The sequence below is a fragment of the Rhinoderma darwinii genome, chromosome 11 (genome assembly GCF_050947455.1).
Source record: "Rhinoderma darwinii isolate aRhiDar2 chromosome 11, aRhiDar2.hap1, whole genome shotgun sequence".
NCBI classification, from domain to species: domain Eukaryota; kingdom Metazoa; phylum Chordata; class Amphibia; order Anura; family Rhinodermatidae; genus Rhinoderma; species Rhinoderma darwinii.
Window position 1 is genome coordinate 54,622,800 of NC_134697.1, and position 144,179 is coordinate 54,766,978.

Below are 144,179 nucleotides of genomic sequence, written 5' to 3' on the forward strand. Positions count from 1 at the left end.
ACTTGTATTAGCAATTTTGCGTCTAACTACGGCACGAACTGTGTAATGCCGGTGCTGCTAGCGGCTTATATTTCTGCAGTAAGAAAGGCGTCCTGCTCGGTCTCCTAGGCCACTGAATGGCCGCCAGCACTGTAGGATCACTTTACATTCTAAAGCGCTGGCGGCCATTCTCGAGATCACTCCTGCAATTACTTCTAACTAAACATAGTTGGTTTTTTTTAACTGTACTATTTTCTCAATATTAAACATATTTAACGCTCCTTTTTATGGTAGTTTGACCAATTAATATTTACCTCAAATATTAACCCTTTCCCAGCGCAGCCATTTTTCGGATTTTCACTTTAGTATTTTTTCCTCCCCCCACCTTCAAAAAGCCATACCTTTTTTATTTTCCGGCCAAATATAAGGGTGGGGGCTTGTTTTTTGCAGGAAGAGTTTTAGATTTTGATGGAACCATTTATTGTACCAAATAATGTAGGGGGAAACTGGAAAACAATTCTTCGTGGGGTGGAATAAAAAAAAAAAAAAAAAACAGCGATTCCTCAATATTTTGGGGGGTTTTGTTTTTACAGTATGTTAACTTTATTCTGCGGGTCAATACGATTACTGTGATACCAAATTTATATATTTTTCTTTTTATGTTTTACAAGGAAATAACGGATTGTTCAAAATAAAATTTTAGCTATGTCGCCATATTCTGAGTGTCATAACTATTTTTTCCCAATGATTGAGCGGTATTAGTACTTTTTTTTGCAGGCAGAGCTGTAGTTTCTATTGGTACCATTTTGGGGTACATGAGACTTTTTGATTGCTTAATTAAATTTTTTGTGGCAGATGAATTGACCAAAAAAAACAAAAAAAACGATTCTGGCATTTTAAATATATATATATATATATATATATGTATATATATACATATACACACACACACACACACACACACACACACCCCTAGGGGTCTTGAACCAGCGACCGTTGGATCGTTTGCATGATATACTGCAATACTAATGTATTGCAGAATATAGTTATACTGAAAGACTCTTACAAAGCCCTGCAGGAAGCAAGGCTTCATAGGAGCACAAAGATGGCAGGCACGGGGGGCCTTCATCAGGCCCCCAGGCCAACCATTGGCACCCCCTGAGACATGATCGCGTGTGGGGGCATTGCAACGTTACAGGAGGCCGCACCTGTTTCTAACCACTTAGATGTTGTGGTCACTATTGACTGTGGCATCTAAGTGGTTAAACAAGCAAGATAGCTCTTATTACACTGAAACGTCGGCTGTAAAATACAGCCAACACGCTCGTTCTATGGAGCGGGCTCAGCTACATGCTCCCCCACTGTACATGTGTCATATGTATACGGCGGATGTCGGGAAGTGGTTAATCCTGTATATCTCCCATGCATAGCGAATGCATACACATTGGAACGTCTCTACAGTACCAAGAACAAAAACACAATACCTTCTTAGGCTGGGTTCACACAACCTATTTTCAGACGTAAACGAGTCGTATTATGCCTCGTTTTACGCCTGAAAATAGGGCTGCAATACGTCGGCAAACATCTGCCCATTCATTTGAATGGGTTTGCCGACGTACTGTGCAGACAACCTGTAATTTACGCGTCGTCGTTTGACAGCTGTCAAACGACGACGCGTAAATGGACTGCCTCGGCAGGGCACTTCTTTGCCACGTAATTTGAGCTGTTCTTCATTGAACTCAATGAAGCACAGCTCAAGATTTACGAGCGTCTCAGACAGCTCGCAAAATGCGAGGAGCATTTACGTGTGAAACGAGGCAGCTGTTTTCTCTTGAAAACAGTCTGCCTTTTCACACGTAAATGACAGCTAGCGTGTGAACAGAAGATTTCACCTGCCAATACATGTGCAGCTGAGTGCACCATGTAATAGGCAGGGCTACAGAAATCTTGGGGCACAGTGATGGCGGAAGTATTGTCAGCTGTGTTGTCGGAGCTCTGCGCGCGAATGCTCTCTTCAGACAAGGACGACAAGACTGTGTGATCTCTCACGAGAGATCAGTCTTGTCGTCCTTGTCTGCCGAGATCTGAGGAGTGAGAGCGTGCATGCGCGCACAGCTCAGACGCTGCTGCTGGCTATACTTCCACGGAACAGAAGAATTCACATTTCTCTTCTTTTCTGTTCAGTGGTGACGGTGGAGTTGCACGTGTGCGCACTCTTTCCAGCTCTTGCTGTGAGACCGTCTGTAGCTGATTGGACATTGTCACAGCGATAGTAACATGCCCCCTTGCCAATTACACGCCCCAATGATAGTTCAGGGGGTTATTTAAATATCGGGCGCCAAATATAACGGCACCGATATCTTAATAACAAGGGATAGGAAAAAGAAAATGTAAATTGCCCCAGGGTTTGTGCAGCCCTGCCTATTACACGCTGCACATGTATGGACAGGTAAAAGGTTCTGTTTAAGGGTATGTTCACACGGCAGCCTCCGTTATGGCTGAAATTACGGAGCTGTTTTCAGAAGAAAACAGCTCCGGCATTTCAGACGTAATGGCATGTTGAAGGCGCTTTTCGCTGCGTCCATTACGGACGTAATTGGAGCTGTTTTTCCATGAAGTCAATGTAAAACGGCTCCAATTACATCTCAAGAAGTGAGAGGCACTTCGTTGACGCGGGTCTTTTTTACGCCCCGTCTTTTGACAGTGGCACGTAAAAAAAATGACCGTCGGCACAGAACATCGTAAAGCCCATTCAAATGAATGGGCAGACGTTTGCCGGCGCTTTGGCGCCGTATTTTCGGACGTAATTCGAGGCTAAAACGCCCGAATTAAGTCCGTAAATAGGGTGTGAGAACCCAGCCTAAGCGTTAGTACCATGTGCAGAGGCTGCATCTGACTTTTTTTTGTGAAGGCACAAACTCAGATGGGATTGGAGCAGAAAAAAAAACAAAATTGGTGGCTGGTGTAATGTTTGCATGCAGGGTGGTAACATACATTCTGAGTGACAAACTTATTAATGTCTGTGCACCTGATGTCAAATGATCTTCTGCATTTGGGAACACAGCTCAATAGGAATATTAAACCTAGAATTGAATGATAAAAGTAAACCGGAGATACACTTGCCCCACTGTTGGTCAGTCTGCAGGTTTTTCCACATGTCCCTGAAACAAACAGTCTTGTAGAAATTCTGCGGAGGATGCAGTTTACTGCTGATCTGCTTCAATTTGACTGGGGAACGGGTGAAGGGCAGGTTTTAGTCAAGGTGGAAGGGCTTAATGTCTTTGTCCTACTGCAGACAGGGCAGAGGGATAAAGCTCCTGCTGCAGCCAGTTGTCTCAAAGCCAGTCAAAGAACATTGAGGGGGGGGGGGGGGATTTGGTTGAGCTCCAGGGAAAGACATTAGATTGTTTTATATATTTATTTTAATTGTAATATGAGACATATTGGTTCAAGAGAAAGAAAGAGCGGAAGCACTGGGATGTATTTCTATTTTTTTTTGCTTTTTTATATGTTCCAAAGGGAATGAATTTCCGTTCCTTGTCAGGGTATGTTCACACGGCGGGGGTCCGTAACGGCTGAAATTACGGGGATGTTTCAGCCTGAAAACATCCCCGTAATTTCAGCCGTACCGGCATGTGCAGGCGCTTGAACGCCGCGTCAAATACGGCCGTAATTAGCGCTGCTATTCATTGGAGTCAATGAATAGCGGCTCCAATTACGGCCAAAGAAGTGACAGGTCACTTCTTCTACGCGGGCGTCTATTTACGCGCCGTCATTTGACAGCGGCGCGTAAATATACGCCTCGTGTGAACAGACAAACGTCTGCTCATTGCTTTCAATGGGCAGATGTTTGTCAGCGCTATTGAGGCGCTATTTTCAGACGTAATTCGGGGCAAAAACGCCCGACTTACGTCCGTAAATAGGCCGTGTGAACATACCCTCACAGTACAGGGTTGGGATGATGGCATTGTGTGCAGGAGCAGGCAGCGTCATCAAAAACAGCACGTAAATTAATGGGCTAATGTCAAGGAGTCATCTCCAATAGTCTGTTAGTTTACATGGGGCGGCCAGGGGTTAAATTTGAATTGCATATTAATTAAGTGTTTTCAGTATGGTCTGACGTGACAGTCTTTAGAACGGTGAAGTGAAGTTTTGAAATCAGATTACTGTACAATTCCCAGCACGGAAATCACTAGAACAATCTCTTTACAAATATTGAGCCAGCAAGGAATGCTGAGAGATTTCAGCTGTGAAGCCAACAGAATTAAGAATGCAGCACTAGACTATAAGGCCGGGTTCACACGTAGAGTAAACACTTCTGATTTTGCGCAACAAATTTTATTGCGGAAAATCCGAAGTGTATTACAGTAGCAGCAAAGTGAATGAGACTTGAAGAAATTTCATGCAGACGCTACAAGTTCATAAATTGACCTGCAGTGCGGTTTAATCCACAGCGTTTCAATCCATGTTGTGGGATCGCGGCTTTTCTGTTGCAGGTTTCTCCCATTGCAGATGTTGCGATTATTGCGGCAGATAAGCTTAGATTCTGCCACAATAATCTCAACTAAAAAACAAAACACACTTACCCAGAACTCTATCCTCCCGTGTCCAGCCCGGCCTGCAGGGATGACATTTCATTTCAAGTGACTGCTGCTCCATTCTTAGACTTGAGTCTATGGAAGGATCCGTAAAAACGGATGCAAATAGAACATGTTCTATTTTTCAACAGACCCCTCACACGGAACGGCTCCATTGAAATACCTGCATCCATGTGACGGCCATTGTTTTAACAACCATCACACAGACTTATTCTAAATTCATCTGAAAAAGGCCTCAGTGTGCAGTTACAAGCAGCAGATTTTGTTGCAGAAATTCTGTGCCTAAAAATCTGTTATATTTAAGAAGATTAATTATGAAAAACGGTGTTGAAAAGATGATCACTTTAAAACAACCAATATATTTTTCTCATTGCATTAGAAAAACAAAAAAAAACATTAAGAGCAAGAGGTCTTAAATAAATTGTGCTGAGGCATAGAATATGGGTATGTGCACACGATAACGACAATTACGGCTGAAATTACGGAGCTGTTTTCAGGAGAAAACAGCTCCTGCATTTCAGACGTAATCGCTCGTACTTACGTTTTGCGGGGCATCAATTACGGACGTAATTTGGAGCTGTTCTTCATTGAAGTCAATGAAAAACGGCTCAAATTACGTCCCAAGAAGTGTCCTGCACTTCTTTGACGACGCTGTTATTTTACGCGCCGTCTTTTGACAGCGACGCGTAAAATTACAGGTCGCCGGCACAGTACATCAGCAAACCCATTGAAAGTAATGGGCAGATGTTTGCCGACATATTTGAGCCGTGTTTTCAGGTGTAATTCGAGGCGTAAAACGCCTCGTTTACGCCTGAAAATAGGCCGTTTGAACGCAGCCTAAAAGTCTGACAAGTTCTATGCTGGCTCAACCTGCATACTACATATTCAAATGAGAAAACCTCTACGAAACACCCACAATACCAGTCTGATTTCACGTAAAATAAGGAGGACTATTTAAAATCAACATCGACCTTCTCCTAAATTGGGAAGCAATCTCCAGGGACTAGACCAAGAGAAGCGAGATGAAATATTTATTAAGAACGACCTCCCATGCAAACATGAAAGCTTCAGTCATATTTTATTTAAAGAAATAATCCACCGTACACTTTCACTTTTCTCAGCAGTTCAAACCTTCCTGTGCATTTGGAACAATGTCTGATATATACGTCTTACGCAACAATTTTTTTTTGATGTCCTATCATTTAGACGTTCAATATCATACATAAAGCAGTGCTTTGCTGTAGGAATAGGTAACCTAGGAGTGAATGCAGCTGTAAAGTCAAGATGATGATCGAAGTATTATCCATAGTGGAGAATAGATTTTGGAACATCTTTACCTATTTACAGTACATGTTTTTTTAATAACCCATCTACACGTCGTGGAAAAAAATTAGACTGGAATTCAGAGCATTCTGACTATTTTCAAATCGGCGGCATTCTCATTACGTTGCGGAAATTTTCACTGTATAAGGTAAAATCCATGGCAAAACTGCACGTATTGGTCAGTAAATAGCCACCATGTCTGGCCTTATGTGCGTATCTATGGGAGTTTTAAGGGGAATGTTTTATGTATTTTAGTTTAATTAGTTGTAAGTATGTAAAAGAGGTGATTATTTGTTTTTGAAAAATTTTAGCTTTTTTTTTTAATTTAAACTAAACCAAAACAGACGGCCATATTCGAGGCACACACACTACCTGTAATGTCTGTATTAGGGCTAGTACACACGGTCCCACTGCGGAACTTTTCCTGCCGATGGCAGGAAGATTCCTCCCATTATCATCAATGGGGAGCTCGGGGCGAAACTGTCCAAATAATGAGCAGTACGCTTCTTTTTCCCCACTAGCTGAAATAATTAGCTAGGGGGAAAAAGAAGCGTCTGACTTCCATTGAAATGGATGGGAAGTGGAATTTTGAGGTGGAATCTGCCGCAAAATTCCTTTGTGTGAACATACCCTTATGATTATCACAATACCAGAATATTGGATTTCAATACGATACTTGTAGTATTGAGATTCGATACCAAAACGATACTTTGCCAACAGTAAAAAAAAAAACTAAAAAAAACACAAAAAGGACCTTCCATTTTCTGATGTGAGGCACATGGTGTTCTAAATTTTAAACCTCCATGTGCCTCACATTAATAGTAATTAACCCCATCATGTACCTCAGTCATAATGGGCAACATTGGGTTCATATGTGATGTACATGATGGGGTTTATTATAAATGTGAGGCACATGGAGCCTCAAAATCCATAACACTATGTGTCTCACATTAGTGACCCCATCAGTTCCCTCACATAATGGCAACATTGGGGTTAACCCCTTAGGGACACTGGGCAATTATCATGAAGACAAGCGTTAATGGAACGCTCATTGACGATAATTGCCCTGTGTAAACAGGGCAGAGATCAGCAGATGAACGAGCAAAAAAAAAAACGGAAATATTATAGTTGTCGGCAGCACCGCTCCATGCAATAACATGACAACATATGGGGACGAGTGAACGGAGTAACGGCCGCTCGTGCCCATACATCGCTGCTTGTGAAAGGAGCAAATGAACGCCGATCTGTATGAGACTTTTTTCAGGACAAGCCACTTCATAAAGCGGTAGTTTTTCGTACATTTACATTATCGTTTAATCTGTATACATTTTTATTTTGCCAAAAATGCAGAAAAAAAAATAAATATAATTTTTCTTTTAAGGCATACACCGTTCACTATAAATTTGTTGCGCAGGTTATTATGGTCGCGACAATACCAACATGTGTATATTATTTTCTGCATTGGGACTCATTTTAATAATGTTTATTTATTGTAAACCATGTGCATTTGTGTAGTTTTTACAGATTTTACTTAACGCTAATGTACTACCGTAGCATATATCTATATGCCAGTACACTAGCCTGTGTACTCCTAGTACACAGCCAGTTGCTAGGACATACTTGGAGAACCGTTCACCTGCCCATACATGTGCAGCCTAGTACACCACGTAATAGGCAGGTCTGCACAAATCCTGGGGCACTTTAAAAAAAAATTCTGATCCTTCTCCGTTATTTAGATATCGGTGCCGTTCTATTTGGTGCCCAATATTTAAATAACCCACTGAACTGTCAATGGGGCATGTAATTGGCAAGGGGGCGTGTTACTATCACTGTGACTATGTCCATTCAGCTACGGACAGCGTCACAGCAAGAGCTGGAGAGAGGACAGCGTGTGCATGCGCGCAGCTCTGCTGCCACCACCACTCGCGAGAGATCACAGTCTTGTCGTTCTTGTTTGCCGAGAGCTGAAGAGTCAGAGCGTATGTGTGCAGTTTAGACGCCGCGGCTGACGATACTGCGCACGCTCTAGTCTCCAGCTCTTGCGGTGACACTCTCCGTAGCTGATTGGACAGTGTCACAGCGATGCTACACGCCCCCTTGCCAATTACACACCCCACTGACAGTTCAGGGGGTTATTTAAATATTGGGCACCAAATATAACGGCACCGATATCTAAATAACAGAGGAAAGGAAAAAAAATTTAAGTGCCCCAGGATTTGTGCAGCCCTGCCAATTACATGCTGCACATCTATGGACAGGTGAAAGGGCATACTTAAAGAGAACCCATTTAATCTGGCACGATAGCGCTGGGGTTCTTCAACGGAGTCTGCCCATATAAGGTACAGTGAAGGAAATAAGTATTTGATCCCTTGCTGATTTTGTAAGTTTGCCCACTGTCAAAGACATGAACAGTCTAGAATTTTTAGGCAACGTTAATTTTACCAGTGAGAGATAGATTATATTAAAAAAAAAAAAAGAAAATCACATAGTCAAAATTATATATATTTATTTGCATTGTGCACAGAGAAATAAGTATTTGATCCCCTACCAACCATTAAGAGTTCAGCCTCCTCCAGACCAGTTACACGCTCCAAATCAACTTGGTGCCTGCATTAAAGACAGCTGTCTTACATGGTCACCTGTATAAAAGACTCCTGTCCACAGACTCAATTAATCAGTCTGACTCTAACCTCTACAACATGGGCAAGACCAAAGAGCTTTCTAAAGATGTCAGGGACAAGATCATAGACCTGCACAAGGCTGGAATGGGCTACAAAACCATAAGTAAGACGCTGGGTGAGAAGGAGACAACTGTTGGTGCAATAGTAAGAAAATGGAAGACATACAAAATGACTGTCAATCGACATCGATCTGGGGCTCCATGCAAAATCTCACCTCGTGGGGTATCCTTGATCCTGAGGAAGGTGAGAGCTCAGCCGAAAACTACACGGGGGAACTTGTTAATGATCTCAAGGCAGCTGGGACCACAGTCACCAAGAAAACCATTGGTAACACATTACGCCGTAATGGATTAAAATCCTGCAGTGCCCGCAAGGTCCCCCTGCTCAAGAAGGCACATGTACAGGCCCGTCTGAAGTTTGCAAATTAACATCTGGATGATTCTGAGAGTGATTGGGAGAAGGTGCTGTGGTCAGAGGAAACTAAAATTGAGCTCTTTGGCATTAACTCAACTCGCCGTTTTTGGAAGAAGAGAAATGCTGCCTATGACCCAAAGAACACCGTCTCCACTGTCAAGCATGGAGGTGGAAACATTATGTTTTGGGGGTGTTTCTCTGCTAAGGGCACAGGACTACTTCACCGCATGAATGGGAGAATGGATGGAGCCATGTACCGTCAAATCCGGAGTGACAACCTCCTTCCCTCCACCAGGACATTAAAAATGGCTCGTGGCTGGGTCCTCCAGCACAACAATTACCCAAAACATACAGCCAAGGCAACAAAGGAGTGGCTCAAAAAGAAGCACATTAAGGTCATGGAGTGGCCTAGCCAGTCTCCAGACCTTAATCCCATCGAAAACTTATGGAGGGAGCTGAAGATCCGAGTTGCCAAGCGACAGCCTCGAAATCTTAATGATTTACAGATGATCTGCAAAGAGGAGTGGGCCAAAATTCCATCTAACATGTGTGCAAACCTCATCAACTACTAAAAACGTCTGACTGCTGTGCTTGCCAACAAGGGTTTTGCCACCAAGTATTAAGTCTGGTTTGCCAAAGGGATCAAATACTTATTTCTCTGTGCACAATGCAAATAAATATATATAATTTTGACAGTTATTTTTTTAATTTTTTTATATATAATCTATCTCTCACTGGTAAAATTAATCTAGCCTAAAAATTCTAGACTGTTCATGTCTTTGACAGTGGGCAAACTTTCAAAATCAGTAAGGGATCAAATACTTATTTCCTTCACTGTAGGTCCTTCAATCACATCACGCAATTAAAGGGAGTGCCCCTGCTTTGTCACCATTTAATGCTGTCAGCTTTGATTGTGACTTTCAAGGGGATAAAGCTTCTCTGATCTCCGCCGTTAGAGCAGGCCTGCGGCAGTGCATTACAGCCTTTGTCCCACTCAGAATTGCATGGGTACAATTAATATGCCTGCGCAATCAGTATGATGTGATACGGCTGACACCACACTAATGAGCATCAGTTACTGAAGACAGAACAGGAGGGTACGCAATGCAGCGCCAGCCACATCACATCTCGCTAATGACTAAATGCATGTATTATATTACCAAGCTGTGCGGCCGCACACCTTAGTATTGAAGTACATGAGTACACAGGTTCGAACCTTTTGCGGGTGCACAGCATCTAAATAGTATCGATATTTCGATAGATCATGCAACCCTAGTCTGTATAGACCTGAAGAAGGGTATGTGTGCTTTACGTCGATGTGGCTACATCTACACAGGGGGGGATGAGTGGAACCATCTACACGGGGGGGGGGGGGGGGAAGCTGCGTGGCACCATTTACACATGGGGGGGAGGGAGCTGCTTGGCACCATTTACACAGGGGTGGGGGGGGGGGAGTTGCGTGGCACCATCTACACAGAGGGGGGGGGGGGAAGAGTTGCGTGTCACCATCTACATGGGGGGGGGGTGTTGCGTGGCGCCATCTACACAGGTGGGACTGCGGTAGCACCATCTACACAGGGTGAGGGACTGGGTGACACCATCTAAGCAGGGGGAGGGGCTGGGTGGCACCATCTAAGCAGAGGGGGGGGCTGGGTGGCACCATCTAAGCAGGGGGGGGCTGGGTGGCACCATCTAAGCAGGGGGGGGCTGGGTGGCACCATCTAAGCAGGGGGGGGCTGGGTGGCACCATCTAAGCAGGGGGGCTGGGTGGCACCATCTAAGCAGGGGGGGGCTGGGTGGCACCATCTAAGCAGGGGGGGGGCTGGGTGGCACCATCTAAGCAGGGGGGGGCTGGGTGGCACCATCTAAGCAGGGGGGGGGCTGGGTGGCACCATCTAAGCAGGGGGGGGGCTGGGTGGCACCATCTAAGCAGGGGGGGGCTGGGTGGCACGTGTTGGGGCAGGAAAGCGGTAGAATCTCCTGGTGATCATTAAGGTAGGAATTGCTCTATCCTTCTTCCAAAGTGAAGTAAAAGGACTAAATCGGTCGGCGTCTGAACAAATTACAGCCATACACATCAAGGAAAATTGTAATCGTATTAAGTTTAAAACAAAAAGAAAAGATTAAACTCCAAACTTTACTTGAAAAACTGAATAAGTGTTTATTGTTGCAGAATTACATTTTTTTTTTTATACATATTTCATAAATGATACAGGATTTTACACATCTATATTTTGCTTATTTATAGGACATTCCTCCATGCTCCAAACCTCCCCGCACACTCACACGTACCAGACCCTTTAGATACAATTCCTGTGTTTTACTGTTCTTATAAACCATTTATACAAACAGGATCAGACTATTTACTGCTGAAGGGGCCGACGTAAGTATTTTCTCCAGCTCCTTCAGCATCAGAAGTGCAAATGGCAAAAGAAAAGCTTTCGGTTTTATTAGTGTTAAAAGAAAATCTCCTTTTCAAGATCACAGTTACCCAAGCAGAAACTCTAGGATTACGCTTTGGACATTGTATTAAGATTTCTTGTACTATTAAGTTGTGTTGCCTTTAAACAAAGAAACAAATTAGGATGACTTCAGATAACCATAGATCTGTATAAGGGCCTCTAGATGTAGATGATTGTCAGTCAGATTTATTCCATAGCAGACATTCATGCCCAGTAGATCATAATTGAAAGGGCACATACTAAAGATATGGACGTCATATGAAGGTATGATGTACCTCCAGAAAACCAAGATCACACACGCACACACACATGCCTGGAAGCGGTTTACTGCCAGTCTTCTGTACACAGTGTTCTGCATGGTTCTACAATCTTGGAAAAAATATCGGACACAATTAAAAAAAGATAGAAACAAACAAGATAATATGGAAAATGGATTCAATCCACCTGAGAGGAGAGCCTTAGGTTAGAGGCAGTTACTTAAGACTACAACAGTTGGCAGCATCTGCCAGCTAAGTTCCACATGGGCACTAGATTTAGGCTGGCAGGGAGTCCATGGTAACGTAACTGCCAGTCAAATAATGCATGGAGAACATATACATACTCTCCTCTCTGTCAATATATGCAAGGCACCAGTCAACTGGCTTCACTTCTTTATTTCTGTAATCCTTTCCCTGAAGTAGGAGCCTTTCACAGTGGGGAGTCCTTAAAAAAATTGTCTCTGCAAAATTGAAGCCCATTACCACCCATCATTACCCCATGCCAACCCCAACAAGAGAGACTGCACCATTTTGAAAGTCTGTGGAAGAGCAGCTTATTCCAAAGGAAAAAAAGGCAAGAAAACCCCTGAAAACTTTGGAGCAAAAGATAGAGGTGATATTGCAGTCATAGCCACTCTCCAAACCTTCAGTGGTATGTAGATACTGTACACAAAATATAGACCATGCTGGATATCCGATGTTTCATCCAGGAAGATGTCGCACTTCTGTCAACAGGGGGGTGAACCAGAAGATGTCAATCTTTAAGATATTTCATGTTCATTGCATTAGAATAAGGTGGTAACCCCTTCATATTCATGCAACCCTGATTTTCTACCCCACTAACCCTCCAATCACGAGTGAAGGAACAGGGGTATATCTCCCTCCCCCCCAAAAAAAGAGAAAAAAATAAAAAAACAGAATAAAAACAAAACACAGACATAAAAACCTATCATGCATTGAGCCCCTGAAGTGTATATATATTTATATAGCCAAGGCAGTGGGAGGGAGAGGAATGGGGGAAAAAAGGCAATTAATAAAGTGATTTCAAGGGGAAAAAAAAAATATATCACTTGCAGTTTCTTAAAATGCATAGCAGAAAGTTTCACCGTGTTTGGGACTTGGATTAAAACTGAACAGTGTTGCATCTAAACACAGAAAGGCATGTGCATGAACCTGGAGTTTATCACGACAGCTAGGCATCAGGACGCCTTCACATCATTACAACAAATGCTTGAAGTTTAGAGACGAGCATTATACTGCGGTTACTGCTGGTCCAACATTTCTCCCAATGGCATTAATTGTGCGCTGTTACTCATGTGTCTCCATTAATCCAATGTCGTATTATAGGCACTCGGCCACAATCTAACTTGCCATAAAACCAGGAAAAAATAAAAATAAAAAAGATCATCCATTTGCATTCATTGAAAAGTAAAATAATTGATATGAATTAAGTAAGACATTTTTGAAAAGACTTAGGAGGCGGTTAACAAAGTCAAGGCTTCAAGTTCTCCTTAAATTCACTTCTGCCTGTTCTTAAAACAGCAGATTAAAAAAGTTAAAAAATAAAAAAAAATATATGGAAGAAACACAAAATGAGAGGGAGAAAATGATCACCCATCCCAATACCACATCCCAGCTACCACCAATAATGCTTTCATTTCAAAGGCAAGAGTTATCCACAGGCTTTGCTGGGAATTTAGGAGTTATGCAATGATCTATCTTTGTCATCAATTTGTTGGATCGGGAGATGCATCTGCAGGGGATCACGCAGTCTTTTAAGGTCCAACTCAACCTAGAGGGGAGAAGTAAAAAGAAACTTATTTCAGATTGGCTTTATAAAAACTGGTCAAAAAGGTCGAGTATATTTTTTTTCTGCAGATGTATAAGAGAAAGTTTCTATACCTCAACTTTTTGAATGTTATTTTTGTTTACTGTATGCCGAATATCTTATCCGAGGTATGTTGCAGTTTGGTTGGTCATATTTTCTGCCCTTACTTCATTAAAGGGTAACTAAACATTCAACAAACTTCTGACATGTCAGAAGTTTGTTGATCGCTGGGGGTCTGAGCACCGAGACCTGCACCGATCGCTAAGACGTATCGGCAGAAGCGCTCACGCGTTGAAGTACGGACTCAATAGAAAGTCTATGGGCTCGTACGCCGCTACATCGGCTCTCCGAGAAAAGCCGAACAGAAACAAAGCGGCTCAGTGCTCAGACCCCCAGCAATCAAAACTTCTGAAAATCTGTGAGTTGTGTGATTTAGAGAGTTTTTCTGATACGTCACAACTGCTTGTAAAATCTTCGTTGCCTGTTTGAAATTACTTGGGGGAAGGGGGAAGTCAATAGAACTATAGGCAGGAAGACCTACCCTCACAGATTACTTTGGATAATATTGGTATTTTTAACAGTTTATTTTTTAGTCACTGTTTCTGAAAGTGCTTTCTCACCCCTACTACAACCACAACTATTAAAGAGGCATATGGACTAACACCTATTAAACCCCCCCCCCCCCCTCAAAATTACAAACCACAACCCAATACTGATGCACAGAAAACAGGCCTATGGGGCTTGTTTGGAAAAATGTTTGACAGATCAACTAAGTCTCAGATGATTGCAGCAACAGAGAACATATACATAAATGTCATGCCGAGAGGTGTTCACACATAAGCATACCTGAGCAATATCATCCTTGAGTTGATTGTATTCTACATAATTAAAAGCGCTTTTTTTGGACGTTTTATGGAAATAATTTAAGTACTGTCTGTCTGTGGCATCTGGATAAATATATTCCTGCAATAAAACAAAAAAAAAACAAAACATGTAATATCCAGCAGTGTCAGAATGTTCATCACCTCCCTAATTCTCAGGTCCTGCTCACTATGCGGTAATGCAGCCAAGATAACCAATCAAATAGAATTGCTACAACACAGGCGAAAAATACCTAGTAACCAATTCAGCAACTTCATTAAGACATTGTGGGAATCACCACCCAGATCTGTTGACTTTAGTACAAGGCTGAACCAACACAACGGGTTAGAATACGTTATGGCTGCAGGCATCGGGCATGTCACTTCAAGTAATGAGGACAGGTATGTTTTTAAAATGCACAAGAAAGGACATGAGACCAAAAGCCGCCAATACTAGAAAAAGGTCAACCTTTATTTGTTAAATACAGACAAAGCAGTTAGAAATAAGTCACAAAATTGAACGGGCGGGTTACCGGGATAAGAGATTATGGGGCATTACAATTATATAATAAACTCACCAATGCGGGAGTATAGATCATATATAAAGTGCATAGTGCATATAACAAACGGGTATAAGGTAGAATTTATTATTATATATATATATACATACATACATACATATACATACACACACATACATACATACATACAGATAACCGGTTTGCAGAAATGTACATTGTGGTTGGCGCCATCCCGGTTTGAAACAGTTATGGGCATGTACTGAGGAACTTGATTTTGTGATTGTTCTTCATAAATAACACTACTGATCATACAAGGTTAAACTTCGTTACACCATTATGGATTAACCCCTTAATGACCAGCCTATTTTAAACCTTAATGACCAGGCCATTTTTTACGTTTTTCCATCGACGCATTCCAAGAGCTATAACCTTTTTATTTGTGCGTCGACATAGCTGTATAAGGTCTTGTTTTTTGCGGGACAAGTTGTATTTTTTAATAGCACCATTTTGGGGGACATATTTATTGATTAACTTTTATTTGGGGGGCGGGGGAATAGGAAAAAAACCTGAAATTTCACCACTCTTTTTCACGTCTTAAATCTATGCCATTTACCGTGTGATATAAATAACACAATAACTTTATTCAGCGGGTTGTTACGATTGCAACGATACCACATTTGTATAGTTTTTGTATGTTTTACTACTTTTACACAGTAAAAACGCATTTTTTTCAAAATTATTTGTTTTTGTGTCTCCATATTTGAAAAGCCGTAACGGTTTTATTTTTTTGCCGATGCGGTTGTATGAGGGCTTTTTTTTCTGCGGGACGACTTGTAGTTTTTATTGGTACCATTTTGAAGTAGATGCGACTTTTTGATCACTTTTTATCACATTTTTTTTAAGTCAGTATTCACAGAAAACAGCAATTTTTCCATAGTTTTTTATTCCATTTTTTACGGCGTTCACCGTGCGGGTTAAATAATGTAATAGATTTATAGTCGGGGTCGTTACGGACGCGGCGATACCAAATGTGTAACTTTATTTTGTTTTTTTAATAGTAAAGCATTTTGTAAGGGGAAAAGCTGGGTTTTTCACATTTTTTTTTAAATGAACTTTAAACTTTTTTTTAAACTTTTTTACTAGTCCCACAAGGGGACTTTAATATGCGATTCTCCGATCGCTATTATAATACACTGCAATACTTTTGTATTGCAGTGTATTACTGCCTGTCCGTTTAAAACAGACAGGCATCTGCTAGGTCATTGCTCCGGCATGATCTAGCAGGCATTGATTACAGGCAGACCTGGGGGCCTTTATTAGGCCCCCGGCTGCCATAGAAGACAATGACACTCGGCGATCGTATCGCCAGGTGTCGGTAGGATGAGAGGGAGCTCCCTCCCTCTCTCCAAAACCACTCAGATGCGGTGCTCGCTATTGTGCACCGCATCTGAGAGGTTAAACGGGTGAGATCGATACGAATATCGATCTCATACGGCAGAGCAGGGACGCCCCCAGCCCTCAGCCGCCTCTGGCAGCTGAGAGCAGGGAGATCTGACAGCTCCCTGCTCTGTTTACTTTATCCTGATGCAGTGCCGTAAAAAGGCATATGCATCAGAATAAAGCCCGTTAGTGACAGACGTTAAAAGGCGTATTGGCGGTCACTAACGGGTTAAGTTGCTTGCTTGATTATCCATGTTTACCATTTATTTGAGGGATATTATAATATATGGGTCTAATTTGAAACTTTGCTTGACCTTTTTTTATATGGTAAATAAATTCTTGTATCCCTGTGTTTGTTATATGCCCTTTATATATAGCCTATACTCCAACATTGGTGGGTTTATTAAATAATTGTAATGCTCCATATTGTTCATCTCAGTGATGCATCTGCTTTGTATGTAATGAAAAAAATAAAAAAATAAAAGTTTGTGCCGATTATTGGCAGCTTTTGATCTCGTGCCGTTTCTTGTAGGTATATAGATTTAGTGATGGAGAGTTACATCATTCAGGGACTAAAGAAAAGCACTCAATATAAGGTAAATTTGTGAATTACGTGAGAAACATTCCTCATTGGGTCTAATGAATTTATGTAAGAAACTAAAGCTGGTCACAAATTAGATAATTGTTCTTGACAGAAAGGGGCCTTACCTTGCCTGTAAGTAGAAAATAACAATACATTCCAATGATACCACTATAAGTAATGAAGTAAGTGACCGGCTCCATGATATCCCAGGAATATTCCCACCACGTCAGACGGGCGAGGATTCCAAACTGTACAGACATATAAGCTAAGCCGCCCCACTGGACAATCCTGGTCATCTTTGCTGCTTTCTGAGCGATCTTAAGCCGAGCCTGCGCAAACATTGGTAAACACATTTTTCATATAGACAACATAGTTTGATCTTAAAAAGTAAACCCCTGCCCCAAAGAGCACTAGCGAGAGAAGAAATTATTAAACACCAAAACTTCAATGACGTTTTTCTATCTGGACAATGTTTGAGAAGTGCCGGTCTTCAATATGGGAGTGTGTGCGCGCGTGCGCGTGTGTGTAATGTTTGCTTTATTTGTCAATACTACATCGGTGCTTTACATAGGGCTCTTTCCACTGAACAACATGAAACACCTCAGAACGGAAAATGAAGCCAATGTTAGAAATCCCATGCCCAATGTTGATATATTGAAGGGAATAGGATTAATAATGAGGCCCGGACAATGACGTGTTACTACCATCATGTCTACAATGCTACTTACTCTTATGTGCATGATTATTGATCTGTTCATAAATCCTATTGTCCAATCCACAAGGATATGGAAACTTCTTTGCCTACTTTTAAAGGAAGATTCAACCTTAAATAGAACACCTTGGTGCAATGCCTAATGAAGAGCTTTGTTACGCCTTAATTGTCAATAAACTACGTAGGTTACAAAGGGTTTTGTTTTTTTCTCATACTAGTCATTTTATTTTTTTAATGGGTACGTTTTATTTAAACCGGTTTTCCCTTTACCAGGCCTGCAGTAACTGATGTACCTTTTCATGAGGTTCAAGCTGCCCCTGAAGCTGCTCTAGTCGACTGCAGAGCTCTTTCTCTCTGTTGACCTGGAAATCCTTGATATGCATAGAGCTGTGCAATTGCTGCACAAGATGCTTCACATCATTCATAGTCGTTGCATGTTCATGGCTTAATAGTTCTGGATATAGAGGAAAACCACAATGTTACATAATACACAGGGCCAAGTCCGCTACTATTTAAAACTTTCAGCTGTAACATTAAAACCGCCTGTCTTATATTGTGTAGATCCCCCTAGCTCTGAGACATGGACTCTACAAGACCACTGACTGTGTCCGGAGGTATCTGGCACCAAGATATTGACAGCAGATCCTTTAAGTAATGTGGCACCTCTGTGGATCAGGCTTGTTCGGAGAGGAGATCTGGGGAATTTGGAGGCCAAGTCAACACCTTGAACTCGGTCATGTTCCTCAAACCGTTCCTGAACAATTTTTGCAGCGTGGTAGGGCGCTTTATCCTGCTGAAAGAGGCCACTGTCATTCAGGAATACTGTTACCATGAAAAAAAAAAAAAAAAAAAAAAAAAAGTCCTTGGTCTGCAACAATGTTGGGGTAGAAAGTAACATTCATTCCACACGAATGCCAGCACCCAAAGTTGCCCAGCAGAACATTGCCCGGAGCGCCTCACACTACCTCCACCGGCTCACCTTTTTACAATAGTGCATCCTGGTGCCACCTGTTTGACAGGTAAGTGACGCACCCCCCTCCGGCGTTTATAGGAGGTAACAGAAAACGTCATTCAGACCAGGCCACCTTCTTATATTGCTCTATGGTCCAGATCAGTTGCTCATGGGACAATTGTAGGCACTTTCAGCGGTGAACAGAATAAGCATGAGCACTCAGACCGGTCTGCGGCTTAACAGCTCCAAAACCAACAAGCTGCAATCCACAGCGTGTCATGACACTTATCATAGAGAACATTCACTTTCAGCATTTCTGCTACAATACCTCTTCTGTAGGATCGGACAGGTCAGCCTTAGCTCCCCATGCACATGAATGAGCCTTGGGTGCCCATGACCCGGTCACCGGTTTACAAGTTGACCTTCCTTGGACTGCTTTTGGTAGATACTAACCACTGCATACTGGGAAGAACCCCACCAAGGCCAGCCATTTTGGAGATGCTCTGCCCCAGTCCTCTAGCCATCAGTTTGTCCCTTGTCAAAGTCGCTCAGATCCTTACGCTCGCCCATTTTTCCTGTTCCCAACAGTTCACTTGCTGCCTGATATATTCCACTGTTTGTCTCCTTACAATGGCATCTGTCAATCAATGTTAATTACTTCACCTGTTAGTGGTTTAGGTTGTCTGGGCATGAGGCGGTGTTTCATACTGATGACCTATCCACAGGATAGGTCATCAGTATATGACTGGTGGATGTCTGACACCCGGACCCTCGCCGATAAGCTGTTTCCACCAAGTTAAGCACTGGTCTGTGCCAGAAGCAGATGGCACTGTATGGCACGGCCGCAATACAGTGGTTGTAGCCATCTGTTTCCAGCACCGACCACTGCAAAACTTCCGGAGGCAGCTGGAACAGCTGATCGGTGCAGGGCTCCAACTTGGCTCATATCACCTATCAACAGTATAAACAAGAAATGTTTGATCGGTGGGGGTCCAACTGCTGAAACCCCCACCGAGCCAGAGAACAATGGTCCCGGAGTGCCCTATTTAAATGGAGCGGGACTGCGCATCCACGGCCACTGCTATATTCACTTTCTACGGGGCTGCGATATCCTCAGCAATCCCATAGAAACCAGATGGAGCTGTGACCTTTCATATAGGGTATTTAGGAACCATGTTCGAGATCAGTGTGGGTCCCAGCAGTTGAAACCCCACTGAGTCGACATTTATCGGCTATCCTGTGATAAAGGATCATTAAGAGAAAATCCCTTTAACGCATATGCCGGCTTAATTTTCACAGAACATACATTAAAAGTAGGACGATAACGCGGTGTGAACAGAGCCTCAGAGAGAAGTTGAGGACACATCTGTATACATTTTTCACAACTTTGAGTTCAAAAGAACACGGCTATATCACACATTAACAAATCTAACCAAAACATCTTATGGAGACTAATAAAAAGAAGCACCATAGCATAACAAAACTTAAAGGCAGACAATATAAAGTTCTCTGATCCTGAATCCTCAGGTAAAACCAAACATTTAAATGCACATTACCTCTTTTTGGTGTTCGCACATCGTAAATTTTATCATTAATGGACAGTTTGAAGTCATCTAGTAGAAGAACATCAATCCCTGTGGAAGAGGATACACGGGCTCCATCTGAAGGAAAAAAAAAAAACGGACAAGAAATTGTGTGACTTCACCAATCCAAGACTCCTCTATTAAGCAGAAAATTACGCTTCGGCAAGTCCATTACAGAGAAGCCCATTGACTTCACTGCAGGAGGACTGACCGAGCACCCTGGAGTGACAGCTGAGCGCATAGGGTCACAGCTAGTCATAATGGGATCAACGTGACTAATAGGAGTACCCCTTCAATAAACAAGATAGCAAAGCTGAACATTTTTCCTGAGCTACTTCCTATTGATTAAAACACAGTGCATTCTGGGGTCAGGTACAGAAACAAGCTGTCAAACCTGCGGAGTAGATTGCTACTCTGTCAATTCCCCGGTCTTCATCCTGGAGCTGCTGCAGAAATACTCCCACTGAATCTGAAATGGGCTTCAGAGTAAACCGGCATTTCTCCTGGCGGGATGGGAGGTTAACGGTTATCACAGGCAACCCGTTTTGGTAAACCACAGTCACAGCTAATAAATAAAAGAAAAATAAAAGGTCATTACTAATACTAGTGCATTACAAAAATTATATCTAAAACCCATAGCTTTACAGCTTAACTGAAATCAGATCAATAGACTAAACCGCATAAAGAACAATACACCTACTCACCATCAGAGGGCGATGCTGCACTGCAAAATGCTACTTTTTGGCTCAGCCATGCAGGAAGTCTCTGGTGCGCCTAGAAAACAGAAGCACATCTATTATTAATCACTGGGGATGTCATCCTGCAGATTCACCTCTAATAGCCCACTGCCATTTGGATTCATAGAGAATCTCAAGATCTAGTTTAATATACAGCTATATGGCAAGTAGTATTTGCACTCTCTAACCTTGCAAACACTTCATATTATTTATGCCGTCTTTACCTTTAAATATAAAAAAGGTATAATACAAAATACACCTGTGTAGGAAAATACAACACACATATTGCTGACACGGCATGAGGAAAATATTTCAAAGAGATAAACAGCCATGAATTACTACAATGTAGAAACCAGACCGTAACAGGGAGCGCAACACCTCTACGATTTATATGAAGAGATAACAAAGATAAACAAAAAATACATTTGGTTAACATTGGGTTACGTCTTCCACCAATTCAACCCATTAAAATTAGTGGATACAAGAAAGAAAAAAAAAAAAAAAAAAAGACCGTGGCGCTCCTCCGAGGCGATGTCCTTTAATGTACAGTCTGTACCTTGAGAACTTTCGTCTAGTACCACAAGACTCAGCAGATGACCTATTCTCTGGTAGTAGGCATAATACCCAGAGGAGCCAGTGGCCGTGAATCTATATGGTAGTAATGTATGCCGGCAGCCTCCTACTGCGATCCCTGGAAGGATAAATCCTTGTCGTGGGGATGAGATTGAATGCAGGTGAAAACGGAAAAAAAGATCATGCGGTCTTTAGGTGACGGCGCCAGGCTAGTGAGAACAGTTACAATATGTATAACATTTCTCTCTTTATTACGAAGTTTCAGGACCATGCCGGTCCCTTCGTCAGGTCAGATATAGTCAAGAACAATAGCAATTCTTCTTACTAGCCTGGCGCCGCCACAAAGACCGCATGATCTTTTTTTCAGTTTTCCCCTGCACCCTTTAAAAGGAGTCATGGCTATGGGAACCACTCCTTGACTAATGTCTCCTATCAGCCATGTCTGCAGCCCCAGGAGCCATGAACGGGTGCAGCACATCCCGAGCAAGTCAAACATTTTCTTATCTCCGGTTTGCTGCCCACTCCTTGCTGAAAACACTGCAGGCACAACAGACATTATTTCAGATCACCTTTGCTCTCGGGACAATCCCACAATGGCTAATAATTCCTAAGAGTCCTGATAAATATGGCAGACATGTGCTTATAATCGATATGTAGGCGCTGGGCTGCATCATACCATGCTGGGCACACAAGACAACGATGTGGGCGCATATCTTTCCACCCTTCTGCATTGTTTTGCAGGGTCTCATCCAGGATAAAAATCTCGTATCCAGCCGCTCAACTAGAAGTTGTCTCTTGTAATAATTTAAATGTCAGATGAGGGAGAATTGAAGGGGAAACAGGGGTTCACTAGGGATGTATAGATCGTTTATTATTAAACATCTCCGCTCCTAGGTCCCGCCAGTGTTCCCGACGTGGTAGGAGCTTAGATTATCATGAATGCAGAAACTTCTTACTGCTGGCCCACGGGACAGAAATGCTTTACAAACCTCATCCACACGCTGCGGAAAATGTCAGCAGAAAACAAGTGCTGAAATGTACCTGCGGCGTGGATTCTCAATCTGCAGAATGTCTATTTATCTGGTGCAAACGCTACGGAAATTCTGGACGGAAATTCCACAACATGTCTGTCCCGTGTGCAAGAGGCCTCAGTGGTTTCTCCGGCAGCGGTGTAACTGGCTCATCATTTCCACATTATTTCCCCACCACTGCATTACAGCATTTTGCAATTCATTGATGCTAGTAAAGGAGGTGGAGCTGTGACAACCTCCAGAACGACGAAAAATAAAAACTGGGCTAACATTTTACATTTCTATTTTATTTAAATGACTTTGTATCACAAGCTCCAATACAACAAGCCTTCCGGGAACAGTAAAAAGCTTGAAAGCCAAGAATTCGCATCTGTGCTCCTTCCCTGTTCATCTGTACACCTGCCCATAGTCATGAGTTGTCAGACCAAACGTTTAATTCCGTTTTTCCCTGACGGACATTAAAGCTCTGTCCACATCACTTTCGTGCTTTACGTCCAGCAAATATGTCGGGAAAGCCTCCCGGTGTATGCGCCAAATGTAAAGCCTAGATGTACGCCAAATAGCACCAGTATATCTGTTTCTGCGGTGGCCCACTATTCCCATACTGTTAAAGAAAAAACTGGAAAAATAATGATCTGCCATATTGGGTTTTATCGTTGGTAATCTATAAACTTTTATAACATGTAGGGCGGGCGATTTCAAGAAATATTGCAATATTCTTTATTAACCAACTCTGTCTACTTCCATTGTAAAACTGTTCCTGAACGGCTTCCCCTATGCTCCGCTACTGGCCATTGCTAGGGAAAATCCGTATTCAGCGCCTTACACACTAAATACTGCTGCTCTGCGTGGGGAACACTCCATCCTTCCTGCTCCTGAAACCCGATGCACACAATGTCTTAATGCATTGGATATTTCTACTACAGACGTAGTCTGTTCCTAATAACCAGCCACACTGATCTCATGTCCCTGTCAAACGCTCTAAAGGGTGGGGGACGTAGACCTCCGGCTGGATTCCCTCGCTCCTCCCTCACTCAAAGCCTCTGGCAGGAAGAGAAGATCAATGGAGCAAGTTATAAGGCTGGGTTCACATTGCGCATTTTTGGTGTGTTTTTTTATTTATTTTTTTAAACGCGGGAAAGAAAACAAAAAAAAAAAACATTAAAATGCATGCGCTTTTACTAAACGTTTTAGTAGTAATCTGTTTTTCAATTTACTAGGCTTACAGCTAAAACCGTTTACTAGTCATAGGCTTACAGCTAAAACAGTTTAAAAAAAAACACATGGGTAAATGAAAAAACTCTTTTCTGATATGGTTTTCTTTTTCATTTCAAAAAGTGCAACAAAAAGGCACAATGTGAACCCAGCCTAACAGGATAACAAATGCTCAGCAGGGAAAGTCCATGTTTCAGTACGGCTGCTGCTTTTTTCTCCATCATTAAAATAAGCCATTTATACAAAACCAACAAGCATTTCATGAGCCCAGGACGCACTAAATGACTCCAGCTGCGGGAGATGAACTAAAAGCCTCTCTGTATATTAACATTCAGAAGGTTCAGCAGGAATGTTCTCCAGGAATCCCCAGCATGTAAGGGCTCCTTGGTAAAATGGATGTTCATCAAGATTTTTTTTTCCCTCGGGTCTCCTGTCTATTTATATGCCAGGAAAATGATGCACTAAAATGTATAATATATTCATAATAACTCTGCCTGCAATGCCATGAACAAAATGAGCTTTTTTGGCTGGACTTGTACATAAAGAGAAAGAATGTTACAAATTAACGCCTTTATATGTCAAGGTTAAAGAAGATATGCAGTAAGGCCTCATTTACACCAGCGTGTGCGCTTTGCGCAGGCAAAAAAACGCAGCGTTTGGCGTGCGCAAAAGGCACTTGACAGCTCCGTGTGTCATCAGTGTATGATGCGCGGCTGCGTGATTTTCGCGCAGCCGCCATCATAGAGATGAGGCTAGTCGACGTCAGTCACTGTCCAGGGTGCTGAAAGAGTTAACTGATCGGCAGTAACTCTTTCAGCACCCTCGACAGTGAATTCCGATCACAATATACACCAACCTGTGAATAAAAAAAAAAACGTTCATACTTACCAAGAACTTCCTGCTTCCTCCAGTCCGGTCTCCCGGCCGTTGCCTTGGTGACGCGTCCCTCTCGTCATCCGGCCCCACCTCCCTGGATGACGCGGCAGTCCATGTGACCCCTGCAGCCTGTGCTTGGCTTATGATTGGCTGCAGCTGTCACTTGGACTGAATTGTCATCCTGGGAGGTCAGACTGGAGGAAGAAGCCGGGAGTTATCGGTAAGTCAGAACTTCTTTTTTTTACACGTTCATGTATATTGTGATCGGAAGTCACTGTCCAGGGTGCTGAACCAGTTTAACTCTTTCAGCACTGTGGACAGTGACTATCTCCTGACGTCGCGTACCGGAAAAAATTTTGCCGGGTTCGGTCAAAACGAGTTCGGCCGAACCCGGTGAAGTTCGGTTCGCTCATCTCTAATTTGACACTCCGTTTGGATGTTTGTAAACAGAAAAGCACGTGGTGCTTTTCTGTTTACATTCATCCTTTTGACAGCTCTTGCGCGAATCACGCAGTTCGCACGGAAGTGCTTCCGTGCGGCATGCGTGGTTTTCACGCACCCATTGACTTCAATGGGTGCGTGATGCGCGAAAAACGCACGATTATAGAACATGTCGTGAGTTTTACGCAACGCACTCGCGCTGCGCATTGTCTGCACTGCCCCATAGAGTAATATAGGTGCGTACGACACGCGTGAAAAGCACGCGCGTATATTACGCTCGTCTAAATGAGGCCTAAGGATGTAGAAAAAGGTTTTCCTTTTTTTTTTGTCGGCGGGGTGTTGATATCCACGTTATGTGGCAGTGCGGCACATCTGACACTTCATTTGAACCAGTAATTTATACAACAGGGAAGACAACGCCAAAAACCCATAAAACTCAGGATCACAGAAATGCAAGTGAGTCGCAAATGACCTTGTGACTGGCAAGGTCGGTAACTTTTTTTTCTCCCCAGAGGGAAAGATTAAAGTCATGGGAATACTGTGAGGATAGAGCCACATGGAGCACCAGCATGTTTAGCTACAAAACTGTGCGGACTGTAAAAAAAAAAAATTTAAAGGACCACACCAATATGCGGTGAAACAGTGTGGTCCTACCCTGACTCATGGGCTAATCCGTGGAGCCCTTGCCCAAGTGTACCAGAACTTTCTCTTGTAACGTGCTGCGTATCTGTGGAAGGTCGACATAATCAGGACAGGTTTTCAGCTCCTAAATGTAAACCATGAATGTTTCAATTCACTGATAGCAAGCAGGATTCTTGAAAATGGTGAAGTGAAAGTTGAAGTTTTAATTTTACAATGAGGAAGCTTTTGCGGAACACAATTTGTTTACACTTCTGTTTCATATGACTATTTTAAGTATAAAGATGACCAGTATTTTGTGGGATTGAATTTACATCTCTATAAAGAACAAACAAAAAGTCACATTTACTGGACATGGATTACAGATCCTCCTGATACAAATGACGATCTAAAGTGTCTGAAATAGTCGCCACAGCTGCCAGGGTTTACCGGGGAGCTCCCTCAGATCACGTCAGGTGACGGCACGCAAACCCAACAGCTATTGTTTAATGTGGATCAATATTTTTCACTCTCTATGTCAAGGTGAATGGATCTCCTCACTGCATTATAAAACATGCTCAGCCATACATTCACTGGGTAATACAAAGCATCGAAGATCTCACAATAGTAGGAACCACTGCAAGAATTACAGGTTCAGCAAAGATGGACCTAATGTATTAGGGAAAAATATTTATATAGCAATTCCCTAATATATTGCTCTTCTGGGAAGAGCACCCTTTAAGTGGGTATGATCCTATACCCAAGCAAGGCAGCAGCAGGTTCCTTCAGCAGAGCTCCCATCCGTTTGACTGGGTTTTCACGTTGCGTTCACAATGCATTTTTTTGCTGCAATTTACAACAAAACCATGCCGTTTTCGCGAAAATTGCAGCAAAACAGGGTTTTCTTGTGGTTGTGGGGGCAAAAACAAAAACCTAATTTTCACCGCGACATGTGAACCCAGCCTAACCGTAGTGCCCCTCCCCAGCAGTGCACGCAGAAGTTAGGCTGTGTTCACATCAGCATTGCCCTTCGGTTAAGGGGTTCCGTCTGAGGTTTCCTTTGGGTTAACCCCTCATTGAGATCAATGGTGAGGGAAACTGAAGCTAAGGTTTCAGTTTGCCTTTCCGCTGAGGGGTTAATCCAACATATACCTCCAACGGAACCCCTCAACGGAAGGGCAACGCTGACGTGAACAGGCCCTTAGCTCTCTACCACTATCAGTGCCAATCCCCTCATCTCTGGCTAACATGTGGGAGCGCACTATAAAAGAACCAAACACCGGTATGTGATGGAGAACATAGATAGATTATACCAAGTAACAAACTAAGAAATAATTCACTTTCTTTTTTTCCCCTGAATTTATTTATAACCAAATTATGAAATGTAAAACGCAGTCTGCTTTAAACACTTTCTGCTCATATGCCCCATTTCAGGGCCAAATGACTAAGGCACACGACTGTAAAATAGTCCATAATTACGGGCCCGTTAGTTTCTATGGCAGACGGACACTTTCCCGTATATTCCCGTAGAAGCTTGCCGAAAAAAAATAGGACATGACCCATTTTTTTTAATTTTACGGATCGTGCTCCTATACTTTATAATGGGAGCAAGGCCCGTAAATCGGTCCGGCTGTCCGCGGCCGTAATTACGGGCACGGTCGTGTGCATGGAGCCTAGGAGAGGGGATCCATTGCTAGTTACTCCTCTGTATTAGTCATAATGGAGAACTCCTGCAAAGGAAGGGTTCTCCTTGTCGAGGACCTGACTCACTTGGATTACACGGATTTCCCATTGATTGCTCAATATTTCATGAAGCATCACTGCATAAGAAATGTACAGTCACCTCACCGGCTGCTTCCCCTGCTACATACTAAATAGGGCACAAAACATATGACAAATTCTCCTAATAAGGTTATTTTGCGGAGCAACTTCATGGGTCAAATACATCTGACACCGACCAAGAATGTACATTACAAAATACATGATATTCATTATCAAGAGAAAGTGAAAATAATGATTTCTGCCCTCTATCAGCACAATTTCCATATAGATTACTGTAGAAAAGGAAGTTTAGGACATCATTTGAGAGTATGCAGTAGTATGTCATACAGCAGGGACAATACTGATCAAAAAACTGCCGTGTGAATTAGACCTTAAAACGCAAAGTCGGACCTGGCATTTTTTAAGCCTCGTCCACTTTTTTAGATGCAGGACAAAAAAGGCGAACAGAGGCTTCATTAAAAAAAACAAAAAACCGGCATAAGTAGGTTGATAAATCTGTACCAAAAAGGGGATCACAGACATACAGCAGGTGGAGAGAATATAATATTTAAAAAAAAACAAAAAAACATTCCTGTCTCTATATACTGCTATTATATACTTGTCAAGGCGTCCCATGCTGTTCTTTGGATTCCCTGTTCAGAAAGGCCACCTAATGCGTTCAGTGCCCGTAAGAATTAGTCGCTTCTAGTGTGACGATTTGTATTGGCTGGCCTGCACAAAAGACCCAGGAGGTGGAACTGCGCTAATGGGCCGGTTTGTCCACCGACACTGGACACATTAGGTGGACAGTCTCAGAAGGAATCAAAAAGACAGGGGGCGCCATAACAAGTATGTAGAGGCAATATCCAGACACAGCAACGCTTTTTTTTATTTTTTTTTTAATTACAACTGAAAAATTATGTGGTGTGTGATCTAAAAGAGAAAAGTATTATTTAATCATGCAACCCGTGAAAAGAAGTATAGAAGTGATATTAGAGTTACTTCTAACTTTAACCTGTGGAGAATAAGAGAATCAGATTTGCCATTGAGAAATTGCTTACTGGTCATCTCTACTTGTAATGTCTCATGATAAATTATTATATCTGAAAGCTGCAGACAGATATAGGCTAATGTCTTCCTAAAACACTCTTAGCTGTGGTGTTATAAGATATGAGATGTCACACCAGATCTGCGGTGACATACACGGACGGCCTGAATGCACAACCAGTTGACAGCGTAAGACAAGTTCCATGACCCAGTAAGAACTTCTCACCGTTGCCACTAAAGCCTCTTTCTGCCATAGGGTAAACAGTTGCCATGAAGGGATGAGCTTGGTCGGCCACAATGTTTAGGTAAGACCTACTGTTCAAACATCATCCACAGTTATCAGAGGACCCAGCGTGTGCCAAGAAAACATTCCCCACACCATCTCCACCAGCCTGAACTTGTGCCAAATTCTAACCCTCCCTAAAGGGGATCCAGGTCTTGCAGCCCCATTAAGAGATGTAAAAATGCGGCTGTATTAGGGCTCGTCCACACGTAACGGAATTGCTGCATATTTTACGCCTGGAATTGCGGCCGGAAAACACGCAGCAGAATACAGTAGCAGCAAAGTGGGTGAGATTTAACAAATGTCGCATGTCAATTCCTGCTGCAGAAAGTGGACTGAATTGCTGCGTTTTTCAAGAGATGTCACCAAATCCCAGCATTGAGAAAAACGCAGCAAAATACGCACCATTTTCTACAGTAGAACTCAGAAAATGGATTGTCTGCTAGTTTCGACGGAAATGCTGCAGCAACTCAGTTACGTGTGGACAAGCTCTTAATGGGGTTTCCCCATCAGCGACTTTTATGACATCTCCACAGGATATGTCACAAATGTCAGATAGATGCGGGTCCCACCTCTGAATGGCAGTTACGGAAACAGCGTAGCTCATATGCTACGCTGCTTCTGTAACTGCCATTCACTACTATGGGAGTTAAGGAAGCAGCGTAGTTCAGCAGTTTCTGTAATTCATGGTCGGAAATCACACAATTCAGTCACAACAGCAGTAGAACAGGGTTTAGGGGGCCCAGAGGTGGGACCCGCATCTGACATTTAGGACATAGCCTAAGGGGGTCTTCCCATCAGAGACATTTATGACACAGCCACAGGATATGTTCCCACAAATATCAAGTCAATGGGTGCGTGCAAATCGCGCATGGCACACGGAAGTACTTCCGGGTGCCGTGCGTTATTCGCGCAACAGTAGTAAAAAAGAATGAATGAAAACCGAAAAGCACCTCGTGCTTTTATGTTTGTAAACATACATAGAGTGTCATAATGATGCCGGCTGCGCAAAAATCACGCAGCCACGCACCATATGCTGATGCCACAAAACGCAGCGTTTTTTGCGTGCGCAAAACAGACACGTCCGTGTGAATAAGGCCAAATAGTGAGTTTCTCCTGCTCATATTGCTGCATTCTTTCCGCAACGATTTTACCTGCTTATTTAGTGTGAACATTGATTATAGCAAAGTATATGGTTTTAATTGGTAGCGGTCCTGTAGCGTTTTTTTGCAGTGGTTTGCTGCGTTAACATCAAAGATAAAAACCACGGTTTTGAAAATTGCAGTTTCCCGGACGCTGAGTAAATACATGCATTTTTTAGTAAAGTTTTATGCGGCATTATGTAACTAAGGGCCTGTTCACATCAGCGTTCGGTTCCGTTGATGGGTTCCGTCAGGGGAACCCATAGTTTTCAGTGTGCATTACCATTGATTACGGTCGACTGCCCTATTTATTCTGTCAAAAAAAAATAAAAACGGAAACCTTAAGGAACGGAGACAAACTGAAACCAAAGCATTACCGTTGATGGGTTCCTCCAATGGAAAAGTCTGATGGGACCCATCAACGGAACCCGAACACTTATGTGAACAAACCCTTAGTTAAAATCTCCAAAAGATTAGTAACTTAACTGGAATATTGCTCAAAAGGGGAGCAAATGTTCATTCAGGCAGAGGAAATCACGTTTTTTTGCACCATTATTAAATAAGCTTTATCCTAGCATCATTCAACAAGAAAAAAAAATGTAAATGCTGGTTGTTGCTTTGAATTTGACGAAAATACTCTTAGGCCCTGTTCACACGGAGCTTTTTGACACGTTTTTTTGACGCGGAAAACGAGTCGGAAAACGCACCAAAAAATGGCCGAAAATGCCTCCCATTGATTTCAATGGGAGGCGGATGAGTTTTTTTAGCGATCGCGGTAAAAAAACGCTTGCGGTAAAAAGAAGCGGCATGCCCTATCTTTGGGCGTTTATGCCTCTGACCTCCCATTGATTTTGCGGCGGCACTCAATAGGCGCAAGCAAAAAACGGTGGGCGTGCCAGCAGATCAAAATCTGCCTCAAAATTCCAAACGGAATTTTGAGGCAGAATATTCTGCCTGCAAAAAACTCTGTCTGAACATAGCCTTATGTCCAGCTTGTTATTACTACGTGTGACTTCTTGAAATTTATTTGCCATGTCTATTTCCTTGAAACCAGATCCAGCTCTACATCTTTTACGCAGCAGATGACCTTGCAGTCGTCCCAACCAAGGTTACAGCATTAAAACCACTCTTATTTTATCCTCATCATCTGTATGTGGTGATCGCTGGGGAAAGGGAAGAAAATACTGCAGAACACGACTCCTTCTGCATGCTGAGCACATCAGAAAAAAAAAATAACAGCCACGCTAGTGAGAGAATTATGAAATGTATCTCAGGAGTCCCGGTATATGACGAAACAAGGATTCCACCACCGTAGAAACTCTAATAAGCATTAATCATAGGTCGCCCAGGCAGATTACTACTAAACACTCCCTGTAATGATATAGTCAAATAAGACACAGATCATCATACATCACATTTATACTGCACACAATCCCGTCAGCTCAGGTAATCCATACTCCGAAGCAACAGAGAGCCTGGTGACTACAAGTCATTGCTGCCAAAATGCAAACAACCAATGCAGCCCCAGTCTCATAGGCACGACTGCACAACGCAAACAAAGTTACAGCTTGCCAATGCTTAGAGAAATATTTAATCATCCACTGCCAACAAAACTGGGATTGGATACTAAAGTAATAGACCAAACCTGTTCCATGGGATCACTGGCCATTTCATTCTACAGCACATACAACTTTATTTCCCCGGCTAATTCCAAATAAAAAGATATAGAGAGAAATAAAGCAAAAAGACTGGCTGTCTGAACGGATCGGTTTACCCAGTTATTACCCAGCGCACTCTACATTCATTACCGGGCCGCTGTCAGGACTGTGAAAGCGGCTGTCAGACTTCTGCAAGGTAAGAACATGGACCTCCAGGGGTCTAAACAAAAATACATAGAAATAATAAGATACAAACACTACATATAAAGGCCTTGGTGGGAAAAAAATCAAAAATAATAAATAAAAAGGCGGCCTACTCTTATTTGACATGATATAAACTTTAGAAGGTACACCGCAAAACAATTTTTTTCCCCCTTTCGTTCATTGTCCATGATCTTAACTGTAAAGTGTTATTCAATGGACTTCCTAGTTAAAATGTTACACTACAGATACTCTACGACTCTAAGGGACACTAATATTCAGAGCAATGTATATGAACTAACAATGACCAGTAATTATTGAAGAAACTCTAGAGAAATTGGGCTTGTTCAGCTTGGAAAACAAAGACACCTTAGAGGCGATCTTATTAACATATATAAAGTATATGTCTGGTCAATACGGAGAACTAGCACATAATCTGTTCTTTCCAAGGACCAGAGGACATTCATTGTGTGTGGAGGAAAGGCGATTCAGATAACAATATAGGAAATGGTTCTTAACAGTTAGGCCTTATTCACACGAACGTGTGCGTTTCGAGCGCGCAAAAGGTCCGTGTGGCATCAGCATATGATTTCAGTAATTGAATTCAGAAAGTGAAACTCCCATATTCTACGCCAGAATCGCTTTTTTTTGTCACTTTATCTCCCACAAAAAAATTAAGTAAAAAGTGATCAAAAAGCCTCATTTTCCCCAAAAATGTTACTAATAGAAACTACAGCTCACCACGCAAAAAATAAGCCCTCATACCGATCAAATCGATGAAAAAAATAAAGTGTATCAGTGGACTATGATGTGATTGATCTCAATATCAGACATCCAATGATCGCATAACCCTTTTTTTTGCTGCAGTGGAGCCTTTTTTTTTTATTTTTTTTTTTTTAAACAATTGCAGGAAAATACTCCTAGAACTGCACCTATTGTCACAATATAGCAGTTTAACACTGTTGTAGTTTCTATATGTGTTTTTTCTATGCTACAGTTTTACCCAAAAATAGAGCAAAAGAAATAAAAATATATATATTTATATTTCAGTAAAAGTATAAAAATAATAATATTCAATAAAAATATTATAGTCCCAGATAAAGCCCTTCCGCTTACTGGGGATTGTTACAATATTTCAGTCTAGGTAAACAGCTATACAAGTACTAGGATGGATTTCCAACCTATGAATATAAACAATCTTGAAAATGGCAATGAACTAAAAAAAATACAGACGTTCAAACAACTTATGATAATAGTATACCTGATCTATAACATTGTCATTTAGTTTACAGTTAAAAAATAGTTGTTTTATCCATGCATATTCTGTGTAAAGTTACTGCCACTAGGTGTCTCCCTACCTGTAATCTTTATCCACCCCCTGTTGTCAAGCATTGGCCTTCCCTGGTTAAAGAGCAGAATTATAGGACTGCAGAATGTGTCAATTTTCTGCCTGCCTATACAACTGTATGGAGAGGGGAGGAGGAGGGGAGAGTCAGACACGCTATATACAAATCTATGGAGAAGGGAAGAGGGACATGAGTATTCTTAGCTATACTGGTCTCTACTGCCGTATAATCACCTCCGTGCTAGCTATAGCTATCTTTAGCTAGAATGGAGGAGATTATATATGAGGAATAATACTATTGCTGACCATTATAGGACTATAGCAGTTTTCCCCTCTGCAGGCTCTCTCTCGAACTCAGTTTTCCCCGAGCTAGTGGTTGGAGCGTAAACTGCTATAATATATATACACATATATTTGCCTTGTATTTCTGCAGCGTAAAAAATAAGTGGCGAAAAACTGTACAATGTCCAATGGGAAAAATAATCCGCAAATCAGACATATCTCAATTCTTCCATTACGGAATATTTTTCCCACAGACAAATTGTAAAGTTTTCAACTAGAATGCCAAGAAATTGAATAGTGTTGGCTGCTTACAAGCTGTTAATTGTATTTCATTGAATTGCAGAACCAGTAGCTACTTTGCAAAACAAGAAAAAAAAAAAAAAAAAAAAAAAGGTAGATCAATAGACAAGACTTTCCAAAACAAAGATAATAAAGCAATCGCTCTTCGGAGAGGGACCGTGAAGCATCTGGGCTCTTGGCAAGGTCTTCTCTTCATCGTTCAACAGATTAAAACAACGGCGTACATAAATCAGACGATAAATGGAAAATACAAACAAATGAAATGCAAAAAGCATCCTTGATATCTACTCATAACCTAATTAACATGGATCCTTTAAAAAACAAAAACCACGCAACTAATGGGGGGGGAGGAGGGGGTGTTAGAATGTCGACCCTGCTGATCAGGATTAGGAATATAATGCCTGAACTAACTCCAGTGAAGACGTCTGAACAGACAGACCAGAAGACGACGGGAGGCAGTAAAAGGACGGAAATGACGGTACAGAACAGAATTATGGACTTTTCATGTTCTGTGGGACATTGTGTTGCAGCCATTGCAGTGCTTGTTGCCCAAACAGCTGAAAAGGACTACAAAAACGAGAAAAATTCTATTACTGGCGAGGGCCCAAAATATTTTTAAAGGGGAAACAATTATTTAAAAGTTTAGGGCCATCACTTGTCCCTAAGAAACTGAAGAACTGCAGTCCAATTTTATTATGTGTAGATGACCAATACGCTTTAAATGGAAAATAAATAATGTAATATAGTTAAATTACACAGTCTACACCAGCGCGACTCGCAAACTATTCGTGTATTTAGTCAGTACGCCTAGTGATAGACAAAGCAATTGTGATATACGTATTTACAATCAGCCGGAGAACCCCCCACCCCAGGCTTCATTTATTCATACTACATCCCCGCCATTTATCAAGCCTGACAGAGGCACCTTTCATCGGTCTGCCTAGACATCCTTCCATAGCGGAGTGGAAGAGTTAATGTCCTGAGGAGCCCACGCAAGACAATAAATACAAGTTTCATTAAAAACCGTAAGTTGAGAGGAAATCCCAAGCTGTGAATCGGATACGGTCTCCATTACTGCAAATGCAGATTAATGGTATCCGGAATTTATTAACAATGTTACTCATTTGTAACGCTTACTATTTAGTAGAGATTTTAATGGTTTAAGTTACTTCTAAGTTGTTACCAAGCCACAAAAAAGCAAATTTAAAGAGGTTGTTGACTTATTAACTTATAGAATAGGAAATCTTACCGTTTTCTAGTATACATATATTTAAAATTCTGCTCACATACCTTTATTATACAAAAAGCTGCTTCAGTCAAAAAAAAAAAAGAAAAAATTATATGGTTATAGTCCATAGTAAAGCATCCAAAGGATAACTGAATTGACTAAATACGGCGTCAGTCATGTGACCACAAACATGCAGGTCACACTGTCCAGGAATATAAAAGGTTAATAGTAGGTTGAGGAGCAGAAGTAATAAGGTAATTCTACCTCCAGCAACATCTCATCATCATGTCCGTCAGTGTGCGTGACGAGGAGCTCTTAGGCTGGGTTCACACCGAGTTTTTTGCAGGCAGAAAATCTGCCTCAAAATTCTGTTTGCCATTTAGTGCCGTGGTCGAAAAACTTCACAAATTACGCTTACTCTGCCTCCCATTGATGTCAATGGGAGGTCAGAGACGTAAATGCCCGAAGATAGGGCATGTCCCTTCTTTTTCCCACGAGCCGTTCTTTTTTTCGTTTGCGGGGGAAAAAAAAAACACCTCCGCCTCCCATTGAAATCAATGGGAGACATTTTCGGCCATTTTTTGGAGCATTTTCCGGCGCGGCTTCCGCGTAAAAAAAAAATCAGTGTGAACTTAGTGAAGAAGTTGTTCATTATTCCACCATTAGTCCAAATTACTTAGTAACCCAACTTTTAACTGAACGTTAGGGGTGGGTGGGTGTGTGCGTGCGCGCGCATGACTGACACTACGCAACTTTCAAGTATTGCAAAAAGGGACAACCTCTTTAAGACACGCCTATAACCCCACCGAATCCACGCCGATACATATCTAGCTCATTCCACACAGTATGATGCTCCCATAGTGCCTCCCCACAGTATAATGCCCCCATAGAACCACACACACACACACACACACACCTTATAATACCCCCACAGCTGCCCCCCACAGTAGAACAGCCCCACAGCTGCCCCCCACACAGTAGAACAGCCCCACAGCTGCCCCCACACAGTAGAACAGCCCCACAGCTGCCCCCCACACAGTAGAACAGCCCCACAGCTGCCCCCCACACAGTAGAACAACCCCACAGCTGCCCCCCACACAGTAGAACAACCCCACAGCTGCCCCCCACACAGTAGAACAACCCCACAGCTGCCCCCCACACAGTAGAACAGCCCCACAGATGCCCCCCACACAGTAGAACAGCCCCACAGCTGCCCCCCACAGTAGAACAGCCCCACAGCTGCCCCCCACACAGTACAACGGCCCCACAGCTGCCCCCATACAGTATACCAGCCCCAAAGCTGCATCACACCTGTATGTGCCGAGCAGCAAACAGCCACTTCACACAGTGAATACTGAAGCATAGAGCTTACTGTTCCTTGAATCAGCATTGGATTCAACTGTATCTGCATCCCGAGGACGCAGATACAGTTGACACCTGGACATACCACCGGCCGCCTGGGACTACACCCGATATCCGGGACTGTCCCACTGAATTCGGGCCAGTTGGGAGGTGACACGCCATTTTTAGTCCTACTCAGCCTATGGATGCATTACATGGGACTAATCTGTGTGTTATACCATCCTACTGTGAAGAGACAGAGGCCTACTGTACTGTTCTAAGAAAGGTATGTAAGCAGAATTTATAATACATGTCTATTAGAGACCTGTATGATTTCTTGTTCCACAAATAAAACAAAAAATAAAAAACTGGACAAGCCCTTTAAATACTGATAAGCGTTGCTTCAATTTGACCGCAGCCACAGGGACAAAGGGCAATAAACAAAAAAATACATTTGCCATTTCATTGTTGATTTTATTCAGGTTTTCCGGAGAATATGATTTCTATGAAGCTATTCTCCATCTGACCAACACTACAACTGTACAATAGTCTAACCACCGAGATCTACAGCATCTCCCACTTATAAGCAGTGAAGGGACAATTCAAAGATAATTCTACAACACCCACCCACAATAGGAAGGCCTAGTACTTGTAGGTTGGGAATAATGGCGGATGGCTAGTACGATCCATGAACGGATTCCAGTGCACCGTGAATTTTTATGAGCCTTTTTTTCCTTCTAGACTTTCCTTTCCAGTCTTGTACAACTGGTTAGCACAAATGTGCTTTAAAATACTATTTGTATCCGGCCTTTAAATCAGAGAGGTAACACTGTGGTTCAGATGATGACTTTAACACCGGTATTGTCACGGAGCTTAGAAGACACATACTGAATCACGACTCACAGGGCTATAAGCAGCATCAGACATATGTTACAGGAAAAGACAGCCTTCCGCTCTATCACATTGGATCTAGTGTCAGGCAGTGCGTAGGAAGAAGGGTGAGCTGCAGCAGTACACGGCGATCATCATCACCACATTTTACTGCAGCAACGTGGCTCTGCAGACATAACACTGGTGCACTCCCAACATGCTGAGGGCAGGACAGTAAAATGTCCTTGGGGATCCTGTTCACAAAAGCAAAAAAAAAGCCAATACCTTATCAGGTCTGTGAAGGGCTTGGGCGGGTGAAAGAAAGAGTTGGGAATTCAGTCCGCAATAATTTGGTCATTACCAAGGGTTAAAACAGGAAAATCTTTAGTAGTGATCAGAAATGTATACTTCCATAGATCTCAACAGGAGAGAAAAGAAAAAAAAGAAGCCTAAAGGCAGCAACATTTTTGGATGCATTGGCCTATGGATCCTTGTATTTGTCCACCTCTAATATATTGCAAAGTTATTGTCCGGAATTAGGAGAAAGGTCTTTTCTTCTAGCGCCACTTTTGTCTTTAGGCTGGGTCTGGTATTACAAATAATACACATTCAACTGAATGGTACTGAGCTAGAATACCAGACAGACTGCGGACCAGAAAATAAACACTAAGCTGACAAAAAATAAAGCCACACCTGTTAGAAAAAAAACTAACAAAGGATCGCAAAAGAAAAATGAGAAAACATACACATTTGAAATGACTAACCATAGTAAATCAGTATTATAAAAGGTTAAAGGAGTTTTCCACGACCGGACATTGGCTATTCCGTGGCCAAAGCCAACTGCTTCTGGAATGTACTTCAGGTGCCCGGAGACAGCCAGAGCGTGGATAGGTCATCAGTTGTCCAGTAGTGGACAACCCCTTTAATGTATTATTGATTTATGAGATGACCTCATATTTACTCACATACAAAATTGTAGATCGTTAGGACAAGAAACAAAGCAGTGCTCATGTGAATGCAATGTAGAGCCCATCAATGGTTAACCTTGAAGAATCCCTATTGTATCCGACACAACCACAACAATCCCAGGAATCCCTGAACAAGCTTTAGCCTGACAGTATAACCCATCGCTCTTCTCTAAATAGTATTTTCTATGGTAACGATAGAAACACAGATGCATGATAACCAGTTGCAGCTGTATACAGCCAGTGTAGACCTTGGACGATGTTGGCGTGTACAATCCTCATTACCATAAATGGAAACGATGTCATCACAAAAGAAATACAGAACAAGCCATTATTTACGTTCGCAGAGGATAAATGCAGTGTATTTAGTGATCAATATTGCCCCTTAGGGTGCTTAAATCCACTCTGACAGGTATAGGGCTGTACCAGGGCTGTCTGAGGGGGCCCAATGGCCTCTCTGGCACACAAGCATACCGCAATATTATAGACGGCATGTTATGTATGGGACCCAGGAGCTTCGAGTAATGCTCTGCGCTCTTACGTTTATGGTGCAGGTCTTAGGGCAAGTTCACACGCTAAACAAAAAACTGCTGTAAATATGGAGCTGTTTTTAAAGGCAAAACAGCCTCTGATTTTCAGCCGTTTTTCTATTGACCCAATGAAAAACGGCTACAAAAACAGCTCAAGAAGTGACACGCACTTCTTTGTGGGCCAATTTTTTACGTGCAGTTTATCAAAACCGCGCATAGAAAAAAACGCCCCGTGGGAACGAAATGCAGTTTTTCCCACTGAAATCAATGGGCAGATGTTTGGAGGTGTTCAGCCCCCGTATTTTCAGCCGCTCAATAACAACTGTGAATAGATTAGTGGCAGCCTCTATTGACTAATCACATAATCGCCTATATAGCAGTGAATTAAAAAGTAAACCACCGTCCCCACTAGTCATTGCCATAGTACTGGTAGGGTTGTCACGATACCAGAATTTGGGCTTCGACGCAGACACTTTGTCTAGTATTGAGATTCTCAATACGAATGTGATACTTTGCCAACACAAAAGAACACACAACAGTATAATGTCCTTCCATTTTATGATGTGAGGCGCGTGGTGTTATGAATTTAGTATCTATCTCCATGTGCCTCACATGAATAGTAATTTACCCCATCATGTACCTCATAGTCATAATGGGCAACATTGGCTGAGGTGCAGGATGGGGTTAATTACTATGAATGTGAGGCACATGGAGGTTCAAAATGCAAAAACACTTACGTGACCCCATCATTTCCCTCACATAATGGCAATATTGGGGTTAACCCCCTAAGGAAACTGCCTATTTTGGTCTTAAAGAGAACAATTTTTTTCTCTTCTCTTTGAAACCCGGTGCCAATGACTTCATTTTTTGCTCAACGTAGCTGTATGAGACTTTTGCAGGATGAGGTGTACCTTATGTAGAGGTCATCTTTTTGGTACAATTACATTATCGTTAAATGGATATAAAAAATTCTATTCTGGAAAAAAAAATAAAGTTTTATAGTTATATTTTTTTCCCCAGCATACAAAGATTATAAAAGGATACTATAAATTTATTGTGCAGGTTGTTACGGTCGTTACGACACCAAATATTGTTTTTTTTATTGATTTAACTTTTTTTTATCCCATAGTGGGATTTTTAATTCTGATCTTTATTTTTTAATGTACTGGTATATATTTGTATGTTCGTACATTAGCCTGTGTATTGAAGCTGTGCAGCCGCACAGCTTAGTATTGAAAGATATGAATTCACGGTATTTAACAGTTTGTGGGTGCAAAGTACTGAAATAGAATCAACATATTGACGCATTGTGCAACCCTGGGCACTCCCCCTGTATTAATAACCCTAAAATCCGACAGGTCATATCAAAATTAAAGGCAGATGATGGGGAGCACAAATATAAAAATACTATTTAACAGTTTAATTTTGTGATCAGGAGCTATAGCTAAATTTTCAGGTACACACAGGCTGATGCGGTTTTAGGGCTTATGCATGCAGCCGTATGTAGGGTTTCCATAAAGATACATAGGGCCTCTACTGGATCTCTGCAGATTCTTTTCTGTCAAATTCCAAACAAATGTGGCATTCTCCACAGGATTACTTATGTATAGAGGAGCAATGATTGTAGGGGAGAACATCTCTGTACAGTGTCCAACAAAGCTAGTACAGCAGTGCAAAAAGGCTAGATCCATAAGATACGCTGATCGTGATGGGTAAAACCTCAAGATCTTTATTCTATAGACCCGTCTATCTGGCCCTTTAAGATCTGCTATTTGCAGCGTACAATTTAAAACACGCAGGCTTTCAATAATTTACAGCCATCCACAACATTACCTCCAGCATTTTAGGGAATTTCCACTATAACATATGGTGTGTGTTTATAAGACAACTTAACGGTAACAAAACAGGAGACACTTAAATCTAAAAAAAAAGGAATTGCTTCCTTACGTTCAAGTATGGTGGTAGAGATGTGGAACGCTTTAGGCTCTGTTCTTAAAAGTTTTTTTGCACTTTTTGCAGCTAACGCAAGGACCGCGGGTAAAAAAAAATAAAAAATGCTCAGAAACTAGCATGGCAGGTTATTTCTGCCTCCCATTGATTTCAATGAGAGGTCAGAGGTGAGAACCGCAGCTAGAAAGGACATGCCACTTTATTTTCCCCGTGAGCCCGGGGGGGCACCTCTGCCTTCCACATCAAATTCAGCGTAAAAAAAAAACCTGTTAACAGGACCTTAGGTTAGGTACAGCTCCTACATATCAATAGGGCAAAAGTTTAATTCTTATTAGTAACAATACAATTGCTTTAATTTACATTCAGGATTCTTGACTAAGGTCCCAAGCACACAAACGTATTTTTGCGGCCGCAATTCATCTGTAAATCTGCTCTACCATTCACTATGCATCGTCAGATGCTCACGACTCGGCGCAGACAGGCGCAAAGCGGTGATGTCATCGCGCCTGCCTGCGCCAAGCCACACAGACCGGAGAAGTAGAAGTATCTCCTCCACTCATCGTTGGATGGGGTTAGGGGAGTATGTATTTTATTAGGCACTATTGGGGCATTATACTGTATGGGGGCTGCTCTGCGCCATTATACATCTAGGGGGCAGCTATGAGGGAGTTTATACTGTGTTTAGTGCAGTTATGGGAGCATTATACTGTGTTGGGGCAGTTATGAGAGCATTATACTGTGTTGGGGCAGTTTTGGGAGCATTATACTGTGTTGGGGCAGTTTTGGGAGCATTATACTGTGTTGGGGCAGTTTTGGGAGCATTATACTGTGTTGGGGCAGAATACTGTGTGGGGACAACTTTGGGGGCATTACACTGTTACGAAGGGCAGTTGTAGGAGCATTATACAGTGTAGAGGGCAGCTATAGGCTCATTATGTTGTGTGGAGGGCAGCTGCAAGGGCATAATACTGTGTGGAGGGCATAATACTGTGTGGGGAGAACTATGGGGGCAATATACCGGGTGGGGGCAGTGTCATGGGGTATATTATATACAGTAGTACACAGCAGGCTCAGAGGATAAATATTAAGTCAATGGTGTACCATGCAAATAGGGGAGGTGGCATTCAAAAAGGGGTGTGGCCTAAATAATCATTAAATCATCATAACGGAGATTACATGTTCAATCGTAATTTTGATTTAGGTCATAATCGTCCAGCTATAGCTATGTGTGAACACAGCCTTACTCTAGGGAAACAAATAATGATCCCATTAATTCAAATGGTATAAACAATTATAAATAAAAACAAATCTCATTTCTACCTTGCCAAAGCTCGTGTCAATAATGACGTTTCCATCAAACCATTAATAGAAGCATTACAAGACCTTTTCATTTCAGCTCTAGTCTACACATGCAACTACTTCATCTTTTCTCCACCTGACAGAAGTGACGGCTGTTTGTTCTCCTTCATATTTGGTTCAATAAAATCCCTTTTGAGATTTATACATTTATGTATGGGGAGAAGCTCCCATTCCCATCCCGGCTTCTCTATACATGCAGTATCTCAACATCAGTGTTCAAGGTCACTTCATTTGTTGCTGAGAAACAACTGGGAATGTATTTTTTTTTCTGCAATACATTCAAGACAGCTGAGCAAAAAAAAACAAAAACACCAAAAACGTGAAAAAGGTTCATTATAAAGCATAGAACAATGCACTAAAAAGAACTACAGACCAAGTACAGCAGCAAAACGACAGCACACACAGTTAAAGCAGCACTATTTTTTCTGCTGTAGGGACCGGAGGTCAGTCTCTTAATAAAAGTCTGCGTCTCATAGATCTGCATTGAAAGACTGATCTCTGGTACCTACAGCAGACACTATAGTATCCAGGGCATCAGAAAAAAAAGATCGTGACCCAAAGGCGGCACGGAGTGAATACCCATGAAATAAAACACAAGGTAAGCCAGTACATTAGACTACCCAGCACTTCATCACCTGAATTGGAGTATTGACTGTAGGTGGCACCAAAGAAACCACTTCTGTGCATCTTTGACGGATGTTGTCTAGATCAAGTCTAAATTGTGCCCATATACAGTAGATAAGCGTTGGCCGAACCCAACTGTTTCATCCGACCATCTAATGCGTATGGGGGTGTTCTGACTCCAGCGACGGTAGATGGCAGAGGATAGAAGGATCAGGCATATTGAATTTCAACATGCCTGATCTTTTGGTCCCACAGGCGATAAACCGCTACTAGCGGTGTCTGACAGCGACTTATTCCCCTTGGCTGCACCAAGTGTGAACATGTATGGGGAGAAGGTTGGGATGAATAGCTGCTGGCCCAACCAGGGTTTAGCCACCGTAAAATGGGTTGGCCCACGTAAATAATGTATCGCCTACCCACAGCATTGCATCTGGGGAGAATATCTACGTAACAGTGCCATATGGCGGTACCAGGAAGCCGCACACAGAGTGCCGGCCATAGTACAGAGCAGCAGGGATTCCACGTGCCTCCATACAGGCTTTGTACACACCACTCTACAGCCGGTTTTCTTAAACTGGTACCAGCTGGGGTAAAATTGGGGTTGCCAACCATAAAATTCGCAGAAAGTACATGAAAATTGAGGACTTTTGGCAAATGTCCTTCTTTTGTACTAAAAGCGGAGATACTTATGCAGGTTGTGATTACAACGATTTTACAATTCACAGTAAATGTTACGGATGTGTCCATATTCTGTTGTCATTCTGACATAGACATAACTTGTAATCTTGAAATTGTCCCGAATCCAAAAATAATCATAATGTGTATGGGGGGCTCCTGACTGTCCTGTAATGGCGGATCTCAGGGGGGGGGAATTAAGATTGTGAATGATGGATTTAAACACCAGTTAAAGAAGACCTGTCACTAGGTCATATCATTTACTGACCTGAACACTTTCTCCCTGATTCCAGCGATGTTTATCCCTTATTCCTGGACCCCCATTCCAGAGATAAGGCCACTGTTGTGTTGGCACCCTCTATACTAATTTGCTGTAGTTAGCCAACAGTCATCGACTAGTCTTCCCCTCACCTATGTCAAACATGGAAGCTTGGCCAAGCAGAGCGTGGAGGTCTATGGGTAGGTTGGGGGGAGATAATGGTCAGCTAAACGAAAGCTTGGCTGATAACCTTTTTATCTATGTAGCCAGCCTAAGTTACCCAAAAAGAAAAAAAAAAAAAAAAGGAGGGAAGTTGGCAAACCATGTTTAAATACAGAAGAAAGGACCAAGCTTGCTTGCCATTAGCTCAATATGACAATATCATTTATCATCAATCCCCATGAGAATTTATAAGTGTCTAATTGCTGGGGTACCACAAGCACTAGAGCATGGGTCCGGAGACCCCATTACTCTTCACTGCACGGGGGGGGGGTGCAGAGAAGAGACACTGGAATGGAGCAGAGAACGAGCATGCGCATTACCACTCAATTCAAAGTCCGAGTCTGACGGAAACCGTTGAGGGATGTACTCGACTCGGTTAGACCTTGAATGGAGTGGCACCACCATGCTTGTGCGCTGCTCTTTTCAAAGTTCTCCTTACGGTGGTCTTCCACTGTTGAAGTAATTGTGGGGGTCCCAGGATTGGGCTTCACGCGATCAATTATCGGTGATAAATCTTGATTCTGGGAAAACCCCTTTATGCGTATAGGAGTCAGCTGTAAATACTGCTCTGTTTTCCCAGCTTTTCATTTTATATCACATCAAGTCCATTTTAGGAAGAGAGGGAAAAAGAAACATAAAATGTGCAGAGGCATTAAATACGCCAATCTAAGCATCTAAACATTAATCTTTGGAAACAGTTTAAGTTGCCAATTGCCCTGCGTTCTCCTATCTGTTCCTTGTCACATACACTCAGGACTTGGAACAGAGGCAACTGCACCATAAAAGAAGAGGTAGGGGATTTATCAGAAGCCAGGTATGTGATGAAGGTCATGAAGAAACAGAACATTACTATATAGCAGGCGTGTGTGAAAAGATCTAGAATGGTCTATAATGTTAAGATGAGACTATAATTCCTGCAGAGAGAAGAAGAGGGGGATAGGACAAAGTCAACAGATCATAGACATGTATATTTTATGCCAAAAATAGGATTAGAAATCATCAGGGGAAAGGACGGAACCTTTCCCAGACCTTTCTTTTGAGACTAGTTTTCCTACTTTAACCCCTTAAGGACACGTCCTAGTTTGGCCTTCAGGAAGCAGCGATTTTTTTTGATCGGTGCATTCCAAGAGCTAGGACATACTGTATCAAAAGTTTGCTGAAAGTACAGTTACTCTTTAAGTTGACTATTATGTTCACTCCAGGAATCTTCCAGGTTCATCTCCCTTAACAAGTTTTCCCAGTACTTTTTTGGTTTCATATAAATTTTTATCAATACCTGCACTTGACTTATTCATATTAAAATTGCATGGTAAAGTTAAAATCTCCACATCAAACTAACCATTTATAATGAAGATTAAACAATACGCCATAGTTTTCATTGTTGGATAGAGTCGTTCAGGGTATGCATAAGGGTATGTTCACACAGTGTTTTCGGCAGTTTTTCGGTCCGTAAATGGCCGAAAAGTCAGAAGCAGGACGCCTCCAAACATCTGCCCATGGATTTCAACGGGATTCCAATGGGAAAAACTACGTTGTTCCGATGAGCGTTTTTCAAAACGGCCACGAAAAAGAAGTGCAGGACACTTTAGGACATTTTTGGAGCGCTTTTTCATTGACTCAATAGAAAACAGCCGTAAAGAACAGCTGTATCTCCAAAATTTATATTTTTAATAAAAACCATTTTCAAAATTACAATAAACACGCTGACTAGTCCATTTAAAAAAACAAAACGGTGTACAAACCCTTTAAGTATATCTAATTCACCTAGCAAGAAAAAAAACAAATGGGTCTTTTTTTTTTTTGTTAAATCATTTTTATTGAGAAAATATTCATATTTTGGAACAAATATAAAGATCACATATAATATGCTCATAGTAGAGAAGCACATAAGATACATCATACAATAAAGAAAAACACATGGCATATAACCTTTCCCATATCACAAGAGCGAAAACAATCCCTTCCCGTCCCCCAGAACACGACTCCGGCAATCACAAATAACAGCACAGATAGGGATTAAGAGTGAATGATTCCAAGGTAGGAGTTGCAGCCCCCCCCATAAGTGCCTTTCAGAAGTTCCCTACGATACATAGCGGTGTGCCGAAATGGTGTGACAATTGCTGCTATCTCAGTAGCTGTAAAATGTGACTCAAAAGATTCTCCATTTAGTAAATAGTTTCTCGGCACCTGATTCTTTCCGTCTTTCCATCTCTATACGTTCCAAACCTAGTAGCGCTCTCAACGGTGTCACAATCATATCAATACTCAGTGTGTCTTCGTCTAACCATTTAGAAAGAGGACAATAGAGGGCCACTAGTAAAACTGTGTATACCAGGGGAGGAGGGCCATTCTCTTGACCACCGTCGTCCTCTGGTGGCCGAGCCAGGTGAAACAGCATTGATTGAGGGCACATGGGAAGACTAGTCTTCCAATGAATGAGTATGTATGTTCAAACCATCATCCAATACTATTTAGTATAAGCACAACCCCATACCCCATAACATAGGTTAATTAATGGGGTATCATACTTGTGGCAGGCAGTTATGCGATCTGGGAATGATGAAGATAAGATATCAAAGCCATATATAGCAGAATGCATTAACTTAAAGTAGGTTTCCCACCATCTCTCATTCAATATGACTTTCTGTATAGTTTCCCAATCCTCCAGTATGGTCTCCCCTATGTCAGGATCCAGAGTCCATCTTCCCATGTTTTAAACAGAAGTCTGGTTCGAATTGGTAGGAAGTTGTCGTTAAGAGCTCTATATAGGACCGAAAGTCACCCTATGAGTTGTTTGACCCATGACCTCATCTAGCATATGTGTAGTGGCTTCCTTAGATAAGTCCCTCAGCCTAGACATGCAAATCGATCTCTTCTGGAGAACTCGAAGAAAATTACCCTCAGAGAATCTCAATTTAGCCAGGATTTCAGATGCGGTAAGCCATCGCCTGTCTTCTTCATGCATGAGACCACCTGCGCTTTAACCCCACCGGCCTCAAAGGAGGCAAAAGCACCATCCCTCTCCGCTCCCAGAGGAAATTCCGGATGTCCCCAAAAAGGCATGTGTTTGGACAGTAAATGAGGCAGGCCAAAGAGTTTACAGAGTACTTTCAAAGCTAAGACCGTGTGTCCCTTAAAAGAATTGATGATTTGAGGCGTTGTGGAAGTGTAGCAACTTTATGATGTAATAAGGCTTTTAAATTCCAGGGCGAGGAATATGCAGTTTCCAGGTCTAGATATGAATAACGACTAGACTCATGAAGTCAATCTACTATGTGATGGAAGAAACCAATCACGTTATATCCCCTGACATTAGGGAAGTTTATACCTCCATCAGACTTACAGAGCATTAGTTCAGTGAGTGCAAGACGTGGTCCTTTACCTGCCCATATAAACCGCGTGAACGCAGAGTTTAGTCTAGAAACAGCAACATGTTTGAGCAACAGTGGAAGCGTTTGGAAAGGGGTACAGAAGTCTAGGGAAATTAATCATTTTGACTAATTGGCATCTACCCAGAAAGGACAGCGGTAACTGTTGCCATCTCGTGAGCTCCGCCTGTATTTTATGAAGGAGCGGTAAATAATTAAGTTGGTATAGGTGCTCAGGGGATTTCCCTATCTTAACGGCCAAATAGGTGATACATTGTCAGGTAGGGTATATCCCACACCCCAAGGATTTGCAGAAGGTTCTCGGTAATGGTTATCCTAATTCCAAGAGTTCGCTTCTAGTTACATTAACTCTAGATCCCGAGCAGTGCCCAAATTGACGCAGAAAGTTCTAATTGCGTCTGGGGATTTTACATAAAAAGTAAAATGACATCAGCGAATAATGCCATCTTTACTTTAGTGGGTTCTACTTGTATGCCATTAAACAATGTAGATGTCTCTAAAAACCTGGCCACGGGTTCCAGCACTAGGTTAAATAGGAGTGGTGACAGGGGATAACCCCGAGGGGTCCCTTTATATAGCTGAAAGGGGGCTGATAAAAGTCTCGGCGTATGAATGCGAGCCTCTGGGCTGGCATAGACACCCTTCAAAAAAATTCTAAAGGCTCCCTGAATATACAGTCTGTCTAGTACCATCCCCACTGTATATTATTGAAAGCCTTTTCTACATCAAACGCCTGCAGCGCGGGTCTGGTTCCCGGCTAGGGATGATGCCTAACAGTCTTCAGCACGGTCAATACCTTTCGCAGATTCGCCACTGCTACTCATTATGACCCCTCAAATGGGTCTTTAATAACCTCTCTAATCTGAAAGTACATTTTTAATTAGTACTGCCACTCCACTATATCTTTCACATGAGAAAAATTAAAACATCTAAAAACGAAGGACAAGACGAGTTAGAAAAAGGAGTCAAGAAAAAAAATCTGGAGAGACCATTTGTTGTGTAAGAAGTGCCTTTTTTCCATTTAATATCAGAATTAAAGCCCATATAAACCAAGCATGTAACTTTCTTCACTGAGCGACCATATTTTATCAGTATTAACGGCCTAAAGAAAGTTTAAAAGTAGGAACCACAAAAGTTTGCCATCTGTGCCCTCTTCGTTTCAAAAGCTTCAGTATGGATATCTTCAACCAGAATGCCCTCCTTGCTTAAAGCCAGTTGTGCTATACCTACAGTTTCTGTAAAGTAATTTTGTTTATTGATCCTGAAAATTAACTGGAAAGGAAATCCCCATTTATATTTGACATTAGCTTTTAGTAATGCCAACGTAACCGGCTTAAACAGCCGTCTTTATGCGGACGGTCAGGGAGCAATATCAGCAAAGATCTTTACAGAGCTGTATAGATCAGAAAATGTTTTAAGGTCTCTAGCGGCGGCCAAGACCTGGTCTCTCATTTCAAAATAACGAAATTTGCCAAATATCAGAACTTCGGCTTATTAAAGGTCCTGTGTATTCATGCTCTTTTAAATTGGGACTTAACAATTTGTGGCAAACTTAAAGACCAAAATTATTTAAAAAAAATATAATTTGTTGACATTTATATTTTAGTACAAGGAGCAAATTTTAATCAATGTTCCATTCAGATCAGTTAGACTCATCCACGCCTTTTAGGCTCCATTTACAATCACATTAAGGCCTTGCATCACAGGTATAGGTTGGGAAGGCCCCCAACGTATACCTCCGACTTAGGGGCCCAAAACCTATCCCACTGTATGGCACACAGTGGAATGCGACGCCCTGGGAAAACTCCTTAAGTCACTGTCCATATATAGGCAGCGACATCAGATGAAATGCAGGAGTCCCGGGGCAGAACACTAGCTCTGCTTGGAGACTCCAGCGATAGGAAACTCCTGACATCACTGTCCATATATGGACAGCAACTTCAGGAACTTCCAGGCTGCTTGACACCCCTGCAGAGCAACAGCTAGCACTCTGCCCTGGAACTTCAGGATAGTGGAGTACTATGAACATGTTTATCTTGTATGTCAGGAGTATTCCCGACGTACAAGACATATGTAGGGCAATAACTTAATGTGAATAGGGCATTAGTCAAATGTTCCCGCTTCTATTTTTTTCAAGGTCCTCAACTTTATGTTCTAAAAATTATAATCTCTCACCAGCGCCGCAAGTATGAGTCCAAGTATATTCATATAGTCCAGCTCCCCACCACGCTCCTGTTGCAGATTTTTGAGTCAGAAGTGGATCCACGAGGAAGGAGAAGTTTAAGTTCTTCCTTTATAATTGTCATTCATTTTGTAACTACTACGGTCACTATTGCAGATTTTGATGCAGGTTTTTGAGCAAAATACACATGGTGTAAATCCAGCCTACTACGGTGCAGAGCCCATCGCACTGAACATGAAGGAGCTGCCTCTGTTGCATGGCACTAGTGACTGCGGCGCCCAGGACCTTGAAATGGAGCTTTCTAATGCAACTTGCAAGAGCGACAACATAGGTATCGTTGCGCTGCAATCCCCAATAATAATAATAAAATGCTATCAGCAATTTTGAGGACTCAAAACTGCTGCCGGTTCCCATAAACATTAGATGATCAGCCAAACCAGACGATTTCGGCAGGACCAGCCGACCATCTAATGTGTATTAGGTCCCCCGGAGGCAGACGTCAGGGAAAAGGAGGATTGTGCTTGTTGTATTTTAACATGCCAGATCCTTCCCCTCTTCCTATGGATTACACATGCAAAATTTAGGTTGCATTTCTAAAGTTGAGGTGTGGGGTCGGGGGGATAAAAGTCAACCGAACAAGTTTGGCCGACAGATGAGGTGTATGGCCACCTTTCCTTACGCTCCCTTTAAGCATGCCAGTGTCCAAGAGATAAAAAGTCCCAGCTGCTTCTCATGAAGACATCGCTCTCCATCAACTGTAATAAATCTGCTGGTTGATCCCCCTGTGCGGTTTGTGTCAGGGTTTCTCTCGGTCTCAAAGATATTCGGCATCTATTGACTCAGAATTCCCTAATAAGGTATTTTAAAATGGGTTTTGTAAATTCGACAACCCATCAAAAAAAAAAAAAAGCCAGCTTATTTATTTTGTGACAACCCCTATAAACTGTGAACCTGCAGAACTATACTAGGGAAACGTATAAATAACAATTCTCCAATATGGGGTTATAAAATCATTGCACAGTATGGCAGGGAAACAGAAGGGTGTAAATTAAATTCTAAGAAGATTATTCTGTCCTTTGTTTGCTTCCCATTCACAAACTACAGCAGGAACGTAAAAAATTTGTAGACAGAGAGCCAAGTAGTCTAATTCAAGAGTCTTGGCTGTGTAAGGTTCTAGCTAGACCACCATCATTAGAAATCAACCCAAATAGTGAGACATCAGCATCACACCTCTAGGCATATATTCATACCTGCCTTCTATCATTTGTCAGCAGTCCGTAGTCCAACAATGGATTTGAGGTTGAATTCTATTCTGATGCAGAACACTACTGCTGCTAAATGAATTCAGATAAAGTAAGAGTAGAAGTGTTGCGGTTGATTTTTCTCTTTTTATAAAAACATCCTTTTAGATTCACTGGACCGGTTCCAGATGCTTTACAGGCTTTCTAAACCTCAACTAATGCTTCCAAAGGAAACAACAAATGTTATCCAGTGTGCAGCCAGTGACGGACTTCCTACACCTGTTGTAGCGTGATCAGTCAATGAGGGGACAGGTCTACAACAGCGAGCGGTGACAGAAGTGCTTGATCATGGTCACTCGGTTGTGAAGGACTTGCACACCTCTTACCTGGGATTCTCTCTAGAAGAGTGAACACTATACAGACATTTGTTCAAAACAGGATTTAATGAGAAAAACAAGAAACTGATCCGTAGATCTCCCCTCTGCAGGTCTCCTGACCACATGTAACCCAATCTAGGAACATTCCCAGTCAGATATTTCAGGCTGACGTCGCATGTTTGCTGCTCATAAATCTAAGGTTTCATGTTACCTCAGCGAAACATGCCAAGCACAAACCAAACATATAATACAGTCAATGGGCTGGGATCCAGCCAAGGAGTTGGTATTACGAATCCCATTTATTAATACAAGGAAAAAAAAATGCTAAAGAGGAATACACACACCTAAATCTAAATTCACACTTGTGTTGTATAATCCATTAATCTGATCAGTTTATAGATCAGAATAAGGATAAAAGCAAATCAGTTAAGAATAGAGTTGAAATAAAAATAAACAGATTTCAATCTGTTTGTATCAGTTTTACATTAACACCAATGATAAATATAACCTATCCGTTAGACCTTAACTGAGTAAGGCCCCATGCACATGACCGTAAAAAAAAAAACTCAGTAATCGCAGACCACAATAGGATCCGCAATTGTGGGCCCGTCCAGTTCTATTGGCCGGGGAGACCTTACCGTACCGCTACGGATAGGTGTCCGTGCCGTAGAACCGTGCCGGGAATTATGGAGCATGTCCTACTTCTCTATTTTTACGGGCCGTGCTCCCATACTTTGTATAGGAGCAGGGCACGAAAATGCGGCCCGCAGCAGTCAGCCATGCTCGTAATCGCGGGCCATGATTATGGGCATGGCCGTGTGCATGAGGCCTTCAAGTCCTGTACTCTGCACTTTTATCTCCATCAAAAAAACTGACAACTAACATAACGGATGCAATTAAAAATCCCATTGATTTCAAGTAGATTTTTTAACGGATCCATTTTTATCCTTATTCTGATCTAATAACGAATCAGAGTAACGGATTATACAATGCAAGTGTGAACGTATCATTACCTGGGACCTGGGCGCCAAGTCTCACTAAACAGAACTAAAGAATTCCACTTTCTTTAGAATATACAACGTCCATATTTTATATTTTATTCATGTAAATATATAAAAAAGGATAAACAACATACTAAAAGGCATATATTTTTAAAGGGTTCGGACTATTAGATCATATGGATGACATAGATGGGGAACCCTGCTCAGGAGGACATTTGAATGGCGCCATATTTCTCAAACAAAATCTCTGAATCTTCCAGCACTTTGCAGTGCACCAACATCACAAGTCCGTCCTGTAACCTCTTGGTTTGTCCAGTGTGCCTGCTTTCTGGAGAAAATGATAGACACTTTTACAATACAGTGACATGTCAGAAGTTTTGATCGGTGTGGGTCTGAGCACTGAGACCCCCACAAGTAACTAAAACGAAGCGGCAGATGTGCTCGAGTAAGCGCTGAGCCTCTTGGTTTCTGACCGGCTTTTCTCGGAAAGCCGAAGTAAGGGTATTTTCACACTGCTTGTTTTCGGCCTCCAAATGTCTGCCCATTGATTTCAATGGGAAAAAAGGAGTTGTTCCGACGGATCGTTTCTTTACACGGCCGTTTTGAAAATTTATGGCTCTCAGAATATGGCAACGAAACTAATATTTTTTTAAAAACGAAATTTTTTTTCCTTGTAAAAGTAGTACAAAACAAAAAACAAAACATAAATTTGTTATCGCCGTAATCTTATTAACCCGCAGAATAAAGTTAACATGACTTTAACGCACGGTAAACTCCAAAAAAAAACCCAATGATTGAGGTACTACTGTTTTTTCGCTATTCCAACCGATGAATATTGGTTTTAGATTCCCACTACATTATATGGTACAATAAATGGTGCCGTGAAAAATCTACATTTCGCCCCGCAAAAAGCAAGCCCTCATACGGAAATATTGATAAAAAAAACAACATGGCTTTTGGAAATTGGAGAGAAAAAAAACTAAAGTGCAGTTCTGAAGAATGGCTGTGGCGGGAAAGGGTTAATATTTAGACATTGCTCATACATCAGAGCTTGGTAACTGTCTAGTCAGGAATTTTCAGTCTGACTTGATAATTTCACTGTCCCCTTCAAGATATGAAAAATTCATTGATCCTCCCTGAAGATAAATGGTAGATCACTTTCAAACCAATCATGCGGCTTTATCCAATCAGTGCGAATCAGGCTGCTATGCCCAACACATGCACACAGCTAAAATACTTCCATTTGACACTCTTGAAACATCGTTCAGAAAAAAAATAAGATATTGCAAAGATATTCCACTGCAAAAAGGGCAGAGATGAAAATCAAACTCCGCAAAAATCTCTAGGGCCACAAGCACACATTTGTTGCTATTTGTACGGCCGCATATCACGGATCCGTGAAACACAGACCGCACACTGATGGCTTCTGTGTGCGGTCCATTGTTTTAACGGACCAAATGAATAGAAAGGGAGAGACTGACCCGCGAAAAATGGGTAGGAGTAGGACCTGTTCTACTTTTCAAGGAACGAACGAACGAACTAACGAACGAACGAACGAACGCTCGGAAGCGTTGAAATAACAGAAGTGGGCATTGCCCAATAGAAATGAATGGGTCAGTGTGCTATCCGTTGAAAAAATGGATAGCACACAGAAGCATTTTACTAAAGTGTGCTTGAGGCCCAAGTAGAAGCTTGTATCACCTACATCATAATAAGTGTATATTTAGATTGGTAAAACGAAGTGCTGATCGTCGATAAAGAGAGTAATTAGGAAATGCATTTATATGTAATAATAATCTTTGTTTTTTTGTAATTTCGATCACTTTTTACATCATATGGTCGAATTTTAAGATTAACTTCTCGAAGTCTGAGGCTTTGAATGTATCCCTTCCATCCTCGACACGATCGCTCCTCCTAAAAGTAATTTCCCCTTCTCCTGGCATGCTAGGGGTAGAACATATTTGGGTACACGTATAAGTTCCGATTTCAACTGTTCACCAATAACTTTGCCCATTTACTATCCAAATTTCGCACAGATCTCCCCTCTTGGCATAAAAAGGAATCCTCCTGGTTTGGCCGTATTAATATTATTAAAATGTCACTTCTCCCCAGACTGCTCTACCTCATCCCATCCTCTTATTGGCTACGTATCCAACAATGTTTTGGATCCTTCATATGGCCAACGGATCGTCCCAGTCTGAGTAGGACGATTCTTACTCGTTCCAGGGATGCAGGTGGGGTTGGTCTGCCAGACAGTCGCCTTTACTATCTGGCGTCAACTCATGCTCATGTCCTAGACTTTTTTCACAATCATGATGCAAAACTCTGGGTTCGTTTAGCACAACAACTTTGTACTCGTATCCTTTCTACTCTGCCTTGGACCATACCTGGGTCTTCTGGGATGGCAGGCTCACTTGTTGACCCTCTGGGTCCTTTAACCCCTATCACTGACAGCCCTACCTTTCCTGCTGTAGAGGCGCGTCTCTCCTTCCTGGGTAGGTCTTCCACCAACCCCATGTACTTGACTCTCTGCTCCTGTTAGCCACGATCTGCCCAGCTGATATGCCTTCGCCAAATCTCATATTTGAATACTCCCAGTTAAAACTTTTTTATAGTGTCACTAAGTGTCAGGCTCATCTTCACCAGCCGCTTACTGACTTCGAGCGTTTGTGTTTCCAACCTGTCCCCAGCACACGCCATCTCTACACTCTATAAACTACTCCTATCATAGCGATCCCTTCATCTCCCATCCTTTTGAAAGGCCTGGGAGACAGAATTGGACGCGACATTCTCTAACGCACAATGGAGATGTTTCTTCCTTTCCCAGAAAGCCTCGATAGCCATCCGAGCTCAGGAAACTAGCTACAAAATTATCTCTAGGTGGTATTGGGTCCGGCGATGTGAGGCGTCGGGGGATCCATGTCTCATATTTGGTGGCGTTGCCCCTCCCTGTGGAGTTTTTGGGAGGCTGTTCTTAAAATTATATTAGAAGTTATTGAGGTCTCGGTCCCTAATTCTCCTGAGGCAGTCCTTTCATTCATGTTCCCCATGCCACTACCCATTTACAAACGTTCCCTAATTAGACACCTCCTCCAAATCGGTTGTCCCGCGTAGGTGGAAAACAGTAGTTCCTCCACTAATCGAATGAGTGGTTTCAGGAGGTCGCTTGATACAGCGATTCAGGCTCATTTCTCGGCCGCTTATATACGGTACAAGGATACTTGGTCTCACTGGCTTACGTTCCTCTCTTCATCCACCTACCGCACTGCAGTCACTTGAGACACAATATCCATCCTTCCCCATGAGACTTCATCAGCGTAGGGACTACATGCCGGTGTGTGGGGATTTGTTTGCTCCAACCACGCATGGCTGCTTCTTTTCATTTACCCATGATAATCCGGAACTGGAGTCCAGGTTCACCACGACCTCCCCTTCTTTCTCCTTTGCCCTTGTTCGTATCCCATTCTTTCTTTTCCTTCCCTTATTGTGTCTATTGCGAGTGGTCATTGCTTCCTGTGACTGCGCTTACATGCTATTATCACTGTATTTTAGGTTGTCTGGGTGGCTGAATTGGTGTATTTTATTTTCTTTTTTTATGCAATGCTCATTTCCTTTAAGCTTCCTCAGACTGATATCGTATTTTGCGCATCTTATAGCTTGTTTGGGCTGTGCCCTTATTGTCATTCTTTTTTATTATGGGGACACATTTTCTCCGACTGTTTGTATTAAAACCAATAAAAAAATTTAATATGAAAAAAAAGTCCAGATTAGACCCATATATACGGTACTTTATGGGGGGGGGGGGGGGGGGGAGACATGCTCTGCAAATATGCCTTCCAGTTTTATAAACAGTCAGTCAGCAAGGATCTATGTTAGGTCCAATGCTCTTTAATTTCTCTATTATCAATGACCTCCACAAGGTCATTATTAAAGTCTCTTGCTGATGATAGAAAAGTTTGTGGCATACTTAAAACTCCGCTTGATTGAAAGAGATAACGGAAAAATCTACTGAAGGTTGCAGCATAGGCAAAAACAGGGCAGATTAAGTTTAATGCAGGTAATGCACCTAGAACGCAAAAATAGTATAGATGAATATACATTAAACATAAAATTGGGGATAACCGAACGAAAGAAGGACTTGGGTATTCTAGTTACAAATGCACAAAGCAGAGGCTGCAAAAGCAAATAGGTTTTTGGTCATTCTTTTTATATACCCTAAAATCTTGTGTTTCAAACTTAATTTTAACTCTATAAATCCCTTGTAAGTCCACATCAATATGGGATCAGTTTTGAGCTCGACATTGTAAACAGATTGTGTTCAAAGGCGGACGACTAGATTATTAAATGGGATGGGAGGTCTCTAACGCCTCATACACACGACCGAGTGAGTCGTCCGAGTCCCGTCAATGATCCGAGGAAAGATAGGGCATGTTCTATCTTTCCTCGGATTGGAGACTCAGACCATTTTTCACGGACCCGATTCACTCGCTTAAAGAGGCTCTGTCACCAGATTTTACAACCCCTATCTGCTATTGCAGCAGATCGGCGCTGCAATGTAGATTACAGTAACGTTTTTATTTTAAAAAAACGAGCATTTTTGGCCAAGTTACGACCATTTTCGTATTTATGCAAATGAGGCTTGCAAAAGTCCAAGTGGGTGTGTTTAAAAGTAAAAGTCCAAGTGGGCGTGTATTATGTGCGTACATCGGGGCGTGTTTACTACTTTTACTAGCTGGGCGTTCTGATGAGAAGTATCATCCACTTCTCTTCAGAACGCCCAGCTTCTGGCAGTGAAGATCTGTGACGTCACTCACACATCAGCACCAGAGGCTACAGATGATTCTGCAGCAGCATCGGCGTTTGCAGGTAAGTCGATGTAGCTACTTACCTGCAAATGCTGATGCTGCAGAATCAACTGTAGCCTCTGGTGCCGACACGATGAGGGACCTGTGAGTGACGTCACAGATCTGCACTACCAGAAGCTGGGCGTTGTGAAGAGAAGTGGATGATACTTCTCTTCTCAACGCCCAGCTAGTAAAAGTAGTAAACACGCCCCGATGTACGCACATACACGCCCAGTTGTACTTTTACTTTTCAACACGCCCAGATGTACTTTTGCAAGCCTCATTTGCATAAATACGAAAATGGTCATAACTTGGCCAAAAATGCTCGTTTTTTAAAAATAAAAACGTTACTGTAATCTACATTGCAGCGCCGATCTGCTGCAATAGCAGATAGGGGTTGCAAAATCTGGTGACAGAGCCTCTTTAAGTGAATGGGTCCGTGATTATCGGGTGTCACTCGGATGCCGTCAAAAACGGCCCGACTGGCACAATGTTTGTGTGCATGAGGCATTATGAGAGGCTGGAAAAAAAAAAAAAGCATTAGATGTGAACTTATTTACAAGTATAAATGTGGTCAGCACGAAACTGCCGCGCAAACTATTTTATACAAAATACTTTAAAAAGGACCAGGGGAGACTAATTGTGTGGAGGAAAGGCGATTTAGACATCAATATTGGAAAGGGTTCTTTACAGTAAGGGCATGTTCTCACAGAGGATATGCTGCACACTTTATTCAACAGCAAATCTGCAGTAGAAAAACGCTGGTAAATCGGTAACAGAAATACACGCCAAATAGTGCCTTTTACCTGCACATATCGCTGCGTAAACACGGTTCTACCTGCAGATTTGGTGTTAAGCATGGATTATAACAAAGTATATGTGCACCTGCAGATTTCTAACGGTTTTTACTGCGTAAACGCTGCAAAAGCCGCTACAAATCGGTTGTGGAATTTCTGCTCCCCATTGAAGTCTATGGGCCAAAAACACAGCATCTCCGTACAGAACACGCAGCATAAACGGACATGCTGCAGAATTGAAAAACGCACCGCAGAACACTTTTTCGCACGGCTTTTGGACTTTTTTTTTTTTTTCACACAGCGTGGGCATGAGATTTCCTAAATCTCATTTTGCTGCTACTGTAAATGCTATAGAATTTCCGCACAGAAATCCGTTGTGGAAACTCTGCAGCGTTTACGCTACGTGGGAACCCGGCCTTAGAGCAGTCAAACTATGGAATGCCCTACCCAAAGAGGTAGTGATGGCAGATACGAGGTCAGAATTTGTACGAGGGCTAGCAATGAATGACATGATTGAGAAAGGTTAGACTTTATGGACCTGTGTCTTCTTTCAACCTGTGTAACTATGTTCAAGAAAAAGTCTTTAAAAGATAATTCAAGCAAAAGAAATTGGCTATATACTAGTACCCAAGCTTGGCAATTGTACGGAGTATTGAGATATACATGCTCCGTCAGGTGCAATGTATACACTTCTACCCCCCCCCCAGCAATGCTTTTAGGGGAGAATACCTCTGTACATAAAGAATCCAGTAGAGCATGCCATGATATTTTTTCTGTCACCTTTGAACAAACATGAAAAACTCGCAAATCAAATCTAAGGCTGGCGGAGATTTAGTAGATGCCCCATGTACCTTGATGGGAGCCCCATTATAGCTCCGTACCGGCTCAATCCAATCACAGACATCACATTTCAGCATGTTTTACAGTCAGTGACACTCCGAGCCGGCAGGAGCTGTTGATCTGTAAAGTTATGTTTGTAGCCAAGGGCCGGACACGCTTTTAAATCCATTTTAGAGTATTGGATCTTGCTTTTCTTTGCATGGGCATCGCTAAATTGTATCTACTTAAAGCCTAGAAGATTTCAAAGTCAAGCAAGATAGGTTAATAGCAACAAGCTGCACAGAACCAACCAAAGAATTCGCCACATAGTGAGCCCAAGGCTTCTCAACTAAAGTTCAATTCAAAGTCATTGAAGTGAACCAACTTGCCGCATGAATCACCTTGTATTAGAAAGCCATAACCAGTTACCTTCTAGGTAATCCACTCATGTCCTATCACCATTGATGGTCAAGAGCAGAAGAGGAGACCAGACGAAGACCGCTGACCTTGGGCAATTCATATACTCCACACTTACATCATCTTGGACAGACACGACGCAAAGCAGATTTGTGATGAGAATATGCTGCCCTATATATTATAATGAACGATTCCCTGAGCTATTTATACCAAACGGCAGAAAAAATATTGGGAGAGATTGGCAAAGAAAAATGTGGCAGAATTCTGGCACAAATTGCGCCAAAATTATGTGTTTGACACACACTTTGCACCTTCCTAGAACTAGTCTTGAAAATAGGGATAGAAAAGAGGTTGTAAAATGTGCTCGATTTGTAAATATCTCACGCAATTTCTTTTCCATGAACAATGGATGTAAGGTATGCAAGCCATGGGTTAGTATAAGGAAAAAAGTGTGTACTACTGTGATATATGTGGCATAGTTTCTACTGGTCTGGTTTAGTTTTATACGGTCTATCTCTAAGACCATATTAATAATTCCCTCCCAATATCCCGTGTGGTTAATAGCCGAAAAGTAAGAATACAACAGACTCAGCTAGGAGTCCGCTGCCTTCATGAGCCTGGCACTCTCCCTGCCAACTCACTAATGATTGATGGCCCAACTATCCAAAAGGCCTCATTGACCTGACGATTGCCAACGAGCGTCCTTTTGGCATGTCATGGTGGTATGTGTTGGCATATCCGAAATATTTCGGAGGTATAATCATCATTAAACGCATCTACTGGATTTGGCCATCCCATTTATAAAAGATATGTTGCCGATTTGTACCGTTAGGGTATTTATGTAGATTTCATTTTATATCCTTCTTTGAACTGGCATTTGGCTGCTAGTTTTTATTATAAGAGGAGGGGGTGTAAGAGAATTGTTAAGTACAGTCAATTGAACTAAAATGTGCACTGGCGACATCCAAAAAGCATTTGCATTTTCAAACCATTGTGGAAAGTCAACACCCTCATATAACCTGAATTTGGTTTTCATTCACATCAACTGCAAAAAGATTATAGTACAGTTCTAGGGAAAAAAGGTAAAAAGAAGCTGATTTTTCCTTTCCCCGCTCTCATCTACAAGGACTTCAGCTTCAAAGGTAAGGTAAGACAGGCTGGCAGAATCCCATTTCTGCTCAGTCTCACACCTTTCACAGCAGACTGCATTCACACTAATGAGAACAGCACACATGATGAAAGGCGGCCTGGCATACATTGGGGTCACCTACACATCATCCTCAGGGAATTCAAGACGTTAACAGGAAAAAGACCAGTATAATAGAGCACGTCAACCTATCAGCAGCGAGTTCAAAAAGATTTGGTTTAAACGTTTGCCCCTGTAAACACGACCTGCGCTATCATTACACGTATACACGCAGTACTAAGACCTTGAGCATGGCTATCAGCCCTGTCAGGTTACTTGCTCCAAATGCTCGGCTTTAAATTCCATGCTGTGAAGCCAGCTGCCCCTTACGGGGATAATCTCAGTTTCATTCATGGAGAAAGGACGGAAGTCATTTGGAACTTTGAGATGGATGGTTTCAGAGAATATGTATAGGTGGAAAAAAAAAATTATGACTGCGCACTTTTATTTTTGCTTATACAATATAATTTTACTCCTATCTGCTGACATTTGAATATGTAAAAAATACTAAAAAGTTAGGAATCTCCACCCTTAACCCGTGTGGCTGCACCGACAGGGGGCAAAAAAATGACCCTCCGCCTCACATGCACTTCGCACTGTGAGAAGGAGAGAGCGAGCGACGGAAGACACGGCCGTCACTCAGTCATCACTGGAATATTTCCCGTGTATTACAAGGCCCCATAGACTTCTATGGGAGCCGGGCGGCCGGCCGAAAATAGGGCAAGTTCGATTTTTTGACAGCTGGGTTTCCCGGGGCGTCAAAAAAAAAAAAAAAAAAAAAATCGGTCGTGTGTATAACCCCATTTGGGTTCCATTGTTCCTACTACAGCCGTGTGAATAAGGCCTTACGCCATAGTGCTGCCTTTTTTCAGGCTTCTTTCATAAGCCTGGCATGTCTAAAGACAGCCTGGCTCCTGCTCTTACGGGCAGGATTAATTAAAATTAATAAGAAATGAAAAATTCCAAAAGGGAAAAAAAATAAAAAATTTAAAACCCGCTTTTACCCTTACAAAATCGTAAATTAAAGGGAAAAATAAAAAACAATTTGCACATAATTAGCATGGTCGCATCTGCAGCAACCCAAACTATAAAAGTTATTTAACCGACACAATGAACCCCCTAAAAAAACACGAGTGATGAAAAAGTCTGTACCCCAAATTGGTGGCAATAATAACTACTAGTCGTCCCGCAAAAAATAAGCTGTCATACCAGCTAAGTCAGCGGAAAAATTTAAGAAGTTGTAGTAAAAACATAATGGCGACAAAAAAAACACTTTTTTATTTCTTTTTTTAAAACGTGTTTATTGTGCAAAGACACAAAATAAAACGATATAAAATTTGGTATCAGTGTAGATTTAACAACAAGCTGAATAAAGTTATTATGTTATTTATACCACATGGAAAACTGCGTAAATTGAAGGTGTAAAAAAGAATGGCAGAATTTCTGTCTTTTTTTCCATTATCGCCCCACCCCCAAATAAAAAGTTAAGTAATGTACGTACCCGAAAATGCTGCCAACTTACACCACAAAAATACCAAAATCCTCACACAGCTATGTCTAAGTAAAATGCTGAGTTGGAAAAAAATAAAATAAAATAAAAAATGTAATAAATTGCTTGGTCATTAAAGCCAAAAATAGGCTGGTCACTACAGGGTTAAACCACTAGCAAATCTAAAGTTCTTTTTTTGTGTGGCCTGGTATTATTGGTTACCTTTTACCATCAGATGCACAGCGTTCATAAACTAAAATAAGTGACTTTCGTCATATGACGAATCCGTACAGCGCCCGACGGACCCCACTGACTCCCAATGGTTTCCTTTGGAGGGTTCTGTCCATGTTTCCCTTATTTTTAAAGCAAGAATAGCGTTGCAGAGGGAGGAGAAATATTTGGAAGACATGTTCATTTCTTACCGGCCGCTCAGTTTCATAGACCAATAGTCTATATAATGATGCAAGGGGTGCAGAAGAGTTGGTGGTCACTACGGAGGAGAGTGCTGTGTGCAGTTGTAAGTAGAATTTAGTTCTCCGACAGTCCCTTACAGATTTAGCTCAGGATTGTTTAAACTGGCATTAATCGGGCATGAAATCGTTGGATAGGCAGACATCAGTTGTACAATGAATCAAGCTGAGGATGCATGCGCAGAAGTGAGCTTTATACAATAGCTACATATTTTTATAAAATAAGGAAGCCATGTCCGTCCTCACTTAGACGGCGCGCTGTGTGGTAGATTTAGGTTTAGCCGGTATTCCACTAACCGGATCCAAGCCCATTTTTGGATCCTAATATACAACTATGAGGCAGAGCCATAGTAAAGATGTCTGAAAAAGGCCTAAGAGTGTGAGCTCGGAACAGGAGTTTAGTCTTTTTTTTCTGTGAATGCTTGTTTGCAGTTTTTGTCATATTATACAGCACTGCAGAATACGTGGGCGCTATATAAAACAAATAGTCTTGGAGGAAAGGTTTAAATATGCATAGAAGTAGAACATGTTACATGCATGTACATAATTAACATGTGAAATTCAAAGGCGACCCCCCCCAGTTTAGAGTTCTGCAAGCAAAGCTAAAGTGACAGGTGCATTTTACGACCAGTTCAGACTTGGACAGAAATGCACTGCCCGCGATCAGGTTTTCTTGGTATAGTATTCTGTGCTCAGCTCCTCCTCAATGCTCGAGGTACATTGAATATGGATAAACACTTAAGGTCTCGATGATGGTTAGTTCGGATAATTAGACCCGAATTCGGGCTGGGATTTGCGGCCGTAATACGGGCCACGTTACCCTCGTGTGAAATTAAATCTCTGCGGGGAGAGGGTAATTAAAACCCTATGCTACATCAAACGACGGGGAGATCTTTTGTATTAAGACTGCCATGTCTGTACCTACAAACACTAGGGTCGGAAGTACAAAGCAGGCGACAGAACAGTCGGTCTGTACCTGTCATCACTCACTGCCCCTTTAAAGTAAAGGTAAGATTTCATAGATGAGCTACACTTCATACAACGTGCCCCATCCTACAGACAAGAAATGGTGGCATCAGTGAAGTGTCTTTAAATATGGCGCTCATTGAACAATTTCTAATTGCAGTAATGCCAGATAAGTGGCAGTGACATTAGTAAAACTTCCCAAACATCTTTAAGCTGCCCATTGAAATTAGATTATTTTTTGTCAGCAAATTTCAGTGGATTCACCAATAATTTACAGTAGATCTCCACAACATAAGATGGTCTATGCAGAGCAAGGGAGACTGAATGCACACACATCTGCAGAACCCCTGGATGTACTAATTCTTAGTGGGACATACAAAATTAAAACCCACACAGAACCTTGTAGTAAGGGCTTATTCAGACGAACGTATAGTCTGGTTTTTTTTTTCACGGCCGTCATAGGGCTATTCACACGGTCGCTGTTTTGTCGGACAGTGTGAAGGGCCCATGAAAAAATAGGGACGTCCTATTTATGTTTGTTTTCCCGGATCCCTGAATAGACTCAAGTCTATGAGGTATCCGTGAAAACGGGTCCCAAATGGGTGCAAATTGGACGTGAAAAAAAAAACAACAGTTTTTCTCTACCGATTTCGCAGACGTTTGTCTGAACATAGCCTAAGGCTTATTCTGCTATAATTCTAGTCCATGATGCTCTCCTATCCCATAGCACTACTTTATGCATCTACTTGATCTGTAAACCGGTGGTTTGACCACCTCTGTCCTGTCTCCTAACATGGTGCCCCATCTGAAGGAGGGTAAAGTGGCAATGAACCCCTGATTTAACACCAAAATTTACAAACTTGTTTGGTTTTAGGAGCGAACAAAAAGACTGGCAAACTAACAACTATATCCTCTCATTTATTCATGTATAGTGGTCCTTTAAAAACATAAATCCTGAATATATCCCAATATTACCACATTGCAAATATTAGCCCATATTTTCGTAAGAAAATCTATAAAGCTCCTAAACAATTAGCTGCACAAAGGACGTAGCTATTCTCCATCACAAAGACTAGCTCATAACAGATCACAGACAATTAGGGGAAGTCAGGCTGTAGAAATGACAACCTCTGATATCTGCAAGACATCCTGCTGTGCGCTGCCTGGTGGTCTGGAATAAGAGCTTTCAATCCCCTCTAATAAGCTAATAAGAGTGGGAAATACAATCCTCCCGAGGGAGCCCATCGTGAAAGCAAAGTGCCAAACCGTAAGCAGAAAATTAGCATTTTCCAAGCTGGAGGTTAATGATGAGAGTACAACAAAAAAAAAAATAAGACGTAATAGTGTTATTTTTTAGCCTGTAGATTATAGTTTATGTCAAAGGGGAAAAAAAAAAATACACATTTTTTAGTGTCTGTAGAGCGCTACAGAAGACCCTAAAATTTTAAAAACAAAATAACCTGATCCAGAGCTATTACATGGCTGGAGGACCATTGCGCTAGGCCAGCTGTCCCCAGCCTTTTTTGAACCAAGGACCAGTTTCATGCAAGAAAATTATCCCACGGACCAGCAGGAGGAGGAGAATTTTGTTAGGGTCAGCTTTACACGTTGCGTAAATACTGCAGACTTTCCACAACGGAATTTGTTGCAGAAAATCCGCAGCATAATACAGTAGCAGCAAAGTGGAGAAGATAGAACAAATCTCATCCACACGTGGGAGAACCGCTCAGAAATTCACATGCGATGCAGAGTTTCATTTTTCAGCATGTCAATTGTATTTGCGTAAACGCTGCTTATTTGTTACGGGTTTTCCCCATTGAATTCAATGGGGAGGTAAACCCCAAAACAAATAGCAGTGGTTGCATTTATTGCGGCGGAATCGCATCGATTCTTATACTTACCCAGAAGTCTGTGTACGTCCTCCATGACAGCCTCCAGGGAGAACGTTTCATCCCATGTGACCACCGCTGCAGTCAATCACAGACTACAGCGGTCTCCTGGGATGAAACGTCATGCTAACAGGCCAGCTAAATGCTCAGCAGTTTTCCGCAGCGGACATTCCGGGTGAAAAACTGCTCCAAAGTTTGGTGCGGTTTTTCACCTGAAATTAGCTGCGGCCACCAGATGATCCGTGGCCTGGTATTAGTCCGCAGCCCAGTGGTTGGGGATCACAGCGCTAGGCTAGAACCACAAAATTACTTTATCTTTGTAGAAATGTAGAAGGTACGGTAGATATACTGTAGAAAGTGAAATAGATATACTGTATCTGCTGCCATCATGCCCAATCTATAATGAAGGCACAGACTGATCTTATCCAATTTTTACACCACAGCATGGCTGCGTTAAGGAATAGGCAGTTAACAGGCAAGATGTATGGGAACTACATTCATGTTAAAGAGGCTCTGTCTCCAGATTATTAAACCCCTATCTCCTATTGCATGGGATTGGCGCTGCAATGTAGAGAACAGTAACATATTATTTTTTTTTTAAAACGATCATTTTTGGCCAAGTTATGACCATTTTATATTTATGCAAATGAGCCTTTCTAATGGACAACTGGGCGTGTTTTCTCTTATTTCCAACTGGGCGTGTATTGTGTTAGGAACATCTGGGCGTTTTTACTTGTTTTACTAGCTGGGCGTTGTGAATAGAAGTGTTTGATGCTGACATATGATGCTGACAAACACGTCTATTCACGCCCTTTAAAGAAAATAAAAAATGGCTGACTACTGATGGCATGACTGAAAAAGTGTATTTTAAAATCACCTAAGGGTGTGTTCACATCAGCATTCGGTTTTCGGTTGATGCGTTCCATCGGAGGAACCCATCACTGGAAAGGCAAACGGAAACCATAGCATTTGTTTGCATTACCATTGATTTCAATGGTAATGCTTCCCTCACTAACGGTTACCATTCAACTCCATTACGTAGTTCTTTTCTTTTTTTGCAGAATCAATAGCGATTTCTGCCTGCAATTTCTTGGTACGATTATCGTGGCGTTTTTCGCCCGCAGCCACTTAGCGCTGAGGGCAAAAAAATGCAGCGAAAAGCGTTTTCTCTGCCTCCCATTGATATCAATGGGAGGTCAGAGGCGTAACCGTGGCAAGAACGAGCATGCCACTTTCTTTTTTTTTTTACCACGAGTGGCTAAAAGCTGTGGAGAAAAACACCTCTGCCTCCCATTGAAATCAATGGGAGGCGGTTAAGCCGTGTTTTGACGCGGATTCAGATGCGATTTCCATGTCAAAAACTGTGTGTGAACTGGGCCTTTGAGTAAAATAAAGTGACTAAATATAAAAAGAGTACACAAGGTTAAGAGACTCAAACGAGAGATTTAAATAGATTTGCCTGACTGTAAAAGTGGCCTAGTGCCAGCATCTTACATGCTTTTGTGCAAGACATTTGTTATCCTGCCTCTGACATCTGCACTGCTCATATCACCAGACATCTGCCTGGTTTTCGCATATGTTCTTGACACTAAATTTAAAAAAAAAAAAAGTTTTCATGACGCACACCATCCTGTGCTCAGAATATGCTGTGCCCCCTGAATGTTGTAGTTCTGGCGACTTTCCAACATGTTCCACAAGATCAAAGCATCATGGGTAACTCATGGTATAGAAAACATGTGCCCAAGGGGGTAGCCCAGTTTTTTTTATTATTATTCATTAATTGAATAGGAAATACAATATTCCCAACTAAATATATTTAAAATACTGCTTATGTACCCTTTATTCCCTTCAGTTAACCCCTGTTTACGAGCGAACTGAATAGGACTAAACATGTCAGTTATGTGCCCCCCCCCCACGTCATTTCACCACATGTTTAATACACAGGACACATTATTGCGGCTATTGCAACATCCACTTCAATGTGAGTTAATTTACTTGTATAACATGGTCGCCCGTGTCTCTCGGGATGTATAACATAGCCACCCATTATGCACGATTCTCTGGCTGTAATAAATTATACTTAAAAGGGTGTTCCCATCTCGGACATCTATGGCATAGTCACAGCATATGCCATAAAGGTCCGATAGATGAATGTCCCACACTTCTCTCTAGAACGGGGCCCCCTGACCCCCCACATCCAACCTTCTGTCAATGGCATCTGAGCGCATTCAGTTACGCTGCTTCCAGAAGACAGAGGTACAGGGAGGTTATGGAAACACCAAGCACAGAGCTGCGCTGTTTTTGGAACTTGGCAGCTATGGAAACAGCGTAGCTTGCTGTGCTACATGGTTTCCGTTACTCCCATTCAGCAATATTCACCCCTCTATTACCTTAGACCACCAGTGAAGTTTTAATGAGAATGATTTTTTTTTTCTTTTTATCTTCTATTGTCTAAACCCGGGTCTTATAGTAATTACTCGTTCATACAGCTACTATGTACATGGCTTTTCATCTCCGGGGGTTGTCTAATATGTGCGTCCTGTCTGTGGGATCATCATTAAGGATTGAGAACACATAATGCAGACGCTGGCTGGGAGGAAAGTGATAAGCTTACAGACCTAGGTCAGAATAATTCTTGTCATGGTCAGTACTAAATGTGGCTCAGCACTAGATCCGCCCAGGCAACGTACACAGCACGTATTCATATTTATAGTATGAGCAGAGTATTTTTTTCTGTTTTTATCCCAGTAATGTGTGAAGACTGAACAAAGGGAGCATGGTAAGTATGACAGTGACCCACATTTCCATCCCCTCACTACTTTGCGTCTAATGCATATGCTCGGTAGTCTCGTCAGCCATGAGTGAGCAGCTGGCATCGGCCCAAGAAGGCGAAGTGCAGCAATAAAAGTGCGAAAGTATTTTAGCAAGTAAGGAGGGGTCAAAGCAATATTCTTCTGAAATTATGTGCAACACCCACTTGTCAAGACACATACCCAACAGCAACGTGTTCAGCCTGTTTTGATCAGACAAGGAGCACGTAACATTTAGGATGGGTTCATACTATAAGATATTTCAAGGAGAATAGGATTCATAGAAATGCCAACCACAATGAGTGAAGAATAACTAGTGGGGGATCTCTGTGGCAAGCAAAACTTTAAGAGAACATACAGCACCATGACTCAAAGGAAACCCATTAGACCACAGCTTTGAGGTAGGGGAAGCGAGTAACACTCATGTTTTACTATGCTCTAACCACGACATCGATAACCCTATGGTATAATGAGTCCATAATAAAGTCATGTCTATTAACGTTAACCATACATCTATATACAAGGGTATTGATTTTACTATCATGCCCAAGCATAGTGCCCCGACTTGTATGTAAAATTCTATCACGCGCAGTATTGTACCCATGAACTGCTCGTATGGTGGCATCATTGGTCTAACTAAGCCTTCCAGACCATCATCATAAATAGCCAGTCCGCAATTCTCTATTACAAGCAATACAGAGTCATTGCTCAGTCCTGTTTTCCTCTAATAAAGATGATGGTCTGGAGCCACAACAACTTGGTAGGAGTACTGCATACGGACATTTATCACAGCATGGGTACACACGATATTACAGAGATGGCCGTAAATTTTACCATCATAGATCAGGCTATTCTAGCATTGTGCTGGGCACTGTAATTGGTACAGTGGGTACTCACGCACACGTGAGGATGATGTCAGCAGGGAGCAAGTAAAGGGATGCAGTAATTCGCATATCTTCCCCATATTAAATAGATTGGGGTGTGCAGCCGGCATTTGTTAGTTTTTTGTTTTTTTGCCTCGGTAGTGGGGCTTAGAGATCTGACAGGGGTCTTCATGTATTCCTGGCAGATCCACAAGTTTTCTTTCAACAAGGGAGATAAAGCCTTTTCTTACAACATACGGTGGGCACAAGCTGAATGCCACTTCATGTAGTTTTGATAAACGAGAGCACATGAAGCACTGTATGCTTGTTTTAGGTGTTTATTTTGCCATTTCCATAGACAAGTAATGTACATTAGTGGATGAAGTGAAGTGCGCTACAGGTAAAATACCATGTTTTACACTCCGCGTGCAAGACTTTAATATTGCATCACAGCAAATAAAGTGCTGTAAAGTCAAATCATTTTCCAAACCAATGCATTCGATCATTTTTCCTGTATACTTATACAAAGAACACGTACCCTAGATGATAAACAGCCAAATAAACTAAAATTAGTCAAGGTAAGATAATGAAGCATCCAGTAATATGGGAGCAATGTATCGCTGCATAACTTGCTGGAGTTGCCATTAAAGTCTCTTGATTTTCAGGTCAAGTGTCCTTTCATTTTTGGTGATACCAGGATATTGAAAGGAACATAGAATGAAACCTACACAGAAAACTGACCTAACACAGAGCAATTGCCATGGTCATAAGAAAATGCCCATAAGGGACAGACCAGTCAGCAGCTCACTTGGGCTCTTGAGGACAGCGGATGAATGACAGCACTCTCTCCTCCTAGGCGAGTCTTCCAGCCACCCAACCAAACGAGCAAGACAAAAGTGGAGCACCACCTGTTAGTTTATGGAAACCTTATAGATGGTCTTGAAACGCTAATCTCATGATCGTGGTAGAATGAAAAGAAAAAACAAATATGGACATAATTCAAACAAAAGAATCCATATTTCAATATTTGAATATGCTTAAAATAGAAGAAAAAAAAGAATAACATTGAGTAATAAAATATTAGAACTTTAAGTAAGTCCGTTTTTGCAAACCCCATGGTAGTTTTCAGCGGAGTGCTTTGGACTACACTTTGGATACAACCCTGCCAACTTATTAAAACCAGATTTCTCTTAAAAATCCCCCGCTAATGAGCAATAGTGTGTTGTGTGAAAGTGGCAGAGCCCTAGAGATGACAGAAATCAGATATGCACTAAGCGGTGCTGATAGCAAATGTACATTTTCCAATATGCTCATTATGTCAACACTGTTTAAACTAGCATAGAATCCAAAACTCCAGTGTATAAACGCTCTGTTCTGATTTTCCATTCAAGTTCAATCCCGCAAGGATTATTATTACAGCATTTTATAATGCACCCACACATCAGAGCGCACATACAGAAAGGAATACAATTTGGCAGAGAACTGCTGAGGAGACAGGCACTCTGCATGGAATAAATGCTAGGCAAGGAACGTGTAAGGCAATGAATGGTTCTGTAGGAAGCAAATTGTGATCTATGGGCAGATAAAAGGTTTTAAAGATTGAAAGTTATTATTTTGTGCTGCAATAGCATTATTCTATAAAATGATTACTGCTCTTTAGTAACAAACTATTTTATATAAGAGTGGTCTGCCCTAGACAACCTCTTTCCATGTACCTATATAAGAGATGTTATAGTGACTTTAAAGCTAGAAATTAAAGGCTAGGACCTGACGGGAACAGGATTTGGCGAACGATATAGCTGCTCTGTATACAGAATAAAAAGCTGCTGTACCCCAAAAAGTACATTTAAAAAAAAAATAAAAACAAAATTATAAAGTTGCAACAATCACACTTGAATGACCTTTTTATTTTAAAAAAATCCCCTTTCAAAGGTTTGCATAGCCTTTAAGGGAAAAAAGCAGTCTGGAAAGGTATGGTAACACCAAAAGACAGGCTAGCCACAATTTAGCATAGTCCACCATGCTCCACCTCCCGGTTGCCTCCAAATCAGCTAAAATGTCAGGTAGAGGCAGAGATTTGCCTTGCTAGGTCTACATTACAGATAAAATAATGGGAGGAGGTTTCTGATGCAGAAAGCTACACCCCGACATTCTTCACTAGGATAAAATTATACTCCCGAACCGTTGTAAATGAGCCACAATTAAAACTCCTGGCATGTTTATAGGTCTAAATCTTGCTCCAAAAATGCAACACTAAAGCTGTGGAGGAGCCTTAGCCCAATATGATCATCAGTATATAAAAGGGCCCAGATCTGCAAATGGGTCAACAGGTAGAACAAACCAACAGGTCTCTGGTGAAAAAACTCTTTTTTTTTTATTTTTATAAAGCATATGAGACTAACCAGATAAGCACCAAACCCAAGGGAACAAGCAACCGCCCAAGCAACACATGATTTTCTTTACATCAGACGAGACTGCCACTGCTCAGCGACCATGCCATACGAGAGAGAGCATCTGCACGGTATATAGCCAAACTCGGTAGGTCTTCAACACTGATCCGGAAAACCACAAAGAATAAACAGATTATTTATATGGCCTGTTATATGAAAAGTTGGTATCGCTATGGTCCACTTACCTAATCGATGGGGAAAGTAAGCAAAACATACATGAGACCGGACTTACTCGTATTAAGAGTTTAAGGGTATGTTCACACGCACTAATTACGGACGTAAATCGGGCGTTTTTGCCCCGAATTACGTCCGAAAATAGCGCCTCAATAGCGTTGACAAACATCTGCCCATTAAAAGCAATGGGCAGACGTTTGTCTGTTCACACGAGGCGTAATTTACGCGCCGCTGTCAAAAGACGGCGCGTAAATAGACGCCCGCGTCAAAGAAGTGACCTGTCACTTCTTTGGCCGTAATTGGAGCCGTTATTCATTGACTCCAATGAATAGCAGCGCTAATTACGCCCGTAATGGACGCGGCGTTCAAGCACCTGCACATGCCGTTACGGCTGAAATTACAGGGATGTTTTCAGGCTGAAACATCCCCGTAATTTCAGCCGTAACGGACGCCCTCGTGTGAACATACCCTAAGGGTTTACAGGCAAAAATTCAACATAGGGGTTGGGGTAGATGAGGAGACGAGTTAACACTCCTACTCCAAATGTGTAGAAAGCGTCTGGAAAAAGTAAATATATCTGATCATTTTTAACAAAATGTTGCTACACCTAAAATACGGCTACAAAGCGCATTCTTCAGTATAAAACAGGTTTGGTTTTTTTCCCACAGCACATAGAATAGAAACGAAACCTTCTGCCAGTTCCAATGACGTCAAGGGAATACTATAAGGAATTTCGCTTTGCTCGGGATCCAGACATGAAAGTGCACAGCTAACCTAGTTAGGAAATAAAACTAGGCAGCGAATGCACTAATTCTTCTCTACAATGCCAGGTTTTGCATCCTAGCAACAGTCGGCTTCAAACCCTAAAACAATAAAATATCCTAAAACGCCTTGGAGATTCCTGCAGCTTGTTTCAACAACTTTCCTCCAATTCTCAGCACGCGTAGCTCCCACAGTAGATTTGCTCATAATCTTTTGGATCACCACCAACCCTATGTTTAAAATTATTTCCAAATACGATCATCTAAACATGGGAGTAACAGTTAATAAACATCAGCCCCTGCTAAATGAAAAACAGATTCTGCGAGATTGGAAACAATCTTCCTATTCCATTCAAAGCAAAGGTCGGACCTTTTTTGTCACATTCATTTGTCCTTCATTCTATTTCGGATACATTTTTGGTCATCTCAAGTCCATGGTATGACGACCAAATGGTTAGCAGAATAGATCATGCTTTTGTCAACTATTGTCCCGCCTGGGGGACTGGGTTGTTCACACAAATACTTTTTGAAGGTTGTGTGTACCGGTCATGAATAAGATTATTTTGCGTATCCATGTATCTGGAGAGGTTCATGTTGCTCTCTGCAGTTGGCCGACTTCTTTAATTTTCTTCCTCTATTATGCCTGAATGTAAGGCCTTATTCACGAGCGATTTGTGTCTTTAAAAAAGTGCCCTTTTTCCTGCATTTGACTGTCTGTTGCGTCGGTGTGGTTTTCGAGCGGCATCCGTTTTTCTCCTCTACAAGCACATCCTGGCTTTAGTTTGGTTTTGTCTGCATTGCTTTAGCAACTGATGCGTGCAACACGGACAGCACAAGAATGTCGTTCATGTGTGAGTCTGATCCACAGAAACGGACCAGAATAAGGCATGCCGTAAGCTTTATGCAACGAACACACGCTGTGTAAAAACACGGACGTGTATAGCCATATTGAATTGCATTGGACACTGTGCCGTCACTTATTTAGGCCCTAGGCACACGACCGTAGATTTCATCCGCAATTACGGAGCCATTAATGTCTATTGACCATGGACACCTTCCCGTATAATTGCGGGAAGGTGTCCGGGCCGTAGAAAGCCTCTGCAAAAGAGAGCACATGTCCTATCTTTTGCTTTTTACAGACCGTGCTCCCATACTTTATATGTGAGAAAGGGACAAAAATGCGGGTGGCTGTCCGTGGCCGCTAGCGATCGGCGGTGCTCATAATCACGCACCGTGATTACAGGCACGGTCGTGCGCATGAGGCCTTAAACAGACAGCACATACGTTTGTGTAAATAAGGTCTAAAGCTGCAAGTTCAGAGCTCAGTGAGCGTTCCCTGGGTAGCATGTTCTTTCTTCCCCCCTATTCTTTCAATGCTTTAACCTATATGCCGGACTCAACCCCCCCCCTCACACCTACATAGCAGTACAACCTGTCCAGTCTCTAGAACACGTTGTGCGTGAATAACACTGACTGCAGGATCTGACTACACACGGACTTTGTAGTCTGTAACCAAGGAGGGGCAGCAGCATCAACCTAGTGCACTCATATCCACAAGTGGAGCTAAATCTAAAACGCACATGTCCATCTGTCTATGGTAAACTTTCGTTAACATTTTTAACTGCTCTTTTGCAATTGTGTCATAGCAAAAAAATGTTTTTAGTTCGGAGATAAAATCCATCAACTACAGGATGCATGAGGAATGTATAACAGATATAATCTAATCTTTGGCAAATGCATAAGAACTCCTTCTGCAAATTATACTGGTCCCATTCATATAGTCCCTGGGGGAGAATGTGCATTAAGCCTTTACGGTTTAAGTGTTCTCTCTGCAGTGAGTCAGATATCCTGCCTAGTATAGACTTCCCTATCCTTAAAGGCTTTATTCATTAGATAACATGCAGGTGAACTGTTAGGCCTCATTCACACGAGCGTGACTCACATCCGTGTGCTGTGTGTTGAAACAAAGCACAGCACACGGACCCATTGATTTCAATAAGGCCATTCTCACATGCGTGATTTTTCACAAAGCGAGAGTCCGCTGCGTAAAACTCACAGCATATCCTATATTGGTGCGTTATCATGCACCTACGCTATTGAAGTCAATGGATGCATGAATACCACGCACCGCACATCTGTGCTATGCGTGATTTACCCATCAATTAAATTGATAATAATAAGAAAAAGATGTGCTTTGCGAGTGCGTGAATAAACACATGCCACTTGCAAAGCGCACTGATGCATAACGCAACACACACGGACCAGATTCACGCGAGTTTTTCACACGCGTGAATCTGATACGCTCGTGTGAATGAGGCCTTAATAGGCAAGTATGCTACGTATAATCTGGGATATTAAGGAATCATGGCTAGAAACAATGTGAGGACCATGTCGGCCAGATGACCTTGTTCAATCTTGTAGCTTTTGTTTATTTAGGATGCAATTACATGAGTCGTATTTGTCACAGTTCTTGCGATTTTCATAGTCACGGCAAATCCACTGCCATTGCGAAAACCCGAAAAATAAAAAGAGACTCCTGTAAATGCACCCTAAAGAGGTTTTCCAGGACTATAACGTTGATGGCCTATCCTTAGGACTATTCTCGGAGACTACCACTGATCTGTTTTAGGCGTGTAAATAAACTTCTGATCTACCATTTCTTGTGCTCGCTCACATGTGCCATCCAAATTGTTAAGCCTGATTGATATCCAATTATAAGAAGACAACACACCCTAAAGAGAGCGCTTCATGCAGACCAGAGCCCCACATTACACGTCAGTGCATGAGGAACAGCCACAGATTCTCTAACTCCAGGTTACAATCCAATAATCCCAATGTGAGATTTTCTTCTCCTGCTTTGGGTTATTGGAGGGCCGCACTAGGTTTTAGAGTAAAATATAGGCCAATTCTTGTCAATTTTCTCAAGCGCTCCTATTACAACAATTTCAGCATTCCATAGTCATGACTACCCAGGTAATGAGATGTCACTTGGATGTGACGAGCACAACCTTCCTTGCCAGGCACGCAGATGTCATGATTTACAGCAGAATACCTCTACTACAGCGCTGACTGTACAAATTAGAGCGTGATTTATAAATATTGGTGGAAAAAAAATTAAAAAATGGAGTAGTTGCCTATAGCAACCTATCACGATGCAGCTTTCATTTAAAAAGGGATCTTTTAGAAGTTCATTTTAACCAATCGCCTTTTGGATCTATTCACACGTCGCGGTTAAGGTGCAGTTAGAAGCGCATCGAAAAAACGCATTTGAAAAACGCATGCGGTTGAATTTTTTTACCGCAACCACATTGAAAACATGCACCAAATAGCTGTGAAAACACATGCGTATTTCGGATACGATTCTAACCACACCTCGATCGCAACGTATGAAAGGACCCTTACTACGACAAGGCAAAGAACCGGTCTTAAACAATTGACATTTTGCACGGATAAACATTGCGTGTAACATTTCTTGCTCTTAACGGGAATCCTCCACCATGGCATATGTGGATCAAGGGCCAGAAGGAAACTATTACATTTGGTTGTTAATTTATTAGTAGACAAAGTACAAATAAACACAGACCAAAATCCAACTGAAAGACGTGGACATGGCACTCAAAATAGAAGTATGACATCAGGTAACCCCCATTATTGCATTGCCCCATGCCACATTCACACGGGTCAAGAAAGCCAACATATTGGGAGTTGTCTCGTGAGCTCTGAAGACCTGCTTTGGGTAAATTCACACGTGGAAGTTATGTTGCAAAAATTTGTGCATCTCTCCCATTCCTCCTCCACAAGCTGCCTAGTTTAGGCTGAATTCAGACGACCGAGTGCAAAGTCAGACGTGAACAACTGCCGCTTTTCACGTCCGAGTTGCACCCATGAACGGCCCCGTTGTTTTAACGGGCGTCACATGGATGTATTCCATGTTCGTGTGAATAAGGCCTTAGGCCCCATGGACACGACCGTAAAAACGCTCGTAATTACGGCCCCATAGATTTCTGTTGGCTACGGGTACCTTCCCGTTTGCGTACGGGAAGGTGTCCGGGCCATTGAAAAATATGGAACATGTCCTATTTCAGGCCGTAATTACGGCACGGGCAGGCCCATAGAAGTCTATGGGGCTACCGTAATTACGGGTGGCTACGTGTGTGCACCCGTAATTACGGGAGCGTTGCTAGGCGACGTCAGGGGATTTCAATTTTTGAATAAAGAGAAGCAGAGAAAATGTCTGAGCGATCATGTGACTGTTTTAAGGGGTTTGGACGTGATTGATATTTCCAGGCCCCCTTTTTTTATGGGTCCATAAATACGGGTGGAATACGGATGACAACGGACCTGTATTTACGGGCATGTAAATACGGGTTAAAAACGTGTGACAAAGAACCCGTATTTACGGCCAGTTTTTACGGGAGGGAAAAATACGGTCGTGTGCAAGAGGCCTTAGATGAATGGAATGGATTATTCAGATGCAGAAATTTCAGCAACAAACCTGCTGCATGTGAACATAGCTCTTAGTCCTGGTTTGTGATATGGAAGGAACATTGTGGTCAGCTGTGACTTTACCAGCTAAAATCCCTGCAAGAGGAAGAAAAAAAAAATTAAATATAAAAAAAATATTCCGACTCATTGACCCTGACCAGAACAGCCATGGTTATCACAGTGATGGGGAAGAAAACCACTACAGACCAACGTGCCCTCTCCATTTCATAAGGACAGATGAAGAAGGTCTACAGTGCAAGGGACCCCACCAAATAATACCCCATATCTCAGCCTCCTGGAGCCCAGGTGTTACCTGCAGTTAACAGAAATTCTAGCCATGGAACTCTGCTTTAAAGGGGTATTTCAATATTATAAGGTTAGGGCATATTTCTTGGATATGCTATAAAACATTGCCGACCTCATGGATCCCCAACACAAAGGGAAATATTTCCCTTCAACAATTGTAATGCCCAGTCACCTGCAACAAAGCTCCATTCAAGTGAACATGGCGGGGGCCGGCAGAGTCACTGTGCAGGGAAAATCAGAGGAGCAGCAGGGCTTAAAGTCTTCTCATTTATTCGAGCATTTTAAAACTCCCCTGCGTTTCATGAGGAAACAAAACTTCGAATTTTCTATCCGAGTTGAATCAGTATCTTGTCCAAGTGCGTTCCGTCTAAGTTTTTATGCCGTATGGCACCGATTTTCATCCTTTTTTTTTTATGTCCGTTCCAGCTTTCTCTTCAGTATCTCCTAGCAACCCATCTGCAAAAAAAAAAACGGACCGCACTCGGTTGGCCTTTGCGTGCTGTGCGATTTTTTTTTATGGACCTAATGACTTGAATTAGCGAGTTTAGCGCAAGAATAGGACCAATGTAGTGCATGCTGCGAGTCTCTCTGCACAGATCGGGGGGTCAGCATGGCAAAGCAGACATGTGAATTGTCCTATTGACTTTAATGTGCAGGTTAAGATTGTGTGCTGTCTGCAGAACAGACGTGAACAACGGTCATCTGAATAGGCCCTTACTCTCCCACCCGATCTGACATGGGTCGATGAGCCGCAAATGCACGCTGGGCGGTAAAGTTGCCGAGACAACCATATGACGCCCAGAGAGTATCGTGCACGGATCCTTCATTCTGAGAACAGGTGATAGTCCAGGCAGTTGTAACCCCACGACTTGGAAGTGATGACATATCCTAGCAATAGTGGGAAAACCCATTTAAAGGCTGCTGTAACATGTACCGGTATTGGTGTGGCAATAAGAAAATACTTGCTGTTATTTGCCACATCTGCAGTTTTATCGACGGAAACCATTCATTCTAGGTAAATGTTCCATAGAGTTGGTGCAGTAAACTCATTGCATACATCTATAATCAATGATAACAAGAGGTGCCAGAGCAAACATTTCTAAGTGCACTGGGTAGCTGGCCCGCTATGACCAAAAACTACGTAGCTTAAAGGAACTCTCCAAATCCAATTATGATTTACTGAAGTAGAATTTTTAAGCAGTAAGCTAATGTAGTTGCATGGGAAAAGTTCAAACATGTATTTATTATTTTGCTGAGCGATGACCACCATCAAGAAGCCTTCGAGAGCGCTGTAATCCATCCTGCACTCGGAGGCCAATCACTTCCTGCCCCAAGTAGCCAGCAGCTCCATCAGCCGCATTCTGCTCATTCATTAACACAAGTTTCCAAAAAGATATTCCATATTAACACTGACATATTTTATTAATGAGACGCTTCCTACCAAAAATAGCTCTGAGATACAAGTCTGCCAGAATGCAGGCAGGAAAGTGCCAAAAGAGGAAACCGCGAGCACAAGATTCCAGCACCTGCACAATACTGCGCTCGTTTTATGGACAATCATTGGTCTCCACCACCTGTTTAGTAAAACGACACAAAATCCCACTGACAGGGAGAATATAAACACGTCCTGCCCACGCTGAGGCTACATAGTGTATTCCTTACTCAACCCCTTCACAACTGCTATACGGCTATATACGTTCCAAATGCCGATGCCCCGTTGGCAACCTGGAACAGGGTTTAAGGAGTGCTGTGCAGCTGTAATGTGAGCAGCGCTGCATTCATGTCGGCTGGGGCTTTGAGAGCCCCGGAATACACCCACCACTGTAGATAGTGCCACCCACAGCCCCCTGTAGGCAGCGCAAAACCCTCTGTAGATCGTGCCACCTAAGCTCCGGCCAGCATCGGAATCCCTGGCCAGCGCTCTGGATGAAGAATCCCCTCCTAGAGGGAGCCCCTGCCATCTCTCCATCCCCGCTGTAAATAGTGCCAGCCCCCTGCAGATGGCAACCTCCCCCCACTGTAGATAGCGCCACCTGAACTGACTAGCAGCGGAATCCCAGGTGTCTGATCCCACTGGCCGGGAATTCCACTTCTAGAGAGCCCCTGACATCACTGTCCATTTGGATAGTGACGTTAGTTGCTCTCTCTAGGAGCAGAACCCTAGGCTGACACTCTGGCCGGGGACTCCGCTACTGGAGAAGACCCTGATGTCACTATCCATATATGGACAATGACGTCAGCGGCTCTCTCTAGGAGCGGAATCCCCAGTGTCAGATCGTTCTGTGCCGGGGATTCCACTACTGGAGAAACCCCTGGTGTCACTATCCATATATGGACAGACACATCAGGGGCTTCCTGGAGTGGAATCCCCAGCCAGAGGGATTCCGCTCCTACACGAAGCTACAGTGGTGCTATTTACAGGAAGGCGGTGCCGTTTACAATAAATAATATAAATAATGTCACCCACACATACATATTTCTTTCCATTTATAATCCAGTCAGACTAATATCAATCTAAATTTTTGTGTATGATGCCGGGTCCAGATGCAGCAGATAATTCCCGACGAATATGCAGCAAAATGTGTTACATGCAGATTTCGCAGTGGTTTTCACCCTATGAATTGCAGAGGATGAAATCTGCGGTGAAACTCAGCGGTATTTCCACAACAGAATTAGAATGCTCCGTATAAGAAAATTTGCAGCATGCTCCGATTTAAGTGCGGAATTGTTCAGGTACAGGTGTATGGGATCTTATAAACCCAATCACTTACACAGTACAATAAATTGATGCAGATATCTGCTGTGTGTGAACCCGGTCTAATGGTGTATTCACACAGGCAGGTTTAGTGGCATTTTCTCTGCCGCGACTATCACAAAAATGTGGCAAAAAAATATAAAAATACTACAGTTCACAATATCACGGCAAAACGAGCACAGACTTGAAATTTTGTGTAACTGCAGCCTATTTATTTAAGATAATCGGGCAAAAAAAAAAACAAACAAAACCTGCCCGTTACACTTTATGTAGTGAGTCTGACACTCACTGCGTAAAAACTCACGCATGTCTGAATAGTCTCATTTATACCAATGGGTCCGTGTGCTGTGCATTGTTTCAGCACACAGTACACGGACGACTATTACGTTCATCTGAATGTGCCCTCAGGTGTGTCCACACAGGGCAGATACGCTGCGTAAAAGCATACAGCGTATCCACTCTGGGCACCGCAGGTAATTCTGGCTGAAAAACCGCACCAAATTGTGTCGCTTCCGACAGCAGGAATAAATCTGTAGCGGATTTTGCAGCGGGACCCGCCACGCAAACTCTGCGGCATGAGCTGCCCCCAAGTTGGACACTTATTTTTCTATTGTGGCCATTATCAGGGGAATTTCAAGTGATTCTCAGAAGACCCCTTTTAAGGTCGAGCTTACATTTGCAGCAGCTTTTCCTTGATGGTTTTTTTTTCTGCAGTAGAAACCTCAGTAAACAAACCCCCACTTTATCATCTAAATGCTTCTCTGCAACTTCTGACACAGAAGATAAGTTGGGGGCTCCTCATTCGAAAATATCAATTTACTGTGTACGTTGGGAAAGGCCCTGACGAACGCGCTAAACATGTACATAGGGGTTGGTCAGAAAGAGGACAAAAAAAAAAAAAAAGTGTCCTTTTGGCCTGTATACTGCAAAAAAAAGTGTATAGAATAGTGTAGCAGACCACACTATACCCTCCTGTAAAAAAATATTTTTATCATAATAGCCTATGGGTAATGGATGCCAACGTATACAACGGATACACCATGGATTTTCATGACGTATTCATTAAACAGATGCCATTATAGTCCATGGGTGATGAATGCCAGTGATCGGCATCCATCAACGCCTCTGTTCAATGTATACATTGGGAACATTCCAGTGTATAAATTAAATGGAGGACAAAAACGCAGTGAGTTTAGCCCAATAAACTACAAAAGTTACCCAATGGGTCCAAGGGCGAACACAGACAATCAAGGGCTCATTGCACTCCAACCAAGGGCCTGTTCACATTTTGTTTTTACATTCCATGTATGAACAGAGATGTCAAACTTTCAACTATGGAGTTCCCGGCCAGATCATCGCAAGCGCTGTCCATATAACAATGCCAAGGGCTTTCCCAAGACAGGAGTCCCTGCCTGTCTTGGGAAAGCCCTTGGCATAGTTATATGGACAGTGACGTTAGGAGCTTAAAAAACCCAGAATACACAGTGTCAGCAACACTCTGGCCGGGGATACAGCTCCTGGAGGGAGCCCCTGACTTTACTATCCATATATAGACAGCGATGTTAGGGGTTTTAAACTACGGAGCCCGCGGCCAGAGCATCAGGAGCACTCTGGCCATGGACTTGGGACTGGAGGAGCTGCTGACACTGCCCATATATGGACAGTGATGTCAGGGTCTTTGATCTGAGAAGACCCCGGCCAGAGCATCGGCAACGCTCTAGCAGGGGATTCCGCTCCTAGAGGCAGCCCCTGACGTCACCATCCATATAGGGACAGTAATGTCAGGGGCTTCTATAGGCCCGATGTCCCTAGCCAGAGTGCTACTGATGCTCTGGCCGGGGACTCCGTAATTGAAAGCCCCCGACACCACTGTCCATACATGGACAGTGATGTCAGGCTCTTCCCTAGGGCTGGAACCCTCAGGCGGAGTGCTGGCTTATGCTATTCCTGTGTAATCCGGTCTTGGGAAAGCTCCCTGAGGTATATGTTTAACATATACCGGTGACTGATGCCATACAGTGCATCCATCGCAAAAGGCTCACGTTTAAAAAAAAAAAACAAAAAAAACCAAGACCACATGGTATACTTTTTTTTGCGGGATCCCGCAGGGTGGAATAACGTAGTATACTACGTTAAACTTTCAAAAAAAAAAAAGTATACCAACGTATACCCGACGGAGGCCAAAAGGATACTTCTGGCATCTGTCAGGCCAATAGAGCCCTATGGAAACGTTAAGCGAGTGCGTAGGGAGCTTTCTCAACGTACACGCTAAACATAGGGCCAAAATGTGATGTGAACATGCCCTAATAATTTAATGAGCGTGTGAACTTCCCTCACAGATATCTGGAAAATACCTTCCTGTCGTACCACTCAACCAGTTGAACCTCATTCACATAAGCGTTTCTGTTTTTGGAAGTGCTGGTTCCGCTGCATGACTGATAAAACATGTGCCCGATGGAACCCATTGACTTTAAATGGTTCTGGGGTTTCTGTCATGTGTCCGTCGCATGCTGCGCTATCGTTTCCAGTATTTGACTGAATCTTTGACAGACGCCCCTAACGGAGCCTCCAACGCAGATGTGAACAAGGCCAAATTCTGAGTCATGGGAACCAGTAGGAGGCACAGTTCAATTTAAGGCTCCACTACCTACAGCGCCCCTGTGCAACGGCACATATGGTATGTCCATCCCTGTCATTGGTGCAGGATAATCAAATGTCCTAGATCACAGGACAGGGTAGGGAACCTCCGGGGGGGGGGGGGGGGTCGGTGCCAACATAAAATATATGCAACGTACACCGTTACCACTTCCATTTTTTACTCAGGAGTCCCAGTATTTCTTAACTGAAAATCAATCTTCTTTGGATATTGATTAATTCCTGATTATTTTGCAGTTCATTTACAAATGAGTGCTGGATTACGCGGACTAGCAAATACAGAATTTATAATAGATAGAGAGAGAACAGTTACTAGGTCAAACATTGTATCCATAAAGACGTAACCAAGGCACAACCATGACACTATGCAGCAATACATTGACTACAGGGGAAGCCAACATAAAACACAATGACAGGAGGCAGCACTAGAAAATACCCATCATTAACCTGAGCAAAGACCGGGGCACAATCCAGCAGCGAGATCTCATCCAGACGTGGATAGCTCCACATTTATCTGCAGCAGCACGTTGACCCGTATATACACACACCACAAGTGTCATATGTGAGTGGATAAAAATGCATATATATATAGTGGGGCTTTCTTGATTTGGAACCTTATGGCATGATACATACAACATAGATTATGGTTGTTTTATACTAATACCCAGGCTACATGTATATATGACATTGTACAGGAGTAGAGAGGACAGTATACGGGTTCCGGTCAATTGCTACAAAGGAATAAAATAGTGACATATATAATCACCATCCGAACGCTTGTCCTTAAACGACATGGATGAATATTTCCATAGCCCTATACGGGCAATTATTGGGCAATTGGAATCAACAGCAAAAACCAGCAACTGTGAGTGACGTGGGAGACATGGTCAATAATTCATTCCGGACAGATTTCTATTGGTTGGGTGTGAGTATTTTGTCCAGGTGTCTATGGTTTGGGTTAGTGCTGCTGATATACTACTCCAGTGTGGGTGAGGGGCTGGAGCATGGGGATGTCCTGGGATATGGCACTGCAGTATTCTGTCATGACATAAAGTTGTCACCCTGGCTGGCTGCGCTATGTCACAGAGCACATGTCCGGGGAAGTGGACGGTCTTCCTGCACTGCGAGTGTCAATGAACTGCGGCTGCTGCCCACAAGTGCACTGCAGATAAGAAGAGCTGTCAGTGGAGGGGGAATGGGCTGTCAGCGGCTGCCCTGCAGCAAGGGAGGCTCCCCCTCTAGAGCCTGCGCCCGCTCACTGGGGAGGTGCATTAGCAGCCAGCAGATCCGGGGGAACACCACCACTAGTTATTAAAGCAACCACCGCTGCAGCACTAGACGGGAGTTCCCCGGACACCCCGCCCCGGGCGACTCCCTCCTTCTCCTGACACAGCACACACTTTCCTTCCTATCCCACCAGCTTGTCGCAGCGTCCCTTCTCACTCACCGTCCTGTGAGGCCGTTGCCGGCTGACTCCAAGTCCGGGAAAGCCAGTAGTCAGTCCCGCAACGCTCCTTGAGAGCACCAGCAGCCGAGATCTACCTGCCGTAGCCGCCATCTCTCAACTGGAAGCGCTCCGGACCTCGGCGCGCAGCGGCGCTCGCTGGGCGGGACTAAAACACGCCGCTCAAAAGTGACAGAGCCAATGCTTAGGTAATAGGCGTGGCTAAGATCCACCTAAACCGCCCGGCTTCCGGGATTGTAGTGCAATGGGCGGTGACTTGTGGCTGTCAATCTCCAGAGGCCCCGCCTACAGGGGGGTTGTGGTCTGGAGCTGCCAAGGAGCCAGTTCTTATGAAGTATGGGAAGGTTGAGTTTGTGCAGAGCTCAGCAGAGACTTCAGCCTGACAGAGTCCCATGTATAATGTATAAAGTTTAGCCGAGACTTCAGTGTACAGAAATAAATAGCAGGCAGCTAAGACTTATTCTACTCACACCTTGCATTTGCGGCAAAATGTTCTCCTTACGTGGCAACAAGTCTCTGATGGCCATAGACATAATGATCTCTCTAAAAACGCGACCAGTGCTAGCTCCGAAAGGCCTCCTTCACACACACAATTTTAAACTGCATCATGAAACACTTCTAAAAACGCTAGTTATTAAAATGAAACATGCATTTATTTTTTTTAAGGCATTTTTGGTGGCGTTTTTTACTTTGTGTCATTGTTTTGAAGTCCCATAGAGAAGCCTGTGGGAAAAAAAAAAGCTTAAAAAACACTGCCATACCCAGAGTGTGCTGCGTCTGAAAACAAATGACGCTGACCACAAAATTGCCTCAAAAACGCCACAAACCAAAACGCAGTTGTGTTTAGTGCATTTTATAGTTTACTATGGACATTAACCCCTTCCCGCTTTGGCCACTTTTGACCTTCCTGACAGTCTCATTTTTCAAATTTGACATGTTTCACTTTATGTGGTAATAATTTCGGAATGCTTTTACCTATCCAAGCGATTCTGAGATTGTTTTCTCGTGACACATTGGACTTTATGTTACTGGCAAAATTTGCTCGATACATTCTGTATTTAATTGTGAAAATCACCAAAATTTTGCGAAAAATTAAGAAAATTAGCATTTTTCTAAAATTAAATGGATCTGCTTGCAAGACAGGCAGTTATACCACACAAAATTCTTGCTAACTAACATCCCCCATATGTCTACTTTAGATTGGCATCATTTTTTTAACATCCTTCTATTTTTCTAGGACGTTACAAGACTTAGAATTTTAGCAGAAATTTCTCACATTTTTCAAGAAAATTTCAAAAGCCTGTTTTTACAGGGGCCAGTTTAGTTGTGAAGTGGCTTTGAGGGACTTATATATTAGAAACCCCCAAAAGGTCATTTTAAAAACTTCACCCCTCAAAGTATTCAAAACAGCATTTAGAAAGTTTCTTAACCCTTTAGACGTTTCAAAGGAATTAGTAGAGGTGAAATTTACAAATTGCATTTTTTTTTTGCAGAAATTCATTTTTAATCCATTTTTTTTTTTGTAACACAAAGTTTTACCAGAGAAACACAACTCAATATTTATTGCCCAGGTTCTGCAAATTTACGAAATATCCCACATGTGGCCCTAGTATGCTAATGGACTGAAGCACCGGCCTCAGAAGCAAAGGAGCACCTAGAGGATTTTGGGGCCTGCTTTTTATTAGAACATGTTTTAGGCACCATGTCAAGTTAGAAGGGCTCTTGCGGTGCTAAAACAGTGGAAATCCCCAAAAAGTGATCCCATTTGGGAAACTACACACCTCAAGGAAATTATCTAGGGGTATAGTGAGCATTTTGACCCCACAATTTATTGCAGAAATTATTGGAAGTAGGCCGTAAAAATTAAAATATATATTTTTTCAAAGTAAATGTGGGTTTAGCTAATTTTTTCTAATTTCCACAAGGACTAAAGGAGAAAAACTACCACACAATTTGTAAAGTAATTTCTCCCGAGTAAAACAATACCCCACATGTGGTAATAAACGGCTGTTTGAACACACGGCAGGGCTTAGAAAGGAAAGAGCGCTATTTGGCTTTTGGAGATCACATTTAGCTGGAATGGTTTGCGGAGGCCATGTCACATTTGTAAAGCCCCTGAGGGGACAAAACAATGAAAACCCCCAAAAAGTGACTCCATTCAGGAAACTACACCCCTTGAAGAATTCATCTACGAGTGTAATGAGCATTTTGACCTTACATGTGTTTCATAGATTTTATTAGAATTGGGCAGTGAAAATAAAAACAATCCCTTTTCTTCAATAAGACATAGCTTTAGCTCAAAATGTTTCATTTTCTCAACAAATAAATGAAAAAAAAGCACCCCAACATTTTTAAAGCAATTTTTCCCGAGTACGGCAATACCCCATATGTGGTTAAAAACTGCTGTTTGGGCACACGGCAGGGATCAGAAGAGAAGGAGCGCTATTTGGCTTTTAGAGTGCAGATTTTGCTGGATTGGTTTCTGGTCGCTATGTCGCATTTGCAAAGCCCCTGTGGGACCAAAACAGTGGAAACCCCCCAGAAGTGACCACATTTTGGAAACTACACCTCTCAAAATATTCATCTAGGGGTGTAGTGGGCATGTTAACCCCGCAGGTGTTTTTCAGAAATTAGTGTGCACTCGATGTTACAGAGTGAAAATGGGATTTTTTTCCATAGATATGCCAATATGTGGTGCCCAGCTTGTGCCACCATAACAAGACAGCTCTCTAATTATTATGCTGTGTTTCCCGGTTTAAAAAACACCCTACATGTGGCCCTAATCTTTTGCCTGGACATTTGACAGGGCTCAGGAGTAAAAGGGTACCATGCAAAATTGAGACCTAATTTGGAGATTTACAAAGTATTGGTTCACAATTGCAGGGTCCTGATGTGAAATAATACAAGAAACCCCTGAGAAGTGACCCCATTTTGGAAACTGCACCCCTCAAGGCATTTATTAAGAGGTGTAGTGGGCATTTTCACCCTACAGGAATTTTCCATAAATGAATGCGCTGCGGATGGTGCAAAGTAAAAATGAAAATTTTTCCCTAGATATGCTATTTCAGTGGCAAAAAATATGTAGTGCCCAGCTTGTGCCACTGGAGACACACATCCCAAAAATTGTTAAAAGGGTTTACCCGGTTATGGCGATGCCATATATGTGGAAGTAAACTGCTGTTTGGGCACGCTGTAGGGTTCAGAGGGGAGGGAGCACCATTTGGCTTTTGGAGTGTGGATTTGCTTGGTAGTAATTTTGTTTGCGTATTGCTGGTATTTTAGTTTGTAATGTGGGGGTACATGTAAGCTGGGCAGAGAACATCAGGGGCATAGTCATGTGGTATAATAATGGATTAAAAAAAGCAGTAAAATAATCCATAGATGGGTGTTACGCTGTGACACAATCCTTTCTGCCCAGGCCGGCGTCGGACTGATAAATGTCCTTCCTTATCCGCCTTTTGGTCCACACTCCGCACCTTTGCAGTTCGGGGAATTTTGCTGGGAAGCGTTGTCCTGGTATAATACGGGCACCCTCGCTTCCAGCAGATATGTTTGGGCCCTCCCCTTCCTGGTTCCCTAATTTTAGGGCCTTGATAATTCGCCTTTTGAAACAGAAAAAAATGTTTTACTCGGACCTGCACAACTGCATATTTTTTATTTCCTGACTTATAGAAGCATTAGCTAATTTTATTTTTTCATAGACGTAGTGGTATGAGGGCTGTTTTTTTGTGGGACGAGCTATAGTTTTTATTGGTAGTATTTTTGGGTATATGCGACTTTTTGATCACTTTTTATCCTATTTTATGGGAGGAAAGGTGACTAAAAAACTGCAATTCTGGCATAGTTTTTTAGTTTTTTTTATACAGTGTTCACCATGCGTTATAAATTACATGTTAACTTTATTCTGCGGGTCAGTCTGATTCCGGCGATACCTAATTTATAGCACTTTTTGATGTTTTACAACTTTTTGCACAATAAAATAACTTTTGTAAAGAGAATGGATTTTTTCTGTCGCCAAGTTGTGAGGACCATAACGGTTTAATTTTTTAGTTGACGGAGCTGTATGAGGGCTTGATTTTTGCGAGACGAGCTATAGTTTATATAGGTATCATTTTTGGATACATGCGACTTTTTGATCACTTTTTATTCCAATATTTGTAGGGCAAAGTGACCAAAAAACATAAATTTTGGTATCGTTTTTTTACGAGTTTTATTTACACCATTCACATGGAATAAATAACATAATATTTTTATAGTTCAGGCCATTACGGACGCAACAATACCAAGTATTTATGGTTTATTTATTTTTTCAATAATAAAGGACATGATACGGGAAAAACGGCGATTGTGTTTTATTTTATTACTTGAAACTTTTACTATATGTTTTAAAACTTTTTTTTTACACTTTTTTTATAGTCTCACTAAGAGACTTGAAGGTCCAACTGTCAGATTTTTTTTTTCCTAATACATTGCACAACCTATGTAGTGCAATGTATTAGATCTGTCAGTCATTCATTCACAGCAAGCCGATTAGGCTTCGCCTCCCGGCGGGGACCTAATCGGCTTCCGTAATGGCAGAGCGAGGCCATTGTTAAGTCTCCTGTTGCCATAGCAGCAGTTGGCAGCCCTGATTGCATGGCAGGGCTGCTGATCTGCTAGCAACCTCTAAGATGCAGCGATCGCTGCATCTAAGGGGTTAATGGTAGGGATCAGAGCTAGCTCCGGTTCCTGCCTTTACAGGTGGATGTCAGCTGTAACATACAGCTGACATCCACCACTGATGACGCTGGCCAAGCTCCTGAGGCAGTGCCATCTTGCCGTCGGCTACGATAGCCTTTCAGGCTCCGCCGCCGGGTGGGTCCTGAAAGGCTTCTGTGCTAGGCATACCGGGAGGCCAGTATTAGGCCTCCGGTTGCCATTGCAGCCACCAGAACCCCTGTAATTTCATTGCTAGGGGTTCCGATGAGCTGCAAACAACTTACATGCAGCGATCGCTTTTGACTGCTGCATTTAAAGGGTTAATGACGGGGATCGGAGCTAATTTCGGTCCCCGCCATTACAGCCGGATGTCAGCTGTAATACACCGCTGACATCCGGCGATGATGGCACCGGCTCAGCTTCTGAGCCGATGTGCACCATTTGTTGTACGGATACGGCAAAATTCGGGAAGCACTAGCTTTCCATGACGTAACCATACGACAAATGTTGGGAAGGGGTTAATGTAACATCTGGCCGCACTAAAAAGAATCACAGCTAAACGGTGCATAAGACGCAATTACAAACAACATTAAAAAAGGCAGCAAAGCGCTGTGTGAATCCAGCCTAAAGGGAAACTCCACTCATAGATCAAGATTAAACCACCATCAATTTCTAAATATAACATGCAAATCTTCACTGCTCAGAGATTTCTGACACAACATTCTAACCTCATTGTCCACAGAGCCTGACTCCCTGCCCACATCATGGGCACCGTACAGCGGATCTGTCATCATAGAGACGCTAAGGCCTTATTCTCACGAGTATTGAATACGACCGTAGAAACAACTCAATGGGGCCGCCGTTCACACGGCTGTTGTTTCAACGGACCATGTGAAGGGTCCGTCGAAAAATAGGACATGTGCTATTTTATTGCGCTTCATGCATTCCTCCATAGACTCTAGCCTATGGGAATGCGTGATAACGGGTCCCGCAGGGATGAAGCACGGATGCACCTCGGACCTGAAAAATTGTAGTTTTTCCCATCCGAGGTTTCATACGCTCATGTGGATCTAGCCTAAGTCTTCTGTATTTTGTTATGTCTGCGAGTTGCTACTGGCCAAACAACACATTATTTTTTGTGCCGTTGGAGCTAATAGTGCAGAGGACCTGACTACATAACATGACAGATTTGTTTAAATATGTATGCTGCCGTAGATGTAGCCATGTTGTCCCGTTTAGCATGACACTCTATAGGCAGCATGGTTTCTAGTCCTGGCTTGTTCTGTTAGATGCCCTGGGGTCTGTGTTGGTGATTGAATCCCTTTACTTATTTGCATGTAACGTCAGGTTATTTGAGTGGTTCCTCTTCAGGAAAACACAATCGCCGTTTAAATTAATGTTTTTAAGATTGTTTTACTGAGCACAACTATAAGGCTGGGTTCACACGACCTATTTTCAGGCGTAAACGAGGCGTATTAAGCCTTGATTTACGCCTGAAAATATGCCTCAAATACGTCGGCAAACATCTGCCCATTCATTTGAATGGGTTTGCCGACGTACTGTCCCGACGACCTGTAATTTATGCGTCGTCGTTTGACAGCTGTCAAAAGACGACGCGTAAAATTACAGCCTCGTCAAAAGAAGTGCAGGACACTTCTTGGGACGTTTTTGGAGCCGTTTTCTCATAGACTCTATTGAAAACAGCTCCAAAAACGCAGCGAAAACGCCGCGAAAAACGCAGCGAAAAACGTGAGTTGCTCAAAAAACTTCTGAAAATCAGGTGCTGTTTTCCCTTGAAAACAGCTCCGTATTTTCAGACGTTTTTGGCTCAGCGTGTGAACATACCCTAACAGTGGCACACAAGGCCGATGGTTACTTACTTCATGAGGCACAGTAAGCTAAACGGTTACAACACATAAAGAAGCACAGTATCTAAAGGTGGCCATACACAGTAGATGAATGTCGGCCGAACTCTTCCATTTCAGCAGGACTGGCCGACCATCTAATGTGTAGGGCAGTGTACCGACTCCCCTCCAACGTCATATGTCAGGGGACAAAGCATGGGTGATATGGGGTTTGTTTGCAAGAAGACAAGTCACTGCCAAAAGCAGTGGCGTCACCAGCAGTGGGCATCTGGGGCATAAGCCCTGTGCCCTGGATGACTGCCACATGCCCCTGGTGACTGCCACATTAAATTCTATCTACGTCCTCATGTCACAGATACAATTGAATACTATGGCAGAGCAGGGATTTATCAGTTAACTGCTCCACCATTTACTAGGCTACAGGTGATGTTAGGCCTGCAGCCTAGAAGACATTGGGACAGGATCCCTGCTCAGGCCGGCACAATGACATCACTGCATCGCGTCGGCCTATGCAAGGGTCCCATCACAGCAACTCATAGGCTGCAGGCCTAATGTGTCTGAGGAGGCCTGCTGTGGAGCTCCATTCATTGTGGGAATGGGGTTAGGTGAGAACAAGTTTATTTTATTTGTTTGTGGCACTTTCTAAAAAGGGCAATGTGGCACTATGTACAAGGAGGGTGTTTGTGGTAATCTCTACAAGGAGGATGTGGCACTATCTACAGGTAAGTGTGCGGCACTATCTACAGGGGGGTGTAGTACTTTCTACAAGGGGTAGTGTGGCACTATCTACATGGGGGAGTGTCTCACTATCTACAGGGGTCACTATGGTTCTATTTACAGTGAGGTGTGGCACTATCTACAGGTGGCACTATTTATAGTGGGTGTGGCACTATCTACAGGTGGCACAGTGTGGGGGCACTAGACAGGGTGTATGAAACTATCTACAGGGGGCACTGTGTGGAGCACTCTCTACAGGTGTCTTTGATTAGGGCCACCAGATATAACTTTGCTTGGGCCCCAGAAATGCCAAATCTTCCCCTGAGGGTAAGTAAAAGGATACTGACTACTGGGACCCTGTATCTAAGCCTATCATGTGTGATACTGTCTGCTGAACAATATTTCTAAGCCTATCGTGTGATACTGTCTGCTGAGACAATGTATCTAATTCTTTCCAATGGTGAAGCTATAGGGGGTCATAGTCTTATAGATATTCTGCCCCAGAGAGAGATAGATAGATAGATAGATATTTTTTTGGGGGGGGGGCAAAGATATGCCTTAGGGCTTGTGCCCCTGATTTTTTAAGACCCTAGCAATGACCCTGGTCAGAGGTGTCTGGCAGCGGCTTACTCCTTCTCCCTATTAAGAACACATGCCGGCTCGGCCGAGCATGCATGTGTATGGGGGTTGGGAGGAATAGCTGTCGGCCAAACAAGCGTTTGGCCAACCTCTATCTAAAATGTTTGGCCAGCTTTAAATGTTAAAAAAAAATGCAAATCAGCTCTCGTTCCTCTATTATTCATCATAGAAATTTAAGAATAAATTCACAACTTGATGTTACCTTTCTTCTTGTCAAAGGTGCAAGTCCCTACACAGTCTGAGACTGAGCACTGATTGGACATTGTCACTCTGTGTAGAAACACCACCCTAACTGGTAACGCTCCGTTGTCAACTTATTCATACATTTATAGGGTAAGTAACAAAGGAATGACACAACAGAGTTCTAAGTAAAGATGTTCCAGAATTGTTATTCAAAGGGGAATACAATTATTTAGGAAAACGGACATGTCAGGAGAGGTGACTGGTCCTCTTATCATCTTTAACCAGATGAAACTTTTAACCAATCAGAAATATCTCCCTCCACAAGTGTCTTCTTGTCTGCCAGAGACCAACTTGTGTTCTTCACACAGCTTCACACCTCTCCCATAGATTTCCCACCTTATAGTCAGATGTCTGTCACTCTTTCCACTCCTATTCTTAGGGTGTGCTCTCATCACTTCCTATCACCATCCACTAGGGCCTAAATCTCAAATGCAACGCCTTTTGCAACAGTGCAGTGTTCCCCCATTAGTACCGCTCCCTGATTCTGAAGGGTTTAGTATTTGAAGGGCACGGTCTTCCAACATTCCTACACAAGTCACACCTAACAGGCACTTTTACAAGACCTCCAGACCCTACCTCAGGTTTCCCCTTGTAAACACACGATCTAGGTAGCCTTCTCTAAAGGCCCTGACTCTCAAGGGCTAACAAATGGTACCTCTCCCCATTTTCCCGGGACTATCAGTAGGCCACGTCTCAGGATTATGGGGCAACCAGTCCTTATTGTAGCTTCCTCACAGGCCCACCAAAGCAGGGATCTCTCTAGTCCCATCACTTGGCCCCACTTCATCCACCCCTGGATTTGTCCACAGTACTGTTCACCCGCTCACTTGTCCCCACACAGGGATGTCTGTATTTAAAGCCCTAACAAACTCCCAAGAGCTAAGTACTGTGGCCGACAATACTGCAGAGGTGGCCCTCACAGAACGCTGGCACGCCAACCTCATCCACGGCCTGACTATATCAGTCCCTAGTCTCTGATAGTCTGCTCTTTGACACCTACTACTGACTCCACTCAGTAAAGTGGTCGTATTGCTTCTTTCCAAGGACACGCTCACTTCCAACCAGCGATGTCCCTATAAACTCTGCGTAGGCCCGTGTCACCTCTCTGGCTGACCACTCTCGTAGTTTCAGCCTCCAGTCCTTCCCTGCCTCAAGGAAGACAAGTCTGCTCTCTTTGATGACCAGGTTCTGCTTATCTACTGCACAGACCACAGCAGCTATGTCTAGCACCTGACGCGGTTCACCTGCTCTCTCCCAAAAGGCGCCAAACCTCTTCTTTATCTGGGTTTCCCTCTGTCCCCTCCTCCAAGCATGGTGGCACAGCACATCAACTTCACCACGCTCTGTCTCCTGCCAGCCCTAGGCTCTTTCAGGGCTTGCCAGTGCTTTTTACCTCCACTGTCACTGTCCCCCAGAAGTCTCTAATGGGACCTGTACCTATCTGCAGAACAGGGGTCATCCAACCCTTGTCCTGCTTTGTGAGGCGGCCACCGCATCCAGGTTCCACATGAACATAGAGGTGGCCGTGCATGTGTTGGGTAAGCCCTCATTCTGGACATAGGTACGAATCCCAAACATTTTGGTGGCAAATTCTGTGGATATGCCATGAATGTCTCAGGTGGGAATATGCGTTAAATCCTGCTTCCCCTGCACACACACACACAAAGTGATTGACATCTCTATACACAAACTCATACAAAATACCACCGAACCACCAGAATAGGCCTACCGTCTGCACAAATGCATTTTAGTAGCCACATTGAAGAACACCACAGTCAGCTTCTCATGAGCTGAAATGGAAGTTTACAAACAACAGAGCATAGCATAGCAAATGAACATAAGATAAACTTTTGCATCCCCAATATCTACAAATGAATTCAAAAGAAAAACATAAAAGCAGCATATTCTTTTGCAGAGCTTCTTGCAAATAGTCTTAAAGAAATCTGGCATAGAAAACAAGAATATCTGGAAACCAACGTGGAGGGTGGGGTTTAGTAATGATCTTTGCATACAAAGCGACCAGCTGCCTTCCAGCCAGAGGCGACGTCTTAACTTTGCCCCCTTTTTTTTTTTTCAATATTCCTGTTTCCAGGTGACATTCCACAAGAATATCCACTAAAAGCTGCATACGAAAAAAAAAACAAGAACTTTCTAAAATCTAATCACACATGACCTTCCTGACACTTCTACATATAATTGATTTTTTTTCTCTTTTTCCTTAGGATCTTTTGTTTCCATGTGCTTTATAAAGTATGAAAGTACAGGAAAATTTGTTCCAGAGCCACTGAGCAGATAAAAGACTCCAGTCATAAAAAGAAGGAAATGTAAGTCATATCTATTCCGGATTTCTCATAATAGCTGCCACATTCATTATATTTGCATGTACATGGCTAGTGATGAGTACACAAGGTGAATATGTCTAATTCTTCCTCAATCAACAGATTTGTGTCAACATTTATAGACAGAAACAGCACCTGCCACACCAAACAGACAGAACCTGGCTTGTTGCACACACGGCAAAGACTGGCCAGGGTAAGACAGATATTTTTTGTATAACAGATGATTTAAAGAGAAGATAAAAGTTTTGTTTAATGAATAAATTAGTTAATCTAATGTCTATGGACAGCTTCAGTCTCTGCCTCAGGAAAATTATGAAGTGGATCCTCCAACATCTTAATTTCTCAATTCTCGATTACTGTCTGAAATTTAAAATCTGAAAATGTAAAGCAAAAGTGTAACTTGAAGCTCCTAGACCCCAATCCAAAATCTGTAACAGGACACCCAACTATTACACATCATTTATAGTACTGGTTTCCTTAGGCGAAGGGACCTTTTGGATTTTCTCAGATTCTAGGGCCGGTTACGACTTCAACATTTGCAGACCCGATAGCTACACCCTTGGTGTAAATAAATAAAATCGACATGAGCTGCGATAACGTACAATAATTTTTCAAAGCAAGCATATGTTTCACCGTTTTTTTAAAACTTCTACATGCCATTTTGGTCACATTTATAGCACAGTTTTGTCACAAATATCTTAATTCATTACAATGAAGAAAAACTACTTTTTAAAAATGCATATAAAAAAACATGGTACCACATTGCGTAGAGACAATGCTAGAAACATTTTTCTAGAACTGTCTCTTTAAAAAGGACAAAACTGCTATAAAATCCACAAATATTTACACATGGTTTTTGTTAGGCTCTATTCACATGACAGGGATTCCCGGCGGTGTGATGGCCGCTTTTTGAACGGTCATCACACGGCCACAGTAGGAAAAATAGATCCCAAATGGGGCTATTCACACGACCGATTTTGGTGCATGCCCTATTTTCGACCATTCTCCCGGCCGCACGGCTCTCATAGAAGTCTATGGGGCCGGGTAAAGTACGGCTGTCACTCGGGTGTGATCCGAGTGACGGCCGAGCTTTCCGCCGCTTGTTCGCCCTCTTCTCCTCCTCACAGTGCGAAGTGCATGTGAGGAGGAGGAGGGTATTTTTTTTGCTCCCTGTAGGAGCAGAATTCCCAATGCCCGGCCACAGCTTTGGCAATGCTGTGGCTGCATATTGGGGATTCCGCTCCAGGAGAAGTCCCTGACTTCACTGTCCATATATGGACACAGTGACGTCAGGGACTTCTGAGACGGAATCCCCAGCGCTGTGGCCCGTGTTTCCGCTCCAAGAGAAGTCCCTGACTTCACTGTCCATATATGGACACAGTGACGTCAGGGACTTCTGAAGCGGAATCCCCGGCGCTGTGGCCGGTGTTTCCTCTCCAGGAGAAGTCCCTGGTTTCTTAGAAACCTGCCGAAAAAAATAGGATATGTCCTATTTTTTAATTTTACGGTCTGTGCACCTATAATTTATAATGGATAATTACGGGTCGTTATTACGGGCACGTTTGTGCATGAAGCATTATACCATCACCCTGAGTGTAGGAACACACAGAGTAAACACTGCAGATTTTTCATAACAGATTTCATTGCGGAAAACCTGCAGCATATTACATTAGAAGCACAGTAGGTAAGATTTGCAAAAATCTCATCCCCACACTGTGGAAAAAGTCAGCCGAAAATAACGTCCATAAATTGACCTGCATTGTGCATCGTCATGACTACTGGCGGGGGAGTTTAAGTCTTAATTTGTTTTTTTTACTGCTGCCGGATTTCAGCAGCGGACATGCCGCCCGAAAAAACGCACCACAATTTGGTGCGATCTTTCGGATGGAATTCCCTGCGCCAATCAGGGCGGATACGCTGTGTCGTTTTAATCAGCGTCTTCGTCCTGATTCCTCTGTGTGTGTTCCTACCCTGAATGTGAAATGTTGCCTTAGCCTGTCTAATAGACACCGCTGACTGATGGTGTTACATAACTTCAGTTATCTTTCACCACATGTATTTCTGTGCAATATATTGTGACTTCACTTTTAGTAATTCTGCTTTATTTTAGCAGTCACATCCTTCCTTTTTCAATTTTGCAGATTGTAGCTCATAAAACACTAACATCCCTGATACCTTTCTTTGTGGAATGGCAGATGTTTGTAAGGTGTTTTTAGACCCCAGGGACAATGGGCTTCAGCTACAGCTGTAATAAACATGTCTCACTGGATACAATCTGAATATGAACCCGCAGGCATAGTAAACCATGAGATTGCTATGGAGCCAAACTGCAAAGAGCTCCATTGACCAATGAACAAAAAACACGTAACTGCAAAGGAAAGAATCCCACTCACGCAATAACATGGCCAGACACAGTTCTTTGTCTGTAGTTTAACTCTTTCAGTGTAGTATCTCTTGAAATGGAAACTTTGTTGCTAATAGTAGAATAGACTATGATAATGTTCTGTGACATATTCCCCTAAGGCCTCATTTACACGAGCGTAATATACGCGCGTGCGACGCGCGTGCTTTTCACGCGTGTCGTACGCACCTATATTACTCTATGGGGCAGTGCAGACGATGCGTGAATTTTGCGCAGCGCGAGTGCGTTGCGTAAAACTCACGACATGTTCTAAAATTCTGAGTTTTTCGCGCATCACGCACCCATTGAAGTCAATGGGTGCGTGAAAACCACGAAGGTCGCACGGAAACACTTCCGTGCGAACTACGTGATTCACGCAAGAGCTGTCAAACTGAATGTAAACAGAAAAGCACCACGTGCTTTTCTGTTTACAAACATCCGAACGGAGTGTCTTACACATGAGCGAACCAACCTTTACCGGGTTCGGCCGAACTCGTTTTGACCGAACCCGGCAGGAGACAGTCACTGTGCAGGGTGCTGAAAGAGTTAAACTGTTTCAGCACCCTGGACAGTGACTTCCGATCCCAATATACGTGAACGTGTAAAAAAAAAAAAAAGTTCTGACTTACCGATAACTCCCGGCTTCTTCCTCCAGTCTGACCTCCCGGGATGACAATTCAGTCCAAGTGACAGCTGCAGCCAATCACAAGCCAAGCACAGGCTGCAGCGTTCACATGGACTGCCGCGTCATCCAGGGAGGTGGGGCCAGATGTCAAGAGAGGCGCGTCACCAAGGCAACGGCCGGGAAGTTCTCGGTAAGTACGAACCTCTTTTTTTTTCAACAGGTTACTCGATATGGTGATCGGAATGCACTGTCAAGGGTGCTGAAAGAGTTACTGGCGATCAGTTAACTCTTTCAGCACCATGGACAGTGACTGACGTCGACTAGCCTCATCTCTATGATGGCGGCTGCGCGAAAATCACGCAGCCGCGCATCATACACGGATGACACACGGAGCTGTCAAGTGCCTTTTGCGCACGCAAAACGCTGCATTTTTTGCGTGCGCAAAACGCACACGCTCGTGTAAATGAGGCCTAAAAGAAATAAAAATATCTCCAATAAATATGTGTTTAAGGTGCCATCTTTTCTCTAGGTGTTAAAAATGTTATTTAGCCATTTCTTAGTTACAGTTTCTGAAAACAGGGCTGCTACTTTAACTTGTCATTACAGCTCCCATGGGGGTTGTAGTTTGTCACTTATATATTCTACACACCTGAACATCTCTCAGTCCCATATCTTTGCATCCTTGTGTTGTAGGGTTGCCACCTTTTCCACCCAAAAATACCAGCTATGTTTAATTGTATTTACTAATGCTGTTTTTTTAAGGGGGGATTTTGTGCAAATTGTCATAAAAACTCTATAAAAACGCTTTAAATGTGGGTTAGCAGTCAACGATGGGTCAAAATGGCAAATACATAGCATGCCGGAGACATTACCTCATTATTCAAAGCCAGTATTATAAACCATAAATGTTATATATGGCAAATAAATTACTCAGGGATGTAAGACAAAGACATAGAGCAAATCAAGGCATCGCACTGACATGTACATGTAGCTCATAGTAACTATAATATACATTACATTTACATTGCAACATAACACTGACCACAGACATTTCGACCAGCTGTCAGATGCATTATAGACACATGAAAAACATTACTATTCATGCACAGACAAAATTCATGCCAGCTGGAACAGGGAGGAAAAAAAACCTGAGAGGCCATAAATCAGCCAGTCATACCATGAACTTGAGGCCACAACCGACTACAAGTCAAATAAATCCAATATCCAATACAAAACGAATGACCCCTAATAACCACAAATACGCCTTTGTACGGCAGTTATTAAGGGACTCATGTGACATCACCACCTGTGTCATAAGTACCTTGCTGGCTAAAAATGATCGAGATTATTTGAGCAGGAGCCTGGCAATAGCGACCACGGTATCTAAGCGGTTTCAGAGGGAGGGGTCTCCTTCTGTTACCCCATCGGCACCGCTCGCAATGCGATTGTTGGTTTCAATGACGGCCTAACAAATGTGATCAAACGAGTGGGACTTTTTAAATAAAGTAAATAATAAAGTAATACAATTTATAGTTAAAAAATGAAAAATCCAAGTATAAAAGTGTCTCCACTCCTGGATCGAATTGTGGTTTTGTCTTAGAGAAAGCATGCAAAATCTGCATCAAATGTGCACTGCGTCAACAAGGCCTGAACACGTCTCCTCAGGCTCCTCATTACGCAGGGTAACATATTCATATCGGTCAGTCCTCCATGAAGCGTGGCTAAAAGTGGAGCAGTTATGGCCACCAGGTTAGGCCAGAACTACTGCAAATTTTGGCACATCTGGTTTATCTATATTGACTTAACCAACTGCCTGAGTTTTCCGTTTCGGCTGGAGTTACATGACTTTACATGAAGTCTAAGAATGCTCCTAAAACAATATAGTAAAATCTACGTATCAGTAACCCACTGGCCTAAACTTAACAGGCTGGCACTCGTGAGGAGCAGTACTATTATTCACACATTTGGCACGGACCCAGTCGTACATTTTTTCCTTTTATCTATGTAAGGTTTGAGTCATGTTCTGTGCGACTCTTCGTTTGTTCAGACAGAAATAAGAAAGATTTCTAGTGTCACACCCTGCTCTAATGCCAAATGGTTGCTAGGCAAATGCTTATTACATAGACAGCAACATGCAGCATAGCAATTATACAACGCTGAACCTGAACCCTCTCCATACATCAATGCAGGTTTTACCACAACCAGAACTTCTGAAATAATAGCACAGTCATTTGCACTTTATATCCCTAAGGATTCAGGCTCAGTAAGAGCCGCAGAGCTGTGTATTTTAGAAAAGGTCTTGTGACACATGGGGATAGAAGAAGATTGTTTACTTATGACATTAAAGGATTTTTCAACCTAAAAATAAAAGTTAAATACAAATAATCTAACATTCAGTTATTGTACGGAAATAGTTTATAGTAGAACATATCAAATCCGTTAATCTTCTAAAAGGAATCACAAAAGCATTATATGATTGTCTCTTAAACACACATATAAGATATAAAAATACATTTTTAATTCATTTTATCTTATTCCTGTGTGAATATCAGGGATACAAGACGCTCAAGACACCTGTTGCACTATGGGGCAACAGTGGGGGGCAAAGATAGCGTGCACATTTTCTTTCATAGATATCTGTCCCATAAGATTTTCGTCCCTAAATAATTTGCCCTGTCATAAACACTATTATTTATATATAATAGTTCACCTCTAAATAACACTGTCATACAGTGACCAAATAATACTACTTTACAAGGACCAAATTATACTGCAATGACTGAATAATACTTTCACAAATGATTAAATAATACTACCACTAAGAGACTGAATAAAACCACCCCACCTTGACCACATATTACCACCACATAGTGACTAAATAATACCACCATACTGTTACTGAATAATACCACCTTACTGTTACTAGATAATACCACCATATAATGACTGAATAATACCACCACACCTTGACCAAATAATACCACCATATAATGACTGAATAATACCACCATACTGTTACTGAATAATACCACCTTACTGTTACTGGATAATACCACTATGTAATGACTGAATAATACCACCATACTGTTACTGAATAATACCAACATACTGTTACTGAATAATACCACCACACTATGACCACATAATACCACCACATAGTGACTGAATAATACCACCATGCTGTTACTGAATAATACCTCCAGACTATGACCACATATTACCATCACATAGTGACTAAATAATACCACCATACTGTTACTGCATAATACCACCTTACTGTTACTGGATAATACCACCACACCTTGACCACATAATACCACCATATAATGATTGAATAATACCACCATACCATTACTGAATAATACCACCACACTATGACCACATAATACCACCACGTATTGACTGAATAATACCAACATATTGTTACTGAATAATACCACCACAATCTGACCACATATTACCATCACATAGTGATTGCATAATACCTTCATACTGTTACTGAATAATACCTATGCACCATGACTACATATAACCACCACAGAAAGACTGAATAATACCACCATACTGTTACGGAATAATACCACCACATTATGACCACATATGACCAACACATAAATAATACCACTATTCTGCTACTGAATAATGCCTCCACATTATGACCACATATTACCACCACATAGTGACTGAATAACACCAGCATACTGTTACTGAAAAATACCACCACACTTTGACCACATATTACCACCAAATATTGAATAATTAATACTACCATAACATTAGTGAACAAAAACCACTAAACAAAGACCAATAATAACAGCATAGTTAGAGTGAATGATGACACCATACAGTGACCATATAGTGGTCAAATACAAGGTCCACAAAGATACTCTACAGAGCATCATGACGTTGCAGACCAAAGTGAATACAGCACTGATCAGGTGCAGAGTGCAGACCGAATATACAATTAAATTACTCATTGTTGTTGTCCTCCTTGATAATAGTAATTCTCTTTTCCCGTCTTTTCCATCAAGCCCAGACTCCTATGAAGGCTTCTTCCAGCTTTGCCTCTCATCTGCAGTTTTTCTACCCAAACATGTTTGTCTCCTCTTGCAGCACATTCTCACCATCCCTAGTAACATCAAATCCTCATCTTGCTGCTAGATTTAATGGTTCTAGCCTGCTACTATCCCCAATAGAGCTACTGCTGCTACCCCTAACACCATGCACGGGGATGCTCCTAACATTGTTGCCCCACTTCTGTGCTTACTGTTGCCCCAGGTACACAAATACTTTTTCTATTGTACTTCCCCCAATACAGTGCTTACTGCCCCAAATTACTATGCTGTGCTACCCAATGGCCACAATATGTGACATCGCTCAGCAATATGCTGTAGTAGTCAATTATATCCACACCTCAGGATGCAGAACACTTGAATGTGGTGAAAGCTGGGAAAGAGTTTATTCACATCTGTGCCAGAGCCTCGATAGCAGATCCAGTAAAAATACCAGTCCAAATGATTGACACTTTGGAAGTGTCTGTCATTTTAAATATCCAGACTTTCCGGTTTTTTTTGTTGTTGTTCTGCTCTTATGATAGAGCAGAACAATGGAAAACCTTAGATGTTTCTAAGTGCTCAGTGCTAACAACAACATTGGTACTTATATGATTGGTAAAAATTACTCTTCTAATGCCTGAAGACCCTCAGATTAGGTGTCCCCTGACAAACTGTCCTGTGCTTTGTCAGTTTCATCATATTAACTTTATGTTCCGGCATGTGTAGCGTTTAACAATTATCTTATAATTGTCTGAATAAATAAAATGGTAAAGGGTCAGTTTCATATTAAAATAATTCTCACATGCCATTGAAATATGTCTGTATTTGAGATGGGGGGGGGGCAGGTGCTAGGTTCCTTGAGTATGGGTCTTAGGCAGTATATGACTCAACAACACCTTAGTTCTAGCACTTGGTAGGAGTCTCAGGACTTGGGCCCCACCAAATTGCCAATGACCATATAATTGGCCTAAAAAAAAGCCACTAACCAAAATGCAGTTGGATGTAATGCATTTTATCTTTTACTATAGACTTTAATATAAAGTCTGACCACACTAAAGAGAGTATAAAAAAATGCAGTTAAAAATCCTCAAAAAAAAATGCACAAAAACAGTGTGTGTGAATCCAGCCTTACAAAACCATGGCAATTTGTGTTAAAAAAAAAATAGCATTTTTGCCACATGGTTCTTCAACCCCTGTGTTCCTTGTGTTTGAATAGGTTTCCTCCCACACTCCAAATACATACTGATAGGTTAATTGGCCTAACAGTATGTTCACACGGCATATGTTTGAGACAGAATAATAATACGAGGAATAATTCAAAAGAAAACAGCCTCTGAATCCAGGTGTTTTTGGAGCTGTTTTTTAAAGAGTTTTTAGTGTTTGCAAGCACTTTGGAAGCTTATTTTGAAGCGTTTTTCAATTGTATTTTGAGGCGTATTTCGCAGCTTTTTTTTCTATTATCAATGGAAAATTAGTTTAGAAAATGCTCCAAGAAATGACGTCACTTCTTTTTTACAAGGCATATTTTTACTAGGCGTTTTTTTAATTCAGCTGCGTAAAAATAAAAACTCATATGGAGAACATAAAGTATTTCCCATTGAAATCAACAGGAAACTGTTTGCAAGCATTTTTTAAGTGTATTTTGGAGCGTAATACGAGCGTTTTACGCTCCCAAATACGCCTGAAAACGAGCCGTATGAACATGCACTGAGGGTATGTTCACACTAAGTCATTACGTCCGTAATTGACGGACGTATTTCGGCCGCAAGTACCGGACCGAGCACACTGCAGGGAGCCGGGCTCCTAGCATCATAGTTATGTACGACGCTAGGAGTCCCTGCCTGGCTGCCGGACAACTGTCTCGTACTGAAAACATGATTACAGTATGGGACAGGTGTAATAGGGGGCATTTATCTTATGTCAGCATAATAGATGCAATCAATGACAAAAGAGTGAATAATCGCTAGTTTACACTAGGCAATGATAGTGAATTATTGTAAATTATTGTGAATTATTGCTATTATCGCCCTTAATACAAGGCAAAGAATCACAGATAAATCCATGGAGTACTATGTACACACCCTAAAATCAGATCTAATCTTTTACTAATCTGTCATTTCAAGGTGTGCCTTCCGTGAATGCAGGCAAGTTTGTTTGTCTCTTTACTCCCTGATTTATCCTGATAGTGATTGTAAAACCTTGTATATATTGCTAGCCGGTGAACTCAAAGCTACAGTAGTAGCTAAATAGCTGCTTGCTGGAGAAAAGCGTCTGACGAGACATTAGACAGCACATGTACTTATAGTTTATAAGCAGATACGATAACCGATGGGAGACGTGTATATAAAATATAAAGGAGCCTAGTGAATAGTGGTAGACTTTGAACAGCGTAAACTTTGCCCAGCACATATCTACAGTATATAAATACCTGTATTCAATACTCTATAAACGCACACAAAAAGATCTTGGCAGAGGTTAACAATCTGAGACATTCAATTTTGAGTAGTAACACGTGTCTGCAAGTGTATGTAGGCCATTGGCAAACAGAGTCACAGTGGGCCCCCTGTCTGCCCCACTCTTAATATGATAAATATAGAACATGTCTATCTAGATCGCCATGGGCCTCCATGCCCAGTGGGCCCTGGTACACACCTTGGTTTGCTTTGTGCTGCCACTGGCCCTTGTCACACACCTTCAACCCTTCTAACATTAAAATAAAATACATTTCTCTTAAAAATTTTAACAGCTTTTCTACATGAAGTACAAGAGACAAGGGATATTAAAATAACAACTACTGTTTGTTGCGCTTTTCATTATTTTATATTTGACATAATATGAATAATTTGTTGACTGACACCAACTTATTGTATTGTAGTATCAGCTATGTAGAAATTACTAACATGCAATAAAATTACTATGGCAGTAAACCATGAAAAATATAAAAACATGTAAAATAGAATGTGGGCTTGCATTAAAAACATTATTTATGTCAGATAAACAGTCATCAACTACCAGTGGAAAAAGGTCATTTTGCAACACAGGGGTTAAAGCTTTGAAAAAACTACCAGTGGAAAAAAGGTCATTTTGCAACACAGGGGTTAAAGCTTTGAAAAAGACACATCATAAATTTGAAGATATTAAAGGTGTGCCCTGATTATAGTCCACAGAAATATCAGATTTGTGTGAAATGTGGCAGTTTAATTACTAACAAACCTTCAGAAGGCCACACCTAATGTATAAGCAGTGTCAAATATTGTCCAGCATTTGCTAAACATGGACCAAAGAATTTTGCTATAGAAATCTGCCACATGTGAACATACCTCATTGCTACATACACACAGGTATATTTTGGTTAATATTTTGCATCAGTATTTGGAAGCCAAAATCAGGAGTGGAACCTACAAACAGAAAAAGTATAATGGAAAGAATTGTACCTCTTCTGTGTTTTGGACCCACCGCTGGTTTTGGATTACAATTGCTGATGCAAAATACTGACCAAAGAGATTTGTATCCATGCTGAATAATATCTGCTATTTAATACCTCTTATATCACAGATTATCCGAGACCTGGAATCTTGGCAAAAGAGGGCATTCTATTGGTTCGGACACATTAACATAATTATAATGAATATTCTGCTGAGACTTTTGTATCTTCTTCAAACTTTCCCATTTATTATACCCTCCACTTTCTGGTTGTCGTTGAGACGTCATTTGTTCTCCTTTCTTTTGTTAAATGCTCACCCACGCCTTTGTTGGGACACCCTTGTTGGATTTAAGGACAAGGGTGGAATAGGGCTCCCGGACTGTAAAATATATATTATCTGGCAGCAGTTCATGCTGGGGATTTAGACTTCTTTCACAGTGCCCCGCACAAACTCTAGATACAGATTGGGCATTCCATTTGTCCAGACGCGTTTTCCTCACTCTTGTGGGCATGGATGAGGTCTCTATTGTATGAAAGTGCCCTCTCTTAGGTTATGCATCAAACCCTATCTGCCTTACATTCATCTGATAAGTTCCAGTACCCTGATAGACCCTAAAGGTCCCCTGACACCGATCGCGGACAACCCTATATTTCCCCCAGTAGCTTAAAAAATTGATTTCTTAGTAGAACCAATGAACTCTCTTCATTTTACCCAGCTATTAAGTAAAGGGGCTTTAATTAGTTCAACCAGACAAAGCATCTCCTAGGTGTCACGGTACTGTTAAATTCATAAAGGTGCTTGGCGCAAGCTACCAAGTAAGCAACCTCTGTGGACCGTAGGGCAAACTCTAAAATGGCCGTAACTGTAGAGGAACCCTACTTACAGCGTGACCGCTGCCCTTATAAGAGCGATTCCAATATCAGGAACCTCCTAGTAACCCTCAACGATCCCTGTTAGAAGCTACGGAATATTAGGATGACTACTGGGAAGCCGCTGACTGGCAGTACGAGTAGAATGGTACCTGAAAAGTAAAAAGGTAAACCAGAAAGCACGTCATGAATCAAGCAGGACAATAACAGCAAAATGGTACCCAGAAAGCATGTAATAAATCCAGCAGTACAAGTAAAAGGTAAACCAGAAAGCACGTAACAATCCTGCAGTATAATATCCACTCAACACTAAAACAAGAAGAACCCGGGTTCAAACAAAGAAACTAAACTGACAAGCAGAGTAAACTCCATTACTGAAGTACATAGATAAACTTAGTAAAATGTAATTGATGGGTCTGAACACACAGAGCAACACAGAGATATCAGACTATCACACTTCTACAACACTTTCAAGAAGGATTCCCAACTATATAGGTAGCTATCTGCTTTTGAAAAGATGTGCTGACATTATTCTGCAATACATTAGCATTGCAGTGTATTCTACCAGCAATCTAATGATCGCTGGTTCAAGTCCCCTGACTTATACAATGTGTAAAATAAAAAAAATAAAAAGCAAATAAAGTTATTATTAGTGAAAAAAATATTTAATATATTTAAAATCCCCAAAAAAACCCCTTTCCCATTTTTCCTCTAAAGTAATGTAAAAAATAAACAAAATTGGTATCGCTGCATCCGTAAAAGTCTGAACTATTACAATATATCATTATTTAACTCACACGGTGCATGCCACAAAAAAGAAAGAATTTAAAACACCAAAATAACAGTTTTTTGGTCACTTTAGCTTTTAAAAAAAATGTAATAAAAATGTATCAAAGTTGTATGTACCAAAAAATGGTACCAATAAAAACTCCAGCAAAAAATAAGCCCTCACACCGCTCAATCGACCAAAAAATAAAAAAAGTTATTGCTCTCGGAATGTGGTGAACCAAAACATTTATTTTTTTAACAAATAGTTTTTACTTGGTAAAAGTAGTAAAAGTATTAAAAATAAATCTGTATAAATTTGGTATCACCTTAATTGTATTAAGTCCGAGAAGAAATTTGAGTTGTAGTTTTTACCGCACGGTGAAAATCGTAAAAACTAAACCCAAAAAACAATGGAGAAATCGCAGCTTTTTCCAATTTCAGCCTGCAAAGAATTTTATTTTCAGTTTCCTAGTACATTAAAAGGTACTTTAAATGGTGTCACTAGAAACTACAACTCCTCCCGCACAAAATAAGCCCTCACACCACTCTACTGACAGAAAAAGAAAAACTTTATGGCTCTTGGAAAGTGGAGAGGGAAAAACTAAAATGAAAAAGCAAAAAATGGATCAGTCCTGGAAGGGTTCATTAATTTCTAATGAAAAACCATTTATGACCACGTCGGGTATTGCCGTAATTGGGAGAAATTTCTTTACAAATGTTGGGGTGCTTTTTCTCCTTTATCCTTTGTGAAAATGAAAAAAATTCAACATTTTAGTGGAAAAAAATGTTGATATTCATTTTCACGGCCTAATTCTAATAAATTCTGCAAAGGACCTGTGGGGACTAAATGCTCACTATATCCCTAGAAAGATTCCTTAAGGGGTGTAGTTTCCCAAATGGTGTCAGTTTTGGGGTGTCACTGTTTTGGTACCTCAGGGGCTTTGCAAATGCGACATGACACCCAAAAACGATTCCAGCTAAATTTGAGCTCCAAAAGCCAAATATTGCTCCTTCCCTTCTGAGCTCTGCCATTGGTCCAAACAGCAGTTTATTACCACATATGGTGTATTGCCGTAATCAGGAGAAATTGCTTTACAAATCATGGGGTGCTTTTTCTCCTTTATTCATTGTGAAAATTAAAAATTTCTATGTTTTTTCAGAAAAACATAGATTTTCATTTTCACGGTCTAATTCCACTAAATTCAGCAAAAAACCTGTGGGGTCAAAATGCTATGTATACTACTAGAAAAAAATTCCTTGAGGTGTGTAGTTTCCAAAATGGGGTCGCTTTTCGGGGGTTTCCACTGTATTGATCCCTCCAGGGCGTTGCAAAAGCGACATGGCACTGATAACCAATCCAGCAAAATCTGCACTCCAAAATCCAAATGGCACTCCTTCCATTCTGAGCCCTGCCGTCGGTCCAAACAGCAGTTTATTACCACATATGGGGTATTTCCGTAATCGGGAGAAATAGCTTTACAAGTTTTGGGGTGCTTTTTATTCTTTATTCCTTGTAAAAATTACAAATCTCTGTTTTTCATTTTTACAGACTAATTCCATTAAGTATAGCAAAAGACCTGTGGGGTCAAGATGCTAATTATATCCCTATATAAATTCCTTGAGGTGTTGTAATGACAGGGATAGGGAAACAGACAAGTGAGCCCTAATCTACCCGCCACTCAGTCCCTGCCTACTTGCAACGACCCGCCCTAGGCGACGGGGTACAACTGGGCGACGGTCCCTACACTCAATAAGTGCACGACAGACAACAGACAAGGAAACACAGAACAAAGGGAAATGGGGCAGTTGCCCACGGCAACACCGTGAGCAACAAGAGAGTAAACGAGCCGAGTAAAACCAGGAGAGTACGAGGTGCCAAACGTAGAGCAGGAGTGTAGTGAACAAGCCGAGTCAAACTAGGAGTGTACGAGGTACCAAACGCAGAGCAGAAGAGTAGTCAGTATGCCAGGGTCAATACGAAGCAGGGACAAGTAGTTCAGAAGCTGCAGCAGGGCCAGGAAACCAACAGAGAAGAATCACAAGCAAAGAGGAACAGGAAAGGCAGGTATAAATAGAAAGAGGGCGGGAGCTAGCTCCGTCTTGCCAGGCTGTGATAGGCTCTCCCACTCCTAAGCCTGCCATGCTGAGTGGTGGAAGATGGAGTCAGTCTCACAGACATAGAAGCAGGTGCAGACTGATTACCTATGGGCGTGGATACAGAAGCTGTGCCTGGCAGATCCTTAACAGTACCCCCCCTTTTATGAGGGCCCACCGGACCCTTTCTAGATGGACCTGGTTTATTGGGGAAGCGAAGGTGGAACCTCCTGACCAATACCCCAGCGTGAACATCCCAGGCGGGTACCCAAGTCCTCTCCTCAGGCCCGTATCCTCTCCAATGGACCAGGTACTGGAGGTAGCCTTGGATCATCTTGCTGTCCACAATCTTGGCCACCTCGAATTCTACCCCTTCAGGGGTGAGAACGGGAACAGGAGGTTTCCTCGAGGGAGCCAAGGACGGGGAGCAGCGTTTAAGGAGGGAGGCATGAAACACGTCGTGTACTCGAAAAGATGGGGGCAACTCCAGTCGGAAGGAGACAGGATTGAGGACTTCAATGACCTTGTACGGCCCTATAAACCGGGGAGCAAACTTCTTGGACGGGACTTTAAGGCGCAGGTTCTTAGACGATAGCCACACCAGATCCCCGACCATAAACAAGGGGTTAGAGGAACGTCTTCTATCTGCCTGAGTTTTTTGTATGCTCTGGGACGCCTCTAGGTTCTTCTGAACCTGGGCCCAGACTGTGCACAGTTCCCGATGAACGACCTCTATCTCGGGATTGTTGGAACTACCAGGTGAAACGGAGGAGAACCGTGGATTAAACCCAAAATTACAGAAAAAGGGGGAGACCCCTGACGAGTTACTGACCCGGTTATTAAGGGAAAATTCGGCGAGGGGAATGAATGAGACCCAATCATATTGACTGTCAGAGATAAAACACCTTAAATATTGTTCTAGAGACTGATTAGTCCTCTCGGTTTGGCCATTAGTTTCAGGATGGAAGGCAGAGGAGAAGGACAGATCAATCTCCAACTTTTTACAGAAGGCTCTGCAAAACAAAGAAACAAATTGTACCCCTCTGTCAGAAACAATATTGACAGGGAGCCCATGGAGACGCAGGATGTGTGGGTTGTAGTAGACCGCTTCAGTAAGATGTGCCACTTTGTGCCCCTCAAAAAACTACCCAATGCTAAGACGTTAGCTACCTTGTTTGTCAAACCAGGAGTGTACGAGGTACCAAACGCAGAGCAGAAGAGTAGTCAGTAAGCCAGGGTCAATACGAAGCAGGGACAAGTAGTTCAGAAGCTGCAGCAGGGCCAGGAAACCAACAGAGAAGAATCACAAGCAAGGAGGAACAAGAAAGGCAGGTATAAATAGACAAAGGGCGGGAGCTAGCTCCGTCTGGCCAGGCTGTGATAGGCTCTCCCACTCCTAAGCCTGCCATGCTGAGTGGTGGAAGATGGAGTCAGTCTCACAGACATATAAGCAGGTGCAGACTGATTACCTATGGGCGTGGATACAGAAGCTGTGCCTGGCAGATCCTTAACAGGTGTGTAGTTTCCAAAACAGTGTCACTTTTGGGGAGTTTCCACTGTTCTGGCACCACAAGACCTCTTCAAACCTGACCTGACATGGTGCCTAAAATATATTCTAAAAAAAAGGAGGCCCCAAAATCCTCTTGGTGCTCCTTTGCTTCTGAGGCCTGTGTTTCAGTCCATTAGCGCACTAGGGCCCCATGTCGGGTATTTCTACAAACTGCAGAATCTGGGCTATAAATATTGAGTTGCAATTCTCTGGTAAAACCTTTTGTGTTACAGATTTTTTTTTTATTACAAATGAATTTTGGGAAAAAAAAATAATTAGTGAATGTCCCCTCTACATTGCTTTAATTCCTGTGAAACACCTAAAGGGTTAAGAAACTTTTTGAATGCTGCTTTGAATATTTTGAGGGGTGCAGTTTTTAAAATGGGGTGATTTATGGGGTCTATCTAGTATATAAGGCCCTTAATGCCACTTCAGAACTGAACTGGTCCTTGAAAAATAGCCTTTTGAAATTTTCTTGAAAATGTGAGAAATTGCTGCTAAAGTTCTAAGCCTTGTAACGTCATAGAAAAATAAAATAATGTTCAAAGAACAATGCAAACATAAAGTAGACATATAGAATATGTAAATAGGAATTATTTTGTGTGGCATTGCTATCTGTTCTACAAGCAGATACATTTAAAATTAGAACATTTTTGCAAATTTTGGTGGTTTTCACAAATAACCAATAAATTTATTGACCAAATTTTCCCATTAATATAAAGTACATTTTGTCATGAGAAAACAATCTCAGAATCGCTTGGATAGATAAAAGCTTTCCAGAGTTATTACCACATAAAATGACACATGTCGGATTTGAAAAAACGGGGCTGGTCCTGAAGGCCAAAATTAGCTCGGTCTTGAAAGGGTTAAGTTGTTGTCTAAAATAAAATTAGGTTCAGTAGTGGTAACTCAACGTAGACTGCAGGCAGACAAGACTTAAGGACTCTTATTCTATCCAGAACTTACAATACTGCTCATTTCTATATCTATTCTTCCATATGATTAGTGCCAAATTTGTAGGCTGGTAACCATATGCTGATTCCTGGACTATATCCATGGGCATCTGCCTTAAGCATTTAATATGGGCGTATATGAATCCTGGTAAAAGCACATAAAGTCACACTCCTCCTTTATTTGCTTAGTGCTGGGAATCTACGTACGGCACAGTAATATACTGAATGGCATCCAAGTTTCATAACTAAATGTAATAGATGTCATTACCAATATATAAAGCTTTATTACTGATGGTGCATTAATGTACTCAGTTTACAAAATGATTAACCAATGGTGAGTGCAGGTGGCCCAGAAACCCCCCCCCCCCCCATAATCTATTCGGGGTTCTCCAGTGTTTTTATTATCTAAAAAGTCATCAGCATGTAACTTAGCGTTGGGAATCTGAAATCTTTATTTTCCTCGAACGAAGTCATCTGAGAGCTCTGTAAGACCCCAGAGCTCTTTTGCTCTAATCTGTGTGTGACATTAATATTTCCATAGCTCTCAATATACATTGTGCAATCCCAATGGCAAGGCCGTATATAACAAAGAGGCAGCCCATGAGACTGCTATGGGGTCTTTGGTGGCGAGAACCTATGCAGGACTCCCCTCTCTAGAGGAACTCCATTGTTAGCAGACAAGGGGGTGGGTAATTGGTACAAGGTTCATGAAAAGGATGGGAAGGGGAAAACAAACACCAAGTCCTTATGCTTTGGTTGGGAAAACCCGGTAACATAATGTCCTCATTTGATCTTTGCTATGGGACCTCCTCTCTACTGTGTATACCACTGCCCAACTGTTTAACACCCCGAAGACATGTAAACTAACTATTGTTTTTTATATATTCGCTAAAATTTGCAAATTGTTCCATATACTGATATTTACGGTACATCGTTCTACATGGTATTTTAGTACCAATATGCTCAAACCTGGGCATAGCTAGAGGGGGGTCCAGAGGTAGCAGTCGCACCCAGCCCCTGGTCCCTGAAGGGGCGCAAAAGCCCTTCTGCCATATAAGAAGACACCAATATTATAAATAGCACATGCAAGATCGTGGGCCCCTTTACAGGATTTTTATTGGAGCCCAGGAGCTTCAAGTTTTGCCTCTAGCGCAAGCAAAAAGCTATAGGTGTTTATGGCGTATATAAAAAGTAAATTTCTACAGGAGTACATCAAGATTATAAAGCTTGTAATACAATTAGTTGGGATTCACTCTGAATTATATCCTCTTTACAAGAAAGATATTAGAAGGGCTGGAATAAATCACTACTCGCTGACATCAGCTTCTGCTTTTACTAAACTTTCCTTGGTTGCCAATTTATGACAATGTATCTAACATTTCTATGTAAAGCAGGCATATGATTTACAAGAACTCAGCTTGGAGAAATTAAGGTTTCACTGGAGTATAAACTGCAGATCTTACAAATGCAAATGTGACTCTGAATTCTAATATTTCAAAAGTAAATACACAATATTTATAGCTTGTAAATTCTAGCTTAAGGCTATGTTCACACGGAGTATTTTGGGGGAGGAATATCTGCCTCAAAATTCCGTTTGGAACTTTGAGGCAGATATTCCTCTCCCTGCACGCCGATTTTCGCGGCAATTATCGCGCCGTTTTTTGCCCGCGGCCATTGAGCGCCGCGGGCATAAAACAGCGAGAAATACGCTTTCTCCTGCCTCCCATTGAAGTCAATGGGAGGTCGGAGGCGGAAGCGCCCGAAGATAGGGCATGTCGCTTCTTTTTCCCGCGAGGCAGTTTTACTGCTCGCGGGAAAAAGACGCCGACGCCTCCCATTGAAATCAATGGGAGGCGTTCTCGGGCCGTTTCTGCCGAGTTTTGCGACGCGGTTTCCACGTCAAAAAACTCGGCAAAATACCCCGTGTGAACATAGCCTAAATGTGCAAAAAAGAAGACAGAATTTCCTGTTCAGAATTAGTTTAATATTTTAATCAAGTATTATAAGCAAAAAATTGTTAAGATTATAAATAAGTTATAGGAACTTTAATGAGGAAGGCAGCTCCTACTCACATAAGTCACACATTAGGTATTGAAAAACGAAAAAGAAAATGCCTATAAAAAGTTTTGCAGATCACTGTAATTACTAATAAATATAAATAAAATTAAAACTGTGGCAGTGATGTTTTGGTGACCCAAAGTCTAAATTGGCAGTGCTGGCAAGATGTAATATAATTCTGAGCCAAGCATTAGCGATATGGAACATAACCTGGTCATCAGTATGGTTCTGACCCTGGTGTCAATGTTTACTAAGGCTGTGACATCCAAGGTCACATATACTACACTACACAAGTCTATACCATGTTTAGTAGGCAACATGACTGAATATAAGGCAGGCATATGCATACTTTTTTTTTTACTGTAACAAGAATTCTTGGCACCAGGTATAACTAGATTTACTGTTGGCATAGAAGTTGCATTGTTTAGGCATGATTGTTTAGGCATGATTCACTAAATTATGTCCACAGCAAGAAAATATCAGCAAGCCCAGGGGCAAACGCAGGATTTTAAAAGAGAGATTTCCAAACGCATACATTTCAAACCAAGTTATTTTTGCCAAGCTCCCGCTATCCTCTGGTTTTTACACTATGAGTATTGGTCTGCACTTATCCATCAGCCTAGCCCTTTATATTACAAGCTCTAATAAAAAAAAGGGGCTAAACTAGTACATATAGTAGCATATAAACCAGTGTAGATAGACTACACTCAGTGCCCCTTGTAGATAGTGCAACAGTGTCCCTTGTAGATAGTGGCACATTTGTGTTCTGTGCTGTGGTTCCATCTGCAGCCCTCTAGCCAAATGAGGAGGAGGAAGGATAGTGCTCATTCACCCTACCTAATTGACTACCGGTTGTGCCCATGGTCGCAGACTGCCAGCATAACCTACTTACCTGTTCCCCACTGTCGCCCATAGGATGCGCGTGCACTCCTCCTAGCCTTAAAGGGCCAGTGCACACCAAAGTAAAAGTTCCTTAGCCAATCCCTTTGCACCCTGGACTTTTTAAAGGACCCTTCCCTTTCCCTCCTTGCCTGAGCGTTCTTTGTGTTCTTTGTCTATGCAAATGGTCCCTTAGTTGTATCCTGCTCCCAGTGTTCCCGTATCCTGCTTCCCGTATCCTGTTGCTGTGTTTGTTCATGAGCCTAAGCCTATTGTTGGAGTCGTCTGTGCCTCATCTGCCACGTCTAGTGTCGACTGCCAGGTCTGATGTCATCTGCCATATCTGGTGTTGTCCGCCACGTCCGGTGTCATCTGCCACGCCAAGCATCATCTGAGCCACGTGTCCGTTACTTAGAGTATCTGCCAGATCATCTACCCAGGTACTCCTGTCCAAGAGACTGTTATTGATTGTTGTTTGGCCAGCTGCTTCTCCGCTACGGCAGAGCAGCCTAGTGGATCCACATACTCCACAGGCGTGACACTATCTACGTTCCAAACTAGTATTGAGCAGATGTGGTGTGAACAAGAACCAGGCAAATCCCGTTGTCAACAGCGTTAATGGAGGGGAGCTGTCAGTGAGATCACAATTCAGGTACATATGCTTGATAGCATACTGGACTGTTGCTTTTTGAAGTACATCATAACAAGTTGTAACTTATACATTTCCACTGTCAAGCTTGATAATCTCTATAACAAAGGAAAAAGTTTGTACAGGGCTAAAATGTTACATTTGAAATGAATAGGTTCTTCTCTATAACAGAGGTCTATGGAATGTAAAGGAGGCATATAAGTCAATGCAGTGAAGCTAAAGCTCGCCCTACACATGAGATTAATGTTGGCCGAACCAAAAAAATTTAGATAAGCCACCGAGTTTTCATTTTTTTGGGGGGGAAATGCTTCTTAAAGGTATTGTCCTGGCAGAAGGCGGTTTTACATACTGATGAGCTATCCACTAGATAGGTCATCCGTATATGATTTGTGGGGGTCCGACACCTGAATCCTGCACCGATCTGCCGTTCCGAATGCCTACGGGGCCCGGAAGCTATGCAGGGTGGATGTCGGAGGCAGATGGCTCCTGTCACAGTATAGCAGCCATGCTGCAGCTCTGTTCCTATTGAGGTGAATAGGAACAGAGCTGCAGTAACCCAGCATGGCCGCTATACAGTGACTAAAGCCAACGACTTCTGGAACCGACCACTTCATAGCTTCCAGCACCCAGAAGCAGCCGGAACAGCTGATCGGTGCGGGGTCCGGGTGTCGGACCCCCACCGATCATATACTGGTGAATTATCCAGTGAATAGGTCATCAGTATGAATAACCGCCCCCAATCTGGACAACCCCTTTAATCCAAATTTGGATACAGTAGCTAATACAAAGTCTCAATTCATACCAAATTCCTCTGTGATGCCTTTTATTCCCCTCTAGGGAAACATAAAAACCTTGCGACTTGATTCTGATTCATAAAATGTTGCTCATTTAAATACTAATGATTCTGATTTGAAAATTAGCTTTGTTGCTAAAGCGTGATTTAATAATTGTATTAAACAGTTTGAAATTGTTGCTATCAACATGATAATCATCATCACAGCTTTCATAATAAAGAGTCAATTTGTGTTAACCTTAAACTCAAAAATATTATCAAGTTGATATTTTATGTTCTTTGGTTTTTATAACAAGTACAGAAAAACTATTTTCTAAATAAGCACTGAATGCTGCAATGCAATAAAACCTGACTGACAACGAAGGATCATAGACACTGCAGCTCTAAAGTATGCCAAGTTATCAAATACATTCATTCAGTAAGATTTACAGAGGCTTCAAGAACTATAAATCTAAGTTCTGAGTTGTACGGACCCGTAATAAAGCACCAATAGCAGTCAATGGTCCCATACTTTACCACTGTATGCATCTGATTTCATGCGGAGGCATACAATGTTTTTTCTTTTTCTGTGGCATACTCCATAGGATGGTATTAATCTCCTTTAGAAGCATTGCTTGTTAGGTAGAATAGCTCTATAATACGGTGATGCACTAAGGCACCATAAACGTTATTATATATTTAAACCTTACCATGAGAGTAAAGTAATTTAAACTCAAGTAATGTGTTTACAAGAATAGTATGCCATAATTAAAGGAAATTTAAGAAGACATGAGACATAAGAAAAGTTGTTGACATTTATATGTGGAGGAAAGGTGCATATTGCTCTTGTGTATTAAAGAGTAACTCCCACTTTAGACATTTGTGACATATGCACAGGATATGCCATAAATGTCTGATAAATTCTGGGACCAACACTTATCTCCAGAATGGGGGACACCTGACCCTGTCCTGCCTAGAGAGACAGCTGTTCACAACGCATTCAGGCAGGGAATTGATGGAGGAGTGGCCGTCCATGTGCATGGCTGTCTCAATTCTGCTCTATGGGTACATAGCTGAGCAAACGTGGCCACCTCTGCATTCATTTATTTATATTCCCATTCTAGAGAGCTGGGACTTCCAGAGCTGGGACTCGCATTGTGCAGACATTTCTGGCATATCCTGTGGATATGCTGTAAGGGTATATTCACACGCAAACGCAAAATACGTCTGAAATTACGGAGCTGTTTTCAGGCGAAAACAGCTCCTGAATTTCAGACGTTTTTGCAAGTACTCACGTTTTTCGCGGCGTCTTTTACGGACGTAATTGGAGCTGTTTTTCATTGGAGTCAATGAAAAATGGCTCCAAAAACGTCCCAAATAGTGTCCTGCACTTCTTTAACGCGGGCGTATTTTTACGCGCCGTCTTTTGACAGCGACGCGTAAAATTACACCTCGTCTGAACAGAACATCGTAAAACGCCTGAATTACGTCTGAAAATAGCTTGTGTGCACATACCCTTAGTGTCTATGGTGGGAATAACCCTTTTAGACATCTTAATGAGAACAAGGCACAAAATCTCCATGGGCAGTATTACTAGTCTCGATTCTGCATGTAGTCTGCATGTAATTAATTCTATAATCTTATGTGTGTATCCTATTACAGACTGCAGAAGTTTAGATCACTGCACAGTCTGAACTTGTCTTCTTTGAATCTGCACATGTCCACTCTAAATTTCATAAACACTTTAACATGAAGTTTACATCACAATATTTCATTTTTACCTGAAATATCACATCAAACGGCAAATCAAGAGGTTGGCCAACACATTTTGGAGGTGTTTTATCCTGGGCAACGCTCAGAGTTGCTGTAGTTAACATGATATTTATTAGGGAAGCACCCAAATTGTTGTACATGTAATTATAAATTATTCTCTTCTGTATTTTATGCAGAACTGGGATTATATATATCTATGTGTTTCACAATAAGAAGTAATTATAGTCCTGGGTAATAATATACCATGAGCATATAGGATTGGAATAATTAAAGAGCAACCAAATCTAAATCAGTAATGAATCTAACATAATAAGGCGCCTTACAGTATTTCCCAGTCTATATTTAAAGATACAATCATATAAATGTAATTCTTAAAAAGGTTTTTCCACCATAGACATTTATGGCACATCTACAGCATATTCCCTAAATGTCTGATAGGTGGAGGTCCCACCTTCTCACCACTCTTCAGTAAGACGCTTTGGCAGCTGTGGCCTTTTCCAGGCAGGCTCACTCCATTGAAGTCTAGGAGATATGGCTAGCCACGTTGATCTATGGATATGCCATAAATGGTGGAAATACCTCTTCTAAGTAAATGTCTGGTTTAGACAATCTGTTCTTAGATCTGTTCTATTTATACAGGTAGGCTGTTTTATAGGTAAATGCAAAGCATAACAAGGCTTCATCAGTAAACGTCAGTTGTCTGTTGTTATTGTTGTTTTTTGTGGTTTTTGTTAAGACCTCCAGTGCCAAGTGGTTTACTGTATGTGTTTCTTGACTTTAGCGAATGGAAAAGGATTTCATGTGTATTTTCTTCCAGTAGAAGGCAAGAAGTCTATATACTGAATTCCCCCTAGTCTGACAGCTCACTGGAATTTCTAGAAATGATAAAACAAAACCTATTAGAAAAATTCCACTTTGTGAATGTAACACTTCTGGGTAGTTCAACCTGTTAATTATTTCCTTTCTATATTTGTTTTACTGCACGTGTTTTAATATTTGCATTTTGTCATCTACGATGTATAGATATTAACAACCACTATGGACAACACTTGAGTGGATCAGTCAGCATTTGGCCACCACAGTGGTCACGTGATGTTTTTTCCTGCAGGTGACATGTCATCATGTCGGCGCTTACACAGAGTGCAGAAGGTTTGCCCTACATTGTCCATATCATTGGTGAAATCTGAAACACTAAACTGTCCTTATGGTGCCAACAAAGTACAAACCACCTCTTTAATATAATACAATATTCTTACCCTGCTAAATAAAATCCTGCTTATGGATCAAGTTATACCAGTCAACGACGCTGCAAGATCCTATAAACATTCTGTCACATTGATGTAAAAGTTCTACTCTGCCCATCAGGTGGCAACATTTTACTAATTTACAATGTGGTCTGCATAACTGCATCTATTCATTATTTATCATTATTTTCAATTTTTATTAATGAATAATAGATTTATTTTTGTTGCCTTCATATTGTCCTGTTGTAGAAGGTAATATAATAAGCTGGTCAATGGTCACGTTCTATTTTGGCAAATACATGAAAAGAACTGATTCCATTGTACATGAAATACAAAATGCTTCGATTCCTATGATACGTCATTACATCTACACACTGCATATTTTCTGTTACACGTAGTGAAAAGATGTTGTGCTCTCCAGAAAAACCAGTTTCAAATTCCATGGGTGTAACCATGTCATTACAGACATGCTAAGAACCTGTATAGGATAAACACCCAATTTAGCACTACCGGACGAGTCATGTCCTTCCCTTTGAAAAAAACATATGTGCTGCCATCTGAATGATGATGTAAGTGCAAACGACACACTAATTAAGTGTTAACAAAGATATTATTAAAATTTTTATACAACATTACAATATTAGTGAAAATGATTCATCCCTTTGTTTTTTTAAAAGCCTACTAACCCTAAAACACACATATGGCCCTGCATAACAAAATAGATTTTTATCATTCACAAATGTAGTGACAAAAGTACCAGCCCTTGTCAGAACATGGCATAATTCCTTTATATTTGTTGTGAACTGGTTGCAAAGAGGTTGTAGGAGGGAGGGGTGGAATAGAAGAAGTGAATGATTGAAATAGAGACATAATGGGATGTAAGAGAGAGAGAGAGAGAGAATATATATATATATATATATATATATATATATATATATATGGATAGAGAGAATTGAGGAATTGTATACCACATTGTAAACTTCATAGACTTCCATATTCCTTGCCTTTATGTTTTTTGATTCCTACTTTATATGTACACCCCAATAAAAAAAAAAAAAATGTAGCCAACCACCACTGTCAAAGTTACAAATAGTGCTAATTTTTAATGTAACGGCTATGCTGACCTTGCGTTATTTTGTGCTGGGCCTATTAATGCTTTGCTGCTTTTAGTAACTCATGCTATTACGTTTATTCATGTTTAAAATTCAGTGCATCAGTGGGTGATTACTTATTTATTTCGCACGGCTTAGCCGTATTATTAAGAATCATGATGGGGTGGGTACCCATAACAGAGCTAGCCACAGTGTAAGGGCTTATTCAGACGAACATATAATACGTCCGTGCTACGCGCGTGATTTTCACGCGCGTCGCACGGATCTTTGTTAGTCAATGGGGCCGTTCAGACTGTCAGTGATTTTCACGCAGCGTATGTCCGCTGCGTAAAACTCACGACATGTCCTATATTTGCCCGTTTTTCGCGCATCATGCACCCATTGAAGTCAATGGGTGCGTGAAAACCGCGCATGGCACACGGAAGCAATTGCGTGTGCCGCGCGTGATGCGCGCTACATTAGTCAAAAGTATGAATGAAAACAGAAAAGCACCACATGCTTTTCTGTTTTCAAACATAAAAACAGTGTCATAATGATGGCGGCTGCGCGAAAATCACGCAGCCACGCACCGTATGCTGATGACACACAAAGCTTTTGTGGACCTTTTGCGCGCGCAAAACGCACACACTCGTGTGAATACGGCCTAAGTTATAGTGCTTCCATAGCAATGAAACCCACAGAGCTCCTGAGCAGTGAACCCCATGTGTTCCCATTGCAGTACCAGCCATGATTCACCCATAAGAGACTGAACTAAAGGGCCCCCATTGCAGTACCAGCCACAGTGCCACATAAAATAGTTACCTATTGTAATCCAATTTCAATAGCAGTCACAGTGCCCTGCAAAATAGTGCCAGCCACAGTGATTCAATAGCAGATTTAACCATAGTGCACTTATTATAGTGTCAGACATAGTACATAACAGAGATTGACAAAGTGCCTGATAACAGAGTAAGACAAAGTGTCCCTATTATAGTGCCAGTCACAGTAACCCAATAACAGAGTCATTCGCACTAGATTATTTTGCTCTTCTAATCACGGGATTCAGGACTGTTGAGGATGCACTCTTGTTATGCACCGTCCATCTGGAGATGCTGTGCCAAGGTGAGATGACGTAGTTGTAAAAGATGCAAGGGCACCCTGCGTGGGTACAGTAGAATGACAGGGACACTATGTCAACTCATCTGCAAGATCACATTTTAGGGCAATGGCTGCTTGGAAGGGGTAGATCCCAATGGATAGATGAGAAAAATGCTGAGAGTGGGCAGTGAACATTTCCCGAAGGCAGCTGGCTAGTGCCAGCAAAGGGGTAAAGCTTTTGGACCTGTTATGATCCTTTATGAAGTCAGTGAGCATATGTTTTTTAACACATGATATACAATTTAAACATTCGAAAGACAGTGACCCTGGAAGTTACAGAAATTACTCCTGATGTAAAGGATCTGCCAGACACAGCTTCGGGGTTAACTTCCAGAGGTAATCAGTCTTCACCTGAGTCTATCTCTCTGAGACTGACTCCAGCTTCCACCACTCAGGGTGGCAGGCTTAGGAGTGGGAGAGCCTATCGCAGCCTGGCCAGACTCAGCTAGCTCCCGCCCTCTGTCTATTTATACCTGCCTTTCCTGTCCCTCCTTGCTTGTGATTCTTTACGTGTGGTTTCCTGGCCCAGCTACAGCTCCTAACAATTTGATCCTGCTCCATTCTGACCCTGGCTTTCTGACGACTCTTCTGCTCTGCGTTTTGTACCTCGTGCTCTCCTGGTTTGACTTGGCTCGTTCACCACTCTGTTGCTCACGGTGTTGCCGTGGGCAACTGCCCCTTTCCCTTTGCTTTATATTCCCTTGTATGTTTGTCTTGTGCACTTACTGAGCGTAGGGACCGCTGCCCAGTTGTACCCCGTCGCCTAGGGCGGGTCGTTGCAAGTAGGCAGGGACAGAGTGGCGGGTAGATTAGGGCTCACTTGTCCGTTTCCCTACCCCTATCATTACACCTGAATTAGGAAACTGGGGCAACAATAAATGCAAGTGCAGGTATCTTTTTGGAATAACTTTACCTGGCAACCATTTTACATGAATGGAAATTTTTTATATTAAATAAGACCATGTATGTTTCATAATACTTATTCATCACAGCCACATACAAACAAGTGGATATTAAAATCCTTGTTAAAGAAGCGCTCCCACAATTTTTTATTCTCTGGCCCATTAGAGAGGCACAATGTAAATTGTGGTGAAGGTAATCTTCTTACCGGTGGTTGTATTTGTGAGTTATCTAGTCCCTTCTGGTCCTCAGCCGTGTCGTGTGACCAGCAATAGGAGACTCCAACTGCCACAGCGTCTCATGTGCGGACAGGAAGTCAGTTTCTCCATTCATTCCTATCACAGCCGCGAGGTGAGTCTTATAGGAACTGTAAAGTGTAGCAAAACGTTTAACAAACTTCTGACATGCCATAGTGACATGTCCGAAGTTTTGATTGGTGGGGGTCCGAGCACTGAGACCCCCACCAATCGCTAAAACTAAGCAGCTGATGCTCTCGTGTGAGCGCTGAGCTGCTTCGTGTCTGTTCGGCTTTTTCTGGAAATAAATGTATCGGAGTACGGACTCAATAGAAAGTCGATGAACCTGTACTCCGATACATCGGCTTACCGAAAAAGCCGAACAGACACGAAGGCAATCAAAACTTCTGACATGTCACTATGTACAGTAGTACTGCAGCAAACTCGCTATACTGTGACCGGAGTCATCTGCTTACGGCATGGACATCAGGTGCCCGGATGCTATTATCAGCGCTGGTTAATGGGCATGAAATCTGCCTGTGTAAAACCAACCTTACTCCATATGATTTAATTTGTGTACTTTAGTCAGATACTGACTGTGTTTTATATAATTTGGTTGACATTTTGACACTTCTGTCAAAAGATATGTTTATCTACATGGAAGTGTTGAAAAAATGTAAAACTATTCATAGACATAGAGATAAATGTTGGCCAAGGCTCTATTCACACTGCTTTTGCAGTATACATTTGGCTATGGTGTCGGGAAAGCTCCGAACATATCCATAGAGCCCTTTGTCAAAACAGTGTATTTTGGTCCTCACCCTTTTTGGAATTCTCACTGACCTACATCCAAACCGGCGACCTAGCCTACATGACATAATGGGAAAATTATCTGAGATGATCCCTTCCCCCTACTACTTGGCAGCACGTGTGGCATAGGGCAGCCAAGTTCTCAATTTGTACAGAGTATCAATACAAGCTGCTGATGTACTAGTACAACACACTGGAATTGCTCCATAAAATGAATGCCTCCGTCCTCAATCTGTGTTGGTGATGCAGAAGACATAAGGGAACGCTACCGCATATTTTCTGGGATTGCCCTCTTAGGCTACATTCAGACGAGCGCGTCCAATTTGCACGTGTAAAAAACGCAGCATTTTTCCTGCATTTCTTGTCCATGTGTGTTGCGTATCGCCCTCAGTGTGCTTTGCGTGTGGCATGCGTTTTTCAGGTCCATGCAAGCATTTCATTTTTAAAAAATGTATGTCTCTGCTTTTCAATGTATTTGATGTGTGAAACACGGACAGCACACGGATGTGAAAACGCACCAATATAAGACAATGGATACTCACTGCGTGAAAAACAACGCATGTGTAAATGGTCCCATTGAAATGCATGGGTCCATGTGCTGTGCATTGTTTCAACGCAGACCGACGAATATGGGGTAAAAGAGGGTTAAAATGGGGTTAAAAGAAAAACTTTTATTAATGATCTTTTTAACACAGATGTCCTTTTAGATCCCTTCATTTGTTTACTGAATGCCCCCCTAACAAGGGAAAGAGGTCGACCAGGCTACTTCTTCATGTTCTGCCAGAAGTCTGATTGCTCGGTCGTGGAAACAACCCCTTCCCAGCTAGAACCGATCTGTACATTAGAATTTAGGATGTGAGGCAGAACATTTAACGGCTTCTATGCACAACAGATTAGAACTATTTGAGTCCATATGGTCCCCTTGGGAAACTTAGGTATTGACTTATGTATAAACTCCATATCCCCTCTTTCTGACCTGCATATTAGTTTCCACCTAGTAACCACCAGTCCCCAATTGCTCTGCCTCCTGTGTTTTATGTCTTGCCACTTGTCTCTTTTTGATTTTTAAATATATTTCCTATTTTTTCATTGTGCATACAATCGTTTTGCCTTGGATATACTATAGGAGGCAATATTTTCTTATGCACTTAATTCCCCCTTGTTACAGTCTATGCATAGAGACCACTATATATTATTTCTTACTACCTGTCTTATAAAGTATTGTTCAGTTAATGTTTTATTTTAAGGCTGGGTTCACACGAGCATGTTTGGTCCGTAAAGGACAGAACGTATTTCGGCCGCAAGTCCCGGACTGAACACGCTGCAGGGAGCCGGTCTGCTAGCATCATAGTTATGTACGATGCTAGGAGTCCCTGACTCTCCGTGGAACTACTGTCCCGTACTGAAAACATGATTACAGTACGGGACAGTTGTCCTGCAGCGAGGCAGGGACTCCTAGCATCGTACATAACTATGATGCTAGGAGCCCGGCTCCCTGCAGTGTGTTCGGTCTGGGACTTGCGGCCGAAATACGTTCCGTCCTTTACGGACGTAACATGCTCGTGTGAACCCAGCCTAAACGTTACTATATGTATACTGACATGGTTTTATATAATCTGTGCTATATTTCCTGTCATTCTGAAACATCGCTGTTTATGTTATGTAAAAATGTTCAATATATTTACAGTTTAAAAAAATAAAAATAAATCATAAATGTCAGGTGCATTTACATATATATGATACGCAAAATAAAAACGAAAAACAAAGGTTTATAGTACAAAGAAATAAAGAAAACGTTTAGAACCCTTTTAACATCCTATGTAATTTTTAACATCCTATGTATTGGTTATAATGTAGTCTGAACATATGCAAAGTAGAACTAAAGTCACTTACATTGTATCTAGAATAGATAACGTTCAGCACAAATCTAACATTAATATGTCTGGGTTATTCTTAGAAGCCCCATGACAGAACCATTTTGTATCAGCATGGAATTTCCTATGCTGCAGAAAAAGTGCTGTGCATTATGTCTTTTTAAGGCAATGTTCATAATCTAGAGATTATGAATTTAATTTGTACATATTATACGGAAGACCAAACACATTTAGGCAAATGAACGCTGTGAATCCTGGGAACTAATAATGGGATAGTATTGAATGTTGTAATTAAGAAAAATATCTTATTGTAGCAGTGTTTTTTTCATTTTAATAAATTCAGAATGAGGGTGGCAGCTGTGTGACGGCCCTAGCATTTGGGTGGGCTAGGTAAGAAAAACGGTGGTGTCGACTACCACATTGCCATGGCGATATGATGTCTAGGTAGGGAAGGTGAAAGGGGGTAAGGAGTTTCTATCTATTGTCTCCCTGTGTGCTAGGTGTGAACTTAGGCGGTCGGTGACAATAAAAGAGGCTAAGGTGGTTGGTTAAGGAGCAGTACATGGGGAGTAGTAGGGGATTTAAAAGAGGAAATTTGTTGAGGAAGGAGCACAGAGAAGCCCCTACTCCTATAGCGGAGGGTTTTATTTAACTGTTTGTGGACTCTGATTTGAGGCTCTGCACTTTAATGGTGGCGGTATAGTATGACGAGTGTCCCACAAGCCCCCACTTGTACAAATACCACTGCAGACTTCCTGATGTGTGGTTTGGCCTCGGCAGTCATGAATGTTGGTCACAGGGACTGGTGACTGTCTTGGGGGAAAGTGATCATGGCTGGCCATTAAAGAGGTTAGAAGAGGCAGATGGACTCAGGGCAGGGTCGCCATAGCTCAAGAAGTGCTGGATCGCAATGAAGTCAGGCTCCGCTTTTGCTCTATGCTGAATTTCATATTAATAAAGATTTTTGGCCAAATTGTTGTGGTGTATTTATTGTGTGTAATTCATAGTATGAAGGAGGGAAGCGTAGGCCCCAGGGTTTAGCTTGTGCACTCCTTAGGCTGTGTTCACACATTGGAGTGAATTAACTTTTTATGCTGTAATTTTCTGGAAAAAACGCAAATTGATGGCAATGTATGAGCGGCACCTTTCGTATTTGCTGAGAAACTGTATTACACTTAGACATACATTACACAAACACATCAATAATATGTAAAAAATGCACTATAAACAGGAATTTATAGGTTACCTTCTGTACTACACATCTGCCCCATATCTAGGCCCTGGCTATAGTCTTTTCAGAGGAGACAATAATAGGAAAAAGAAGGGTAAATAAGTATTTCTGGCTATCTTTGAGGGAAGTGCAATGGATTGCAGAATTTCCCCTGTTGCTCTGTGACCCAGTCAACTTACATCAGTTTTTTCCTTTGTTGTATTGCCAATAAGAATGGCTGGTTTTGGCTTGCTTATAGCATCCTTCAAGCTTACAATGCTTTACTAATAGATATTGTCATAGCAGAATTTATAAACCAGATGTCTATACATTTAGTTAGTACCCCATATACAGAACTGGATGCCATATAGCAGTGGTCCCCAACCACCGGGCCGTGGATCATTTGGTACCGGGCTGCGGTATCCAGTATCCGCCCCGGTGGCCACAGAGAAAGTGCAGTTTTTCACCCGGAATGTCCGCTGCAGAAAACGTCAGCATTTAGCCAGCGTTTTAGCAGGCCATCCTCCTGTGATTGGCTGCGGCAGTCACATTGGATAAAATGTCATTCCAGGAGGCTGGCCCTCTGATGTCATATAGGCCGGCCTCCTGGGATGATGTTTCATCCCATGTGACCGTCGCTACATCCTGTGATTGGCTGCAGCGGTTACATGGGGCCGGCCTGTAGGAAGAAACATAGACGTCTGGGTAAATATAAGATTTTATAAAAATTCTGCACCGCATGTCAATTTCTGAGCGTTTTTTACACTCAGTATTTGTGCAGTGTGTGGATGAGATTTGTTCTATCTCATCCACTTTGCTGCTACTGATTTTCCGCAACATATTTACGCAACATGTGAACTGACCCTAAGAACATTTTCATTTTTATTTTATCTCCATTCAATTGCAGTATGCAGAGTGTTTTGTAATGGGCGTGATAGCACTTGTCGTCGTCGGCCCCCTCGCCAGTCCGTCAAAAAATTGTCTTGCATAAAAATGGTCCTTGGAGCAAAAAAGTTTGGGGACCGCTGCCATATAGGACATGATTGCAGACCCTTCCATGTCTAAAATAAGCTAGTTGAAAGCCTGTCACTTCAAAAAGAGCATATTTTTTGTATGTACAGTCTAGTGCAGGAATGGCCTTGAACAAGCCGGTATCACATCTACAAATACTTAATGGCATTCATGTGGCACGGCAGGCATGGCAATATCTGATTTTACACAATGAAACATATGACGTTTGAGACTAGACCACTATAGGCTAATGATACATGCGATATATGTCTATAGTGCTATAGTACCAATCTATTATACTGTTCTACAAAAATAAACTATTTTCTCGACCAAAGCGTACTATAGTATTTTTACTAAACTTAACAAGCAAAATTGATCATTATTTTCCAGTCAAGTTATCTTGCCCAAGCACAAATTAAAACTAAACAGTATTGACGGCCGAGGCCGCGCAGAAATATAAACAGTGACCTGGACAGATTTTTATCCACTGGAAGAATATGATAAAGGTTCCGACAGAATGATCACAAATAGAGAACTTGAAACCTGGTAGGAATTGATATAGGAAGTATAAAGCTCTTCTCACATTTGCTTCAACTGTTCACATATTTGGGTCACAGATTCCGTCAGATTTGACGGGAAGGATAGCGCTGCATGCTATATGATGGAAACCACGAGCAGTGACGGATCTGACAAAACTACAGACACCCCAACAGAACCCGACGAAGCACATTTTTAGTCAATGGGGTTTGTCGGGTGGTATGCGTCACATGATGGATACAGAACTGTGTTGCAATTAACAAAGCCGAACTTTTATAATTTTTATTATATATAATAATATTTATTTTCTGAAACTATAATATCCCCTTTAACTGTCTTACTGTGTTATAGGAGCTCAGCTAAGCTGTTATTGAGATATATCTGACAGAAAGCATGTTGACTGTTTCCGAATTCAACCACGGGAATTGTGACTGCAGCTCTGGACTCTAATACGGAACTGTTTTCAAGGGAATACAGCTTCTTATTTTCAGCCGTTTTTTTTAGGAACTCACGTTTTTTACGGCCGCTTTTGGAGCTGTTTTCCTATAGAGTCAATGAAAAACGTCTCCAGAAGTGACATGCCCTTCTTTTTCACGGGCGCGACCGTTTTAAAAAAAGCGGCCCGTCAGAGCAGATCGCCATTTTTCTCATTGAAATCAATGGGCAGATGTTTGGAGGCATTCTGCTTCAGATTTTTCGGCCATTTACGGCCCGAAAAACGGCAGAAAATAAGCCGTGTGCACATACCCTCAATAAGGATAAAAATTGTGTTCAATGGTGTTTTATACTTGTGTGGAAGTCATGCTGTAAAGTGTACCTATCATTTTGGGGCTCACCCCCCCCCCCCCAAAAGAAAAAACATTTAAAAGAGTCCTGAATGCAATATTAAGGGTATGTGCACACGTAGTGTTTACAGGCATATTTCGAGGCGTTTATGCCTCGAAAAACGCCTGAAAAAATTGAAGCAGAACGCCTACAAACATCTGCCCATTGATTTCAATGGGAAATACTGCGTTCTGTTCCGACGGGGCGTTTTTTTACGCCTCATTTTCGAAAAAATGGCGCGTAGGAAGACGCCCGCAAAAATCAAGTGCATGTCACTTATTGAGCAGTTTTTGGAGCCGTTGTTCATTGACTCTATGGAAAAACAGCTCCAAAAACGGCCGTAAAAAAACGCAGCAAAAACCGCTAGGTAATTAAAAAACGGCTGAAAATCAGGAGCGGTTTTCCCTTGAAAACAGCTCCGTATTTTCAGAAGTTTTTAAGTTTGCGTGTGCACATATCCTAACTGTTCCAATCGTGCTTTTTTTACTTTCCCGCCTGTGCACGCAAAATTTCCTCTTTGACAAACCAGCTCTGCAGGATGGATGAAGGGGTAGGTTCACCTCCTGTGTGTTGTTTGCCAGAACTTGCCGTACGAGTGCCTTTTCCCTTACTACCCAAGCAGACAGTACTTCAGAAATAACACGGAAGGTTGCACAAACATCATCGCACAATGGATGGAATGCCGCTTCACCGAAATGGGTTTAGTAAATGGATTTTGCATAACAACGTTCATACGATCTTTTGTTAACAAATGTCATGCCACTGGGGGTGTTTACATAGGAATCAAATACATATGTAGGACAAGATTTAAATTAAAGTATATTAACTCTTTCCCGCTGCAGCCATTTTTTGGACCAAAAAACATAACTTTTTTATTTTTCCATCAACATTGCCGTATGAGGGCTTGTTTTTTGCAAGAGGAGTTGTTGTTTTTCATGACACTATTTATTGTACCATATTATGTAGTGGGAAACTGGAAAAAAATTATTTGTGGGGTGGAATAGGAAAGAAACAGTGATTCTTAAATCTTTTGGGGGTTTTTGTTTTTACGGCGTTAACGGTACGGTAAAAACACCTACTTTATTCTGTAGGTCAATATGATTATGGCGATTCCAAATCTATAGTTTTTTATGTTTAACTACTTTAGCAAGGAAAAAACTGATAACTATGAAATATGTAATTTGAATTTTGTCGCCATATTCTGAGAGCCATAACTTTTTTATTTTCCTGTCGATTTAGCGGTATGAGGGCTTATTTTTTGCGGGGTTAGCTGTTTTGGTACCATTTTGGGGTACATGAGACTTTTTGATCAATTTTTATTCCATTTTTTGTGGGAGATGAGGTGACCAAAAAAACTGATTCTGGCATTTTTATTTTTTATTTTTTTACGGAGTTCACCGTGACGACTAAATAATTATATATTGTAATAGTTCAGACGTTTACGGATACCAGTTATGTTAATTTATTTTATTTTTTTTACTTTATGCTTAAGGTAAAATGGGAAAATGCGTTTTTTTTTTAACTTTTCATTTGTAATTTTTTTTATTTATTAAAAAAACCTTTGTTTTACTGTTTTTTAAGTTTGTTTACTTATCACCTAGGCGACTTGAACCAGCGTTTGTTGTATCGCTTGCACAATATACTGCAATACTAATGTATTGCAGTATATCGTGATACTGACAGTCTCCTATAAAGCCTTGCCAGAGGCAGGGCTTCATAGGAGTACAAAGATAGCGGACCTGCGGGCCTTCATCAGATCCCCATGCTGCCATGCCAGCCAACGGCACCCCACCGATCGCATCGAGGGGGGGCATGTGGAATGTTACAGGGGCAGTCATTTAAGTTCTGCGGTCGCTATTGACCACGGCATTTAACGGGTTAAACGAGCGGGATCCCGCTCGTTACCCTGAAGTAACAGCTGTAACACACAGCCGACACGCTCGTTCTATCGAGCGGGCTCTACCCGTGAGCTGGCTCCATATTCCCCCACATGACGTGCGCCGTATATATACTGCGGATGTTGGGAAAGGGTTAAGAAGTTATTATTCTTTGTATCAAGAGTTTGATCGTTGATAGTGTAGAAAAAGTTAAATGATAATGACCCTCTAAGGCAGTGGTTCCCAACCAGTGTGCCGTGAGAACCCTCCAGAGGTGCCGCGACACTCCTCTGAACCACTGTGGCTGTGCTTTCTCTCCTCCTCACAGCACGAAGCGCATGTGAGGAGGGGGAGATTTTTTGCAGCCCCATTATTTTTGCAGCCGAATCACTAGCCACCGCGCCGACAATGCTGTGAACAGGGATTCCGCTTCAGGAGTTTCCCCTGATGTCGCTGTCCATATATGGACAGAGACAACAAGCGCTCCATCCAGGAGCGGAATCCCCGGCCACAGGGGGATTCCGCTCCTTCAGGGAGCTACAGTGGCGCTAAGTATAGGAAGGGGGGTGGGGGTGCCATCTACAGAGGTGAAGGGGTGCTATCTACAAGGGGGCTGTATGTGGCACTACCTACAGGGGGCATCTGTGAGTGGGGGGCTGATGGTCTTCAAGTGGTTTCCACCCCTGACCTCCAATTAAAATTAATTGGAGGCAGAAAAAAACCTGTAGCTTCAACAGCTTAAAAAAACGCAGGCAAAAATAGCACAAAAAAAAAGTTAAATAAAAATGTTTCCGCCTTACAAAAAAACGCTGTGTGACCTTCCGTGTTATTTCTGAAGTACTGTCTGCTTGGGTAGTAAGGGAAAAGGCACTCGTACGGCAAGTTCTGGCAAACAACACACAGGAGGTGAACCTACCCCATCATCTATCCTGCAGAGCTGGTTTGTCAAAGAGGAAATTTCACGTGCACAGGCGGGAAAGTAAAAAAAGCACGATTGCAACAGTTGGGGTATGTGCACACACAAACTCAAAAACGTTTGGAAATACAGAGCTGTTTTCAAGAGAAAACAGCTCCTGATTTTCAGCTGTTTTTTTAATCATACTCGCGTTTTTCACTGACGTTTTTGGAGCTGCTTTTCTAGAGTCTATGAAAAACGGCTCCAAAAACGGCTGAAGAAGTGACATGCACTTCTTTTTCACTGCTATTTTTTTGCGCGGACATTTTAAAAAACGGCCGCGTAAAAAACGGCCTGTCGGAACAGAACGCCGTTTTTCCCTATTGAAATCAATGGGCAGATGTTTGGAGGCATTCTGCTTCTGATTTTTGACGTTTACGGCCCAAAAAACTTCTGAAAACACTACATGTGCACATACCCTCAGACTGTAGTGCTTGTTTTTAGCCATTTTCTGTCTTTCTCTAAAAAAAATTTGGTAGGGGTGCCCTGAGGAATATTTTTTTTTTCCAGGGTTGCCTCGAGTCTGAAAAGGTTGGGAAACTCTGCTCTAAGGTATTGCAATTTTTTTTTTATATTAACCCCTTCACGACAGCGATATTGATATATACGTTCTAACAGCCGATGTCCTGTGCAGTTGTCACGTATATAAACTTTGGCAGCCTGGAACGGGGTTTCATGTGTGCAGTGTGCTTCAGTGTTAGCAGCGCTGCACTTTCCTGTCTGCCGGCTCTCTCCACAAGTTTCGGCACCTCTCCCCCTTAGTTTCATCAAACAGTTTGATCACTGTTAGGGGGCTTAGAATTACAATGCTGAGCACACTGAAGCATTGCTGCACTATCCTGTCTGCTTGCTCTCTCCCCAATGGAGTGAGGTCTGGGGCTCCGGGAGCGGAATCCTCAGCCAGAGCGTTGCCGACGCTTTGGATGGAGATTGTGCTCCTAGAAGGAGCCCCTGATATCACTGTCCATATATATGGACAGTGACGTCAGGGGCTCCCTCTAGGAGTGGAGTCCCCGGCCAGAGCGTTGGCACTATGTGGGCACTGTGGCACTATCTACAGAGGACACAATCTATGTGGGCACTGACCCTGATGAATAAAAGTCATCCATTTTTTTTAACAGCCATGAAAAGCGGATGGCAAGCGGCGGTTAAAAGCGGTCAGAGGGCCGTGAAATGGATGAAAATTTTGAGACACACTGATGCAACGCTTTTTTTTCACTGTCATGTGAATATAGCCTTATAGCTGACTTCACTCTCCCCTCCAGCGATTCAGGCTGATGGAGAGAGAAGACACGACTAATTGTTACAGATCTCCAACAGTATATATATATATATATATATATATATATATATATATATATATATATATATATATATATATATATAGAGAGAGAGAGAGAGAGAGAGAGAGAGAGAGAGAGAGAGAGACATAGAACACATGGCTTGAGAAAGGTTCCTGTTGAACCGAAACGTTCCTGCTGTTTTGAGGTGACTAAATCCACTTTGCTTTCATCTACCTTGAAGTCCTGGTGCCGTCACTGTGTTCTATGTCTCTCTCTATCTCAAAAATGGGGAATTTATTCGTCCCCTGGTGACGAGCACATGGCCTGATTTTCTGCTATTTTGGAGTGCAGTGTTCATCTATTCCTGGACTGTATATATATATATATATATATATATATATATACATATATATATATATATATATATATATATATTCACAATTTTAGTGATTTGTCTGCTCATAATAAAAATATAAAATATGGAATTAACCTAGAAAATGAAAGCCTCATAAATCTTGTAAAAAAAACAAAGTGAAAAACACCTGGACCCCGAACCGTTAAGCCACTCCGGCTACCTCTTGAATAGGAGCAGAGCTGCAGTACCGCAGCTCGACCGCTATTCAGTGGTCGGAGCCAACTGCTTCCGGCATGTACGTCGTCTGGTGCTCGGAGGCAGCCGGAGTGGCTTAACGGTGCAGGGTCCGGATGTCGGACCCGCACAGATCATGTAGCGATGACCTATCCGGTGGATAGGTCATCAGTTGTCCAGTAGTGGACAACCCTTTAAATAAGTTTAAATACATGCATATTAGAAATGGAAAATTTGACCTGGACACAGGGGCATCAATGGCCCTTGTTCATGAAAGGGTTAAGTGGAAGATCATAAATATGCTAATATAAATTCCATACATTGGTAAAGACCGTTGTTCATACAGAGTAAATAAAATGATTTACCAGTCAGTCCTTGAAATTTAAATCCACTTAATTGTCCCCCTCACCAGGATTTCCCTGGAATAATACACCCGCAAGAGCTAATATTTACCATTCCTCATTACCGTTGCTTCTCAAGGATCTCTCAAGCCTGATTTATAGCAACAAGATGAAGCGTGTAGCTTTATAGAGTATGACATTGCTGCAGCTAAGATTAATTATTTGCACTAATTAGTTAAAAGGCATTCACTATCCCCTTCAGAAAAACAAGTTATGGGTCTTGAGTAATCATGAGGATTCCAGTCATGAAAATGTGACAGTAATTAATACCGCTTCATAGAATTAACATTGTTTACTTAGAGTTTTATTTTCTATTTTCTCATTCAGATGAGCCCACATAATGTTTCTGTTGTGGCTTTATTACATGGCAATATCTCTCCCAATAGTCCAGCTATGGAGTTTATAGAGCACAATGGCTCAGTGGCTTACACCGCTGCCAGGCAGCTCTAAGGGCCCTTTTATACCAGCCATTTATCCAGGAAACGAGCATTCACAGAACACTCGTTGCCGATAATTGCTTTGTGTAGACAGGGCAATGATCAGTCGATGAACCAGCAAACGCTCGTTCATCGGCTGATTGTATAGTTTTAAATGCACAAAATATTATAGTTGTCGGCAGCATATTTGCCTGTGTAAACAGGAAGATGTGCTGCCAACATGATAGAAATGTATCGGGACGAGCGATCGTAGTAACGAGCGATCGTAGTAACGAGCGCTCGTTCCCATATTAGCTCCTTGTGAAAGGAGCAAACGATCGCCAATCAACAAGCTGTCTTGTAGATCAGCGCTCGTTGTACCTGCCAAAATGGGCCGGTGTAAAAGAAACTTAAGACAATGGGTCTCAATCCCACCATTACAACATCTACATTGAGTTTATAGTTTTACAATGTATTTTATGGTTTTCCTTGCAATATTCTAGTTTCCTCCCTATTGAAAAGTTAATGGTCTTCCTATTAAATTAGTCGGCTCTGTAGCTTTAGTATTCAGTTTTTTAGTGTCTCTACACCGTATGCTAATGAGCATAAAAGAGTCATATCTTCGTTTGAAAATGATCAAATCTTCGTTTGAATAGAGTCATATCTTCATTCCTCAAGCCTTTCCGAGTTTACCCCGCCTCCTTACTTTTGATTGACAGCTCCTCGCCTTCCCCCAGCACACAAAATCAGACGCTTGTGCATTGATGTTCTATTCTGGTGTGTGCGCACAAAGGGACACCAGATTATTACAATAAAAAGCATGAAATTTTTGCAGACCGTTATTTACAGTCGGAGGACGAGTTTAGGAGAGGGGATAACGGCAATGAACTTTTGACAGCAGCGGCCAGCGAGGGATAAGTAAAGTTCAATAGGTGAAATGCTGGTGACAGGTTCCGTTTAAAGAGGCTCTGTCACCACATTATAAGTGCCCTATCTCGTACGTAATCTGATCGGCGCTGTAATGTAGATAACGACAGTGGTTTTTATTTAGAAAAACTAGCATTTTTGAGCAAGTTATGAACAATTTTAGATTTATTCTAATTAGTTTCTTAATACCCAACTGGGCGTTTTTTAACTATTGACAAAGTGGGCGTTGTACAGAGAAGTGTATGACGCTGACCAATCAGCGACCTGTCAGCGTCATACACTTCTCTCCATTCATGTCCATTTGTAATCACAGCATCTTGTGAGATCACGCTGTGCTGTCATTCACAGAAATTTTACCGAAGTGTCGGGAGTGTGAATAGACATCGTGTCCTGGCTGTAGGTGATGTCTATTCACTCTCAAGACACTTCAGTAAAGTTAATGTGGGTGTATGTGACAGCACAGTGTGCTCTCGCGAGATCACACTGTGCTGTGATTACAAATGAACATAAATGGAGAGAAGTGTATGACGCTGATTGGTCAGCACCATACACTTCTCTTTACAATGCCCACTTTGTCAAAAGTTAAAAACCGCCCAGTTGGGCATTAAGAAACTAATTAGCATAAATCTAAAATTGTTCATAACTTGCTCAAAAATTATTGTATTTCTAAATAAAAACCACTGTTGTTATCTACATTACAGCGCCGATCAGATTATATAGGAGATAGAGCACTTATAATGTGGTGACAGAGCCTATTTAAGTTCTCTTTACACTGGCAGATTTCTGCCCATAACGAGCCCTGATCAACGATAAAACAAGTAAATTTAAGCGATTTATAATACCATTTTACATATGCTGATACAAACTTTATAGGGCGAATGATTGTTAAAACGATTGTTCGGTCCCCATACAGTTTTCATATTGTGGGCAGCGTATCCCCTGTTTACACGGGGAGATGTGCTGCCGACAACGATTATTTTTTAGGCTGCATAACTATGTGATCCCCCGACAAATGGATGCTTGCCATGTTTACACGGGTCAATGATGGGGAACGAGCATTTTTACAAGGGCTTGTTCAGACAATTATTGGCCTATGTAAATGGATCTTTAGATGAGTGATTGCAGCAATCTTCTCAAAATCTCAATGGTAAAATTAGGCCTATTGCAACCTATTGTTGTCATTTACCATAGCCTGCCGGCTCTCATTGGGAAGTGATAACGATTTTACCACACTCCTGTTATTGCTATCTAACAAACAATAGCCATGTAAGGGCCATAAGTGGCCATGTTAATGCACATAAATAAAATTTCTGATGTATTTGCATGATTACTATATTATTGTATTACTCTTTTTTCTTCATACCCCCCTGGTTGGCTGCGGTTGCATAGAAGTAATGCTCGGCCCATACATTGCCTTCCCCTCCTCTTCCTGTACCTCTCTTCACATGCAAGTATTTTTTTTTTAAACAAACAAAGTAGAAAATGTATATATTTGCAGTTACATGGTTTGCATGGTAACGTTGCACATGGTGAATGTTAGTTAACGTTTGTGATGGGTGTAAATTAGCGGAAGTTTTACTGAAAGTCCAGTTTTAAACTTTTTGGTGGAGTTTTTAGTTGAGAAAGAGAATATGTAAGGTTTGTATATCTAGTGGTTAAAAATGCTTTGGAATCAATTTAAAGGTTGCTGCTCAGCTTTTTAAACATTTCATAACAGTTGCGTCAGACAGATAAATCTTAGTGTCATTTTTATGTTTATGCAGGCATCTGATAGCGGACGGTAGGTGCAACTGTGATAATATGCATAGCAAATTTAATAAAATGCAGGCTAAATCTTCTTTACAATCCAATTCCCTGTTCTTCATCCTCAGCAAGTTCTAGAGGATTTTACACAAGTGAAACTGTCACAGTAGCTGTAGTTGATGGTTATATTGATGAGAGCAGCATCAGAATCCTGAGTCAAAGCAAATCTCACAAAAGATGAAATTCTGACAGAGTTGTATCTTCTGGGACAGTGCAATAGAACTCGTTGTGCTCTGAGACATAGATACCATGACTCATTTGTCAATGTCCTATCTTTCGGTCCACAAGCCGCGATGAATTGGATACAAAAAATGCATAATTTTCAGGGACATACATTTCTTTAAGAGAATCAAGTATTACCAAAGCTTGTGTTTAGCCAAGGTGACACCAAAATCTAATAGGCCAGTGTTGTTGGCAACAGTTTGATTGACAGCCACACTTATAACCTTGTACAGCTGAGAAATAAACTAAATCTTAATTCTATTTTATTTTTTATGTTTAATTCTACATTTACGAGTGACTGCAAAAGTTTTACATTTGGACTTACATATTGAAGCCACTTCTGACAATGTTAATCTGAACTTTTGTGGTTTTCGCTGGACATTTGTGCTTTATAATGTTATGGTAAAACCACGATCCGTGGGTATGTGGACTAGGCCGCACCGCTGTAGCGGAGTAGAAGCTGGTCAAACAACAGTCTATACAAAGTCCTAGCACAAGAGTACCTGAAATAGTCCAGACAGTAGAGGAGGCTTAGGCACAGATGGAACTTGAAGGTAGATGACGCCACATGTGGCGGATGATATCATGCGTAGCAGATGACACCAGATGTGGTGTATGACAGCAGGCGTGACAGGTGGCACAACATGACTCCAACACTAATTAAGGCTCAGGAACAAACAGCACGGGATACAGGATACAGGTAGCAGGGCACAGGAACACTGGGAACAGGATAACACTAAGGGACCATTTGCTAAGACTAACATGGGAATACACAACAATGCTCAAGCAAGGAGAGAAAGGGCAGGACCCTTTTTAAAGTCCAGGATGATCTGGGGATGATTCATTAATTCATTACATGTGTGCTGGCCCTTTAAGGCCGGGAACGAGCGCGCAGACCCTAGTGGTCACTACAGGGCAGAGCAGATGCATGTGCAGGCATCTCCGGGGAGGGAGACATTGGCAGGAGGAGAAAGGTCTGCGGTCGCGGCCATCAGCAGGTAAGGGGAGGCGGCGGTCCGTTACAAAACCTAGCCACAGTTTGAGAGGCATAGCTTGAAATTCCTGGGGAAAAAAAGCAATACACGTGGTACTGTATGCCCAGAAAGTTTTCCTAGTGCACCTGTCAATTTATCCAGGTTACCACCTTTTTGAGGTTGTAAGAAATTCTATGTAGAACAGATAAGGGAAGTTGTTTCAATAATTCAGCCATTATTATTTCAATGCTACTTTAATTTAATATACAGTGCATTCGGAAAGGTTTCAGACCCTTTTACTTTTTTCACATTTTGTTATGTTGAGGCCTTGTGCTAAAAAAAATCTAGTTTTTTTCCCATCATTCTGCACTCAATACCCCATAATGACAAAGTGAAAACCGAATTTTTTGCAAATTTATCAAAATGAAAAATGCTAATTTCGCATGGATGTATTCAGACCCTTTGCTATGACAGTTGAAATTTCTCTCTGGGGGCCTCCCATTTCTCTGGATCATCTTTGAAATGTTTCTACACCTTGATTGGAGTCCACCTGCGGTTAATTCATTATATTGGACATGATTTGGAAAGACACACCCCTGTCTATATAAGGTCTCACAGGTGACAATTTATATCAGAGCAAAAACCAAGCCATGAGGGGGAAAGAACTGCATGTAGAGCTCAGAGACAGGATTGTGTGGAGGCACAGATCTAGAGAAGGGTACAAAAAAAATTATGCAGCACGGAAAGTTCCCAAGAGCACCGTGGTTTGGAACAACCAGGACTCTTCCTAAAGCTGGCCGCCCCAGCAAACTAAGTAATTGGGGGAGAAGGGCCTTGGTTAGAGAGGTGACCAAGAACTCAATAGTCACTCTGGCTGAGCGCCAAAGATCCTGTGTGCAGATGGGAGAAACTTCCAGAAGGTTAACCATCACTGCAGCACTCCACCAATCTGGGATTTATGGTAGAGAGGCCAGAAAGAAGCTTCTCAGTAAAAGACACATGAAAGTTCAACCTAGAGTTTGCATAAAAAGCACCTAAAGGACTCTCAGACTGGGAGAAACAAGATTCAGTGGTCTGATGAAGCCAAAATGTAACTTTTTGGCCTCAATTCTAGGCGTCGTGTCTTGAAGAAACCAGGCACTGCTCATCACTCCGCCAATACCATCTCTACCGTAAAGCATGGTAGTGGCAGCATCATGCTGTCGGTTTGTTTTTCAGCGGCTGGGACAGGGAGAATGGTCAGGGTCGAGGGAAAGATGAATGAAGCAAAGTACAGAGATATTCTTAACCCCTTAACGACATGTCACATACTGGGTGACGGCTGTGTTATAGAGCCGACAGCTCACTGCAACAGGCGGAATCAAAGATCACTTTGATTCCGCCCGTTTAACACCTTAAATGCCATGGTCAATCGCGACCGCGGAATTTAAATTGTTAGAATCAAGGGGGCGCCCCCTCGAACAGGGCATCGTGCCCCCCCCCCCCCCGATCGGCCGGTGACGACGGTTGTTATGGCAGCCTAGGGGCCTAATGAAGGTCCCCAGGTCTGCCATCTTTGTACTCCTTTGAAGCCGTGCCTCTAGCTTCAAAGGAGACTGTCAGAATCACAATATACTGCAATACATTAGTATTGCAGTACATCATGCAAGCGATCCAAGGATCGCTGCTTCAAGTCCCCTAGGGGGACTAATAAAAAAAAAAGTTAAAAAACAGTTAAAGATTTTTATAATGTTCGAAAAAAAACATAACAGGTATCGCCGCATCCGTAAAAGTCAGATATATAATCACAATATAGTGTTATTTAACCCGCTCGGTGAACGACGTAAAAAAATAAATAAATATATATATATATATATATATATATATATATATATATATATATAAAACATGCAAATTGCTGTTTTTTGGTCATCTTAGCTCTCCAAAAAAAAGGTAGAATAAGTGATGAAAAAGTCGCATGTACACAAAAATGGTATTGTTGAAAACTACAGATCTCCTGCAAAATTCAAGCCCTCACACCTCTAAATTGATGGGAAAATAAAAAAGTTATGGCTCTCAGAATATGGTGACACAAAACATTTTTATTTTTTTTAGCAAATAGTTTTATTTTTAAAAAAATTGGTAAAACATAAAACAAAACATATACATTTTGTATCGCTGTAATCGTATCAACCTGTAAAATAAGGTGAATATGTCGTTTTTACTGCCTGAAGGACGCTGTAAAAACAAAACCCCCAAAAAATGAAAAAAGGTTAATGAAAACCTGATCCAGAGTGCTCTGAACCTCAGACTGGGCCAAAGGTTCACCTTTCAACGAGACAATAACCCTAAGCACACAGCCAACACAACACAGGAGTGGCTTAGGGACAACTCGGTTAATGTCCTTGAGTGGCCCAGCCAGAGTCCTGACTTGAACCAAAATGACCTGAAATTGTCTGTCCACTGATTGTCCATCCTGACAGAGCTCGAGAAGATCTGCAGAGAAGAATGGCAGAAAATCCCCAAATCCAGGTGTGCAAACCTTGTGGCATCATACCCAAGAAGACTGGAGGCTGTTATCACTGCCAAAGATGCTTCAACTAAGTACTGAGTAAAGGGCCTGAATACTTAGGTCAATGCAATAGTCGAGTTTTTCCTTTTCAATAAATTATCAAAGATTACTAACATTCTGTTTTCTCTTTGTCATTATGGGGTATTGAGTGCAGAGTGAAGGGGAAAAACTTGAATTTATTTTTATTTTATCCCAAGGCCTCAACATAACAAAATGTGAAAAAATTGAAAGACTTTCCGAATGCATTGTACATGCATGTATTTCCATCATCTTCCCAACTAGCGTTGATGCAATGTTTCGGTGGTGGAGTCACACTCTCTCAAGTGTACATGTGTCATGTTCAGAATCAACTTATAAACACACCTGTTAATTTCAGTTATATATATGTGTGTGTGTGAATATGCATATATAAATATATCAAAGTATTCTAATATATCAGTCATTGCCGTTATTTCCCTTGTTCTGCTCCTTTGATGGAGCAGACTAACGGAAATAGCAACACAGATGTGAACAGAGCCTAATATGTACTGACACTAGTTTAAAATTTTTCTTTTAAGCTCTGCTTTCATTTACTACATTATTGTGCAATTATCACAAAATGTTTTTGTAATGTTTTTTAAGCATTACAGTGCTGCCCTCTTATATGGTTTTGTACCCCTTTATTCACCAGTGCCCATGTGTACTACGCCACTGCACATTTTCTAGACCTATGTTCTCATGCACATGGACCAATTTGAAATTAGTATCAAAGCCTTTTATGAGCACAGACTGTACCAGCCTATATTTCCAATATTACACGAAGGCCTACAAAGGTTTATTTTTTTGTGTTATGCTTCAACACATGCTGTATTACAGTGCTATACTCAGACACACAGAAACATTTTATGTTGGCAAACAGACTTACATAAGGTCTAAGCAATGGCGTTGCAGCACCCGGTATTGAGGGCACATGACTCAGGTCTCCAGCCAGATTCCTCAGATCTAAGGGTGCTACTTCTCTCAGGATGCAGATGCACTTGAGTACACCCTATGACTGGGCGATCTTTCCGATCACTCAGCAGCTGAATCCAGTAGTAGCGTGGATTGACTTGTAAGTTGCCACCGATTGGCCTCACACAGAAATAGGAAGAAGTGAGTTGGAGAAGGGGGCTCTCTGTATGTGTAGAAAAGGGAGAGTGAGTGTATATTAGTGCACTCTAACAGATGGCACTCTCCTAGTATTTTATGGGGGCACTCTGTGGCAGGCATATTTATAGGGGCATTGTCTAGTAGGCCCTGTATAAGGGGACACTCTCTGGTAGACATGGTTGAGAAAGCAGCTTTCAGGCACTGTGTATGGAGGCACTGTCTGACAGGCACTCTTTATGGGGCACTCTTTTACAGGCAATCTTTGGGAGGCCCTCTCGGAAAACTAGCCGGTACTGCTGAGGGGACACTCTGGAAGGCACTGTTGAGAGCGGTCAGGTAACAGGCAATGTCTATGGGGATAATTGTGTGTGTGTGTGTGTGTGTGTGTGTGTTACCAGGGGGTGGGGATTTGTGTTTGCAGTGAAGATCCAGTGCCCCAGAACTTTCAATAACCTAGTAATGCCCTTGGGCCTGAGTGTTGTTTGTTTTTTTTCATAATCTTTTATCCAATAAGCTATTCACCAGATAACACAATACTAATGCTGTATTTTCTGGGTAACGTCCTGCTCAGGTTATGTTCTAACAGGATGATCTATGTGTGACACAACTAAAGACCATGCCAGTTCTTTCTGAGCCACCTAATCAAAACCAGCAGACATCACGTTTGCCAAATCCAACATTTAATAGCATTTGAAGCCTCATAATCATGACAGGTGGAAATCTTCCACGCACTTCCCCTCACATTGTTAGATCCAGCAGCACAGCACAAGCCTATTCACACTGTGCAGCCACATCTGACTCTTCAGGGAGTCTTAAAAAGAACAGGAAACAATTGCTGCTGTGGATTATTCCAATCAAGGGCATTTTAATGGAAAATCCACTTTTGTGATCTAAACTAAAAGGGTGACATTTGGGCATTGTCAGATTGTCTCAACTACATGCTGCTTGAGATCATAAAGTGAAGCCAAGAAACCTGCTGAGGTCGTATTATAGTTGCTCATTTTAAGCTTCTGAGAGGTGCTTGGTACAACAATTATGCAATGAATTCCCATAGGATGCCTCATTGACCCTGAAAATGTTATTTCTTTCAGTATTCTTCGTACAATAAAATCTCCCAGTGATTACTGTAATTGCTTATCTCACCGTCCTGCTGCTTCTCTACTATTAAGGTTTGCCCTATTAAGGGTTCTGTCTGTGATAACTGTAATTTTAAAATAATCAGGTTAACTGGAGACTAAAGTTTATGTTGCTGAAACAGCAGGTTTGCAACAATGACAGTAATGAACAGTGTAGTAAATTGCATGAGCAAGTACACTAACAACATTGTAATCATCAACCACAGTATGTTCTCATAATCCCAAATACCAGTGGACATTTAAGTTTAGGCTATGTTCACATCACTCTACGTTTGTGCCCAGAAAGCCCCCTGCAAATATGCTAAACGTAGGGATAGTATGCATTATCGTAGTTGTTTTTTTTACTATATAAAACAAGCGCAGCTCATTGCAATTTCCTATGCAGTGAACCACCGCGAAAAAAATTATATTGTGGTTAATGGTTGACGTATTCCACTATATGGTTATACGCCATATTTAAACGTCGTGAGTATACATAGTAAATGCTCCTGACGTATACCTGTGACATAAAGCCCCAGCGTGATGCTAATATTCATTGTACTCAATATTATAAATATTTTAGATATAATATTCAGGTGACAAACAACCACACTCACATTTAGTGGTTAATTGATCTCTGTTAATGCTACGACATCATATTATACGTTCATTAGGGTCATTATTGATTACTTACCCTTGGAATTACGCCACTGATGACTTTCTAAACCATCCAGCAAATGACAGATTACATTTCAATGAAAGTAGCCTATGTGTTCATCCACTCTAAAATCAATCAATCAATCAATCAATCAATCAATCAATCAATCAATCAAATTAAGTCAATACACATATGGCATATGGGTCATCATTTTTAAAGTCTCTATGTCATCTTAGGGTTTATGCACACTGGCTCGGGGTCTGTACGGCAGTGCACAAAGATATTGTCCTCCAGAAGAAATGCCACATTTGACAGATAAAATTCCATATGCCTCCGTATCAATTTGGAGGCATATGGATGTACATTAGAGGGCTCAAATGAAGCGGTAATACGGAAATATTCAAACTGTATTCAAACGTGCCTTTTATGTTGCAGTTTTTGATGCAATGGTTTAGGCTTTATTAAATTACAGTAATATTTTACTTAAATTTTCAGAAAAAAATTATATCAATTGTGGCAAGTACAGTGGTAAAACCACTACAAAGATGGTAAGTGTCAATACAGCATAAAAACACCAAACATAAAACTGTTGGGAGTCCTTTTTACATAAACCTGATATGTACTGGCCTTTTTTTTTAAAAAATTGTGAGTAGTCTTGTAAATTATAATTTTGCATGTATCCACCTGAATTATGGGCAAGTCTTGGTGTGATTGTGTGACAAATAATAAGTAAATTGATAAGTAATACAATTATTAGGGTAACTCCTTATCTGTAAAGGCTCTTTTACCCGGGCCTATGATTGGGTGTTCATACACTTGTTGTTGATAATTGTCCTGTGTAAACGTAGTAACAATCATACGTTCCCATACTAACGATTATTGCTTCGTTTGAATCAGCGCTCGTTTCAAGTTAGTAAACACAGGCGAATATCTGCACGTGTAAACCCACCTTAAGACTGTGTTCATATGTTGCGGAGGGAAAAAACACATTACAACTGCAAAATGTGAACACAGCCTAAACACAAATATTATCATATTAATTCCCCTGAAAATGTTTGTCACCACTGGGATACCCCTAGTTCCATTATTACCTGAAAATAGCTTAGTGTAGGGACAGGTAAGGCAATATATAGAAGTCTTGTCCATTGATGTATTTTGTCCTTATTACATCTCTACTGTAAAAAATTACAAATCTTGCTGCTGTATTCTCCTGGGGAATCCCTGACCAGGTTCCAATGAATCCCTGCGGTTGAGGAAACCCTGGTTGGGAAACTTGCTTACTACAAATTCACCATTACACCGCATGAATGGCTATTAAGTTTGTGAATCTATAAACGACTAAACAAGGCTGATGAAAAGTTACACTACACAAAATTTAATTTCTAAAACTAAAAAACCCTAGTGGGAAAATGCTTATTTCTGGTAAGTAATACAGTCTGTTTAATGGCATCTTTAGAACATTTCAATATTCATCTCTAAAGTTGTCTACATTTTCA

At 41.9% G+C, this 144,179-nt stretch overlaps 1 protein-coding gene across 1 annotated transcript; it reads right to left on the reverse strand.

Moving 5' to 3' along the window:
- Nucleotides 1–11,131: 11,131 nt before the first annotated feature.
- MCU (mitochondrial calcium uniporter) lies at nt 11,132–83,652 on the reverse strand. The gene is made up of 8 exons (XM_075841548.1): nt 83,500–83,652; nt 20,898–20,967; nt 20,588–20,758; nt 20,167–20,271; nt 17,952–18,112; nt 17,072–17,275; nt 14,389–14,505; nt 11,132–13,506 (listed from the first exon to the last, which is right to left on the reverse strand). The coding sequence occupies exons 1-8, from the start codon at nt 83,608–83,610 to the stop codon at nt 13,411–13,413; spliced, it is 1,035 nt and encodes a 344-aa protein (XP_075697663.1). The 5' UTR covers nt 83,611–83,652; the 3' UTR covers nt 11,132–13,410.
- Nucleotides 83,653–144,179: the final 60,527 nt, after the last annotated feature.

Coding starts and splice junctions, on each gene's coding strand:
- MCU (XM_075841548.1), bottom strand. CDS start 83,610: ATGGCGGCTACGGCAGGTAGATCTCGGCTGCTGGTGCTCTCAAGGAGC. Junction 20,759..20,897: donor TGCAGCATCGCCCTCTGATG/GTGAGTAGGTGT, acceptor TTTATTTATTAG/CTGTGACTGTGGTTTACCAA. Junction 18,113..20,166: donor TGTGCGAACACCAAAAAGAG/GTAATGTGCATT, acceptor CTCTATATCCAG/AACTATTAAGCCATGAACAT.